The sequence below is a fragment of the Melanerpes formicivorus genome, unplaced genomic scaffold (genome assembly GCF_026170545.1).
Source record: "Melanerpes formicivorus ecotype bairdi unplaced genomic scaffold, bMelFor1.0.p_v2 SCAF_21, whole genome shotgun sequence".
In the NCBI taxonomy this organism is placed as follows: Eukaryota; Metazoa; Chordata; class Aves; order Piciformes; family Picidae; genus Melanerpes; species Melanerpes formicivorus.
In genome coordinates this window covers 2,464,218-2,590,612 of record NW_027142373.1, presented here as the reverse complement: position 1 = coordinate 2,590,612, position 126,395 = coordinate 2,464,218, and the positions used below count along the sequence as shown (strand labels likewise).

Genomic DNA, 126,395 nt, shown 5'->3' with positions numbered 1-126,395 from the left:
AGCTGAAATCCCACTGCACTTCACACTGTGTGGCTCCAGAGCTCCTCATTCAGGAGTGCCGGGGTCAGACACAGAGCCGGTGGGAACAGGCTGAGCTCACTGGAGTCGGTGGGGTCTGTTATCTGTGACCATCTGTGCTGCCACTTCTGTTTTGGTTTGAGCTAGATGGAGACAATGAAAATTTCACTCTTTGCCTACCATCTGATGGTGCTTCAAAGAATGACCTCTGCTATCAACAGGCAAAGGGCTCCCCAGCCATCACTCTGCCTTGCAAAATAAATGTGTAAGGAAACATCCTGGTCCTGGAGCCACTTCCCTATAAATACTTTTCAGGAGAGAGTCCAATGAGGGGATCAGTTGTTGCCTGACCAGGAACAGGACTAGTACAGCTTAAATTTAATGAAATCCAGGATGGAAGCAAGCCACTCCCTACCCTGTGTGCCCAAAAGCAAAGCTGCTGCAGTGAATGATGTCATTCCTGTGCCTGATCAGAAAGGTGGGCATGGTACTGGTAATGTTTCAGCTCTTGGGAGATGAGTGATGAAGTGTAAGAGAAACACCACCTTCATCTGCCTTAGGAAATACATTTTAAAATCCCCCAATGACCTAAACCCCAAGCTTTTATCCCTTGGCAAAAGATTTCAGTTCCTCCATCACAGCAGCTAGGACATGACAGGCATCAGTTGCTACCAGCTCTGAGTATTATGAAGCCATCAGCAGTGGGCACAGCATTCGCATCACCTTCACTGCTTGCTTGCTCCAGCTCTGCCCCACTGTGCTGACACAATGGGGCTAAGGTGGCTTTTCTGAACCTGAGCTGCTTGATTGTGCCAGGCAGGACTTGAGGCACATATCTCCAGACACAGAACAGTGCAGCTGGACTGTAAAGTGACCAGGAGTGAAAGCATAAAGCCTGGAATTCAGGATGGGACAACAGAAATCATGGGGAGACCATGTGCATGTGTGTTCTGTTCACACCCAGGTTAAAGCAGAGCTGGCACTCCAGAGGAGGACTGAAACAGTTTGGCAGCCAGCTTGGAAAGGCTTTCACCATTGCTGCTCATGATGCAGCTATTCCTGGGCTAGAGAGAGGGCTTTGCTTTGCTGTGTGTAAAGCAGATGATAGTCAGCAGATCTGGGCTCCACAGAACATTGCCAGACACCCTTGGAGCATCTGGTAAGCCACAGCATGTTGCTGCTAACGCACTTCTGGTGGTGGCTTTGGGGGACTTCAGGGGAATTAACTGGTCATTAGATCATTCCCCATGGGCCTGGGGACTTGATCAGATGGTATCAATTTTCACTCAGGTCAAAACAGTCAATAAAAAGCATTCCCATGGCGGTGGCAAAGCCATTTGTGCTCCTACTGAAGACTTACTGCTCCATGGCCTTCAGATTACAGCGAGACTTTTCCAGTCAGAGCTGCAACATTTAAAGCTGGCACCAGAAGTGGCCCTTGCTGAACACCACGACTGCCCAGGAGCTGGCAGGTAGACACTGCCCTGCCCAACAAGTTGTGTTCTTCAACCCCCTTGGATCTCAGCACCTCTCCCAAACTTCACTGTGGTTCCACATGGCTCAGATGTCTTCATCTCACCTTCATGGGTGTGTTCTGTGAGTTTCACACCTAGCCAGTGACAGCTGGTGACTACGGGTGACAGAGCAGGGTGCTGAGGGGAGCTGGGACATGCACGGCCACATTTCCCATGGCATGGGTGAGCAGCCTGCCACTGATGTGTCGAGCCTTGTGCTCAGGTCCTGCAGCCCTGAGCATCTCCTGGCTGTGCCAGAGCAGCACCTTGTACCCAGCCTGGGGACATGGACTTTGGGTATTTTTGAGCGCCCTCTGCTGGAGATTGCCTGACTGCCATTGGTCTGCTCGCCGGCACTGGGCTGTGCTCAGGATATGGAGGTTGTCAGAGGGCAGAGGGAACCTCAGCACCACCGTGCTCGCACCACTGATGGACATCCCTTCCTCTGGGGGAACCTGAAAGCAGACTTCCAGTACCAAAAGAGGGCTGCAGGAGAGCTGGGGAGGGACTTTTTACAAGGGCTGATAGTGATAGGACAAGGGGCGATGGCTTAGGGCTGGAAGAGAGATTTAGACTGGAGATTATGCCCAGGGAGGCTGTGGATCTCCCCTCTCTGGAGGTGTTCAAAGCCAGGTTGGATGAGTCCTTGAGCAACCTGGGCTGGTAGGAGGTGTCCCTGCCCATGGCAGGGGTTAGAACTGGATGAACTTTAAGGTACTTCCAGCCCAAACCTCATTCCATGATCCCACTTTGGGGAGGTAACAAAATCAGAGCAACTCGGGAATTTGTCATTGATTGCAATTCCAGACCACGAAGAGCTCTGACCCTTGAATTGTTTTATTTCTCTGTTCTGTGTTGTTTTGAGAGCAGTGAACCTGACTTGGTCAATCCTCTCTCTCCCTTTCTGCCTGCGCAGCCTCTGCTGCTGCCTGGCTGAGCCCCGGCCCCGCCGCTGCGCTGGGTTCAGCAGAGCAGACTGTTGGCAGTTCCAGTTTCCTGTAGCACAGGCAAACCTTTTGTACTTTTTCCCTTTGGGCAATTTTCTTTTTCCCAGTGTCAGAAGTGAGCGAGGCCTTTCCAGCTGGGAAATGCACGTTGCAGGCAGTGGGGCCAAGCGCACAAAGAGAAAGGAGCCTCAGGTCCAAGTTGCGACACTGACATCTGGCATATAGATTTGACGTCTCTGTCACCTCCTCTGCTGGACAATGCTCTTGTCCCCAGAGTGAATTCTTTGTTAAACACTGGAACTCTGCAAATATGACTGGCATCAGCTCTGCAGAGGCCTTTGAAGAGCTCTGGCTTGCACAGAGCATTTGAAAGAAGCAAAATCTGCTCCTCAGGTCTTCCCAGCATCGAGCTCTGAGCATGTTAGGAAGTATTTCTTTACAGCCTCATCCAGCCTGGCCTTCAGTAACTGCAGGAAGGAGGCAGCCACAGCCTCCTTGGGCAGCCTGTGCCAGAGTCTCACCGCCCCCCCCACTGAAGAACTTCTTCCTCAGCTCCAGTCTAACCCTGCTCTGCCTCAGCTTCAAACCATTCCCCCTTGTCCTGTCTCTAGACACCCTCAGGAAAACTCTCTCTGCAGCCTTCCTGTAGGATCTTTTCAGGCATTGAAAGGCAGCTCTAGGGTGCCCCTGGAGTCCTCTCTTCTCCAGGCTGAACACCCCCAGCTCCCCCAGCCTGTCTTCACAGCAGAGTTCAGCATCTTCTCTAAATTTACTCTTTCTTGCAGAGAATGGAAAGAAAAAAAATCTTTACTCTTTTGTAGGATCTTTTCAGCTTCTGGCAAGTTTCCATCATTTTATTTGCTATATGAAGCACAAACATGGGCTATGTTTGTGTAACTCAGTCTTAATGTAGGCTGGTGGAACCCTTGGGTTGTGTTTGCCAACCAGCAGCTTGTGCCTCAGGTTTCTGGATATATTCACAAATGTGCAGGATGGGCTCATTAGCTGCACTTCCCATCAGGCCCAGGCTCCTTGTGGCTGAAATGAATCCAGATTTGATTGTCCCAAAGCTATTTTGTCAGACATCATTTGGTTGCTTGGCTGGTTTTGACATCTGTTCAATTCAGCAACATCCCTCTGCATGTAAACAAGCAGCCTCCTACATCCTTACTCTGGAGGTGATCTCAAAATAGTAACATCTCCCAAGTTTAGAAATGTGCCCTGAGCAAACCCACCTCTAAAAACAGGCAAGCTAAAGAAGCTGCAGCACTTCCTTGCCTCTGCTAGGCTGTGGCTTTGGTTTATTATATTAATCACCACATTTTATCTTTGCTTTATGATATTAACCACCACGTGATATCTTTGCTTTATGGTATTAATCACCAGGTGATGTCTTTGCTTTATGATATTAACCACCAAATCATATCTTCATGGCATTAATCACCCCATGATCTCTCTGTCTCACTGGTGATGGTAACAAACCACCAAGGCTGGACCCACAGTTGTCTGCCTGCTGACTTTTTCATTAGAAAAGGAGTTTCATCTTATGGAACTGAGGAAAGAAATTGAGCTCCTTCTCTAAAGCAAAATGGGCCAGGAAGAGGATCAGAAGCCTGAGCACCTCTATGAGCACAGGCTGAGAGAGTTGGGGTTGTTCAGCATGGAGAAGAGAAGGTTCCAGAGAGACCTTAGAGCAGCCTGCCAGGATTTGAAGGGGGCTACAGGAGAGGTGGGGAGGGACTTTTGACAAGGGCATGGAGTGACGGGGCGGGGGGGGGGGTGATGGCCTCAAATTGGAAGAAGCTGGATTTAGATCAGACATTAGGGAGACAATCTTCCCCATGAGGGTGCTGAGGTGCTGGAGCAGGTTGCCCAGAGAGGTTGTGGAGGCTCCAAGCCTGGAAGTGTTCAAAGCCAGGTTGGATGGAGCTTTGAGCAATCTGGTCTAGTAGGTGTCCCTGCCCATGGATGATCGAGAACTGGATGATCTTTAAGGTCCCTTCCAACCCAGATCGTGAGCACAGAAGCCCATTGTGCCCAGCCCTTTCAGGAGCAAATGTCTCCAGCAGAGTCACACAGATTCACAGATTGCATTGGGTTGTAAGGGAACCTCAAAGGTCATCTTATCCAACACCCTGCAGTCAGCAGGAACACCTCCAGCTAGAGCAGCACCCAGGGCCAGGATCCATTAATGGATCTTTCCACACTTTTGGTGGGGTTTATCCAGAGGGTGTGAAGAAAGAATGTTCATCTGCCAGGAGCATGAAACTGCACCAGACTGTGTGAAAGCAATCCAGGGACAGGGAATTCAAGCTTCAGGGCTATTTTTCTCCTAGTGAAAGTCATTTGCTTTGGGGCCATCAGTTGAGCAACCCAAAGCCCCAGCAGAGCCACAGGCTAATTGCAGTGTAATCACATTGCAGTGAAACTGCAGAGTAATCACTGCTGTCACTGCTGTTAGCTGTCAGTCTGTCTGTCACCAGCAGGCAAGCCAGAGGGAATGGGTACCTACAGTGCACTGTGCTCAGAGCAGAGGGATCTCCAAACCCCTCCACGTTATGCTGTACCTTTAAAGTGCCGTGGCAGGGTTACATCCTCCACAGCACTGTACCTATACGTGGGAAAGAGAAATGTAACCAATTCCCCTGCTGACCTTTATCTCATTGTGTCTGTTTAAAACAGGAAGAGCATGCCCATTGGCTCAGCTAATACCTTCAATAACTGAAAGGCACCCTGCTAGTCCCAATTCCTGACTACTTCCTGGTTTCCTTCCCTCCTGGCCAGCAGCAGCTTGCATCTATGTATTTATACACATATGCAAATCCTTCATTCCAGACAGGTCTCACCCAAGAGAGCAAACCCATCTGGGTGGCTCTTCCCAAAGCACTGCAGGGGTGAGGCTGCAGAAGGACTGAACCAACCCTCCAAGGTCCCCTGAGCTGCTCTCTGAGCTGGGTGGTTGCTGAGTGTCTGTGTTTGGGATGCTCCATGCACAAGCATCCTCCCTGCTTCCCTCTGCAAAGCTCCAGCACCCATCAGTGGGTGTCCTTGGCACAGCCCCCAGCAGTGTTAGCAGCCCAGAGGCTGACCCAGCAGCAGTGCTTCTGCTTTTTCCCCTCCTGTCTTGCTAATCCGAATATTTTTCATTTAGTCCCTTACTTGCAGGCAGCTTGTTTGGCTGCTGGCTGGGGGAGCTGAGCTCTGACTCAGGCTGGGGCTGTACCTGGGCTCCCTGCCTGGACCTGTGGGGCCCAACATTGACATGGGGAGCATCTGGGGACAATCATGAGGAACAAAGCTCCTCCCAGCTGTCCCCAGTGAGCAAGGTGACCTCCAACCCTTGTCACTGCATCTTAATGTGGCCTCTTCTCATGCCTCATTCTCAAGCCCTCAGCTCTCTGAGCTGCTGGTTCACATGGCCACAGGGCAGGGTCCAGGCATGGCATGGCCTGTGAAGTCTGGACCTCCTCTGAAGATGATAGCCAACAGCCTTGTGCTTTGCCAGGCACACATGTGCTGGAGCTGTCCTGATGAGAGGTGCAGTTTGGGGACTCGCCAGCAAGAGTGACTGTTTTGGGGTGAGTCACATCCACAGCAGCACAGATGTGTGGCAAATGGGAAGAAGAATCCTCCCAGTCCTTTGTAAATTCTCAGCTCAGTTTATGTTAGAAGCCCCAGCAGCTTGCACAGGCATTTGCAGAGATACAGTTTTGAGGGAAGGCAGCAAAAAAGAAGCCAGTGCAGAGTTAAAACTCATCTGCCACCTATATTGCAGAGAGGAAACGTGGCATGGGATGAAAGGCAGAGCTTTATCTGCTGCTGAAGTTGTTAGACTCCATGTGACAGACAACATCCAAAAATCTGCAGTCTCTTCCAGAACACACAGCTGCTCCGTGGGAGCTCTGCCTCCCATCTGACTGGGCCGCATGAGAACATCGTGGTGGCAGTGAGGGGACAGGAATGTCGTCATGGGTGCTGGATTGTTTTCCTGCTGGGATTTGGTGACACTGTTTTGTAATGCTAGCCTCGTGGGGGGAAAGCTGCTCCCCTGAACTAGCACATTCCGAGCTGGCAGCACCAACGCTCTGCCCGCGGGACCTGGGGTTCAGGAGACACTGATTGCTCCCAGACTTTTTAGGGACAGCTTAAAAGGTGGTGTTTGGTTGTTTCGTGGGGGTTTTATCTTTGTCTTAAAAAGGTCTTTGGTCAGTTTGAAGACTCAGCTTGGCAGGATGCTGGGGCATCTCATGTCAGCTCCCGTGCCACCCACAAAGGTCGGAGCAGATGATCCCCTGGGGTCTGTTTCAAGCTGGCATTCTGGGATGCTGTCTTTCTATGTATGTTCTAGCTTGGGTTGCTGGCAAGTGGGAGGAATTACTGGATGAAATCCTGGGAATGGTGCTTTCCTCAGGCTTAGCTCAGAGGGCCTGAGCTGAAGGGGTGTGGTTCTCTCCTAAGAGACCATTAATGTAGGAGTTAAAACTCTGAGTGTACTTCAGTGCTACTGAAAGCCATCAGGGCTTGGCACTGACTTTGCCTTCTCCAGGGTGTTTTCATACCTCTCCAGGGTGGAATCTTACTCTGAGGTAGAAGGCAGTGTCCTCTTCCACTTGCATGTTAAATTCTGTCACCCTAACCTACCATTTGAAACAGATCTGGAATTCAGGTTTTGTTGTAGCAGGAGGCAAACCACCCAAGGTGGATTTTGCCCTGTCTCACTCTTGCAGTAAAAGAGCAGAAGGACTTTTTTCCCCTCCAGACACTTGTATTTAAACACATTTGTCAGCCACTGCTCAGAAAGATTGATGGATGACTAACAGAGCTGAGCCCAGCTGCCTGTGAGGTCTGAGCTGTGTGGGAGAGGAGCTGGGGCTGCTGTGCAGCCACTGCTGTCAGCAGGCACAGGGGGACTCCAGAGCTGAGGAAGCCAGGGAAAGGGTGACAGCCCTGTGGATGGAGGTGGTGAACCTGCCTGAGTGTAATGAGCTGGAGGAGGAGGAGTGGTGGAGGGTCTCTGGTTTCAGTAATGTGTTGGGTCCAGGAGTAGAGCAGAGAATGGCCACTGTGTTCTCCCAAGGATGGAGGCAGCCCAATTAAGAATGGTTTCTTCAATTGCTGACAGGTCTGTGTAAACAAAACTTGCATGGGCTGAGCTGGGGCTTACAAGAGGTCATTGACTTCAGTTATGGTTCAGCAGAAAGGAAAATGGAGCTTGAGCTATTTGGGAGGTGGAGAGCTGGATGCTGCCAGCCTGGGTGGGGATTTTGGGGGTGTTCCCAATCAGGCTTTGTGTGTGTGCGCTTCCCATCAGGTCACAGCCCAAAGCTGGGTGCTCTGAGCTCTGTGCACCACGATAACCTCCCCTGGAGCTCCATGTTGGGGCAGGTAGCACTGAATGGTGCTGCTTTCTGTGAATTAAAGCCATGTCACCCAGGCACTGAACAAATGGCTTGGAGCACAGCTCCTCAGAGAAGATATTTCCAAGGCCCTGGGGGTTGCTCTTTGGTTCTGCCATTCCTGTACCAAATAGGTGACCTCATTCTTTGTGCCTTAGCCCAGAGCCATAGGCAGTTCTTGCAAACACTTTTTCAGTAGGCTCTGCTTGTTCTCTCAGCATGTTTCATTTCTTTCCATCCTCCTTGTCCAGACCCAGAGTTTGCCAGCAAGGCCTCCAAACTTTCAGTAACACTCAGATTTTTCCCTTCATTCAAACAATGGAGAGCTTCAGCAAAAGCCCAGGATCTCGGGAATTTCCTGCAGCCCCAAAGGACACAGGAGCTAGCTCATAGGTGAGCAAAGTGCTTCAGTGGGCTCCTCACTCAAAGAAGGATGTTGAGGGGCTGGAGTGTGTCCAGAGAAGGGACACAAGGCTGGAAAAGGGTCTGGAGAATAGGGCTGGGGAGGAGCAGCTGAGGGAGCTGGAGGTGTTCTGTCTGGAGAAGAGGAGGCTGAGGGGAGACCTCATTGCTCCCTACAGCTACCTGAGAGGAGGTTGGAATGAGGTGGGGTTGGTCTCTTGTCTCTAGTATCAGGTGACAGGAGAGGAAAGACCCTGAAATTGTGCCAGGGAAAGGTTAGGTTGGAGATGGAGAAAAATTTCTTAGCTGCAAGAGTGGTCAGGGATTGGCACAGGCTGCCCAGGGAGGTAGTGGAGTCCCCATCCCTGAAGGTGTTCCAGAAACCTGTAGCCATGGCACTTGGGGCCATGTTTTGATGGCCATGGTGGTGTTGGGTTGAAGGTTGGATCTTAGAGGGCTTCTCCATCCCACACAATTCTATGGTTCTGTGAATGTAATCTGTGCAGGGCAAGAAACAGCCTCCGGCACACAACCCCCTGAGCTGTTTCCTTCCGCCCCTTGCCTCTGCTAGAGAACATCCCAGTGTGTGATGAACTCTGGTAGAGAACAGCTTGTACCTTTATCTTGCTAATTCTTTTTAAACCAACACCCTTCTGATTTGCTTCATCAGATCCAGAGACTGTAACAGTTCCACCGAGCCACCCTGGGCACTTGTCCTGGGCAGGCAGGGAGCTGCGTGTCCAGCAGCTTGGCCTTGGCTCACGAACTCTCCCAGCAGGAAGCTTAGAATGAAAGGGTTATTGAGCAAGAAACAGAAAGATTGAAACTCAAGGCCCTCCCGGCTAACAGCTGGCTTTGTTTTCAATGTGAGCTATCAAGAAGGGATGGGGGGGAGCAGGGAGGAAGTTTTTGCTCCTTCACGGAGAGGACATCCATGACCTTCAGGTGGTTAATCACAGCATTTTACTGCTCACTTCTAACACTGCCCCATCTGTAACATCTCTGTTCTGAGATGCAGTGAAGTGCTTTGGAAATGTGATTAACTGCAAATTTAATTGCTGCCCCCTCCCCAAAAGAAGCTAACCACAGCCGGGGCAGAGAGAATAAATGACTGGCCCTGGGAACGCTGAATACTGGAGCTCAGGGCTGCAGGCAGCCAGAGCTGGAGCCCAGCAGGCAGCACTCCTCCTTGCTTGCTTTCCTAATGAGCATATATTTTTTGGAGGCAGAATGTGTGTGTCAGGATGGAGAGGAAGGGTGGAAATCTGGGGCTGGGGTTGTACTTGCCAGTTCTTACCATGAATTAATTGCATTTGGCTTGCCCAGCAAGTATTCATTGCCTTGAGAGAGTACAAACAGCATTTTGCAAGACTGAACTCTCCCAGCTCCAGCTGTGATGCTTCCTACCCTGAGCACTCCAGCAGGAGAAGAAAAAAAGAAAACAAAACAAATCAACTGGGCTCTCTCCTGCTTCTTTGGAAAGCACTTCGTGAACCTCTAACGATTTTGCACTTAATAGATGCCTGCTGCCACTGTATCCATCCCTGTCTGCAGCATGTCCTGCACTGCCTGCTTAACTCCTTTCCTCCCAGATGCTGCAGCTCATGCAAATCTGCAAGTGCTGGGAAAGTTCACTCCGAGTGTGGAGCCCTTTCCCATGTGGCTGTTGGGTATATCATCAGGTGCTTTCCCAGCACATCATCAGGTGCTCCCCCTTCTTGGGGTCTGAAAGCAGCTGGGCAAAGGGTTCAGACCTCCAGGCAGTCTGGGAGCTACTGCCCAGACCAGCTCCCTGCTCTCCTAGGAGTGGGAAGGGGATCCTAGCTCTTCTGCCCCGGCAGGTGAAGAGAGAAAGAGAAAAGTAAGGTAAGTTACTTCTATCTTGTCTTAAAGCTGCAGCTTCTGGGTGGTAACTGTGGCTTCTTCCCTCTGTATCCTGTGATACAAGCAGCTTCAGCAGGAAAAACTAAAAAAATAAACAGCAAAAACCCATCTGAGGGTTTTCCATAATCAGAAAAGGGAGAGGCTGATCGAAGCCCTTGGTTTACCAGCAGAACAGGAGAAGGTGTTGCTCTCTTTTGGGAGTCCTCCACACCTGTGAGTGGCTTTGGGCTCACAGCTTCCCCTGCTCCTGCACTTGCTGACCCTTGCCTGTCACCCAGGGTAGGGCTTTCCTCTCAGTAGCTCTCAGCTGCACTTACCTCAGTCCTCCTTAGAGCTGTGGGGCTGTCTGAACACTTAGGTCCATCCCAAGAAGCCTCTTTTCCCCCTCTGTTTGTAGGAATGGTGTTAAAGATAGACCTTCTCTGTTCAGAAAGGAGATTTTCTTCCTTTCTTTCTTTGTCAAGCTCTCTCAGGGGTGCCCTGAACTTAGAACCACTGCATGCTTGGCTTGTAGCACCTGGCCTTCAAATCTTTAATGCATTGGGCAGCCAAATGCCTATGGGAGGGAACATTCATGCAGTGGTGCACCTGGAAAAGTTGGAAGACAGTTGAAAGTCCAACCCAATCAGGGGACAGTGTCTGTGCTCCCAGTTGTGCCACCCATATGCAGTATGGGATGATGTGTGGGCAGCTCCTGTGTTCCTGAGGACACAACTTCCTTGGGAAAAACAAAACAAAACTAATCCAGGGACCAAACCCACAGCTGGGGGCAGAGCAGCAAACCTGGGCCCAGTGGGATCCAGCAGCTTGGAGGCTTTGTAGGTGGATGGTGAAGCAGCAGTTTTGTGGTCCTCTGTCATCAGCCAAGGCAGAGCTTTAGCGAGGCTCCACTTCCACTGGGAGCAATGTCAGTGATGCCCAAGCCAGCCCTGGCAGTGGGCACTGGTGGGCAGGCAGCACTGTGTGACTCCTGACCCTGGTACCTGCAGGTACCATGCTGTCACCACCACCCTTCAATGAAGGGGCTTTGGCCCATGGTCTGGGTGGCTTCTGATGGCTAGGTTGGAGGCTAGGTGCTAGAGACCTCTTCTCTTGAGGTCTATGAGTCTTCTGGAGCAGGTACATCCCTTGCTAGTGTTCATGCTCACATCCAGAGCCCTGAGCCCTCTCTCTTGCCTCCCCGGCCCCTCCAGAGCCCAGCCTGCCTCTATATAACAAATATATCTATTTTCTTGTGCCTTGGAAGGAAAAGGGCTGAGGGCCTCCTAAACCCAATTGGGTAAATTGTTTATTGTGTGCATTTCAATGAGGCTGTGGAGAGGAAGTGGTCTGCAAGCCCTGATAAACACTGTGGCAGATAGCAGTGGGAAAGGGCTGCGCTGCCATCGGGATGTGTACACAGGGCTGGGGCTCTCCTGCCTACGTGAGAACAATGAGGTCTGCACCACGCACTGCAGGGCTGGCTCCTGGGCTGTGGACAGCCACCTCCCAAAGCCACTGGCACCAGGGGTTGTTGGGGAAGGGGTTCTGGGGTGGCAGGAGCTGCCTGTGACCTGGAGCAGCAGGGCCACGAGCTCCTGCTCGTTAGGTGGTGCAGTTAGTGATGGTAATTGTGGTGGCCAGCTCTGCAACAGAGACATCTGCTCCTTAGGCCAGACCGGGATGGGCATAGGCTGGGGACTAACCACAGGCAGACAGCTGGAGCGGGGTCTGATGTGCATTTGCTGCTCTGCTGCCTGTGGCAGGCTCCATCCTGAGAGAGCTCTGACAGATTGGGAATCTTGGCTCACAGCTTCCAGATCCTGAAGACAATTTTATTATACTTTTTTTTTTCTCTTTGCCTGGCCAAGAACTATTTCCATAATTATGTGCTTGGAGGATTGGGTTTCAAATAAAGACATGAGCCTAGCTAGAAAGGCACAATCATTATCTTGCCTCAAAGCATTACAAACTCCCACTACACTTCTGGCTCGCTCAGCTTGAATTAAGAGTTTAGAAACCTCAAAATCAGAGGAGAAAAGATGGCTCAAGTGAAGGGAGAAGCAGGAAAAGCTCAGTAGTAAAATGAGGATGAAAATTAATGTTCATGTCCAAGAGGTTGCCCCTTTTTGTCTTGTTGAGAAGGATCCTGGGACTTGGCCTGGTGCTTATGTTCCAGGGCTTGCAAATATTTATTCCAGCATCTGGCTTTCTACCCAAATGATTTGTTTCTCATTACAATGCAGCTAATCCCTTGCTGTAACTCTTAGAAGGGGGGGAAAAACAAAACAAAACAAAAAACACAAACCAAACCCCTAAACAACAGCAACAAAAAAAAAAAGGCAAGTTGGAACTGGTGTGGTGAGAGCAGAATCTCATTTGGAAGATAGATGAGAACCTCCCAGGATGCTGATTTGTACTGGCTCTGAGGTCCTTCCTGCAATGCTTTCCCTGTCACATTGCAAATGATCCATCAGCTGCAGCTCAGTGCTCCCCCAGTGCTCCTGAGAACCCCCTGCGTGCTGGTCAGGTTCTTTTGACAGATGAAGAGAGAATTTTTGGTGTGCTAAGATCCTGCTGGGGCAGCTTGAATAATGAAGTGCTGCTCCTGTGAAGCCAGGTCGGGGAGCTGCCCTTGCTGTATGTAGAGCTCCTCTCATCCTCTGACAGAGTGAGCAGAACACTCCTGCAGCAAAGCTCTGGGCTCAGGCACGAGCAAGGCCTTTGGAGAAGGCTGAAGGTGTGTCTGGTGCAGCTGCAGAGGGTCACAGTGTGGATCACAATGAGGTCATAGGAAGCTCTGTAGTTTCTCTTGGTCCAGATGAGAGGAGTGTCTGTTTAAGGAGTGTGCTCCCCAGGGCTGGGCAGGGGCAGTCACAGCACTCAACATGCATTTTGGAGGTAGAGCTACAACTCTCCTGGGGCAGGGCTGGGAGCGTAGCAATCAAAGCTCCTGCCTGCTGCATGATAGGGGAGGTGGAGGGGAAATGATTTCCCAAGTATCTCCTTAAGAGATCTATGTTCAAGTTCAAAAGGCAGGCTTGACAGATCACACTGCCAAAGTGCTGGAGGGACTGGGAACTCCTCCTGGCTTCTTCTGCAGGCAAGAGGGACTGCATGGCTGCTTCAGGGTGCAGCCATTTCTACTTTACAAATTCCAAGTGCTCTGGGGATGTCTGTACACCAAGATGCTTCAGTGAGGCTCCACAAAGGCAGCTCTGATCCAGAGACAGGGCAGCACACGATGAGCCAGGCACTGCAGTGTGTTACGTGTGGGTGTCAGCATCCTCTTGTTCAGGGTTCAGCTGGAAAAGCTGTGCAGGAGGCTTTGCTGTCCCTAGTGTCCTAGTGAAACACCAGGACCAAGAGACTTGAACAGCTTAGTAGGGAGCAGGAGATGCCAAGGCAGAGCAGAGCTTTCCATGTCACCTGCAGCCCAGTGCAGCCACATAGCCGTGAGGCAGCAGGAAGGAGCAGCCAGGAGCTGCCACCTCTCGCCCTGCTCCCCCCGGTGCCGGCAGGGTTACATCCTAACCCCCCAAGGATGACTGCAGGCCCTGGACAAGTGTTTGTTGTGGGGTTGCTACTGGAGTCTGTGGTCTAAGGGAGTTTCTCAGGCATGTTGGTGAGTCACCCGATACAGGAGGAGCCTGAGGCAGGAGCTCCACGTTGCCCCTGGCCCAGCAGCGGCCGCTGGCCACTGGCTGCTATTTAAATCGAGGGCAGAAGTGTCAGTGGAGCTGTGACATTTTTGTCAAGAGGGCTGAGGAGACCAGGAGCTGACAAATGATTCTTCCACTTCTCCTGGCTAATTTTGGATGAGCTGTGCTTGCAGACAGGTGCTGACATCCACAGGTCCCGACATTCCTCAGGGTGCCTCTTTGGGGGTTCCAGCACCCAAAGCTGTGGAGTGCAGAGCAGTGAGCTGTGGTGCATTGATGCTGCATCCTCTGCAGTGTGTGCAGGTGGCACACAGCATCAGGCTTGGCTTTAAAGGCCTTCTTGGTCAATCTCTGAGAAGGAAGCAAAGCATCTTCCTCCCAGCTGCTCTCTTCTGCCCATGTTCTTGGTGTAAGCTGAATTTTGCTCACTTCTAACCTGGTGCTTTGTGGAAAGGTGCCCAGTATGCACTGGAGCTTGACCCAGCAGCTGTGTTGGTCACAGCAGCACAACTCAGCAGAGCAATGACCATGAGCACAGCAGCTGGGGCTTTCCTGGGGAGATGTCATCTGCACAAGTAGATGCTCTTAGGGCATCTTAGGTTTACACCTGGCAGCATGTGGTGTGTCTGTCTAACTCCCTGCAAGGCATCTCAGCCTTACAGTGGTGTGAGGTCAAAGGTAGGAGCTGCTTTTCAATCAGCTCCAGCTTCATCTGCACATCTAAGCAGGAAAAGTTAAGGGTCAAGGTGTTGGTAAGAATTCAGAATTTGGGGCAAAAGGCAGTGTCTTTGCCTGGCTAGTTTTCCACTCTCCTTCAGTGGGTATGAAGTGAAGGAACCTGAAGAAAAGCAGTGCCTTAAATCAACATGCTCTCAAGTGACAACAGGGTGGAAAACAAAGCCCCTCAGTGCTGCTGCAGGGCTGAGCTGCCCTGGGAACCAAAGAAGCCTAAGAAGTCAAAAGCACTGAGCTGAATGAAAATGAGACCATTCTGGGCAGCTGAACTGTGATGTGGAGCCTGAAGAAAAGGCCTTGCAGTTGACTGGAAGTAAATGTGAATCACTGAGTGTTTCTTGGCTGGGGCTGTGGTGTTAGGAGCAGGCAGCAGCATTACACAGCACGCTTTTCACTACTGATGGCAAATCTGATACAGTCCCAGTGGGACCATAGAAAGCTCTGCCCCATTATGTTTCAGAACAATAGGATCACTGCAAAAGAAAGACACTGAGCCTGAGCCTGCCAAGCTAATTCCTTTCCAGCTCCAGCCTGAGCAAAAACATTCAGGCATGAACATCCTTGGCTCCTGGGGCAGACAGGATCAATATCCAGAGCTGTGTGATGAGGCTTTTCATGGTCTTTCCTTATGCTTGTGCCCTAAGCTTTGTCAGGGTGAGACATCACTTCTCTGCTCCTCTGAAAGGTCTGCTGGGGCCCTGCTGCTGTGTAAGCACTGACCCCCGCCAGCAGGGTGGGAAGGGTTGCTGTGTGCTGTGCTGCTGAGCCACCACCTCCTGGCTCCACTTAGTGCTTGCTGATAGGAAGGGGTAGGATTGACTTTCAGTGATGTTTGGATGAAGATCATAGAATCATGGTCTGGGTTGGAAGGGACCTTAAAGATCATCTAGTTCCAACCCCCCCACCATGGGCAGGGGCACTTCCCAGTAAACCAGGTAGCTCAAGCTGTGTTTTTGTAGCATCTCCATGGAGAGCTTTCCAGGATGACACAGTTGTGAAGGAAATGCTGATATCCTCTTCCCTGACTTCCAGCAGCCATTGGGGTTTCAGTAACTCAGTGATACCTCATGATCAGAAGGCAGACTCCTCTTCCTGTGTCTTTCAGAGAACCCAAACAATGCCATGACTCTGAGTTAACAGTGGATGGAACAGGACACAATGAGAAGGTGTTTGATAACTCCTTGTAAACTCTGAGTTGATCCTGAGCAGCCAGGTGTTGCCAAGCTGTTGACTTGGGGTGAGGCATCAGGTGCAGTGAGCATTGCAGTGGTCCCCTTTGGGTTTGGAGTGCCCTGGGACAAGCACTTGCACCTTCTGTCAATGAGAAAGGAACCAGTGGGGAAGGTGGAAAAGGTTTCTGAACACAAGCCATCCTCATTTAACTCTATCATGAAGGTAACAAATACATCAGAGCTGTAAGCACTGGGGAGGAAGAACTATTTGAACAGGACAATGTTGGCACAAGAACAAATGAGTCTACTTGGGGTGGAATTTGGAAGAAGGTCTCTGGCTACCACAGAGAGTTTCTTTCAGTGCAAAGAGTGTGGGAAAGAAACTGATTTTTAAATTATTATTATTTTAAATCCCCCTCCCAAGATGAAGCTTAGTAAGTGTAGATGAGCAGTTGGATGTCACAGCTGCTGCTTGCAGTTCTGCAGATGCCTTCCTCATCTGTGCTCCTCTTTCAGAGGACCAAGGCAGGTTTTGTCACCCTACTTCAGCAAACTCTTGCAAAGGAGGACTTCCTGTGCAGCTCCTTGAGAACACAAGAAATTGGAATTCCAGCTTTGGACAGAAGACTTCAGGTTTCCAGTGGATTTTTGAGTGTGTTAAGGATGACTGAGAGGAGCAGCTGGAGAGCAGTGTGAAGAGCAGCTAGCAGAGCTAACAGGCATCATGTAGCACTTGGCTTTTCCAGGGCTAGAAACAGCAACTTAGTGGGAAGTAGAATCTGCAAAGCAAACCATGTCAGCAGAGAATTAACTGCAGGGAGAAGGTAGTGAATCTGTTGTGCCTCATCTCTATAAACCAAATTATTAAGTCCTCAGCTTTATTCAGAGGGCTGCAGTGTGGCTTCTCCTCAGAGCTGGGCATGGCTCTTCCCCTTCTCAAAGGTAAAATTTCATCCTGTGGTGGGATACAGCTCTCAGGCATCTCTGTCCTCTGTTAGACTGCAGGGACTCACCAGGAGATACAAGAAATCATTGTCTTTGCTCACTCTTCCTTGGCTCCTCTACATCCCTGCTGCTTGCAGTAGTTTTCTTCCCTCAGCATCACCCAGGAGCTCCTTTTCTCCCTAGGAAAAGGACCAAACTCAGCAGAGGCATCCCAGAAATTCATAACTTGGTCTCTCTAGCTCAGATCTCAAACAAATTATCTGCTTCACAGCCTCCCTCTTCAGACCCAGGAGCAGGTCCATATCTCCCTGGCTCTTTGCACCCCACAAATTGCTGCCAGGCTTTTGGCAGAGCAGCTGCTGAAGAGGTGTCACAATGGTCCCAGATGACATCTTTCAGTCACTTTTTCTTCAGAAAATGCCTTGGCACTGAGCTTACTCCAGAAGAGGCCAGGACTTTGCCAAAGCTAACTCTTTATGGCCAGGGGCAGATGTTTCCCACTGGCTGAAGCTGAACTGCTGTGCAGGAAAACGCTGCTCCCAACTCAACTTTCACTGGAGCTCTTTGATCCAGAGTGGAATTTCTGGACAAAATTAAAGTTCACATGAGGCCAATCCTTTTGTTTCCTTTCCCCAAGATGTTTGGCTCTTCTGAACCCTCTATTGCATCCTAAAGGCACAACTGTGTGCCTGCAGATCATCTCTGCAACCTGCTCACAGCTGCTTTTCCCTCCTCTTTGGCTGGCAGTTCTCATTCTTCTAGCTGGGGTCAGCTTCCCTTAGTCCTAAATTATCTTCACACTCACCACTTCTAATCTCAGGTTTGGGAACTACTTGCTTTAAGGCAGGGCAAGTCAATGGTGTGGAAAGGAAGCCTGTAGAAACTAAAATGTCTGTGGACCTTAAAGTAAAATAATTCATTACAGACTTCCACCCTAAAACCCTGCCACCTTCATCCTAAACAACAGAGGTTCAGGAGACTTCTTTTCTCTTTCTTATCTTAGTTCTGGGTTTCATTAAACTGAGCCAGATCTGGAAAACATTGCTCATGGGGCTGCTACTCAGGATTTGCTCCTGCTGCCATGGGCATCAGAGTTGGTCCCAACCATGAAGGGCAACGAGGCTGGTGAGAGGCCTTGAGCACAAGCCCTGTGAGGAGAGGCTGAGGGAGCTGGGATTGTTTAGCCTGGAGAAGAGGAGGCTCGGGGGAGACCTTATTGCTCTCTACAACTACCTGAAGGGTGGTTGTAGCCGGGATGGGGTTGGTCTCTTCTCCCAGGCAACCAGCACCAGAACAAGAGGACACAGTCTCAAACTGCACCAGGGGAAGTTTAGGCTTGAGGTGAGGAGAAAGTTCTTCACAGAGAGAGTTGTTAGCCATTGGAATGTGCTGCCCAGGGAGGTGGTGGAGTCCCCATCCCTGGAGGTGTTCAAGAGGGGATTGGATGTGGCACTTGGTGCCATGGTTTAGTGGTCATGGGGTCTTGCGTGACAGGTCAGACTTGATGATCTTTGAGGTCTTTTCCAACCTTGTTGATTCTATGATTAGACTGAGTGGTTCATGCTGGGGAAAGGACTGGAGAACAGGGCTGGGGAGGAGCAGCTGAGGGACACAGGGGTGTTTAGTGTGGAGAAGAGGAGGCTGAAGGAGACTTCATTGCTCTCTACAGCTCCCTGCATCTCTTCTCTCTAGGATCAGGGGATAGAAAGAGATGAAATGGCCTCAAATTGTGCCAGGGGAGGGTTAGGCTGGAGATGAGGAAAATGTCTTTGCTGCAAGAGTGGTCAGGGATTGGAACAGGCTGCTCAGGGAGGTGGTGGAGTTCTCATCCCTGGAGGTGTTCCAGAAACCTGTGGCCATGGCACTTGGGGCCATGGTTTGATGGCCTTGGTGGTGTTGGGTTGAAGGTTGGACTGGGTGGTCTCAGAGGGCTTTTCCAACCCAAATAACTTTGTGATGCTATGAATTCTGAGCCACAAGAAGCCTCATGCACAAGGTGCAGCACTGTCCCCCTTCCTCATCCTCCCAGGGAGATGCCACCATCGGTGCATGGCTGGCTGCTGGGTGCAGGACAGGGCAGGGTGGGCAAGGGGAGATTCTGTCCTCGCCCTTGCTTCATCCTGTGACTGTAAAAATAAACAAACAGATGAAGGGGGGTGGGGAGAGAAAAAAAAAACCCCAAACAAACCTCTGAAACCATCTCTGCCTTGTTTTGCTTGCCTATCACAAATCTAAACACAATATTTTCTCATTCTTGGGCCTGGATCAATTTGTGACAGTACAATTGGAGGCCAGAGCCCCGAGTGTATTGTCTGGAGCAGCCTTCCAAGGAAATCGAGAGTTTGGTCAGCAGCTGTAAATATCCTCCCCTAATTGAGCTTGTTTGTTCTGCGGCCCCGCTCGGCGTCACGGGCTGTGGGACACCCTGGCACCAGGTTACTGGTGGGAAAGATTCCCTGCTCAGATAAGGATGGGAATAAACCCCACCCACAGAAATGCCACAGCAGAGCCCCTGATTTATCCATTAATTGCTTTAAGGGGTGGTGAGCCAGGACAACAATGGGGCATTGACAATTATGTGCCTCCTTGGCAGGAAAAGGGCTTTCCCCTTGCTCTTGTTCTTGGAATTATGAAATGTTTGCAGATCCTGCAAAATGAAAGGCCAGAGGAGCCTCAGGTTGGAATGGATCTTGGGATGAAGCAAAGCTCTCCTCTCTCCTCAATGAGGCTTCCCTCTCTGGGAAATGCACCCAGTGCCACAGGCTGGGGTCCACCTGCGATGGATTTTGTCTTGCAGGGTGTTTCAGGTTATTTTAGGTTCCCTTTCTGTGACCTGCTCCTCATGTGTGATTGGCAGTGCTGGTGGTGTCCTGGGTCCTCAGCAAGTGCTGCTTTCAGAAGCAGCCTTTACAAACTCAGCCAGTCCTAGAAGAATGCACATCAAACTTCAGCAGACACAGGGCAGGCTGGGCCAGGAGAAGTCACAGAATGCCAGGGTGGAAGGGATCCCAAGGCTTATCTGGCCCAACCTTTCCAGGTGGTGATGCAGTGGCAATGAGCTGGCCCAGCACCCTGGCTGAGTCTGAAAAATGCCCAGTGCAGGGGACTGCACTGCTGCCCTTGGGAGATGATGCCAATGTGTAACTGTTCTCATGAGACAACATTTTCCTCCGAGGTCCAATGGGAATCTCCCCAGCAGCAGCTTGTCCCCATCACCCCTTGTCTTTTCCATGTACACTTGCAAATGGCTTGATCCCAAAGCTCTGATAGGTAGCTATGGGAGCAGAGCTGTGGTGTGGCCTCTGTAGCCATTGCCACGGGCAGCTCTGGCTAGTGTGCTCCCCGCTGAGCACTGGGAGCTGTGCCCTGTCTCATCATACAGACACCTGAGCTCTCCAGACCTGCAGCATCCCAAGGGATGGGCAGAGGAGCAGCACTGGAGCCTCTCTGCCTCTGTGAAGGGCGGTGGGAATGGCTCATGGAGCAGGAAACCAATGAGGCTGAGGATCTGATAGGCAGGAGACAGCTGAGGCTGGTGGGGAGGAGAGGCTGGGCATGTTCAGGTCTGCTGTGGTGCCTGTGGGCTCTATTGTTTGGCTGCTGTGCAGAGGCTGTTCCCTGGAGGATATCCTGTCTGAGAATACCCTGTGCCAGTCTGCTGCATGGCTGTGGAAGGGCTGGGTGGTCAGCATGACAAGCTGGCCTTGGAAAAACAGTGACTTGCAGTGATTTGCAGTGAGGGTGGGGAGGCACTGAAACAGGTTGCCTAAGGAGGTTGTGGATGTCCCTTACCTAGAGGCGTTCCAGGCCAGGCTGGATGAGGCCTTGAGCAGCCTGGGCTGGTGGGAGTTGCCCCTGCCCATGGGAGCATCCAGGCATGCAGGTGGTCACCATCCTTCCCTGCATCTGCAGAAGTGCATCTCAAACTGCATGGGGGGGCTGTGGAAAATCAGCCTTGCTCAGCTTGCAGGTTGTACAAGAACCTCAAGAATTTGCATCACACTTCCTGCAGAAAGGGAGAAAAAAAAAATTCAATTTTTGCCGCTTGGCAAAGGTGAGAGGGAAAGGGAGACACTGGCCAGTGCTGCAGCCCTCCCCTGGGGCTGCTCCAGTGAGAAGAGAAATAGAAATAGAAATAGCATTAACCAGGTTGGAAGAGACCTCCGAGATCATCGAGCCCAACCTATCACCCAACACCAGCTAATCAACTAAGCCACGGCACCAAGCACCCCATCCAGTCTCTTCTTAAACACCTCCAGTGATGGTGACTCCACCACCTCCCTGGGCAGCACATTCCAATGGCCAATCTCTCTTTCTGTGAAGAACTTCTTCCTAACATCCAGCCTAAACTTCCCCTGCTTCAGCTTGAGACTGTGTCCTCTTGTTCTGGTGCTGGCTGCCTGGGAGAAGAGACCAACCCCCACCTGGCTACAGCCTCCCTTCAGGTAGTTGTAGGCAGCAATAAGGTCTCCCCTGAGCCTTCTCTTCTCCAGGCTAAGCAACCCCAGCTCCCTCAGCCTCTCCTCACAGGGCTGTGCTCCAGAATTCCCACCAGCTTTGTTGCCCTTCTCTGGACACGTTCCAGGAACTCAACATCTTTCCTAGACTGAAGGGCCCAGAACTGGACACAGGACTCAAGGTGTGGCCAGGATGCTGCTGCCACAGGAGCTTTACAAGAAATCATTTGCTTCAGCACTTCATTTGCTGACAAGTCCTATTGGAATTGGCTCAAACATGGCTTTTAAAGACTTGAGAAGACTCGAGGTCTGCACCCAGGCTTGATATTCACCAGAAATTCAGCTCTCTTTTGCTGCCTGCTTCCATGAGCAAGCTGGAGACAGGAGCAAGGCAAGTTCTTAAATTTCCCACTGGGGAGGCTGTCCCTGACTGGTGCAGAGCTGCCCCATGGGACACCATCCTGGGGATGGTCCAGTGCTGAGCTCCGAGGAGCAGCAGGATGTCTGGAGCTCATCTTGCACCACAGGTCCTTGCTTCTGGCGGGTGGATTACGGTGAGGTGGCTGCAAGTGCTGACTCATTTGGCATCAGGACATAGTCTGTGAGTCACCCTGAGTCACATCCATTTCATCTGGGGGTGCACCACTGCTCCTGGAGCCTTTGATGTGAGCTGTGTGATTCCTTGGAAACGGCTTCCCTTCACCAAACCAAAGGAAAAGCATCACTGGAGTTCAGAATCTCCTTTAGCAGCAAAAGAAAACTCCAAACATGGGCATCTGGACCCATTTCTGGCAGCTCTGCTTCATGCAGCTAGGAGTTTCCAAGTGGCACTAAGTGTTGCAAATGGGCCCACGAAGCTGATCACAAAAATGGCCTCAGCAGAGCTTGGAGATGGTCAGAGACAAGTGGCCAGGCTCAGCTCTTTCCCAGGCAGCAGCTTCTCGGGGCAGGGCTGCCCCAAGCTGCAGAGCTGTGATCCAGGAGGGCAGCTTGGTACCTGTGCTCTGTTCCAGGGGCCATCAAAAGCATCATCAACCTCCCGGTGCTTTCAGCTTGCAAAGACTGCAGGCAAGTCCATGTGCTAATTGGCTAATGGAGCAAAGCACTTAAGCGCATACTTGAAGCTGGACAGATTCTTAAGTGCCTTTATGAGCAGGAGCCAAGGCAACCAGGGAACACGTCAGATCCTTCTTCCCTGGCCTGAAATCAGCTGTGGCTTCAGCACCTCCAAAACAGAAGCCACCTTCAAATCCTGTTTCTCCCTTCCTCTCCAGCCTGATTCACGGGGCTCAGTTCAGAGCCACCAAACTTGCTGCTGTTGTCACCTCCACGGTGGAGCGAGTGGCGCCTTGGTTGCAGCCTGGCCCCAAAGTAGCCTTTATCATCCTGAAACCCCTGAGAGCATCCTGCTTTAACCCTAACTGCACCCTGGCTTCTACCCATGCTCTCCACCCACCCTTTCTCTCTTTCCCCAACTCTTTCTTGTCCCTGCCCATGGCAGGAGGGGTTGGAACTTTCAGGTACCTTCCAACCCAAACCATTCTAGGATTCCAGTGTGCCTCTGTTCCTCGGGGCTGGGATCAGGAGCTGAAAGTGGACCCTTAAGAAGTGCCCCTAAAGAAGCTGTGCAGCCTGTGTCAGCTGTGGTGTGTGAGCTGGCAAGCCCAGAGAGAGCCCTTTGTCAGTCTCTCCTGTCGCAACAAATAGGGAACAAAGAGCCCACAATATAAAGAAAAGGTTTGGTGAGGAAAGAGAAACAAAACAATTTACTGCCAGCGAGGAAAATAAACCCAAATGGGCTTAAGGGACAGCAGAAAAACAGCCCTCTGCCTTCTCCTTGCCAGAGAGGCAGGCACACGGCAGGGGACCGAGGCAGAGCTGGTGTGGGCTGTGTGGCTGTCTGCCGGCTGGCTGTAAAAATCACTCCCAACATGTGGGGATGTGAGGATGTGTAAATTCTGGCAGGGAAGGCAGCCTGGTTGAGTCTGCAGCCCTGATCCCAATGGAGATGTCATGATTTCCTGCTCTGCTTCAGTCCCTCCCCTTGCCGCTGGTGCAACACTTGGCTGTTGCTGCTCGCGTTGCCTTCCCTGTGAATCTGGGGGCTCAGAGGAGCCCCTCTGGACCCACCGCGGGGCCAGCAGACACCTACCTGCTGCTCTGATCGCATTGCAGTCTTAATGGTTGGATTTCCTGCTCATAAAGTGCGGTGGTGTTAATGTGCTGGTGCTCAGGAGGCAGGATTCGGGGTGGGAGCATCGCTGCAGCAGACCTGCAGGTCTGGGATGCTGTGCACAGCCTGCAGCAAGCCCTGAGCACCTCGGCTGTGGACCTGCAGGCTGCTTGCTGTGGACCTGCAGGCTGCTTGCTGTGGACCTGCAGGCTGCTTGCTGTGGACCTGCAGGCTGCTTGCTGTGGACCTGCAGGCTGCTTGCTGTGGACCTGCAGGCTGCTTGCTGTGGACCTGCAGGCTGCTTGCTGTGGACCTGCAGGCTGCTTGCTGTGGACCTGCAGGCTGCTTGCTGTGGACCTGCAGGCTGCTTGCTGCAGCTGCTCTGAGCTCCTCTGCAATTCCTGCTTCTTTCTGCAGCTTCTGCAAAGAAAACCCCAGGCTGGGGTTGTTGGGCAGTGCTGCAGTGGCACTGCTGTGGTGGGGCACAGCCCTCACCATCCCCTAGGTGATCCTGCTTTGGCAGGGGGGTTGGACTCAATGATCTCCAGGAGGTCCCTTCCATGCTGGGATTCTGTGGTTCACCCAAACCCTCACCCATGGCTCCTGGGGGAACTGCTGCATTGAATCATAGAATAGATCCAGCTGAAAGACACCTCTGAGATCATGGAGTCTGCCATTCAGCCAACACCACCATGGCCACTAAACCATGGCCCCAAGTGCCATGGCCACATGTTTCTTGAACACCTTCAGGGATGGGGACTGTACCACCTCCCTGGGCAGCTGTCCCAAAGCATCTTCTCTGGCACAAGGAAAGCAACCCACAGCTTTGGGCTTCTGCACCAACACACAGCACAGGCACCCACCTGAGTGCTCCTGTCCCTGGGCTCTGCCCCATAGCACAGGGGCAGGGGTGGGGCTTGCCTGGTCACACTGAGCAGGAGGGAGAACTCCTTTGGAATTAGATGGGGCTAAGAAGCATCCCTGACTTTCCAGCACCTCATCAGCCCTCTAGGCTCGCCTGAACGTGGCTGTTGGTTTGGGTTACAGTGAGGGCTGTGCTTCTCCTGCTCCAAAAGTGCTGCTTTTAACCCAGGAGAGCCTCAGCCCCACTTTGGTTCAAACCAAAGGATCAATGGAAAAGTGAAACCTGAGCAGCCACTGTCATCTGCTTGGGGACAAATGCAAATGGTTTGGCCACAGATCCATGGGTTTTATATGTGTGCGTGGAGCTGCTGAACCCAAACCCATCCAGTTCTTAGCTTTTAACATTTCCAAATGTTTGTGCTGTGGGATCTGTTGCTGCTGCCAGTTTGGCCTTTCCTGGGTTAAATGGAACAAATGCCTCACAGAGGCTTCACATGCTCCTTCCCCCAGCTTGTGGTTGTTGAGTTCAGCATTTTTGGAGTCTCTCTTCTAAGGAGTGATTCACTTCTTTTTGCTCAGGGCTTAGCTCAGTCACAGCTAGGAGTAGGCCAAGGAGGATATGGGTTTGGTTTTGCAAAACCCCACCAGTGACTTTCAGTTTGCTAATCCAAACCCAGAACTAAAGGGTGGCTTGGGTCCAGCTTCCAATTTATCTAAAATGAAATGACTGAAACCCAGAGCTGAGGTTTGGGAACACAGATCTCCTTTTAACCCTCTCTTGCTCCATCATTTTTATCTTCTCTGCAGGAAGAACAATCAGGAGGCTTTCTAAGCCAGCATCAAATGCCAGAAAGGTTTTGATGATGTGATTCTTCCTGATTGTGACTAATTTCCAGCTGCTGTCACCTCCTGCAGAGCTCAGTGACACTCTGCTTTGGAGGAGTAGCTGCTGTGAGAGTCCCAGCACTGAGCATGTTTGCCTCTGGAGCAGCATGGGGGTGGTGGGACTGTGGTACAGGTGCCAGGTGGGTGCAGATATCAGTTGGGTACAAATACCAGTTTGGTACAGATATCAGCTTGCTCACACCTCAGGGGGAGCTTGGGCTGTCCTGGGGGACACAGGTGAGTCCTCTTCATCCCAGACATGCAGCTTCTCCCCGTCCTGCCCCTGATAAACCCAGGATGTAACTGAGCTAAGGGACATTTTCTGGCTCAGAAATAGGGCTGAGAGGCAGAACCAGTTTGCCTAAAGAGCCAAACACCAATTCAGGGTTTCCAGCTCCTTTTGTGCTCCTTCTGACACAGCTCACCTTTCCTCGCCTGTCTCAGGGTTATTGCTTGTGGGTTAGCACAGGAGAGAGCTGTGACTTCAGCCCCATTCAGTGGCAGGGCTGTCCTTTACCCCCCACACACAGGCAGGCAGAGCACAATATCAACCTTTAGGCCCTTTTCTCTCCCCATTTTCCCCACCTGAGCAGAGCAAAGCCCTCGGTGCAGCCCCTCGCCCATGGCAGGGAGCAGCTCAGACAAAGGAGTTGGTGCCAGAGGGGTTGATTTCCACTCCAGCATTTCAGGTTTCCCAGAGCCTCCCAAACAGTGCTGCAGTGTCTGCGAGGGTGCCTGGGCTGAACATCTGGTGGAGGTTAGGGTCAAACACATAACTGGGGGAAGCACAGCACATTGCATTAAAATCCTCCAGCTGTGACGTCAATGGAGCTGATGGAGGCCTTCTGTGCTGCAGTCAGGGAAGCATTAACTCCTGCCAGTGGGGAGTGTTTATATGGAAAATATGAGGCCAGGAAGCTTCTCCTGATTGTGACATTAAGGCTATCAAAGGAGCTTGCTCTCCAACCCCCCCACCCCCACCCTCTCTATGTGCTGCTTTTCCACCCTGTGACTGTAACACCAGCCTCTTGCCTGGCCCCTGCCATCTCCTCACCAGCCAAGCTTCTCCTGCTGCCTTCTCAAAGGGGCCTGCAAGAAAGCTGGGGAGGGACTTTTTAACTTGTAATGATAGGATGAGAGGGAATGGATTGAAGTTGGAAGAGGTCAGACTGAGGCTGGAGATGAGGAAGAAATTCTTGACAGTGAGGTTTGAAGGACACTGGCACAAGTTGCCCATGGAGGCTGTGGATGCCTCCTCCCTGGAGGTGCTCAAGACCAGGCTGGATGAAGCCTTGAGCAACCTGGGCTGGTGGGAAGTGTCCCATGGCAGGGGGTTGGAACTGAGTGAGATTTAAGGTCCCTTCTAATCCAACCCATTCTGTGATTCTCCTCCTCATGGTCTTGGATGCTACAGGAGCTTGTGGAGCTGCTCTTAGCTGTACCATTTTGCAGGGAGTTGTGTGAAAGCAGCTTCCTACCACACGTGCACAGCTTGGCTGTGGTCCAAAGTACACTGGGAAGAAGTAAAATTAGACTTAGGAGTGTAATAAAAAATAACTTCCATGGGAAACTAATTTCTGCTTTTGCTGTTGTTTAAAAATCAAGACAGCATCTGCATGGACATAAAGTATCAGGGGATGGGGGGAAGGATCAAGGGAGGGATGGAGGGGATGGATGGAGGGAGGGAGGGATGGGTGGGGGGATGGATGAATGGGTGGATGGATGGTTAGGTAGTAGATCTTGAAGGACAGGTGGAACTTAATGCTGGCACCTCTGTAGACCCAGGCTCTGCCTTTGGGGTAGTGTCATATGGCTTGTCCTCTTTTGGACCATGTCCTGCAGGTCCTCTTGTAGGAGCAGTGGGCAGGACAAGAGGGCTGGGAAAAGCTGGGGCAGACATCTGCCTTCCAAGCCCCTTTGAGCAGGGCAGAGCAGGTTCCATCACTGGCTGGGTGCCTTCTGTTGGCTGGCTGCTCCCAGGCACAGCTTATGCACCTCGGTTCCAAAGAGTAAAACCTGAGCAGTTCCCTTTGGTGTGCCCCAAAACACCTGTGAGAGCTCCACAGCTGTCAGGGGTGGGATGCATTTAGGAGAGCACAAGAAGGGTCAGCCTCTGGTTTCCCACAGAGCAAGGGCCTGATCTATATTCTTAAATCCTAGGTCAATATTTCTGCTGCTGAAGCATTTTCCTACCTCAAAGAAGTTCAGATCTCAACCCCTGCACACAGCTTGGCAGTGGTGGTCCTGGGCCAGTTCTTCACCTTTGCCTTTCTTGCAGGAAAACCTCCACAGCAAGCCCTTGTTCCTTGGAGAAGAAGGCTCCCTGCAGGTAGGTTTGTTTCTTTTTGGTTCTTCTTAAACTTGAAAGAGCTTTTGTTTAAGTTCTGAACGAGCCCTTTGCTTCCAGTGACCTGATCTCAGGCACACAAAGCAGCTGGGAAAACACCAAGGCTGTGCAAGCAGAGGTTCAGCAAAGTCATGGCTGAAAGCATGAGAAAAAAGGATTTCTTGCCATGCAGCTGGGTGGTCCAGATGGAGCCCCAGAGTTGTGCTGAGTCTGATGAAACCTGACACACCTCTGAGCACAGAAACCTTCTTTGCAAGGTCAGGCAACTCAGTTACCTCCTGTTCATCCCAAGACTTCTCCTGAAGCCCTGTGCTGCTGCTTTCACACTCTGGCCTTTGGGAAACTGAAGGACAAGCACTGGGGGATGGCCACTGAGCATTGGTGGCTTCTTAGGAGACTTCAGCCTTGGGTCTGAAAAACACACAGCAGAGAGGGCCTAGGAAGTGCAGGGCATGGGGGTTGGGGAGGGTATGGAAAGCCCTAAAGCAAATTGCTGTACCTGTGATGCATCCTCCATGCTTCTTCCATGTGGATCTGACTTTTAAATCCTCACACCTCCAGGCTCACACAATCCTACAGGAGCCATCCCCCAGGCACTGAAGGAGCATCCATGTCTGCTCTGTGGCTTCTTGTGCGCTGCCTTGTGGTTCAGGACCGTGTGGCTGGGGTTGGGCTAACCCACCAGTGTGGGTTGTTCTAGATCTCCGTGTCCTCTCCTTGGAGCAGAGTCAGGGTGTGGATGGGCAGTTCCTCTCTCCTCACCACAGCTGCGGAGCTTGAGCAGCAGTTTGAGGAGACAAAGCCCAAACCTTGTTTTCCAACCCAGGGATGTGAAGCTCTTGGGGTCAGGATCCAGGCTGGGTCAGCCAGAGGGCTGTTTAAAAAGCTTTACAGTGTTCAACACGAACTAATCTTCCTCCTTTGAATCAGGACAATCATCTGAAGTGCTCCAGAGCAGAGCCAAGTGTTTGAAACTGGATATTCCATCTGGTTTGTGTAGCTCAGCGCTGAGCAAAATGCAAATAAATAAAATATGAACAATCTTTCAGAGGCAGAAGGCTTTTCCAAGCCTCACAATATTATTTTGCACTCTAATTAGCTGATCTGTCAGGATAAGGATGGAGACAGCTCTCATTTGTGCTCACTTCATGGATGTACTGCCCAAACCAGGACAAGTTTGGACTTTCTGCTATCAGGAGGCTCAGACAGATGGAGCCTCCATGTTTAGTTTTGGGCCAGTCACCCCTGGAAGGACAGTGAGAGGCTGGAGCAGGTCCAGAGAAGGGCGGCAAAGCTGGAGAAGGGGCAGCTGAGAGAACTAGGGGTGTTCAGCCTGAGAAAAGGAGGCTGAGGAGAGACCTCATTGCTCTCTATAGCTACCTGGGAGGAGGTTGGAGTGAGGTTGGGGTTGACCTCTTCTCCCTAGCACCAGTTCCAGACCAGAATGGTTCTCAGCTGTGGCACTTGTCTCCTGCCACACCAGCAAAGTATTAATATTGCCATTTTGGTTGGAAAGGCAGCCTGGAACACCAGTGCAGAGCCTGGCCAGGTCTGTGGTTCCTAACTGGGTTTTCAGCAGGTCCTGTGCAGCTCCCAGCAGCAGCAGATTTCACAACAGAGCTGTATCTTGGCAGAAGTTCACACAAATGGGTCTGCAGAGCACCTTGGGAGCTGCAGTCAGCTGGGCTCAGCTCAGGGCAAACAAGTCCTCATTTCATGTTGTCCTTGTGAATGTTTTCATGGTCACCTTCCCACCACCCTGACTGCCTCTTCAGCTCAGGGCTCTTTGGTCCCTCTGACTGGAGTTCAGCTGAGTTTGCTCTGAAAGGATCAGGGTGAAAGCAGAATGGTGTGAGCTAGCAGCAGAAGGATTGATGAACAACATCAAAACAGAATTGTTTGGGTTGGAAAAGACCTCTTAAGACCATCCAGTCCAACCCAACACCACCATGGCCATCAAACCATGGCCACAGGTTTCTGGAACACCTTCAGGGATGAGGACTCCACCACTTCCCTGGGCAGCCTGTTCCAATCTCTGACCACTCTTGTAGTGAAGAAGTTGTGCCTGCTACCCAACCTTGACTGAAGCTAAGCCTCCAGTGATACACAAAGAGCCAGGAGACAGACAGGAGTGGCAGAGGAAGCCCCAGAGGAACAATGCAGCAGTGATAAGATAGCAGCTGGGAGAGAACAATGCAGAAGTGATTAGGGCTGCCTGTGCAGGAGAAAACCATGCCTGGTGCCAAGAAAGAAACCCCAGGAGCGTGGCAGGACTGGCTGCAGTGTGACTGAAGGCTCTGGACAAGAGCGAGGCCCCAGGTGCCAGGAGCAAGGCTGGAAGGAGGAGGTCAGAGACCCAAACCTCCTGACAGCATGGGGATGCGGTTCCCCAGGGATGAAGGACTCTCAACAAAGGTCCCTGCTGCAGAATGGGGAGCCCCAGAATGAGCAAGTGGGTATGGAAGGGGCAGAGGGAGAGAGAAGCAAAGCCTGGTGGTAAACAGGGTGGGAGTGGGCGAGGCAGGGGAGCAGGGCACCGCCCAGCCCACACCCCATGATTGATGGTTGTTTGCATCCCCATATCTCACATCTCTAAAGGAAGGCCAAGGCTTTGTCCTTCAGGGCCTCTTATCTGTGCCTGTGGGTAGCTGGCAGCAGCCAGGTTCCTGTGACCAGGGACCACGTCCCCAGGCTGGACATTGTGCGTCAGCCACGAGATGTGGGGAGGGCAGAGAGAGCTCAGGGTGCAGGGACAGGCTGAGGTCACATCTAACCTTTCCCTGTGGGCAAGGCAAAAGAGGTAAGGGCTGCTGTGAGGGAGGGGAGAGAGAGGGGATCTAGCTGGAGGTGTCCTTACTGGCTGTAGCAGGGGTGGACAAGATGAGCTTTGGGAGTCCCTTCCAACCCAGTGCAGTCTGTGAAGCTGTGACAACCCTGACTGGGTTTGAACTGAGGGGCAACAGCACGGTTCATGGAACCTTAGAATCACAGAATGCTTTAGGTTGGAAGGAACCATCTAGTCCAAGCCCCCTGCAGTCAGCATCTTCAACAGAGAATCATAGAATTGTTTTGGTTGGAAGAGACCTTTAAAATCATCAAGTCCAACCTAAGACCACCATGGCCATTAAAACATGGCCTGAAGTGCCATGGCCACACATTTTTTGAACATCTTCAACTAGAGCAGGATGCTCAGAGCCCCAGACAACCTGACCAGGAATGGTTCCATGGATGCAGCAACCTGGGCTGGTGTCTCACCATGCTCAGTGTAAAAAGTGCCTTCCTTCTCTCTAGTCTAAATCTCCCTCTTGTAGTTCCAAGCCACCACCCCCGTCCTGTCACCACAGGACATGTCCTAGGAGAAGTGGCTAAGGGAGCTGGGGGTGTTCAGGCTGGAGAAGAGGAGACTGAGAGGAGACCTCATTGCTCTCTACAGGAGGTTAGAATGAGGAGGGGGCAGCCTCTTCTCTTTGGTGGCAAGCAACAGGAGCAGAGGAAATGGTTCCAGGCTGCACCAGAGGAGGTTCAGGCTGGATGTTGGGAAAGATTCCTTCACTGGAAAGTTTCTCAAATGCTGGAATGGTCTGCCCAGGGCAGTGCTGGAGTCACCATCCCTGGAGAGGTTTAAATGCTGTGTGAACCTGGTACCTAGGGACATGGTTTAGCATTGACCCTTCAGTGCTGGGCTGAAGGTTGGACTGGGTCATCTTGGAGGTCTCTTCCAGACAGATATATTCTGTGGTTCTCTGAAGAGGCCCTGCTAAAAAACTGTCCCCATCCAGGAGGAGCTGAAGGAGCCCATCTGTGCTCAGCAAAACACTGAGGCAAGCCTAGGAAGAAGCCCTGTAGCTATGACTGAGGCTTAGGGGTGAGGCTTTTCTGGCTTGCTGCATTAAACCGAGGCTTCAAAGCCTTTGTCAGCTTGAAATCAGGGAGAGCAAAGCCACTCTTGTCTCTACTTCTTGTGTTTGTTCCCAGAGGCTTGTTGGCAGAAGCATCCTCTGTGTGCTTGTGAGAAAAGAAGTCTGGGACATAATGGTTTGGGTTGGGAGCTGTATGTGATAAAAATCTGTTTGTCCCACAGCATCTCCAGCCAAATGATTGACGTCCACGTTTCTGTCCTCCCTTTGCTGTAACTTTTCAATTTCCTGTTGATGTCTGAGCATGATTTATTTTTCCATTCATTTGGGCTCTACAAAGAGCACTGAGGAGCTTGGCACTTGAGGCTCTCTGATTTTTGCTTGCTTGTTTGTTTGTTTGTTTTGTTTTTCATGTCAGTTCAACCCCCTCAGTCCTCCTCCATCACTTCATTGTTTCTGTGAACAATGCAAAAGAGAGCTGGGAAGAACAGTGGCGAAGAGCTGGTTTGGTCACCAGGTGTCTGTTCAAGTGGCCTCTTTTCCAAGAGGCAAGGTAAAATTCTGAGTTCACTTCACTTGGTGTCTTCACACACAGTGTGACCCAGACTTGCAGAGATCCTTGCAGAGGAGCCTGGTGGGGATATGGCCTGAAATTGCACCAGGGGAAGGTTAGGTTGGAGATCAGGAAAAGTTTCTTCACTGCAAGGGTGGTCAGGGATTGGTACCAGCTGCCCAGGGAGGTGGTGGAGTCCCCATCCCTGGAAGTGTTCAAGAAATCTGGGGCCATGGCACTTGGGGTCATGGTTTGGTGGCCATGGTGGCTGGGTTGATGTTGGGCTGGATGGTTTCAGAGGGCTTTTCCAGCTCAAACAATTCTGTTATTCTATAAGGAGCCTGAAAAATCAAAGCAAACAAGAAAAGCTGCTTGAGGGAACCTCAAGGTTTTCTCTCTCTGGTTGCACCCCACCTGAATCAAGCAGAGATCTCTGCAAGGGCTTCTCAGGCCGATTTTGCCAAGTTGTGTTTCTCTTCTCATCACCCAACTCCTCTCCATCCTCTTCATTCAACACAGCAAGTGCCAGAGCTGGAGACCACTGGTTTTGCAGAGGCTTCAGCTGTGGCTTCTCACTGTGGAGTCCTCTTCTCTGGAGAGATTCCAAACCCACCTACCCACTGTGGTCATCTCCCACCCCTGCTGTGCTGTGATTCTATGAATCTCTATCCCTCTCTCAAGAGCAGCACTTTAAGAGCAGGTTTCTAATGCTGTAGCACTGAGATGGGGAACAAAGCATCTCTACAGCAGGCAAAGGTTTCACCACCGCACTCGGATGCCTCCGAACACCACCAGTGGAAACTTCTCCTCCTCCAGGTGCTGCCCCAGGAGCGACAGCATTGCCCAAGAGCTTTCTGAAGCGGAGCGCTGCTTCCCAGCGAGCGGGGCTGTACCGAGGGACTGGTGTGGAGCCTGGGCAATGCCCGTGAGCTTCCGATGCCACCTCCTGGGCAGTGACGCTGCGGCAGCTCGCTGGGATTTGGGATGCATCCATAAGGAAAGCAACAGCTCCTACGTGTGGCCGAGCCTGTGCGAATTCAGCTGCGGTGATCCTCCTGCGGAACCTCCGCCGCAAGAGGCGGGTGGGACGGCACAGTCCCCACGTCCCCCTGCACGACTCTCTCTGAGTCACGGAATGCATCGGGTGGAAGGGACCCTCAGAGGTCATCTTGTCCATCTCCCTGTGCAGTGAGCAGGGACACCTCCAACCCGAGCAGGTTGCTCAAGGCCCCACGAAGTTACACCCTGGATTTGGGTGTAGGCTGCTGCCACCCTGTTCTCCCCTGGGTGCTGGGCTCCTGTCTGTCCCTTGCCTTTATTTTCAGTGGCACAGCTCAGTTCCAGCCTCCTCTGACTGAAGTGCTTTTGGGAATCTGGTTTTGGTTTGGTGGTTTTTTTCCCCAATCAGAGTTCATTGCTGTTTCTAACAACCTCTGAGCTTTGGTGCTGTGAAATTCACCATCCAGGGGCTGCAAGGACAACTTACAAACCTGTGTCATTTGTTCTTATGTCCATTTTATTCCCTCAGCTCTCACCTCAGCTGAACCAGGTGCCTGCAGAAGCAGAGGTGCTTTCTGTGCAGAGCTGTCTACAAATGGAACTGGACAGAAAGTGAGGTATGAAATGAGGGAAGAGCTTAGTGTGGAGCTGCACTGGTGGCAGCTGGTGGCCTCAGCTCTCCAGCTGAGAGCTCTGGCCCTCGGGGTAGGCTTTTTGTCAAACCCTGAATAATGCAATAAATAAGCAGCAGAGTGCAGCTAATCCACTTTTGGAGGCTAGATCAGATTTTGTGCAACCACACTCTGGTGCAGCCCCTGGCAGAGCTGGGCTGGGCTATGAGGCAATGATAGCAGGGAGAAGTTTTGGACATTTGAGGAAAATGGGACCCACAGGCATAGTCTCACCTCCTTCTGCTAGACCCAGCCTGCACAAGCCAAGGCTTGTTGCAGGCCACCAGCCATGATATTGGCACTGAAAGGGCAGCACACACACCACTTGCTTGGGCTTTTCCCAGGCCCCCAGTACTGGGCACAATCACTGCCCTGCTCCTGCCAGCCACACCACTGCTGATCCAGGCCAGGCTGCTGATGGCCTCTTTGGCTGTTTGAGCAGACTTCCCAGACACAAAGCTCTCTGCTGAAGGGCCATGAGGGCAGATGGTGGGGGCTGCAGCTGAGAGTGGCATGTGTGGAGGGGCTGGCAGCAGGAGGGCCTCATGACATATTTCTGACAGCTTGAGCTGTGCTGGATCAGATTCCTATGCTCTTTGCCACAGCTCCATGGTGCTAAGAGCTGGGGCAGCCTAATCTCTCCTAAACCCCTCCTGGGCTGTCATGCTGACCAAAATCTTGGAGTCTTGTGTGGAAGTAGTGAGCAGTCTGGATATGTTCCTGAGTGACCTGCCCTAGGTAGCTCCTGCCCTGGGAAGGGGTTGGACTGGATGATCTTCAGAGGTCCCTTCCAACCCCTACAGTTTTGTGCATCTGTGGTGCTCACCAGCATCACCTCCTGCTCTTCCTATCTGCCTTCCTGGTACCCTGCCCTGGCACAGCTCTATTTGGAGAAGGAGGGGTAGTCTTTAGCACAGGTTTCTGGGGAAGCAAACAAGCACTGCATGGGCAATGCATGGCAGCTACCTGTGTCCCTCTTCATCAGCTTCAGAGATGTAAATCTGGGGGATGCAGGTTTTGGGGCTGGGCAGCCTGGCACTGCAGCCAGGAAGGGCACAGCCACATGAAAAACTTCACCTTTTTTTTTTCCCCCCATCAAGCAGAGAGGCCACACAGGAGAAGAAATTGGTGGTGCCCAGGCTGCAGAAGTGCTTCCTTTGTGCCTTTGCATGTGGGAGAGTTGGAGGGGACAGAGCAGCCTGTGGGAAGCAGGATCCCACAGCTGAGCCTGGGCAAGGCCAGGCTGGGCAGTGCATGACAAACTGATGGGACATGTCCCAGCACTGCTGATGTGGAATTGGGTAATAAAAGTCCTTAGTTCACTCTAAAAGCTCTTCTCTAACCTAGCACAGGGCAGCAAGGCCTTGGCCACAATGAGAACGAGGCTCCCTAGATTTTGAGAAGGGTTCCCTTGCAAAGGCTTTTCTCCCTAATTTATGCCCATATTCATTTGCTAATTCCAAGGCTCAGTTTTCTGCAGCCCATCAGCCCAAACCCACCTGTAGAAGGGAGGTCCTGCAAAACACCCTCAGAGAAAACCCCCTCGGATCCCTGCCCGTGGAGACAAGAGCCGGTCCCGGAGCACGGGGGCTGCGTTCCTGCCAATGTAGCATTCAAATTTAGCTTCTGCCACTGCAGGCAACGTGGCATTAAAAGAAGGAGCTTAAGTTATTAAACTGAGCTGCTTTAATCATGCAGTTCAGGGCAATCCAGTGGCACAGGAGAGCTGAGGATTAAAGTATTTTTACCGCAAAGCCAATAGGTCTGCAGGCAGCAGCCGCGGGCGCCGCTCCCCCGTGCCCATGAAACTTCATTCCCCGGCTTTGCCCTCACCAGTATGGGACCAAATGGAGTTTTATCTGGAGATTGACCCTGTTACCTTGAATCTCATCATTCTGGTATCTAGCTATGTCATTTTGCTCCTGGTTTTCCTGATCTCTTGCGTGCTCTACGACTGCAGGGGGAAGGATCCCAGCAAGGAATATGCTCCGGAGGTCCCTGCAGACACCCAGCCCCCGATCCGGCTGGTGGTGATGCAGCAGGGCTCCCCTGGCACCCGCTGGGCAAAGGGGCTCGTCTCTGGCTACGAAAACCCCTCCGACCTGCCGGGGAAAAGGACTACTGTGGTGTGAGGGACCCGCCTCGGGGCTGCAGCTCCTGCCTGCGATGTTTGCTCGGCGGCTGCGGGTGGACCTCGCCTTGCCCAGGTGAGCTCAAGCCCTGTTTGCTTTGATGCGGCGCCACTGCCTCGGGGCTCGGCTGATATTCAGCCCTGCACGGCTGGAGGCTTGCAGTCCCGCCTGCGAGCCACTCACTCCCCTTTGCACTGCTGCTGCCTCGCAGCCCACTGCCATTGGCAAGTGGTGACGCTGCTGCCCACTCGGGCACTGGAGAAGGGCCCTGGTTTGGTCTCAGGTGGTGCCCGGTGCTGTTACCTGTGCAGGAACAGGGTGATGGGCTAAGCACCCCACCCCTGAGGGGCTGAGGCACGCTGCCCTCAGCCTCAGCACATCTTTGAATGACCTTGGCAGGCTGCTCACCCATCCAGGGAGAGAAGAAATGCTAAGGATTTTATAAGGATCAAGCCAGTGCCTTCCTGACAGCAGCCAGCTGCTGCTCCTGTCAGAATTTCATACATGCCATGATGCCTGTGAGCTCCCTGCAGGGCAGTGTCAAGCCTGTCCTGGCACTTCTTTTCCATAGGTAGAATACAGGTACAGTTGTGTGGCTGTTCCCAAGCACAGCCAGCTCAAGTCCTGCTCTGTCAACCCACTCAAGAAGCTGGGGAGACACTTCCCAGGTTGGTCCCTGCTGTGTTGGAAGGACATTTAGTCCTGGTGTTGTGGTAGGACAAGAAGGAATGGATTGAAGCTTGAGGAGGGCAGATTTAGATTGGAGATGAGGAAGAAAATCCTTGCAGTGAGTGTAGGGAGACAATGGAACAGGTTGCCCAGGGAGGCTGTGGATGTCCTGGAGGTGTTTAAGGCCAGGTTGGATGAGGCCCTGAGCAACCTGGGCTGGTGGGAGGTGTCCCTGCCCATAGCAGGCAGTTGGAACTGGGTGAGCTTTAAGGCCCCTTCCAACCCAAAGCATTCTGTGAATCTCTGAATCTGTGAATTTGTGGCTTGAGTTGGTTTGTTCTACCTAAACATGTCCGTGCTGGAGCAACAAAGAGAAATCAGTGTTCTGAAATGCAGAGATGGGTTGGTTAGTGCCAGGTTTCTGTGTGCTCCTAGATTGTGCCTGAGTTACTCTGTGCTCTTTAAATGGGGGATTTCAACTGGGTATTAAGGGAAGAGCAGCACTGGCCCCACACTGCTGCAGGTGTCTGTCCCATATGCCTGTTGACATAATCTTAATGTGAAGCACCCCCAGAGTGCTGCAGAAAGCTTTAGTAACCAGGGTGAGATTTACAAGCTGTCTACGTCAGGTGGATGACTCACTGGCTGCATTGGTCCTGATGCCTTCAGGACAGGCATTTTAAAAACTGCCAGCCATAAATGCAGCAAACTTGAGCCACAGCTGAGCAAAGCCCTGGCTGGGTCTCCTGCTTTGTGCTCTTGCCTGTGCTCCGTCCCTGAGCCATGGTGATTTATACCTCAGCCGGCAGAATATCCTGCCACTGCCAAAGAGGTCTCCAGAAATGGAGATGCTTTTTATTTATCTCTATTGCAAAGGGGGAAAAACCCAAATCCCCAGCCAGAATGCTTAGTAGGTTTTCTTTTGGGTCCTATACTCTCGGAGGTGAAGCCCAGCTCTTGGCTCTCAAGCTGTCCTTTGTAGCCCTGGGAATTACAGATACCCCTGGTTTGGGAGGAAGGCTCCTGAAAGAGTTTGTGCCTGTTAGCCCTTGTCCTGTCACTGGGCACCACTGGAAAAAGCCTGGCACACTCACTCACACACACACACACTCAGTGTGAAAAGCATCCTGACACCAGGTCTTGCTGACAGCTCCCCCAAGCCCGGCCATGGGAGTTCTGCAGAGGCTGAGACACTCCTCTGAGATATCTGCAGTGTCTTACAGGCTCTGGCCCCACAGCTGGCAGCATGGGGGAAGCACTGTGGTGTTGCTGAGATCTGCAGCAAAGCAGCAGCCACATCCCCTCACACCCCCCACATCTGTCCCTTCCATCCCTGTGCAGCTGCTGATGGGTTTGTGCCTTGCTCAGTCTTAACCACGGCTGTCTAGACGTCTGCTCTGCCTGCAGGATTAGGCAGTGGGGTAAGCCCTGGATATCCAGCACAGAAAGGCTGCTTTGAAGTAGATGCCATCTGGAAATGGATAACATGTTGGGGGAAACTGTGTTAATGTCTTCAGAAGCAATACGAAGTGGGGAGCTTTGGGTGGCTAGCTCAGGATTTAGATGTGCTCTGCTCCCACTTCTGCCCTTGGTTCATGTGCCCACTGTGCTTCACTCCATATCTTGGCTCCATATCAGCCTTGTTTGCTCTCCTGCCCTCAGCGCTGAGATTTCTCTCTGAGATGTTTGTGTGGTTCCTAAGGGGTCAGCACAACACTGGCATGGAGGGCACTCGACTTGCACTCCGTGAGCTAAGGTCAAAGGAAGCAAAATAAAATCTACTCCAACAAAAAGTTCTGGAGAGGAGGAGCCATTGATGAGAAGCCATGGGAAATGATCCACTTGGAGATGGGAAATGATCCAGCTGGAGGTGTCCTGCTCACTGCAGGGGGTTGGACAAGATGGCAGCACAGTAACACATCCAAGTCAAACCTCTTGGCTGGAGAAAGAGCTTAAGAATAGTTTTTACTGCCCAGAACTACATCACCTCCTGTTATCAGCTCCTCAGCTCGTCTCACATTGGTGCTGTGGTGGGAATGCCAAGAGGTAAGAAGGCATTGGATGTGGCATTGGAAATATTGACCTTCCAGCCATGAGCTAACCTTACCTTGTGCTTAGGGGAGCCAGATTCACAGATTGCATCAGGTTGGAAGGGAGCCTCCAAGCTCATCTTGTCCAACCCCCTGCACTCAGCAGGGACACCTCCAACTAGAGCAGGCTGCCCAGGGACACATTAAGTCTCATCTTGAATGTTTCCAGGGATGGGGCCTCAACCACATCCCTGGGCAACCTGTTCCAGTCTCTCCCCACCCTCACTGTGCAGAACTTCCTCCTGATGTCCAACCTAAACCTGTGCTGCTCTAGTTTTGCACCATTGCCCCTTGTCCTGTCACTACAAATAGTCCCTCCCCAGCTCTCTTTAGCCTCTTCAGGTACTGGGAGGCAGCTCTAAGGTCTCCCTGGAGCCTTCTCTTCTCCAGGCTGAACAGCCCCAGCTCCCTCAGCCCTAGTACCCAGAAGTCTTCTTTTAGATGGCTGCAAATCTGCAAGCCCAAGTCTCTTGATCTACTGTTGTACTTTAGCTAAGGCAAAGCACTGACCTGTGTCTCCTGGTCCTGCTCTAGCCCAAATGACTCTGTGTCTCGCCCAGGTGCTTGACGCTCTGTGCTGAACCTGTCCCATCAGGTAGGGTCTGGGTGTTGGAAGCAAAAGCAGGTGTCCAGCTGATGTCCCTCAGGGACTCCTGCAGCCCCTACCTGAAATAGCTGTCCTTTAGTGGGGGATGAAATGAGCCAGAGCCAGAGTGAGGAGAGCCAGGAGGGAGGTGTGAAGGGTGTTGGGGGATGTCTGCTGGAGTCTGCTACTGCCCAGGAGGAAAGCAGGTGGACCCCTGGGGCAGCTGTCAGGACTCTGAGGTCCTTCATGCTTGAGTGCCAGAAATGAATTGTTTCGAAAGCAATTGCTCTGACAGTCCCAGCAGCAAGCTGTCTGCCTCAGTGAGAGAAATCACAGCAGAAAGGTAGAAATGGGGAAACCAGAGCAGCTGCCACCCCTAGCTTCTGTTCCAGCTCCTGGCTCTGGCTCCTTGCTCCCTCCTCCTTATCTAAGCTGTTTCCTTGGAGATGCTACTGCTGAGTTTCCCTCTCTGCTGGTGCCACTGTTTGACATTAACCTTTCCAGGAGGCATTTCCTCCCTGACCTGATGAGCTGGCTGCAGCTTTTGGAGGCAGAAACTCATCACGAGGCATCTGATGCCTCAGCCCAGGCTGTGGATGGGTCAGTCCCTTCCCAGATCTGCAGCAGATGCTCTGTGTGGGCAATGAAACCCTGCCCTAGTTCCTCCATCTGTTAATGGCAGTTTTAATTGTTATGCAACCGAGGTGTTGGGTTGATTTAATTAATATTTATGAAGGAACATGAGATCCTTCCACGGGTGGTGCTATAGAAATATTGTTAGTGAGGAATGGTTGCATGTTTGTGTCTCTTCCTGGGCACATAGGAGGCTTGGACATGTTGTTTAAGCACCCACATTTCACACTCCTTCAGTGGTGAAGTCTGTTGAGCCCCAGGGTAGCTCCTCATTACCCTAAGAATCCACTGAGCTCAACTGCTGTGGACTGCAGCATGAGCAGAGAACACAGGCTTGGCACCCACCTCCATGTGTGGGAATGATACTGCCTCAATCATCAATATCATCAGCTGATTTTTTTCATCTTATTTCTTTCAGCCCAACCACTTCTAAATAAATAAATCATAGGCTGGTTTGGGTTGGAAGGAATGTTAGAGGTCAGCTAGTTCCAACCCTCTGCCGTGGGCAGGGACACCTCCTACTAGATCAGGTTGCTCAAGGCCCCATCCAGGCTGGCTTTGAACACTGCCAGGCTTGGAGCCTCCACAGCTTCTCTGGGCAACCTGTTCCAGTGCCTCACCACCCTCATGGGGAAGAATTTCCTCCTAATGTCTAATCTAAACTGAACCTCCATGAGGGGTTGGTCTCTTCTCCCTTGTGTCAGGTGATAGGAGAGGAAATGGCCTGAAATTGTGCCAGGGAAGGATTAGGTTGCAGATGAGGAACAATTTATTTGCTGCAAGAGTGGTCAGGGATTGGAACAGGCTGCCCGGGGGGGGGGGGGGTGGGGGGGGGTGGAGTCCCCATTCCTGGAGGTGTTCCAGAAACCTGTGGCCATGGCACTTGGGGCCATGGTTTGGTGGCTATGGTGCTGCTGGGTTGATGTGGGACTGGACGACCTCGGAGGTCTCTTCCAACCCAAACAATTCTCTGATTCTATAGGATGGCAGCAGCCTTGGCTTGCTAGAGGGCACAGATTTCAGCTGTCCTCAGCCTGAAGGACACATCCCTTAGCAGAGAGCAGGATCTGTGCCCATTCCTGTTGGATCCCTGCTGGGAGCAGTGCAGGGATCCAGGTTGCTATCTAGAGGGCTCCCAGCAACGCTTCCATTGGAGCATTTGTCACCATCAGCTCTGCAATCTGCAGCCCTCCAGGCACAGCACGCAGGTTACAAGGGCAGGTAAGGTGTGAGCCAGGGAAGCTGAGCTGGGAACAGTCTGTTGGCACTTCTCAGGGCACCAGGCTTGCACTGGAACCAGGGTGGATTTTATTACCAGCAAAAACTCCGCTGCAGACCTGATTGCAGCAGGAAAAAGCCAGCTGACAATAAGCCTTATTCTGCTGAAACTACAAGTACCGACTTGGCAAATCACCTCCTTAATTAATTGGAGCTCTCTTTGCAGTTGATGGAGAGAGACAGCTTGTAGGGACCTGCCATCCAGTCTTTCCTAATGCAGACAGGGCTCTGGGAAGCTGCATTTTTATTTATAAACCTCTGCAGAACTGCAAAGCAGGGCAGTGCTGGTGAAGCCAAGTCCTGTCTCGGGGGTATTGAATAGGAGGCAACTCTTTGGCATCAGGAGGCTCCCTGTTTGTTTTGGGAAGGAGAGCTGGCAGGGATCCCAGCCCTGACTCTGAACATCTGAGGAAAAGGCTGGCTGGAAAGAATGATGTCCTGACACAGAGCAGGGCAAGCCAGGAAAGCCACAGCCAGGACAGAGACTCCTACCTTAACTCATCCTGGCATGGAGAAGCCGATTGTGAAGTGTTCACACCACACCCTTGGGACATGTATTCATGAAGCCTGTTGGTGTTTAAGAGCTCCTGGGGAGCGTGGAGGTTTTCAGTGGTTTATTGTGGTAGAGGTTAGAGAGCTGCTTGGCCGAGTGGGAGCTGTAAGTCACAGCTGGAGGAGAAGCCGTGGCTCATCTCTGGCATGTCTGCACCTCTGCAGCTGTCCTGGCAGGGTTCCTTGGCCTGGGAGGAGGACACAAGCTGCTCTCCTGTTGCACCTCTACGGAGCTGAAGGCACAAACAATCCTTTTTCTTTCCCTTCAGCTGACTTTGTCCCACCAGCTTTGCAACATGGCAGATACTGAGGGTTCCCTTCTCTTGTGGTTTTGTGTTCCCAGTGCTACAGATGTCCACCTGCTTCTTGGGGAGTCAGTTAAAATGCCATGAGGAGGGTGCCAGGTACTATCACATGCTGGAGTGACAGACCTTAGAGGAGCCAGGGACCTCCCTTTATTCAGAGCAGAAACCCAGGCAAGCTGACAGGATGAGAAGGATGAAGGCTGTGCCCTCATCACACTTGAGAGAGGCTGAAGCACTTCTCGTGGTTTCTACACACAGCAAAGCCTGGCTCTTACCTGGACTGGACCAGGCCCAGCTCTATGCTATTGCTTGCTTTCCAGGCAGGGTACAGCAGCAGTCCTGCCTGCCATACTGAGGGCTCCCTTTGATCTCTAGGTCCTTCCCATCCTGTGGAGAATGGTGGAGTGAAAGCTGGGTGACAGCAGCCACCTGCCCGTGCTCAGATGCAGGATGAGCACATGGCCCTCACTGGGGCTGCAGCAAGGGCCAGGCAGGATGTGTGCTGCCAGCAGCATGGTGCTGAGTCTGAGCAGTGAGCGAGGATGCTGCAGCTTCCTGCCACCATGTCCTGTCCAGAGCAGGGCATCAAAACATCCTCTTGGGTCAGAAGCATTTCACTGCTCTCCTCTGATCTGTGCTCCCCTGTCAGATTAGCTCTGCTCCTACGGGCCCCCAGCTTTTCTGTCTTAAGGGATAAACCTCTGCCAGGCAGATCCTGTCCCTCTCAAACTGCCAGCAATGTCCTGCCAGCAGCAGCTAGGGCTCAGATCAGCTCTGAGTTCAAAGGGGCACTTTGGGGTTAAAACCTGCAGGGTGCCTGACCCTGTCTTTAACCTGGGCTGGGGACAGCAAGTGCCCCAGATGACTGGAGCAGGGCAAGGCTGCCACAGTTCAGAGAGAAATAGGTTTATAGGTACAGCCCTGGCTCTGCAAGGACCATGTGGCACAGTCAGGATATGCTGTCATGGTTTGCCATGGGTTTAGAAATGGAAATAGTCCTCACCCTGATCTCCCAAGGAAAAGTAACAGAGAAGGTTGCTCTGGTGCTCATAGATTCATTCAGGGATTCCTAGAATGGTTTGGGTTGGAAGAGACCTTAAAGATCATCCAGTTCCAATCCCCTGCCATGGGCAGGGACTCCTCCTACCAGCCCAGGCTGCTCAAAGCCTTGAAAGCAATATTCCAACTTGAAGTGAAATGCTTGGTCTGATCAAACTCTCTTCCTCTACTGTCTGTCCATGAAATGCACACTGCAGTGGCAAGCAGCAGCTCTGGACTCCAAAGCCAAAGCCTTCCCTACCAGAGGTTCAGCAGGGGTTCCCCTGGGTCCCACAGCTTTCTTGCATGACTTAAGGTTTAATGCCATAACAAGAATAGCAGCTTTGGTTCTTTGGAAGGTTTTAGTGTCCAGCAAAGCACCTCATCCTCTGAGCAGCTTTGTACCTTCAGAACTGTGGGCACAAGCCCCCAGAGCTGCTGTGCAGAAGGGATGTGTGGTGCTACTGCCAGAGCAGTGCTAACTGCTCCTCACCCAGCCTGGGCCAGCTGATGCTAGGAGCCCCTTGTTTTTGTCAGCCACATTGCTGGCAGACCTCTCCCATGGCTTGTGCAGAAGCTGTAAATCCCCAGCCCTTTTCTCCCCTATCTTTGGCACAGGAGGTAGCAGCAGTCCTGCTTTGTGTTGGCAGTGCAGAAATGTTCAGTTTGACAGTGGCTTAATGAAACCTCTGCTGCTGTCCTCTCTGGAGTTTGAGAACTGACATTACAAAGAAGTCCTTCCTTGGCCTCTCTCTCTTGGCCCCTGCTGGAAATTAAGAGTGTCTTCATTTTAATGAGCTCAGAGGATTGGGGAGTTGCAAGAAAGGAAAGGAAATCAGCTTCAAAAATACCTTTCCTCCTCTTGTGAATATGTCAGGACATGTTTGCAGATAGAGTCCTCTTACCTGACCAGGCTTGTGCTCTGCTCACTCAAGGCTTGTGCTCTCCTCACTCTGGGACTTCTCCAGCTGAGCTTTCTTGGCTCCAGCCTATGGTTAATGATGCAAGACCAGATTCACTGTGCTTCAGGTATGCTGCAACCTGTACACCTGATCTTCAGCTGCTGTAAATCACCCAATCCTTGCTCTTCTCTCTGTCACTTCAGCAGTCAAATCTAGATGGCAAACCATAGGTCAGACTGGCCTGCATTAGACACAGTGTGGCTAGCAGGAGTAGGGAAGTGATTGGCCCCCTGTACTTAGCACTGCTGAGGTTGCACCTTGAATCCTGGGATCAGTTTTGGGCTCCTCACCCCAAGATGGACATTGAGGGCTGGAGCAGGTCCAGAGAAAGGTGATGAAGCTGTGAAGGGTCTGAAGAACAGGGCTGGGGAGGAGCAGCTGTGGTTTAGTCATGAGGTCTGTAGTGACAGGTTGGACTTGATGATCTTTGAGGCCTCTTCCAACCTTGGTAATTCTGTGACCTGGGGGTGTTCAGCCTGGAGAAGAGGAGGCTGAGGGGAGATCTCATTGCTCTCTACAGCTCCCTGGGAGGGGGCTGCAGTGAGGTGGGCTTGGGCTCTTCTCCCTCCTATCAGGAAAACAAAATATTTGTCAGTGGTTGAGAAAACTCAGCTGGTTTGTACCAAAGTATTTCACATCTGCCCAGGCATTTTGCTGCCTTTCAGAGTGATTACAAAATGTCCTTATTTTACCTTTTCTTGTTGGACAAGATGATGCCAGCTCTCTGGAGGTGTTCAAGGCCAGGTTGGATGAGGCCCTGAGCACCCTGAGCTAGCAGGAGGTGTCCCTGTCTATGGCAGGGGGCTGGAAACTGGATGATCTTTAAGGTCCCTTCCAACCTAACCCATTCTATGACTCTATGAACTGCTTGGTCTCTGCTGTGTGTTTCATTGGTCTGGTCCTGGAGGTGTTGTGAGCAGAGCTGTACAGAAGATGCACTGCAGCTCCTGGCCTAGAGAAGGTTTGCTGTGTGAAGCAGACCTTAGAATGTGCCCAGGTTTGGTGCTGTGTCAACAAGCCTTCTGCAGCAGTGCACAGAGGCTATCTTGCATACATATTGATTTAGCAGCAAGAGGGAAGGCTTGGAAGAGAACCATGTTTGCAGAGGGTTGTGAAGGCAAACCTTGGCTCCTCAGCTCTGTGTGCGGCACATAACGGAGCTGGCCACACATTTCTTGAATCCCTCAAGGGATGGGGACTCCACCACCTCCCTGGGCAGCCTGTGCCAATCCCTGACCACTCTTGCAGCAAAGAAAATTTTCCTAATCTCCAAGCTAACCCTCCCTTGTGGGACTCCTGTGCCCCTCTGGATTGCTGTTCACACACTCAGTGTCCATCTGGCTGCCATAAACCTCCCAGGGCTTTTTTATCCCTTTAGACCTTCCAGCAGTTACAGGTTGGGTCAGAGTCTCATTGACTGCATCCAACCACTCAGTCACATCACTGGAAGGCTGTGGACTTTCATCCATCCCAGCACAAAGAGAAGCCAGGTCAGAGTCTGTCTGAAAACATCTCCTTTCCACCACAGATAACACCATTGATAACCACCTCAAGGGTGAGGTGGAAATCAGCTGGCTGAGCTCTCACCAAGGCTGCCAGCCGCAGTAACTTCAGTTTTGCAATCACTGTTTGTTTTGCCAAGCAGACACATTTGTGCTGGGGTCATAACCTCTTGATGCCTCTGGCTCTTGCAAGTCCTCTCAGTAACTGGATGGCACATACCAAGAGTTTCCTCCACTTGTGTCCAGAGCAGACCTTGTGCAACTCCCTTTGCTCTTTGTAACACAGCACAGCCAGCAGACGGAGTTTGTGTCCTTGAGTACCAGGAGTTATTTCTGCAGAAACACTGAACAAAACCAAAATAATCTCTCAGCATGTCAGGGGAATTGCAAGTTGGATGCTGACCCAGCTCTCCTTGTCCCTGCCAGCCCCTCTGCTCCCTCCTTCCAAGGCCCGCAGACGTCACTAAGCCTGGGAGATACGGCAGGACAGCGTGATGCTTGCTGGGCTCCAGTAAAGAATGTACAAAATCTGTTCAGTTTGCTTCAGAGTTGTGTTTGCAAGCAATTCAGTTTGTTTACAAAAGCCAGAAGACCTGAGACCCTGCTGTCCACTGCAGTGGAGATGTTTCTCCCTTTCCAAATGTATTTAAGAAACTTTAATGAGACTTGGAAGCTGCCAGCAAGATGCTTTGAGGGCAAGCCCCACGCACTGCAGGCAGGAAGGAAGGGCAAAGGCAGCTCAGAGCCTGCTTGCATCCCAGGCTCCAAGCCCTGTCGTGGGGCTGAGCTAGTGTTTCATGACCCAGGCAGGGCACTCAGGCAGTGTTTCCATTTAACTGGCACCCATTTGCCTTGAGCTTTGTCTCCTAACTGTTTTTTTCTAAGCTATTCAGAGAGAGCCAAAATACAACCAGGGCAAAAAAATAATGAAAATGACAGATTCCTAGAATGGTTTGGGTTGGAAAGGACCTTAAAGATCATCCAGTTCCAAACCTCTGCCTGGGGCAGGTACACCTCCCACCAGCCCAGGTTGCTCAAGGTCTCATCCAGCCTGGCCTTGAACACCTGCAGAGAGGGGGAAGCCATGACAATGACAACAATCTTAACCTCAACAATCTCCAAATCAGTGCCTACCCTGTGGGAGGAAAATCTCAGCCCTTTAAGCACTGACAAGAAATCAATGTGTTTTCTTTTGCTAAATACCTTTCAAATCTCCAAGCAGTGTGAAAGGGATGTGGAAATCATTTCCTCTCAAATGACAAGCCATGGGCTAAATTCCACCCCCTCTCTTCACTTCAGGCTTGACCTGGAGCTGATGGGAAACAATGAGAGGCTTTCCCTTAACTTCAATGGATTTTATGTCAGCCCCATTAAGTAAGAGCTTATTTCACTTCATTGATTGTGATGTCAGAAATGAGGGATTAGGTGCAGCAGAGACGTTCGCCAAGCAAAAACCCAAAGGTGGGAAGAGAAAAGGAGGATAAAAGGAGAAGAAAAATTTTCACAGACATTGGAATCACCTCCCAGTGGAGTCCCCTGCACTGAGCAGTTTTCAGACTCAGCTTGCCAGGGTGCTGGGCCAGCTCATTTCAACTCCACTGTCACCTAGCAAGGTTAGACCAGAGGAGCCTTGGGGGGGTCCCTCCCAAGCTGGAATTTTGGTTTTTTTCCATGTCAGTGTCATAGACATTGATTCCAGATGATCCCATCTGCCTGTGGAAAGGGATTGAAACATGGAACTGATTTCTTCTGGCTTTGGTATAAGGGCAATCTTTTCAAATTTACTTTAGAAAAGGCAAAATGTGATGGATCTATAAAATGCTGGGGCCAAAGAGAAAGACTTAGTTCTGCATGGGTAACCTACTGCTGAGACAAAGTATCTTCAAAATGCCTCCGCTTTTGGAGGCTTGCTGTGGATGCCAAAATCCAACATCTGCCAGAGGACAATTCATGCTGTTTCCCCCCGCCCTTGCAAGAGTGAGGTACAGCTGGTGGTGATGTTTTGCTTCCCAGCAGTGCTGGAGGATCTGGTGGGAGACTTGGGTCTTCCAGGACCTGCTGACACTGAGCACGTGTTGTTCTAATACAGCTTGAGCAGTTCTTTGCTCTCTGTTGTAGCCTTCCCTAAGGCAGGCTACAGCACAGAATCTCATTGCTGCTGGCCCTTTGGTTCAAGAAACTGAGCTGGGGCTTTTCAGGGTTTCTTGGCACTATGGTCCAACCTAAACCTGAAGGCAACAGCAGCAGCTTAGCTGCTGAGCCAGGTGCTTCTGATTTGGCCTTTGTATAAAATCCTCTTGAAGAGTGAATTTTCCTTTTATACTGCCTTTTAGTAAACTCCTACTTGCCTGCTACCTGATTGTGGCCCTGAGCAGCCTGCTCTAGTTGGAGCTGTCCCTGCTGACTGCAGGGGGGTCAGACAAGATGAGCTTGAAGCATCCCTTCCAACCTGTGAAGCTGTGATTTCTGTTGGAGGAACCAAAAGACACTTGAAGGGCAATGGGCCCCTAGACCACAACCAGCAGGTTAAAATCCCAGATCATCTTTTATTTCTATGGTGCAATTGCCCAAAGCAAGAACAAAAAAATCCCTGAGAGTCATTGTTTCTAACCAAGCCTGGAATTCTGGTCTCTCCATGAGTAAAGCCCCCCAAAGGAACTGCCTCAGAGTCAGTATCTGAGCAGGGGATCTCTGTCTTTTTCTGAAGTGAAAGTTCTCTGCAGTCATTAACAGACTTGATTCATCTGATGACTCAGAATTTGTGCTGCTGGTGCAAGGCCAGTAAGGAGGCTGATGAGTGCTGCTCTTCCCTCCTCCTCCTCTAAAGATGTGATCTGGGCTCTTACGCAGAGCACCTCCTGCCCTCGTGGCCACTCCTTCATCTGAGGCTAGCTGGAATGCCTCACACACCACAGGCAGGAACTGGAGCTTTCACTCCAGTAGAAAGTTCTCCTTGCAGCAGATGAATCAATGTGAGCCTACCAGAAAATGTTACGGATTGAAACAGGCTTCAGGGACTTTCCTGGCTCCAGACGAACCCAAGTTTGTTAACCAAACCATCAGTGCTTTGGCAAGTCTCAACCACTGCTAGATTTGATATGCTTTTAGGATCTGGCATGCCATGGGGTCTTATAGAATCATTTCACTTGGAGGAGACCTCTAAGCTGGCATGCCATGGGGTCTTATAGAAGCACAGAATTATTTCAGTTGGAGGAGACCTCTAAGACCACTTCTCATTCGCTGCTCCCATAGTAAAGATTCCTGTTGACTTGAAGGACTCCTGTTTTACTCCCCAAGGTAACTGCTTATTGTCCCCACAAAATCCTGTGGGTTTTTGGCCGTGGCAGAGACACTTTTCTCAGAAATAGTGACAGAAGAGAAGCCCTCAGCAGAATTTGGAATTTCATTATCTGGTCTAATCTAATGTACTACAAGGCACATCCCTCTAAGGTCAGTTGTTTCACTGGCACTGAGTCCTCCCTCTGACATTCCCAGGTGATGCTGCAATCCCATTTCAGGTTTAATGCTGGCTGTGACATCAGCCAAATGCTTCTCTTTCACCATTTCCGCTGCAAGCAGCTGGATATGCCAAGGAGCCAGCCCTCCCTGGATACCTGTGTCACCCAGGGAGAGCTGTCCAGGCCAGAGCTAATTCCATTCGTGTTTGGGAAGCTATTTATAAACCTGTCTTCAGTGGGATGACCTTATTAATTAGGCTGGGGAAGGCTGAGGGAGGGAGAGGAGTTCATTTTACAAGGCATTGACATGCATTCAGCAAGAGATGCTTCTCCTTCATGCCACACTCAAAAAGGACTGGAAAAAAAGCAGAAAACTAGGTCAGTTTGCAGCAAGAAAAAGAAATACCCATGCTGCCTGCAGGACCCTCCTCCTGGTTCAGACCCAGAGCAGAACTCCTGCCAGGTGTCCTCAGATGTGCTAAGAAAGCCCAAACCCTTTTCCAGCAGGCTCTGGGTTGATTTCCCTGCTTGGTCTGTGCCACAGAGATGTGTCTGGGGACATGCTAAGAGGGAGCATACCTCAAGCTTTCCCCTCAGTGCTCCAGAGCACCCACAGCTTGCACTTCAGCTTGAGTTTGTGCCCACAGTGGAGCACATAGCACTTAATATTGGGCTCACCTAAGACCTATTGCTCTCCTGCTCTAACAATCCACATTATGGCAAAACTGATTTTGGTGTTAGAATTCTGAAGAAGAAACAGAACTTCCTTGCAAAGCTGCAGCTGGAAGTGGTTTTCCCAGCCAAGGTCTTTTTCAGAGTGCATTTCTCTGATAGCCACACAAGGCTGAAGCAGGCACTTGGTTACAACCACCCTTCAGAATTTGTTCTGTGAATCTAAGGAAGGGGAAAAGCTTTGCCTCTGAAGCTTCTAAATCAAGCCCTAGTGAAACAACCACCTTCCTCCATCACCATGTACACCCCTAAGAGAGGAAGGCTAGCCCCTCATATTCTGCTTGTTGTGAAGTCAGAAGAAGACAGGAAGGAGTTTTTCTCCACCCTCATTTACCAGAAATGCTTCACTTCCTCTGCTGTGTTGCTTGGGAGTGGAGAGGAGTCTCACCTGTCAGACTTGTTTCCCATGCCTCATTAAGGGCTCGGTGCTGTTTGCCTGCTCCTCTGCTGCATTAAATTGGCTCAGAGCTTCCTGAGCTGCAGCGTGTGCCCTGCTGCCTCCAAAGCCAGCCTGTCACCACTGGCACCTCCAGAAAGTAAGTACCTGGGAACATCAGCACTGTCCTGTCACTAATGCAGCCGTTTGGGCAGCTGTGGAGCTGCTCATGAGCGTTTGCTTCTCTGTTATTTGATCAGGAGAGTGGTTCTTGTGTGGGCTTACAGTGAGAACTTGTCTGTGCCTTAGCAACTAGAAGCAGCTCAGCTTTGATGCGAGAGGTTTAGGTTTTTGCTAATGTAGCCTCCTGACAGAATTTTGTTCAGCACTGACAGTTCATTTGGCACTTGAATTTTCATCTGGGGTGGGGAAAAGGAAACTCTCAGCAAGTCCTCCCTCTTCATTTGATAGATTTGTGTAACTCAATGCACTGAAAACTGCAGACCCTACTTTTGGGTCTCTCTCTGAATAATCTCATCAAAGTAGTTGCTGTCTGATTCAGGAATTCCATGTGCCTGTGTGTCTATGTGTCACTACAATGCTCACAAACACTCCAGGAGGACAAACTTCTCCATCCTTAGACAAGCAGTGGCTGTGAAGAACCACAGGGGAGTCTGCAGGGTTTAAAACCTGACCTAGAAATAAGAAGGGCAAACCACAGAACTCATGTGGTCATTGCCTTCACTGCTGAGGGTGCCAGGAGGTGCAGTTAGTAACAGATCTGCCTTCAATTAGGTGTCAAAGGGGTGTCTGTTGGGTATCAAGCTGGGATTGCTTAGTTCATTTGGGGCTTTTTATAGCAGCCCTCATCAGAACTAAATTCTCAGTGACAAAATGATAGCTTCAATTTCTTATCAACCAGCCCTTGGCTGCTCAACAGACTGCTCTAGGCTAAGGCACTGCCTGATAGTGCCCCACAGCAGGGATGCATTCAGCAAGGGAAGTTCTTCCATCTTCTTCTAACCCTGACTCATCTACTGAAGCCCATTCCTGGCTGAGCTCACCATGACTTTTCCTAGTCTAAACAAGTTTTTTTCCTATCAAATTGGGTATTTGAAGGCTTTTTCATTCCTTAGTGCACTGTAAATAAGAGTAATCAACCTAACAAGGTTTTTTTGCTTCCTCAATTTTGTGTCTTTATTGCCAATGCTTAATGCCAACAAAGATTTAATGGTTGCTTGGCCCATAATAAGAGGTTTCTTTTGTTGTGATATTTTTAGGGCTTTTTTTTTAAGGCATTCTGATTCATTAGGTCACAAAAAGCAATTACAGAGATGAGCTCAACAAGAGTCACTGGTCCTACGAATGTGTCATAGGTCAGGACAAGATCTATATGCTGAGGAATTTTCCTTATGAGACACTCAGTTCAAAATCTTCCAGTCTCATCCTATGGTGGTTGGTGGCCTTCTTGACCTGGTTCCATTCCCTCAGGCTTCATGATTTGAATTTTGATACAAAAGTTTGAAACAGGGATTTATTATTAACTGTATCTTGAACCTGTAAATCTTTGATGCTCCAACAGCAGGGAGCTACAGTTCCAATTGTTGTGTTTAAAGGTCTCCCAATGTGTGTGAGTTGTGATCACAGAACACAGGTGGGGAAGCAGGCTTTGGAAACAGTGAGGAGAAAAACTGTCTGTGACACAGTTGCTGTTGGGAGTCTAGATCAAACAAGAAGGCTCCGAGGAGACCTAATTGTGGCCTTCCAATATCTGAAGGGGGCCTACAAGAAAGCTGGGGAGGGACCTTTTAGAGTGTCAGGGAGTGATAGGACTAGGGAGAATGGATCCATGCTAGAGGAGGGGAGATTTAGATTAGACATTAGGAAGAAGTTCTTACCCATGAGGGTGGTGAGACACTGGAACAAGTTGCCCAGGGAGGTGGTGGAAGCCACATCCCTGGAATTTCCTAAAGCCAGGCTGATCTAGTGGAAAGTGACCCTGCCCATGGCAGTGGGGTTGGAACTGGAGGGTCCTTGAAGTCCCTTCCAACCTTGACAATTCTGTGATTCTGTGAAAGGTAGCAGGAAGGAAATGGATATGAGAGTGGCTTGGGAAGAGATGGAAGAGTGACTCAGAGGAGCAGAGAGTGAAAGAACATGGAGACGGGATGCAGTGATTCTGTGCACTGCTCTCAGCAGGTTGGTTTTCTAGCAGTCCAACATTTGAGCAGAAGCAGACAGAAGTCAGCCTTCTAGCTGTAGTGTTCATAAATGTCATGGCCCTGAACACTTAGAGCTTGAGAGAGCAAGTTACTGGTGCAGTCAGAGAGGGAGGCAAGGATGGGGATGTGGTACTGAGGGGGAAGACAGCTGCACTGGTGCACATTCTACCTCAACATAAAGCCATGCCCTTGAGATACTGAGACTTCATATGTTCAACCATGTGTGTGTGGCTGGATTCTCCAGTGGTGTCCTCAAAATCAGCTCTTTTTGGATTAACAGGTAACATAAGCAATATGAAACTTGATTAGCAGTGGCACAGTTAAATCAGGTGACAGACTGTACCAGTTTATTAACAGTGAAACCTTGCTGAGATGAATGGAAGCATTCCCCAGGGACCTAGCTTGTCTCTACAAGAGTTCACCTTCCCCCCAACAAGCTCTACCCTTCCTTTGAGCAACTGTCTGCAGTGTTCTGGCCCGGCCATCCCTGCAGCAAGAGAGCACAATCCAAGCAGGGAAAGCTTATTCCACCCTGAAGCTAGAGGAGCTGAGGGCTGAGTCTTGCCATGATAGTTTACAAAGCTGTTACCACCTCGTTGTTTGCTCGCTACAGGCACAGAGGAGCAGTCGGTGAAAGGCGCCGAGGGCTATGAGAAGTCAGATCTAGGCTGATGGACAGCCAAGTCGTGGTGCTGCTTGTGGTGGAGGTGGTTACTTGGCAGAGGTGACACGGCAGGGGAGGTGACTTCCAAACCATGGCAGCGGTGGCCAACAGATCCCTTCTGTCCCAGTCCTACCATAAAAGCTGCAGATACCAGATACAGTTTATTTGTCTGAACTGCTGGTTTGCACTGCTGTGCCCGTGCTAATCGCTTTTATTGAGGGCTGGAACCATTTAAAATCCCACTGTAAACAAGATCTTAGATTAGAAGAGAGAGGCTTGAACAGAACTTAATGTTCTTCTAATTCATGCCCTGATGTGTCCTCTACCAGGCAACACCACATTAATTCGGCAGAAACACGCTTGCCACGGCCTCTTCACTCCCTAAAACAACCCTGGCTTGGAAGGGTTTGGTCTGAGGAGATAAGATTCTGGTTCAGCGCTGGGGGAGCTAGGAAGATGGCTCAGCGGGTTATCACAAGCCGCCCAGCCACAGTAACCTTGATTTAGAGCAGAGGAAACCATCGCGCACACAGCTTTGCGGCGCAGGCTGTGCCAGAGCAGGGTTTCCCCGTGCCACGCCGGCTGCGGGCACGGCTCGGAGCCCAGCGCCGCGGCCAGCCCACGCCGCAGCCCTGCCGGAGCGGCTTCTGTATCTTCCAGAGCCTGCCGAAACCGCCCCGTCCTCGCCCCGCTGCTCGTCCCGGTGCATACCGGCACACAATGGCGATTCAGCAGCGCTCTCCTCTCACCGAGCGCTGCTCCCGGCGCGGATGAGCTGCGGCCCTCGGGCACCGCTCAGCTCCCGACTCCTCTGGTTGTTTTCCGGAGCCGACCCCGCAACCCCGGCTCAGCCTGGGGCCATCCTCGGCGCGACCCTGCCGACAGGCTGCGGCTCCCGACCACCCTCTCTCCCCCCCCCCCATCCCATCCCATCTCCCGGTGGAGCGGTGGCCGCCATGGCCGCGGCCTCCCCTCGCCAAAGAGGGACCCGACCCCCCCTCCCCCCGCCCCGGCAGCAGGCCGCCCGCCGCCGCCATGCGCCCCGCGTCCTCCCGCCATCGCCGCCGGGGGCGGGCCGCGGCGGGCCCGGCCGCTGTGGGCGGGCAGGGGCGGAGGGAGGCGCGGGCCGGGCGGGCTGGCAGCAGGCGAGCGCCGGTTAAAGCGGCCGCCCGCAGCCGCCGACCCGGCTCCCGCGCCTCACCGACGGACAGCGCCGCGGCGGCTCGCACGCCAATGAGGGCCCGGACTCCGGCCCTCGCCGCCTCAGGAGCCGCCTGCAGCCTCCCGTCCCGACCCCCCGCCCGCAGCCCAGCCGGGGCGGGCGGCCCGGACCCATGCGGCGGCTCCCGGAGAGGTTCAGGAGGTGAGCAGGGCACCGCCGCTGCCCCGAGCTGGGTAGGACCCCTGGCCGCCCCTGGGCACGGGCACGCCGGGGCCGGGGGCTCGGGGCGGTGTTGAGGGCTGGGGTGGGGGTAGCCGAGATTGATTCCTCCCTCCGTTCCTCCCGCCCCGTTTCGGCTGTTCCCCCGCCGCTGCTCGGGCGCCCTCGCTGCCGAGGGCCCGCGGCATCGCCCGGCCCGGGCGGGGAGGACAAAGCCGGCCGTGCGGAGGGGCTCTGCATGGCGTTTATTTATCTGTTTTTTTCTTCTTTCTTCCCCTCTTAAATGGGTGAAGGTTCATGCATCCGGCCGTGTGTCAGAGCCGCGGCCCCCCTGCCTGCCCCGGCCCCGGCCGTGCCTCCCGCCATGCCCGACCTGTGGCTCCGGAGCCAGCAGCGCTGGGCTGGGCTGGGCCGGGCCAGGTAAGGCACCCACCGGCTGCTGGGGCTCCCTGCTTCCCAGCAAAGCGCTGGTGTTCTTTGTTCAGGTGTCTCAGGGCGGCTTGAGGATGCTGCCGCTGTTCCTGGCGGGTGGTTGGTACCAGAGCGATGGAGGTTCGCGGATAAACGCGGGGCTGGGTGGGCTGTAGGTGCTGAATCGATCAGAGTCCGCATGTAGGGCTGATAGCTGTTGAGTGTCAATCTGCCTCCCAGATAAGACCAGTTGCTATGATGGTTTTGTTCAGCAGGTACAGTGCTCAGGTGCTGCCTTGCTCTCCTTGCACCCAACTTGCTCAGGAAACCAAAGCCTAATGTACTAAAAATGAAAATAAAACTGAAAGAGAGGAAAAGCTGAATGTGGTTTCTGTACTAGCCCACATGTAGGTACCTTGCCCCTGAGCTCAGATATGCTGGAGCGCTTGGTGTGACTTCTGTTTGCTCCCCACTCCCCCTAAAATGTTGCCATTTGTACCTGCTAGAAGGTTGAAGAGTCTTTTGGGAGGTCAGCGGGGTGCACAAACATCTTTTTTTTCCTTTCCCCATAATCTCTGCAAGGTAGCACAACTGTTAATGGATTCTCAGAGAATTGCAGGTCTCATTTCTTCCTCGGCATCGTGCTGTAAGAGGCTTTACACAGTGTGTGGTTTCAGAAGGCTTCCCAAAGAAGTGATCAGCTGCTGGACTGATCTGAATTGTTGCTGTGTCTCAGTTGTTCAGTAATAGTAAAGGTGATGTGAACAGCTACAAACCACAGCCAGGGATTTTTCTAATGCAGGAGGGAAGGTGTTTTTCACTGCATGGACTGGATTCCTAAAGAGGAAAAAAATACCTGCCAGTTTGCTCAGGGAAAGCAAGCTTCTTTGTAAACCTCTTTGTTTCTCCTCAGAATTCTCACCTCGATTGTCTTTGTGAAAATGCAGCATTGATCTGCTTTGACCTGCTTGTGGTGTTTTGGTTTTCCCTCTTGAAAACAAAGAGCCCAGCTCAGAAATTGTTTCTGTGCCTGAATATCTGGAGCCCTGCTTGATGTGTGCTGCTGCTGCTGGCTGTGTGGAGCTGTCCCCACCTTGTTGCAGTTTCTCAGATGCTGTTATTTTGTGGCTTCTTTGGGCTAAATGGCCTCTCCTGCTGTTGGGGAAAAAAAAGAGAGTAATGTGCTTTTAAGCTGGTAAAAGGAAGCGTGAGGCCTTTGGAGCTGAATAAAGGAAATGCACTTCCTGAAAAGACTGAAAAATCCAAATCTCTGAGGCTATTATCAGCCCTTGCTGTTTTTCACTGACAGCTTGCTTTGTGCTTCGCAGGGTAATTCCTTCAGCAGATGGGAACGAAGGAGAAGGCAGGGTCTGAGAAGGGCTTTTTCCTTCTGCAGCCTCGGGTGTGGGCTCGCTGGGGTAGCAGCCAAATGCCGTGCAGATCCCTGCAATAGCTTGGTGGCTTTGTCGTTTGGTTTTCGAAGCTGGGTTTGCATACAGAGACAAAGCATGAAGAACCCTCAGATTCTTCTTCCTGCTTTGTCTCCCAGATGCTGTGGTCTCATGAGCATGACGGATAGGGCAGCTCCTTCTTGGAACTGAACAGGAATGTGAGGCCATGGGTCCCACAAAGAATGGATCAGTCTCTGTGTTCAGCAGCTTAAATATTTGGAGTGTTCTCAAGATCAAAGCACAAAGGGAGGAGGATGAGTTCCTCCTCTCTGGGTCTCAACTGTCTTCCCTGTTTCTCAATACCCCTTTTCCACATATATTGGGAATGTGCTCATCAAAGGAGGTTGTTTTGTGTGCTGTGGAATTACAAAGCCTGGACCTCAAGTAGTTCTTGAGCTTTGGGAATGCCTCTCAGTCGTGAAAACAAGCTGATGGCTCCGTTCAGTGCAAGAGCTTTCTGCTCTGCTGGCTGGCTGCACACACTCATCAGGCTGGTAATTGCAGAGATCTCCCATCTGGATATTGACAGAGTGAATATTTTGTGTTAAAGGTGGCCAGATCCTTAAATGGAGACATATTTATGTGTTAGTGTGAGGTAATGCTGCACCTCCCCTCATGAAGTGGCTTTGGTGTCAGTAAAGCTAAAGAAGACTATAGAGATTTGTTAGAGAACCAAGCTGCAGTCCAGCCCAGTGGGACCTCACCAGGCTGCCCTGCTTGTGGTGATAACCTGAATGGCTGTGTTATGGGAGCCTTAAGGGGTAAATAGCCTCTGAATGCTGTATGCTGAGTCTCTCCTTTCAGGGAGGTGAGTTTGGGTTCCTCACAATGCTCTTTTTCAGAGGAAAAAGACCTGTTGAGAGGAGGGGAAAACAATGTCCTGGTGTGGCAGGAAACGAGAAGCATCCGCTGCTGGGGGGTGGGGGGTTTGGTTGTTTGTCTCTAAGAAAGAACAGAGCTGTTTTTTCCTCTAGACTGTAAGTCAGCAGCCCAAATTCTTCTGCTTTCCTATCACAACATCATAAGCATAGGGACCTACAGGAGTATCTGACTGATTTTTTAACACTGCAAGTCAAAACAATTTTTCCTGGCTCGGAGCAGTCCTTGCAGCACCCCAGAGCAGCTGTTTCCAGGTTTCAGGTCTGTTTCTTGAGGCATTATAAACACAAACTGTCAATCTGGAAATGAAACCAACAGGAACTGGCCTTTGGCTGGAATTATTGCCCTCTTCAGCCACTTTCTGAATGATCCTTCCTCTCAAGTTGTTCCTGATAGTGTTTATAAATAGTCTTGTGAAAAGGCCTCAGGGAATAACTGCAGGTTTGGTCTGTGAGCAGTGACCTGAGCCAAGCGCTCCAGCATCTGCTGCCTGGCTCCTACAGCCTGTTGCAGAGGATACCTTTCAGCAAGGAGAGGAGCAGGAGTCTCAGATGGACAGCAGTGAGGTACTGGGCTGTTGGGGCCTCCTGTAAGGTAGAGGTAAAGTCAAACTCTTCCTCTCCTGCCCTGACACACTAGTGGTGGTGGTAGTATAAAGGTGAGGATGGGAAAGTGTTACTAATGGTGGGTTCTGCTAGGACTTGGTGGAAGAAAAGCAAATTTCAGCTGTTGTGGGAGTGCAGCTTCCCATGCCACAGCTGTTGCAAACCATTTGTGGTGTTCAGTGATCAGAATTCAAGTAAATCTATAACAAACAATATTTCCAATCTTCTGCAAGTGTGAAGTTCTCTGAAACCTGCATCCTGCCTGGAGGTGCTGGAAGCCAGGTTGGATGAGACCTTGAGCAACCTCTGGTCTGGTGGGACAGGTCCCTGCCCATGGCAGGAGGGTTGGCACTGAATGACCTTCAAGGTCCTTTCCAACCCAAACCGTTCTGTGGTTCTGTTTTGCCAGCTTGAAGTTACCACACAGATGAACAAATATTTGCATCATTCCTGTGCTGGCACAAACAAAGGATGAAAAACCCCAACTCTTTGTGTAGATAAGAGAGCTTTGTTAGTGTCTTTGTGTTCTGTTTTACTGCTCCTAACACTGTGTAACAGCTCCAACTGAGAGCCAGACTCTCCTGAAGTGTTTGTTCATAGCTCTGTCTCAAATCTAACATCACCACAGGCTCTGTTCTGACTGCTTTAGAATGATCCAGGGTCTTTTCCACTGAAGAAATAGAACTGGAAAAGGAAAGGGGGGAAAAAAAAAATAGAAGTAGCCCTCTAATGGATACTGGAAGGTGCCATTAGCAGGCTGCCTTCAATTATTTATAGGTTTTAGATGATAATATCTTCTCTAGGAATTTGGAACAGCAATTGTAAAGCTAGCACTGAGGAGAGACTTAGTCATTTTGGGGCTGTGGGTTTGGGCTGGTTTGTTCTGTTTGTGCTTTTTTTTACCCCCTTGTGAGACTTCCCAAGGCACCAGCATGGCCTTCTGGGGCTTTATTTTTGGCTTGGTATGTTGTGTTTGGGGCTTTTTTGACTTGTGAGACTTCCCAAGGCACCAGCATGGCCTTTTGGGGCTTTATTTTTGGCTTGGCATGTTGTGTCTGGGGCTTTTTTGACTTGTGAGACTTCCCAAGGCACCAGCATGGCCTTTTGGGGCTTTATTTTTGGCTTGGTATGTTGTGTCTGGGGCTTTTTTGACTTGTGAGACTTTTCCAAGGCACCACCATGGCCTTAGGAGAAATGCAAGAATATTCTAGGTGCAATCAGTGAAAAGTTTCCCATGACTTTGAATTGATGGAGTTGGGCAAGGGCAGCCTAACCCTGGTCACTGACTGAGCCAGCAGATGCTTTTATCTCAGATGTTTTCCTAACTTGGAAGCAGAACTGAGCAAACTGAATGTTCCATCCGGAGAGGATGCTGAGCTGGCCTTCAGCAGCTGTTGAAGACCTGGGCACACTGGGCAGCAAACTCACTTTCCCAGTGTCCAGTGTGTGTGGCTACAGTGTCCTCATCCTCCTAGAGGATGAGAGCAAGGTGTCATTTGTCAGTGACAAAAGAATTGCCACTTCTTAGCAATGTATTGACCCCCAGGATCTGTTCCTTTCCTAAACCATTTCCACCTGGGGGCTGTGAATGAAATCCTTAGCCTTTGTGTGGGTAACAACTGAAGCTGTTTCTTGACCTTGCCACAACATGGAGAGAGATCATGCCACTGTCCTCTTTTATCTGTTGAATTTTCATGGATCACTCAAGAAAGCCTCAAGTGTCTGGTAGCCCAGAAGCCTGGCCCTGCTTGCTCAAACTGTAAGATTCAGGTTTGGTTTGTTGGGTGTTCTTCCCTGGTTTGGTATCAGATCCAATAGTTTATGGATGTCATATAAATAAGATGGCTTTGGGCTCAAAGGGATCAAAGCTTGTCTGACAAGCTTCATGTAAGTTAATCAGGTTTGCCAATGACACCAAGCTGTGTGGTCTGCTGGCCTCACCTGAGGGCAGGGATCCATCCAGAAGGATCTTGACAGGCTTGAGAAGTGGGCCAGTGCCAGCTGCAGGAGGTTCACCAAGTCAAAGTGCGAGGTCCTGCATGTTGGCTGGGCCAGTCCCAGGCACAAATCCAGGCTTGGCCTCTTCCATACTTTAATGCAACATTTATGTTGGCAAGTTCATCCCAGACTTGCTCAAGTTTCATCACACTTGGGTTGGCTTGTGTGGGCTGTGGCTGGGGTGCCCCAACTGTTGGTTAGGCAACATTTGAAAATCCTTAGAGGAAAAGGTGGAAGATCATGGTAGAGCTCTTGGCATTTCCCCTCTTCAGAGTTAACCATCAGAGTCTCCTTCCAGCCCTGTGGAGCTGGGCTCTTTAGTTACAGGCAGAAGATAGGATTAGCCTCAGGGAAAAAAGCAAACCATCTAATCACAGCATGGTAGGGGTTGGAAGGGACCTCAGTAGATCACCTGGTCCAGCTTCCTGCCAAGGCAGGGGATGCTCCAAACACAGATGTTCCCTGCTGCAGGAACTGAAAAGGCAGTGTCCAGATTGCTTTATTCCAGGGTGTTGCAGAACTGGGTGATAAATAGCTCCCAGGCCAGGCTGGATGGGCCCTTGAGCAGCCTGCTCTAGTGGAAGGTATCCCTGCCACGGTTGGAACTTGATGATGCTTAAGATCTCCAAGGTCCCTCCCAAACCAACTCATTCTACCAATCTGTGTTTGTGAATGTGCAGTTTCAAGAACTTCTTCAGAGAAGAGTAAGCCTTGGCAGCTCTGCTGAAGTCTCTATTCCTGAGCAGCCTGAGTCCATAGGGTGTAACTGGAACAGGCAATGGTTCACTCTGCAGCCAGCCAAGCTGCTGGAATAGAGGGGGTCTGAGTCCTGTGTGAAGGAACAGCATCCCCCCTGCCGTGGCAGGCAGGCACAGGAGGGCATTTAGCAGCTCTTCTGTTAGGAGAACTGGCAGTTTGCTTCCAGTATGTCTGCATTCATAGCTTTTAATACTGCTAGGCTGGAGCTGCTCCTTCAGGACACTCCACAGAGGTGCTCTAGCAATCTTCCTAAGAATCCCTTTGCATTGTTCCACAGGTTCATGAACCACCCAGCTCCAGCAAACAGCCGCTACAAGCCCACCTGCTACGAGCATGCTGCTAACTGCTACACACATGCAGTAAGTACTTGGCTCTCTGCCTTGAAAACCTCAGCTTTGGGTGGGTTTGGGTGGCTCAGTGCTTCCCTGTCTCTCAGTGCATTCAGACTTACAGCCTCTCTGGTTTTGTTATATAAGCTTCAGCCATAACAGGCCGGAAAAGGAAGGTTAATTAGGTGGTTGGTAATCACTAATCCCTCATCTGAATCCCCAGGAGCTCCAGATGCTCTGTAAGATTCCTTCCCACCACAGTAAGTTCCAAGCCTATAACTAGATGTTTCTCCTCCTGTCCCACTCAGAAGATGATGATGGTACAGTGACTCTGGGCCTCTGCTAGTCTTGCCAGGCAGATCTCCCAGGGCTGTGCTGCCTTAGTATTGTGCAGACTGTCACCTGCAAGCCCAAAAGAGAGTCTGTGGGGTTAGAAGTGGAAGGCTTCCCGAGAGCATCCTGTGAGTATCAGCTGGAAGAGCTGGCATGGCTTAGTTCTGATTGCTGATTCTACCAGCAATCTGATGCTTGGAAAGAGACCCTGAATAGTGCTGACAGCCCCACTGCAAGTCCTAGTCCTGCTCCTCACAGTGTAAGGCCCATTCTGGACTAGAATATAAGATGTGTACAGAACAAGGAAAGCAGTTCCTTTGCTTGTAAGTGGTTGGGAAGTTTGACTTGCTGTCTGGCACTTTGAAAAGGACTTAAAAATGTGTTTGGGTGGTTCTTAAGATAGCATTTGCCCTTTTCTGGAAGCAGCTTGTGCTTCTCCTCAGTCCCTTGTTTAACTCCAAACATCTGAAGTATGTTTGGCTTTGTCCTCAGTCCCTTATCTGCAGTGTGTGAGTGAGCTGCAGATATGAAGGCTCAAGGTAGTGCCTGGGACTTGTGAGCCCTAGAGCAGCTCTGTGCTGAAGGTGTTTATTTTGTACATAGCCAGCACAGAGCTCTGTGTTGCTGGGGAGAACAGAATCCCCTTGCTGCATGTATAGAAAAGCTCACTGAAGCTTCTGTGTTTTTAAGGCAAGGGTCTCCTGCTCAGCATTGTGTAAATATCTCCTTATTTGCCCAGAGAATGAAGCAACATTCTGCTAGTTAGCACAAATATGTCCTTTATCTCCTAATCCTTGTGGAAATCTTGTTTGCTCTGGCCAAAAAGCTGGATTTCAAAATCTCTGGCAGAGGTTGCTGCCCTCCTTAGCAATTCTAGCCTCCATCTAGCTGCAAAACAGGCATGGCCTATGCCTGCCTCTTAGCAGCAGGTCCCAGCCAAGGTGTCTTGTCAGTGTGTTCTGGTGTGCTGCAGTTTCTGCTGAAGCTGTCTAAGGCCCTGCCCATGGCAGGGGGGCTTGGACCCAGATGATCTTTAAGGTCCTTTCCAAGCCAGCCCATTCTATGACTGCTGTGTACCAACAGCTCCCATGAACTGTCAGCAGTGTGGCCATGTGCCAGAGCAGCATCCCCTCTGAGGGACAGTGGAGTACAGAGGAGGGGTTGGTGCTCCTTGTATAAAATTCCATGCAGTGAATAACCCAAATCAACATCTGAAGCCTTCAAATAAGAATCTAACCTGGGAAAGCAGAGTGCAGGCACTGGGGCCATGGCTTGCTTCTCCCCTGTGTTGCAGAGCAGGCAGGTGGTGAAGTCTTTGGTTAATGTTCAGCTTTCAATTAGAGGTTGGTGTCATTTCTGCACAACAACAGCCTAGCAGTGCTTCTCCAGATGCTGCTTTTCAAAGCTTTATTCATCACTCAGAGTAGCCACCTTGGACTTTACTCTTCAGTAGGGAGCCCATCTGCCTTCTGATTCAAAAACACACAAGAGTCACTTTAGACAGTTGTGTGAAAACCCAGACCAAGCAGCCAAACCCCCCACAGTAAATGGGGATGCAGAATCCTCTGCCTGGCCTTTAGCTACAGTCCTGGAATGGTAGCTTTGGGGAGCATAGCTAGGTGCCTTCAGCATTCTCACTGCTGAGGCCAGTTGAGATCCCTTGGTGTCTTCACATTTCTTTTCTTTATTGGCTTTAAATGAAGCTCTGACTTCTTTAGACAGGAGGAGACAGGAAGGGCCCCTAGGCAGTTGAATACAGAGACAGAAAAAGCTGCTCTGTGTTTAGAAGAACAGGAAGGAAACTGAGAGAAGCAGGAGCTGTAAGAATTTGGGCTGGAAGGTGAGCTAATCTAAGGGGAGGGGTGGCTCTGTCAGCATCAAGGTTCCCAGGGTACATAAGGCTGATCAGACAAAAGATATCCTCTGATGGATTAAACCCTCAGAATCCAGACACTGCTTGCTCTGGAAGCTTATTCCAACTGCCTTAGAAGGAGGAGCTGTGCCTAAAATAAGTCACAGTCTCTGTTCCAGCCATGGTGTGTGCAGTGCATGGGGGGAGAAGAAAGAAGTAGAAATGTTTTGTTGTAAGTGAGGCTTGGAGCACTTAGCAGGCCTCTGAGCATGGAAGGAGAGGCTGTCAACATTTCAGAGGGCCTCTTAGGATGAAAACATCTCCATCCTACCTGACAGCCATGAGCAGTTTCTCTGCTCTGTGCCTTGTACAGCCCCAGCTGCCTGAAAGCTGCTCCCTCCACAGTGCTCTGTCCTTGCCTGAGCAGATCCCTGAGCAGGGAGGTGCTGGGCTTGGCTCTAGGGCTCTGCTCCTGGAGCAGGCAGCTTGAGATGGACACCATGGTTCCCTGAGAGTGTCAGGTGTGATCTGGGCTGCTTTGTTATCTTCCCTTTGTCTCCCTTTGCAAAGTGTGTGTGGATGCTGTGTTTGTGCTGGCAGCGTTGCCCTCTCCAGTGGATGACACCAGCAGCCTGGGCACCAAAGGCCATTGTTGCCTTGTGTGCAAAGGGAAGGACTTCATTTGGCAGCAGGGTTACACACCAGCAACAGTTTAACAGAGTTTCAAACCTCCCTGTGGCACAGGTTGGCTGCAGAAAGATGGGAAGGGTACAGCTGAAATTCTGCCCCACCTGCCAGTGAGCTTAGCAGCCCCAGACAGGCAGAAGAGAGCAGGTAGTTTGCTCTGGGTTGGTAAGCAGAGTGCAACTGCCCTGAAGCAAGGCTGAGCAGGTTCCCAGCTTGCTGTTCCAGCATCTGTCTGTGTGCCTCCAGGCTTTCTGCAGTGCCACAGGGCTTGTGGCAGTCAGCTTCCCGACACACATCACACAGGGCTTGTGTCCAAGTCTCCTCTTAGTTGTAAATAAACACAGTTTAGCCCTTTGTCTTCCTCCTTATTGCAGAGGGCTTTGTAACTTGCTGCTCTCCTTTTGTGCTGGCACTTCTTGGTGAGACTGTTGCCTGTCCTCTTGTCCTGTAGCCTCTCCACCAGTCCCAGTTCTCATTTAGCAGGCGTGGAGGTGCTAACGTCAGTTATAGAATGCTTTGGGTTGGAAGGGAACCTTGAAAGCTCATCCAGTCCAACCCCTCTGCCAGAGCAGCATCACCTAGAGCAGGTCACACAGCAACACATCCAACAAAATCCAACAGTAACAAGGCTGCAGTTGGTGTGCTCCAAAACCCAGAGGTGGAAGCCACTTTCTTTCCTCCTTTATTAGCTCCTGGATTAATCAGCTGCTTTCCACCTTCAGTTGGTGTCCTCTGCATGTTCTGCACTCTAGTTGTATCAGAGCCTCTGTTTCTCCTCTGTACAAAACAGTGCAGGCTGGAGCAGAGCCTTGAACCCTGAGCTATGCAACCTGTAATGCAAAGCAGAGCTGCTGGATTTGGTTAAACTTTGCTTGTTCCCAGCCGGGTTGTTTAGCCTGTGAGGCTGGGCTTAAATTAGGAAGGATTCCACCTCGGAAGCTCTTTTCCAATCCAAATCAGATCATTAACATCTTCAGACACACCAGCAGGGCCTGGAAAGGAACCTGTGCAGGGCTTTGACATTTTGTGCCACGGCTGGAGCTGGTGGTGACCCTGACCAGGGTCCCAAATGGGTCTGGCCCCAGTGCTGGGGACCTTGTGTGCCAAACCTGCTCTGCTTAGCACCGTGCCAGCCAGTGCCCTACCTCCGCTCTCCCGCGGCTGGCTGCAGCTTCCTCTCCCTGCTGGTGCTGTGCTGTGGGTGGTACTGTGCTGGCAGCCAGGGAAGGCCTAACAAGGCCCTTGTGTTCCCTCAGCTGCTCATCGTCCCTGCCATCGTGGGCAGTGCCCTCCTGCACCGGCTCTCGGATGACCGCTGGGAGAAGATCACAGCCTGGATGTACGGCGTGGGGCTCTGCGCCCTCTTCATCGTCTCCACGGTCTTCCACATCGTCTCCTGGAAGAAGAGTCACCTCAGGTAGCACTCTGGCTCTTGGGTGGGCTGCTTTCTGTCCATGCTCTCTGCTCTGCTTCTCAAGGGGTCACAAAGATGATTTTACAGAGGGTTGGAGAGGTTCCATGTGCTGGAACAGGGGAATAAACCACCTTTGACTCTGGGAGAGACAGTGAGCCAGGCTCAAAGGCAAACAAACTCCCATGTCCTTTCACAGGGAGTCACAGAATGGCTTAGGTTGGAAAGGACCTCAGGGATCAAGGCTCTGCTTAGCAGAGCTGAGCTTCCAAGCCCTCAGCACTGCTGAGAGGCATCCTTTCAAACTCCCCTGGCACCAGGAGATCCCTCCCCAGCACTCCACAAACGCCCTGCAGCATGTCAGGAAGCTGAGATGGTACCAAACCCCTTCCAGAATCTCTCCTGGTGACTTGTTCTCTCTCTCTCTCTCTCACCAGGACAATGGAGCATTGCTTTCACATGTGTGACAGAATGATGATCTACATCTTTATTGCAGCATCCTACGCACCATGGTAAGAGATTTGAAGCACAGCTTCACCATCAGAGCTCTTCCCCATGCAAACATTTTATCCTTGCAGCTTTCCAAAGTCTATAACCATCATCTTAGATGCAGCTGACCACGTGGTGCCTCCTGAAAAGCAGCATAATGGAATCTCCTGGGGTTTGCTGAGCAGAAAGGCACATTAGAAAACAGCAGAGAGGAATTTTCTGTTTCACAGAATCATCCAAGAATGGCTCAGGTTGGAAAGGACCTCAGAGATCATCTGCTCCAACTCCCCTGCCATGGGCAGGGACACCTCTCAACTAGCCTTATCCAGCCTGGCCTTGAACACTCCCAGGGAGGAGGCAGCCCCAGCCTCCCTGGGCAGCCTGTGCCAGAGTCTCACCACCCTCAGACTGAAGAACTTCCTCAGCTCCAGTTTAACCCTGCTCTCCCTCAACTTCAAACCATTCCCCCTTGTCCTCAGGAAAAGTCCCTCTGCAGCCTTCCTGTAGGATCCCTTCAGGTACTGGAAGGCAGCTCTGAGGTCCCCCTGGAGCCTTCTCTTCTCCAAGCTGAACACCCCCAGCTCCCTCAGCCTGTCCTCACAGCAGAGCTGCTCCAGCCCTTGGGTCATCTTTGTGGCCCCAGTTTGTGCTCTCCTCACAGCAGTTCAACCACCTCCTGCCTCTCTCTGGAATGTCCCAGTGTCCTCTCCCTCACCATGCTTAAGTTCTAGCTCTGGCTGTTTTTCTCCAGCCTTACCACTCATGTCAGTGTGGTTCAGTCACTCAGCACTTCTTGTCTCTTGAAATCTGTGTGTCTCCAGGTTAAACCTGCGTGAGCTGGGCCCTCTGGCGTCTCACATGCGTTGGTTTATCTGGCTGATGGCTGCTGGAGGCACCATTTATGTCTTCCTCTACCATGAAAAGTAAGAATTGTTCCTTCTGTCTGACTTTCAGCTGGAATTAAGAGGTGGGGGCTTTCTTGCTTTCTGAGTGCTCCTACCCAGCCTTCCACACATGGGAATGAGAGCTCTGAAGCAGTGGGAATGTGGTGAGAAGGGTGCAGGCTTAGCTCTTGTCAGCAGAGAGCTGCAGCCACCCTAGCAGGAGATGACTGTGGGCTGCACTATTGCCTTCTCTTCAGGGGCTGGCAGGGAAGTGACCACTTCAGTTTTTGCTGGGTGTGGGTAGGGTGAGAAGTGTTAACCTTCTCCTGCCCCTAATCTAGGTTTCACAACGTGATGTGGTTCATAGAAACTGCTGCATATGGACTCCTCCTGCATTCCCACAGAATGCTCTGGGTTGGAGGGGACCTCCAAAGCTCATCCAGTCCAACCCCCTGCAGTCAGCAGGAACATCCTCCACTAGATCAGGTTGCTCAGAGCCCTGTCCAGCCTCACCTTGAATATCTCCAGGGATGAGGCCTCAACCACCTCCCTGGGCAGCCTGTTGCAGTGATCCAGCAGCCTCATGGTGCAGAACTTGCTCCTCACATCCAATCTAAATCTGCTCTGCTCTCATTTCAAACCCTGGTTCTGTCCTGCAGGCCTTTGCAAACAGTCCCTCTGCAGCCTTCCTGTAGACCCCTCCAGGTACTGGAAGGCAGCTCTAAGGTCTCCCTGGAGCCTTCTCTTCTCCAGCTCTCTCAGCCTGTCAAATGCAGAGAAAACCAAACACACTTCTTGGGCTTGTTTGGAGATGTGAGTCCTAGAGTTTAAAATCTGTATTTTTGACCTTCCTCTCATTGAGCTTTAAGCTCCCTTCCAACCCAAACCATCCTCTGATTCTTATGCTCAGGGGGCAAGACACAATTCTCTCTTGGTTTGGGGATGTACTGAGGTTCAATCAAGAACCTCTGCAGCTGCCTCAGTGTTTCCTTCTCGGTGCCTGGATGCATGATGTAGAGGAGGAGAGTGCAGAGATAAAGAGCAGCTTGGGTTTTGTCATAACACATTGGTTGTTTATGTGCCTTTGGGATGGGACACAAGCCAACAGGAGGTTCAACAGCTTTCCTATCCTCTTGAAGGCAATGTTTGTCCTCTTGTCCACCTCCTTGACTGACTCCAATCTTTCCTTTTTAGGTATAAGATTGTGGAGCTCTTTTTCTACTTGGCCATGGGATTTTCTCCTGCTCTGGTGGTGACATCCATGGTAAGGAATGTGGCTGCCAGTACTGCAGGCACACAAACCTCCCCTTTAGGAGCAGCTTCCCTTCCAGTGCTTCTCAAACTGTGCTAATTTTAGCCCTCTGTCTTCGGCAATGTTCTCTACAGGAGAACCAAATACAGGCAGTTCAGGTTTGTGTTTCGCTGAGTCCTGCCTTGTGGTGCTGGTACTGGGCAGTAGGGTTCCAGTCCTCAGCTCTGAAGAGGACCCTGGGCATGGTTCACAGGATCACAGGCTGGGCTGGCTTGGAAGGGACCTTAAAGCCCATCTCATTGCAACCCCTGCCATGGGCAGGGACAGCTTCTTCCCATTCTGTAGTGCTCTTCACAAGGGCTGCTTGTGATAGGACAGGATGGAACAGACTGAAGCTTGGGGAGGGCAGATTGAGACTAGGGATGAGGAAGAAATTCTTGACAGTGAGGGTGGGGAGACACAGGAACAGGTTGCCCAGGGAGGCTGTGGATGCTCTCTCCCTGGAGGTGTTCAAGGGGAGGCTGGATGAGGCCCTGAGCAGCCTGGGCTGGTGGGAGGTGTCCCTGCCAGGGAACAGGATCTGGGTGCTCTGTAAGGTCCCTTCCAACCCAACCCATTCTGTGACTGTTGTTATCTGTGGTCTTCTCTTCATCCCTCTGTCACAGGCAGGATGATCTGAGCTGGCAGCCTTCTGTCCTGGGGGGGAAACCACTTTGTGTTCTGTCCTTCCCACCCCTCCCTAAGCCTCTCTTCCCTGTTCATTGACAGACCAACACGGAAGGCCTGCAGGAGGTGGCCTGGGGAGGTTTGATCTATTGCCTGGGGGTGGTGTTCTTCAAGAGTGATGGAGTCATCCCCTTTGCCCATGCCATCTGGCACCTCTTCGTGGCCACAGCAGCTGCTGTCCACTACTATGCCATCTGGAAGTACCTGTACAGGAGTCCTGCAGACATCATTCGTCATCTGTGAGGCAGGTGTGGGAGCCCTCCCCTGTGCTTGGCCTCTGCAGCAGCACTGCCTGAGCTGAGCTGGGGGAGATCCCTGCACTGAGCTTGGCACTTCTGCTGTGCACTGATGGTTTGTGTGTCCTGCAGCTGCCCAGCCTCTGGCTGGGTGTGGTGTGCTGCAGTCCCCAGAGTCCATTCCGTGGTAGCAGGAGAGGCTACCTGCTGTTTACAAACAAGTTTTCTATTTCCAGTTTCGTTTTAACAGTTTTTAACTCTGTGAATTTTTCTAACTTAGAGGCTGAGAAGGTGAAGGCAGTGCAGAGGTGGCTCCTGAGCTGAGGTTGGGGGTCTGCCACCTTGCCCTGCCCTCCGTGGGTCGCAGGCAAACCATCTCCTGTTCCCCACCCATCATCTTGTGACTTTTCTAGGAACTTTGGGGGTTTTTGTAAACTTCAGAGGTTACCTTTGCTGAACTGGTAACATCCACAAGTGTCAGCTATGCAGCTCCTCATGTTGCAAGGTCTTGCCAGACCTGATTACATTCCACACACTCTCCTGACAAGTGACCGTTGGACCTCTTCCAGCCCTCGTGTTGCAAAAGTCATCAAAATAACCACTTTGAACTCACCTCAGCAGACCCAGGTTGGGATTTTTAACAGTGTCAGTGTTCTGCTCCTGCCTGGCACCACTCCAGCAGCACCTTCAGTTGGCTTTAGCCACGATGGACATGAAGTGCTTTAAAGGAACCTACTTGGTGTGAGCTTTTCCTCCACATTCTCCATGCTGCCCAGCCTGGCAGCAGCTTGGACCTTCATAACCACTGCTGCTTGCAGCAGCTTGAAGCTGAAGTGTGGTAATGAAGGTCCAAACCAAAGTCATCTTCTCCAGAACAGCTCCCAGGTGTTGGTGCTGTGATATTGAGGCTTAGGTTTCCAAAGGGATTTAACAGAACCTATCCCCAGCCATTTCCTTGCCCTTGTTGCCCTTGGGAGCTGCTTGGGCTTGGGCTGTTAGGAACTCTTGGTCAGAGCAGCAGCTGCTGACCACTTGGAATTCAGGATTCCTCACAGGGTTCTTCTTGAAGAGCCTGAGGTGGTGTCCTTGGTGTCCTTGGTCATGGTGGGATCAGCACAGAGCCCAGCTGGCCTTCAGTTGTGTTGCTGTCTTCCCCCAGGGACAAAGCCCAGGGCCTGGCTGCAGAGCAGGTGCACTACAGGAGCAGCTGTAGAGGAGTCAGTGCAGCACTGTCTGCCCACCCCCTGTCTCCTGCCCCACCACCTGCTGCATGTCTTATATTAAGATAGACTTTTATCCCTGTCCTGATTCCCTCACCTTTTTCTGTCAGTATTGACCAACCAAACCCAAACCTGTTGCCTTCTTCAGATTTTGTTCTGGATGTTGCCTGTCTGCAAAGCAGGAGCAGCAAGGTAGGGGTGTCCCTCGAGGTGTCTGTGTGGTACCACAGCCAGGTTTGCCCCAGGGGTGCACAGCATAAAGTTCCAGAATGGCTGAGGGTGGAAGGGACTCAGAGCTCATCTGCTCCAGCCTCCCCACCATGGGCAGGGACACCTCTCAGCTAGACTCAGCTGCTCAAGGCCTCATCCAGCCTGGCCTTGAACACCCCCAGAGAGGAGGCAGCCACAACCTCCCTGGGCAGCCTGTGCCAGAGTCTCACCACCCTCTGCTGCAGAACTTCCTTTTAGCAAATCCACCCTGAGGGGCAGATTTACACTCAAGGCACTGAGGAGTGGCTGGGTGGTGACAGGAGAAACAGCACCACCCCAGCAGGGAACTGCCCCGGAGGGGCAGCAAATGCACCATCTGGGCAGGGCAGTCCCAGTCCAGCAGTCTCCCACAGCTGGATGCCTCCAGTTTTTTTTACCATTCTGTCTGGTTGAACATTTCCCCACTGGTTGGTGAGTTCCTAAGTTTTGTTTCAATGCAGTAACTTCAAAACCACTAAAGTACCCCTGAAGGGTTTCTCTTAGTCCAGCCTGGACCTGCTCCTTGTCTCTGTTTTAATTGGAATTTAGGGGGAGGGGAGGGGGTTGTTGTTTTATTGTTTGGTTGGTTTTCATGACATTACTTTTCTGGGGGTTGTTTGGTTTTGGCAGTGTTTGAAAGGGTTTGGGTTTGGTTTGTTCAGTTCTGGGTTTTTTTTAAGTAATGAAAAACTTCAATTCACTGAAAAGCAGAAGTGTTTTGAATTGCTGTCTTCTAGTCAGTATGATCTTGAATGTACCAGACTAACAATAAACATTTTGTGCAATTTGGAAGCCTCTCTTGCTTGCTGCTTGCTTGTTTTCCTCTCTCAGCACCCAGGCAGGATGGAGCTGTTCACACCAGTGAGGCAGAGCTGAGGGAGGCAGAGCTGAACCTGCTCAGGCAGCTCTAGTATGAAAGGTTGCAACTGGAATGAGTCAGGAAAGGAGGGTCACAGAATGTTAGGGCATTGTTCTGCCACAAGCTTATGTCCACCTAAACCTAACTTCCTTACCTGAGGGGGGTTGATCCTAGAATGCACCTTGTATGGGTTTGGGCTTAACTCAGCAACACCAAGGGGTGCACAAAGCAAGGATTCATTTGTCTTCCTGTTAAAGCAGTCACAGAAGTGCAGCACTGAGCTCCTCTCTCCGCCCTGCCTTCCCCACAGCTCTCCTCACTACCTGCTTATGGTGAGAGCTGTGGTGCTGCCTTCCAGGGCCAGGTGAGTAACAAAGCCCTTTGGAAGGAGGCTGAAGGTGGTTTTGGCAGCCTCCAATTCTGTCTTGAACCATGGTGTAGAAAGGGGACAGCTCAGAGGCTCTGAAGCTATTGGTTATTGTGGCTTACCAAAAGCTTCAGGTTACTTCAAGTCCAGGTCCATGTTAGCAGGCAGAGAAGGTGGCTCCAGGAATGGTTTTTTGTTGGTCTGGGAGCACCAAGCATGCAGAGTTCTGGTTGTGCCATGGCCCAGCAGTGCCCTGGATGGAGTAAGGCTCCTCTGAGTTCCTGCTGTGGTAGGTCTCTGTTTGCAGTGTGGTTCTTTAGGTGGTTTCAGAGCTCCTGAGATGAGAGCTGTGGCAGTCACACAGGACTCGGCCTGGTTAGAGCTGCTGCTGGGTGAAGCGTGGTGGTGTTGGGGGCTGGAAGGAGCAACTTAAAGAAGATATTAAAGTTTTTCATTGAGGTTTTTTGCTATTAAGCCTCTTGTTTTAAATGTCTCTCATCCTCAGGACCCTGCCACTTGTTTGGTGCCCCCTTGGAGTCACCTCCACAAGGCTTTATTTAGGGCTGGCTGTTGGGCCACGTGTTGTCTCGGGAGGCTCTGCGTGGCCAGGTCATGTGCTTGGCTGAGGCTTTGCTCCATGCCCTGCTATTTTTAAGAGTGCAGGATGTTGGTCTCTGCTCACTAATTGCTTCACCATCAGTAGGTGTCAGGAGATTAAAGCTAAAAATAAGTGAACAAAAGAAGGAGCAGGAGGGTGAGGCAGGCCCTGCGGTGGGCACTGCCAGCCCCTCTGCCTTCTGAGGATGCTGGGCCTGGGATGCTCTGCAACCGCCAGAGGCTGCTCCCTGTCCTCCTGCTTCCAAGTGTTTCACTCCTCCTGTGTCTGAATAAACTCACTCAGCACTGGCATTGTCTAGATAGGGAAAGGATGGAAGCTACCCAGGGTGCTCCTCAGTGGCTCTCTGGAAGCCTTTGGGTGCTGTTAGTTTGGGCTCAGAGCAGGGTTGGGGGGGGCTGTGGCACAGCAGCCCTGTAGTGCCTGGGGCTAAGCACCCCCCCAGGCTGCTCAGTGCTGAGTTTGGGAATGTTCTTTGCAGCCTCTCCTGAAATACAGCCCAAAGGAGTCTGAGATGGAGCATCTTGAGTGCTTCTGCAGCACAGCCTGCCTGAGCTAAGGGAGCAGCTGCCCGGTGCAGGCTGTGGGGGAAGCAGCAGGGATTGCTCTAAGGAGAGGCTGCAGACTCCTCTTTGGGTGGTGCTTTGATTTCCTTACTGAGCTAATTGGCTTTCTGGTGTCTTCTTGTCCCACCAGGCACTCTCCCTCCCTCCCTCTCTGTGGTGAGCCCAGCTGCCAGCAGGCCAGGTGGCAGTGCCTGCTCCCTGGGTGGCACCAGGGCACTTGTTGCTAAGGATGGGCTGAGGAACCCAAATCCTCTGGCAGGAGGCCAGCAGAGAAGCCAGCAGCAGTTTTGTAACAGAGGTTACATCACTAGCACTAATGAGGGTCCTGTGCTCCCAGCAGGATCTGCTCAGATGTCTTTGTTGCCTAGCAGCCTGAGCCCTGTGCCGGGGGATTTGTGTGGCCAGATCCTTCAGGTGCCTTTGAGAAGCTCCCTTCAGTCTTCCCGCTGGTGAGCAGCTCCTGGCCTCCTGGTGTGTTGTGTTGCTGCCAGCAGTGCCACAGACCTGTGGTGTGCAGGCAGTGAGCAGGAGGCAGAGGGAGCAGCATTTTAATGCACTCTCACCCATCCCCATCTGTGCTTGCTTCCCACAGGGCTGCCAGAATAATCCCCTGCATCCCAGCTGGGCATCCCACGGGGCCTATGCTTGCATCTGGCTGGCCAGAAGTGATCATCACACTGTAACTAATGGTCCAGTAAGGTCACTAACGTACCAGTAAGGACTAAGGTCAGACCTCAGTGGCTCCTGCCCTGTGACTCAGAGCCAGGCACACGCCAGCACTCACCCTAGGCTGGCACGGGGTGCCACCAGCCAGCACAGATGGGTGCCCAGGCCGGCAGGAAGCCTTTGTCCATCATTGCTGTGTGGGGAGGAGCTGCTCTGCCCCCTAGCATAGGAACACGCAGCAAGATGCTGCAAACCAGCAGTGCCCTGGCCAGGAGCCTGGGGTGACAGCAGGGCTGGGCTGCAGCTTTGCCTCATTAACCCTTCCCCCTGGGGCTCTGTTTATTTGCAGCTGAGGTGGCCGCGGAGGGCGGTGCGGAGGTGCCGGAGCCGCAGCAGCGGCGGCCGAGGGCGGCCCCGAGCGCAGAGCGGCTCTTGCGCGACCCCTGGCGGCGGAGCGAGGGGCAGCGGCGGCCCGCGGCAGGGGGCAGCGGGCATGGCTCCTTTACTGGCAGCGGGCATCGCTCCTTTACTGGCAGCGGGCATCGCCCCTTTTCTGCCCCCGGCGTTCCCATTGAAGGGGCCGTGTGGGGTTAGAAAGAGGCCAGCAGGGAGCAGGATCGCACCCATCCCAGGCACAGTGACAAGTGCTGGTTACTACAATTTAAGGCTGCTTTTGGCAGGGGCAGACTGCCTGTGGACACTCCCCCTCACTGCAGCCTCCTCTCAGGGGGCTGTAGAGATCAATGAGGTCTCCCCTCAGCCCCTTCTACACACTAAACACCCCCAGCTCCCTCAGCTGCTCCTCCCCACCCCTCTTCTCTAGGCCCTTCCCCGGCTTTGCTGCCCTTCTCTGGACCTGCTCCAGGCCCTCAATGTCCTCCTCGGGAGTGAGGAGCCCAAAACTGACCCCAGGCTTCAAGGTGCAGCCTCACCAGTGCCAAGCACAGGGCCATTTGCACCCGCCGTGACCCCAGGTCTGTCCCCTCCCCGGGACACTGGAGGCTACAGGCACTCCCAGAGCCGCCAGCGAGGAGCCATTCCAATTCCCTCTCACCACTCCCTCCCCAAAGCCCTGAGGCAGCGAAGCAAGGACACAGGTGAGAGAAGAAAAATTTAAAAGTTTATTAAACATTAAGAATAACAGACAACAAAAATAAACCAAAAAGGGAAAAAAAAAACAACCCCAACATAAAACCAACAAAAAAATCATAATGAAACCAACCAACCAAAAACAAAAAGAGAGATTTGGGCTGAAGAGCACACAGGATGCAATCCATGCCATGTCCCACGGCTCAGCTTGAGCCCTGCCCCCAGACTTTGTGTGTGTGTGTGTGCTTCACCCAGCTGCTGCCTGGAGGTGCTGCCAGGAATACCATGGCTGGAATCGCTTCCTTTTCCTCACGTTTGGCTTCACAGAGGATGAAAAAGTCAACGAAATAAACCCAAACCGCACAGCTGGAGTGGAAATTACATGCAAAGAAAACCCCCAACAACAGCAACAACAACAAGAACAACAAAACAAACACCCCAAGTGTGAAAGCGCTGCCCAGGGGCTGGTACAAACCCACAGAGGGCAGAGATTCAGAGCGGAGGGCACAGCGCTGGTGGCCTCCCCCTTTGGGTCTGAATTTCTTGCTTTCGTGGGTTCAAGTCAGGATTTTATTTCCACGGTGCCAACTTCAGCACCACTCAGATAAAAGAGATTAAAGCAATCTCTGCTCCTCCCCTCCTCTGCCACAGAGCTTTCCCCGTGGAGAGCCCCAGGGTGCTCCAGTTGGGTTTATTTCCAGAGGACATTGGTTTGTAAAAAGAAACAACTCAGAAGGGGAAAAAAAAACCCCAAACAAAACCAAAACGAGACATAAACCCCAAGACAAGCAGCATTTTACCAATGCTTTAGGGTGTAGGAGAGGGCAGTGAATTATTCAGTCATCATTCTGCAAATATATATATTTCTATTTCTTATAAAATTACAGTTTCTTATACCTACAAAGCTCCTTCATGAGCAGCCGAGCCCAGAGGTGTGCTGAGCCCAGCCGAGCCAGCCCTGGCACCTGAACAGGAGCTCAGCTTTCACTCAGGGACACAACCTGGCCTTTTAGACAGGTTTTATCCCTGTCTTGGGCCTGATTTTTCAGCTCCCCCCGGCTGGCTGAGCTGAGCAGCCCCTCCCACTCACTCCAGCACAGCTCCAACCCCAGCCTCACGCTTGCTCCACCACCCTCCCGCACAGCAGGAAGGGATGAGAAGGCCTCTGAGCAGCTTCTGGGCTGCTGGAGAACCTCTGTACTCCTCTAGGGCTGAGACTTTAATAATCTCTGATACCCAGCCTACAAAAACTATTCATCTCCCACCCCTTCCCTGCCCCAAAGAAACTAAACATTTCCTCTCACCCTGCTCCAAGCTACCTTGTACATTCTAAAGAAGGTTTTGTGGTCACGCTGTGACCGCCGCTGGCCCCAAGGCTGACCTCCTGCACACCGCTGCTGCTGCACACTCAGCACCCCCGGAGCAACTCTGCTGGGGGGGGAACTGTAAGCTGTGACAATTTGCTGTGCTGCTGCTGCTAAGAGCACCCACAGCAGTGGCCACCCAAGCCCTGCCACCAGCAGCCTCTGCCAAAGGAAAGAGCTGAAGCTGATTCGTGTTGGCTGCGGCAGGAACTCCAGCCAGACCCTTGGTGTCCCTTCCCTGCCCACGCTGACCTTGAGCAAAGCACTTCCCAGGCTGTGAGCTTCTGCAGCTCAAGGAAATCCACTTTGCTGAGGGCCAGTGCTGCCTCCTAAGGGATGCTGACAAGCCTGGGATGTTTGAGGAGGAATAGTGGCAAAGTGCTGGGGGTCTGTAAAGCTGCACAAGGTGCTGGGTGCTTTGTGACAGCCTCCAGAGGGCTGCCTCCCGCTCTCGTGGAATGAGTGAGCTTTGTGTGGGAAAACACCACCAAAACACCCAGAAAACTCTGAGCAAGACATCTAGCACCAGACTGCCCTCACCTCTTAACAACCATATGCAGCACAAACAACTCCACAGGTGAACAGAGCCAGGGGTTCAAAAGACGCCAGGTGGAGGCAGACTCTAGCAGCAGCAGCAGCTGAGAAATGACTCCGGGGCAAGGGGGGGGGGGAGGTCGGGTTTGTTTCTTAGATCATTTCTGTGCCTTTACCAAAATGCTGTATTGGCCAATCAAGAGGGGACGAAAATCCACCTTGTGCTTCATCCTTACTCTGTCCACTTTCTGCTGGAAAACAGCAAAGTCTCTTTCTGTTGGGTTTCTTTTTTAATGCTTTTTAATGGTGGTGTTTTCCCCCCCCAGGAATAAACCCCAAGCCTCCTATAAAGCAAAGAGCTGACGTGCCAGCAGCAAGGCTTCAAAATACCCAAGAGTTTAAAAACTAGAACCAAAATGAGAATAAAAAGCAACCAATGAAGCTCAAAGCATTTCCTCTCTGTACACCAAAGGAGAATATAGATCTTTGCTAGATAAACATGGAATAGCTTTTTATTTTTTTTTGCTATATATATATATCTCTATCTCTCTCTTTCTCTCTCTCTCTCAAAATACTCTGTCAGTATTTGTCCTTGAAAAATACTGTACAAAAGCAAGGTGCTAGAATTCTTCTGTATATAAACTTTACACTCTTGATAAACCTCTCTCTGTGTCACCTTTTGGTCTCCAGCGAACCCTTTGGGATTCGCCACGGCCCATGACGACACCGCTTCCCCCCACCCCCTTCTGAGCTCCCCCCCCCCCCAGTGTCTCTTACATTCATTATTGTTTCTTCCTTTTTTTTTTAATCACAAGTCCACTTGGAATCAGAACATCCACATTCAGAAGCGACTAGAGAGATTAAAACGACGCAAGTTCAGAGCCATCAGCTGGTGTCACACTCGGAACAACAACCACCAAGGGATAACGAAACAAAAACCAACACCCCAAAAAAACAACCGACCCAAAGGGGCTCTGCAAACCGGCGACTTGGCCTAACCCAGGAGGAGTGAGGCTGGAAAACAGCAAGAGAGAACCCACAGAAAATATAGTACAAAACGTGGGGGGAGAGGGGGGAAAGCCCAGGAGGATGTCAGGTGTTCAGTTCATCTCTACTCACAAAAACGGGATGGGAGCAGCGGGTGACTAAGTGACAAGAGCAAAGCCCCTCTGACCTGGCCAGCGGGGCCACACTGACAGCTTTGTTCTCAGCAGCAATCCTGCTCCCCACAGGGGTGCTGCCCGTGCAGGGCCACGCTCAGCGTGCTGACAGCAAGGGCCGCTTTGCCTTGCAAGGGTCTGAGGGAGCTGCTGCTGGGTGGGGACACCCAGCCTCCTCCCCACAGGAGCACTCCCCACGGCAGGGCCACGCTCAGCATGCTGACAGCAAGGTCTCCTTTGCCTTGCAAGGGTTCGAGGCAGACACGGAGCTGCTGCTGGGTGAGGACAGCCACTCAGCACGCTGACAAAGTCTCCTTTGCCTTGCAAGGCTCTGAGGGAGCTGCTGCGGGGTGGGGACACGCAGCCCCACGGGAGGGCCCTCCGGGCAGCATGCGCTAACGACAGGATTATTGCTTCAGGTGCGGGCAGTGCAAAAGGGAGAGGAGGGGAGGGGGGAGCAGCAGGCTCTTACCTGCCTAGGGTCTGTGGAAATCAAAAGGAACCTTAAGAGCTACAGAGAAGCTGTTATGGATCTACCATGAGCAGAGCTAACTCGGGCTACCAGCGCTTGAAATCACCAGAACTTAAACCACGACAAAAGCAATCTATAAATGAACAGAGCTGCAGTGGAGCACTACGTGATTTGTGCACTTGAGGAGCAGGGTGACTGCTCTGATCAGACAGAGAACAAGAGCTTGGATCTCTCCAAAAAGACAAGTCAGACCTACTTCTTTTTTTTTGTGTGTTTTGTTGTTTTTTTTTCTCTTTTTTTTTTTCCCCCTTTTTTTTTTGTGTGTGTGTGTTTTTTGTTTGTTTTGTTTCTATACTGGGATCTTTCCAAGTAAATCAGGAGGATGGAACTGGTGACAGGAAAAGTCAAACCCCTACTCTGAAGCAGCACTGAAAGAAACCAAGCAAAGGGGAAAAAACATAAAGCCTATCGTAAAGAGCTTCCCTAGGGTGGGGTCTCAACAGTCCAGGTCAAAATGTGGCACCCTTTGGAGAGGGCTTGGTAACGACGGGAAGTGCTGGGACAGGGGGGGCACACACACACGTACAGACATGGCTCACCCGTGGCACACGCAGAGGCACCCAGACATGTACAGCCGTGGCACACAGGCACACGCACACAGACGTGGCACGCACCTGGCACACGTCTGTACACACACACAGGCACACACGTGCAGACACGTGTGGCACACGCCCTAATGTACAGATGTGTCACACGTGGCACATGCATACACGCACACACTCCCCCATACAGATGTGGCACACGGATGTACGGCCGTGGCACACACGTGGCACACATGCATACGTACGTGTCACAGGTGTCACACCCAAGCGCGCACACAGAGGTACAGATGTGTCGCACGTACAGGCACACACACACACAAGCATGGCACACGCGGTACATACACACGTGTGACACACGTGTCTCTCTCTCTCTCACACACTAACACCGAACAACCCCACAGGGTAAAGTCGTTTTTGTTTCTGCTTCTGGGTAAAGTGCTGAAGCCAGAAGGGTTGGTCTGGGCGTGCTGCTCTCAGACAGGAAACACATTGTCCGGCCGGCCACTGCCAGCCCGCCACGAAACGCGACCCAAACACCAAGAGAAAAGAATAAACAACCAAAACCGAACGAAACCGAAAGAGAACCAAACCCCCCCGCCCCGGCGCCCCCCCAGCCCGGCCCCGGCCGCCCGCCGCCGTTCACAGGGGCCCGTGGCGCGCCTCGTACTTGGCCAGGACGTTCTTGCACTTGCCCAGCTCCTTGCGCAGGTCGGCCACCTCCTGGCGCAGGGCCGAGTTCTCCTTCTCCAGGAAGGAGGCGCGGATGGCGATCTGGTTCTCCTTCAGGCGCCGCGCGTCGCGTGACCGCTTGGCCGCCATGTTGTTCTTTCTGCGCCGCGCCCAGTACTTGTCGTCCTGCCGGCACACAAACCGCAGCCGCTGACACCGGGGCTGCCACGGACCCCAGCTATGGGCCCCCAGCCACGGACCCCTGCACATGCACCCCAGCCACAGACCCCCGGCCACAGGCCCCAGCCACGGACCCCCAGCCACGCCTGTGTGCCAGCTGAGTAGCACTGGGAGAGCTGCTGTGGCATGAAAGGCTGAAAGAGGCCTACCAGAAAGCTGGGAAGGGGCTTTGGATGAGGGCTTGTACTGCTAGGGTGAGAGGGAATGGATTGGAGCTTGAGGAGGACAGAGTGAGACTGGAGGTGAGGAAGAAACTCTCTCTTGGGGAGACACTGGAACAGGTTCCCCAGGGACGCTGTGGCTGCCTCCTCCCTGGAGGTGTTCAAGGCCAGGTTGGTTGAGGCTGGTGGGAGGTGTCCTTGCCCATGGCAGTGCCTTGGAACTGGATGAGCTTTAAGGTCCCTTCCAACCCAAACCATTCTATGAATCTGTGAGCCACACCAGGCCTCTTTCTGCTGCTCTGCACCTTCTCCTGCTGCTAGCACAAGGCAAAGCAAGAGCAAAACAACTGCTACAAGTGCTCTAGAACCACTTCAGAGCAGTTTATCTTAAGGAGGTGTGCAGCAATGCTGGTCTGGAGCCAGTGTGTCTCTAAACTGCTCTTCACCTGTAAACAGACAGGACCCCCAGAAATCCTCTTACAAACAAGCCTGCAGCAAAAAGCTATGACCCAAATCTTGTTTATAATTTCCCATCTCATTCCCCTCCATAAAAATCAGCTTTAAGCAATTTATTAGTGTGCCACCTAGGCTTCATCCCTCTTTATTTTAACAAATTGCTATGGCAAATCCCTTAATCCAGGCCTGGAAGAGGTAAGGCTGGCATTTCACAATCACATGCAACCCAGAGACGATTGACTGCTCTAATCTGCTTACCCTCCCCCAGCACCCAGCTCCACATGCTAAGGCAGAAGCAGCACTTAGGTCAAGCACTCTGCAACGAGTCAAGGGCACCTGATGGGATTAGCTCAGGGAGACACAAGGCCCTGAACTTCTGCTCTTAGGCTAAAAACTTTTGTGTCCCACTGCTGCATGCAGGACACTGACATTGTCCACCTCTGGTATGGAGCAGTCCAGCAGCATCCTCAGCAAGGTTTGCTTTGATGAGTCAAGACACCTGGGAAATATCATCGATGGCACTAAGAAGCAGACTCCTGCCTCTTGACACCCACACAGCCACTGCTGTACCACAGAATCCCACAATGCTGTGGGCTGGAAGGGACCTCTGAGGATCATCCAGTCCAAACCTCTGTGCTAAAGCAGGGCACTCACAGCAGCTTGGCCAGATCCCAATGTCCAGGTGGGTTTGGAATCTCTCCAGAAGGAGAGTCCACAACCCCTTCTTGGCCACAAAAGCATACTGCTGGGTCATGGCATCAGACACCTCTCCTCTGGGTGGCCTCTCTGCCATGCCAAAAGTAAAATCTGCCCAGGTTGAGTGGTGGCACAGGACAGAGAAACCTTCTAACCCTGTGCTGAGCGTACTTCAGCCCAAGTGACAGCAGCACACCACCTGAACGCTGCTGGAATTGTGATCTCTGTGCTTTTAAGGCACACTATTACATCCCCAGGGATGGAGCCAGAGGACAGCAGCAGCTTCCTTCCTTCCCTAATGCTGGCAGTCTGCTGGAAGCAGAGGGCAGCACAGCCTCCAAATTGCACAGCCAGGGCTTGCCAGTGACTCCAGCAGGCCTGCAGTCTTTGTCTTGGGGGGCAGCAGCAGAAAAATGAAACGGGGTACTGACTGCATCTGATAAAAGAGATCCTCTTGGAAATGACAAAATGGGAACAGAATTTTGCAAATCATGGCCATCTTCACAGTTGTGTGATGAGCTCAATCTGTTGATCAGGTTGTTCTCCTCTCTCCATGCTCTTCACTCCCTGTGTCTCAGCAGCAGTGAGAGGCATGGACAAGGCTGCTCTAAGTTGGTGGTTGGAAGGGACCTCTAGAATCACAGAATCAGTAAGGTTGGAAAAGACCTCAGAGATCATCCAGTCCAACCTAGTACCTAACACCTCCTGACAACTAAACCATGGCTCCAAGTGCCACATCCAAGCCTTTCCTGAACACCTCCAGTGATGGGGACTCCACCACCTCCCTGGGCAGCACATCCCAATGGCCAATCTCTCTTGCTGGAAAGAACTTTCTCCTCACCTCCTGCCTAAACCTCCCCTGGCACAGCTTGAGACTGTGTCCTCTTGTTCTGGTGCTGCTTGCCTGGGAGAAGAGACCAACCCCCACCTGGCTACAGCCTCCCTTCAGGGAGTTGGAGAGAGCAAGGTGGTCTCCCCTGAGCCTCCTCTTCTCCAGACTAAGCAACCCCAGCTCCCTCAGCCTCTCCTCCCAGGGCTGTGCTCCAGACCCCTCCCCAGCTTTGTTGCCCTTCTCTGGACACCTTCCAGCACCTCAACATCTTTCCTAACCTGAGGAGCCCAGAAGTGTTGCATTAATCAGATTTTTAAGTATTGTGTTAAATCAGGTTTTGGCAGAATAACTTTGTTCTGTTTTCCTACAATTATCTGAGATTCTTTCACCTAGGAGTGTTTCCATTCATTACTGGCCACAGAGCTAAAGCAGCTTCCAATGAAGACTCAACCTACTTCATGGTGTCACTGTCAGGGACCTCCATGGGCCCTGGAAGAGATGGATCCTTCCTTGGGGAATTCAGCCCTTGCTGATGGAGGAAAAGGAAGCACGAGCAGACTGTTTCGTAAGTGGGGAATATGGGACAAAGTAAGGCTGTCCAAGGTCACACAGGAAGTCTCTGGCATGCAAAGGAAATGAATATTGATCTCATGAATTTCAACTGTTGTGTAACTAATAAGAGACATCCTCCCCTCACAGCCTCATTCAGAACCCTGCACGGCTTCGTTCCACAGCACAGCCCCGTTTGGGCTGGCAGATTTGTCTTGCACGAGAAAACAGATTGGTGCTCAAAGCTGTACCTCAGTTAACTGCCTCAGAGCCTGCAGGAAGAACCTGGTCAGCAGCTCCAACTTACCTTCAGGTCATCTGGGATGAAGACTTTCCGAGCCTTCTTAATCATGGGCTGCGGCTTCAGCTCTTCTTCAGAGAACTTGCGCTTGCGAGGGTCGAACATCTCCTGGCCAGGAATGCTGGAAAGAGCAAGATCTGCAGGGTCAGGTTCGTAGCCAACAGGAACTTGGATAGTCTCAGGATCAATGGGACTTGGTGTGTTTCGGTTTGCTGGCAAGATCTGACCTACAGGAATAAAGGATAAATTTGGCTCTGTTAGAAGAGAAGATGCAAATCAGATCACTGAGGATGGATTTTACGAGACCCCTAAAGACTTGGGAAGCAATAATCCTTGAAGCTTTCACTGTAAACCTGGTGCTGCTAAGCTCTGTAGGGTGCACGTTCAGATCCAGACACACTCATGCTGCTATTTGCAGATCAGGTTGCCAGTTCTGGTTGCTCACAGCTTGGATGCCCACATAAGACCCCCAAATCCACAGTGAGCTGCACCAGGCTGCAGGCAAAAGTCACAATGCTCCAAACCATTCCCCTTCATTAGGATCACACTCTCAGGAACAAGCCCCACGTGGTATCATTTCACTCAGCTTTGTCCACTTCCCCAGCTGTCTCATACACAGACTTCTTCTCCTGTCTCTCTGAAGGCACACTGAGTTTACAAATCAACAACCTGCAGTACTTGCCAGAGGACAGGATCTCAGCAACCTGCACTTTCAAGCTGTGATGAAGCACTCCACCAAGCACCTGCGGCTGTGCATAAATCCTGCCAGTGATACTCCAGAAGACAGTGAAGGGTGGGGAGACACTGGAACAGATTGCCCAGGAAGGCTGTAGACGCTTCCTCCCTGGAGGTGCTCAAGGCCAGGCTGGATGAGGCCTTGAGCAACCTGGGCTGGTGGGAGGTGTCCCTGCCCATGGCAGGGGGTTGGAACAGGATGAGCTTTAAAGTCCCTTCCAACCCAAACCTAGGAATCTGAAACAAGCAATGTGAAAGGCTACAACTACCTAAAGGTGCTCTGCAGCACTGACTTAGGTCACGTTGCTCTTCTATGGTACAGAAAAACCTCAGAGAGAAGAGCCTCTCCCCAGGCAAGAATGGCACCCCCCTGGTTTTCTTTTTTAACTGTAGATAAGGCCTTCCAAGATACCACAGCACCGAGCTGGGCACCCTTCCCACTAAAAAGCCAATTTAAAATCTCAACCAAAGGTTCCAAGTATAGGATCCTGAAGTCAGCTGCCTACCACGGACTATCCCCGGGGGCAGAACTTTCAGAAGTTTTTCACATGCCTCAGAAGTCCAAGCCTCACAGACTTCAGAGGGAGGGCTGATTGAAGCAGATATTCTTTCATAGCTTTGGCTATCAGCTAAATTCACTTTGACATTAGAGACACGACAGCTTTCATAAGAACTTACCAAAACATCCTGCAACTGCATAATATTTCCTTATTTGTGCCCTCATCTGCAGCATTTGGGGTGTAAAAGGGTAAACACGAGATGCCATTGCTAACTCCAAGGCCAGTGCTAACAATGTAGGTCTTATTTTAATCTAGAAGATCACGGCAACAACATTGAGGCTGCAGAGAAGGTGCACAGGGGAATTGCAGCGCACAAAGCCGGGCTGGGTAACAGAGGGATTGGCTTTTAGAACTCCTATTTTAAACCACTGCTGATAAAAATCAGCTTCTAGAAAGGGCTAGGAAGGCCCTGGGAGAAGAGAAGAGGAGGATCGAAGTTAGTACAGAATGTATACACCGACAGGTGAAGGAGCGAGAGGGAAGGATCCCACAGCCTGCGCTGCACTAGCAGCCGAGCTCTTGCTCCCCTGCCTCCGCGCTCGGCAGACGCTGCCAGCGCCTCGGTGATGGAAATTGGACGGTTCCTGCTGGGCCTCCTTAATCATAAGTCAGCAACCGCGGGGCCTGAGGCAGCGGGCACCGTTAGGGCACCATGAGGGCAGCGGCAGAGCCGGCAGCACCTCCAGGGCATCGGCAGAGGCAACAGCGGCGGCAGGCAGCAGCAGGGGCAGGCAGCAGCCTCCCGCTCTTTGCCCGCCCGGGGGCGCCCCTGGCCGCCGCACACGGCCCCGCGCTCCGCCTGCCCCCGCCCCGCCACCTCCAGCCGAAGCAGCGCCCGGGAGCGAGAGGGGAGGTTCTGCTCTGCCCGGAGCCAGCTGCCGTTACCGGGGGGGCATCGGACGCTGCTGTGCCTTAGCGGCTGCTGGGGGCACAGCCAGCCCAGAGGCGAGCTCTGAAGCCAGCCCCGGCTCAGTGCGCCGAGGCGAGCTCGGAGCCTTGCTTTAAATGGATGGCTAATCTCATTTCGGCTCTATGGGCTGGCAGAAACAGGCTTATTTAAAGGATTAAACGCAGGAAAGCTTCCTTTGATGTGAGTGTGCTTGTAGCAGAACAGCCAGATAGGTTTTTAATGCACAGATAGATCTCACCAATTCTGTAATACAGATAAAAAGGCAGACACTAGCTCAGGACATGGCTACAGTGAGGATGAGGAACGGTTCTGGAAGTGAAAACCGATTGTGAAACCTGCCCCAGCCTTCTAATTGCCACAAAAGAGCCTGTACCTAACAACTGCTGAAGCTCTAGATACAGGGTATCAGTTTATCACTGACCTAGAATGTGCCACATTACACAATGCCATGAGCTTCCCAGCCACTGGCCTCAGGAAATTTTACATCTCTAAGAAAGAACAAAAATGCTCCTTTTAAACAGGGGCAAGTGAGGCATTGCATCTCGCCAAAGCAACAGCAAAACAAAGGAAAAACCAGTGCATCTCCAAGGTGATTGAGGAGAGGAACCTAGAGCCATCACGATCCTGCCTTGTTCCCTCTGTCACACATTTCATAGATTCACAGGGACACCTCCCACCAGCCCAGGTTGCTCAAAGCCTCATCCAACCTGGCCTTGAAGACCTCCAGGGAGGGGGTGGCCACAACCTCCCCAGGCAACCTGTGCCAGCGTCTCCCCATCCTCACTGGAAAGAATCTCTTTCACTGCCCCTGCTCTATGAAGCTCTCCCCTCCTTCAGCAAACGTTAAGATGTCCCAGTACCAAAGCAAAGCTCTCTCAAGGTGAATGCTGTTCACCAAAGCAAAGCCTGAACTCATGCACACAGCTAAACATCAGTACCGACGAGCCTGAAGCCCTGGGAGATACTCCTACGTGCACACCTCCATCAGCGCCTGCAGCTTGGCTCTCTGTTCTGTCATGCTCCTGCAAATGATCTGGAGCTCCACTGAGAGCAACACACTTAATGAGGGTGTCTAAAACCCCGGGCAGAAAAACCTGTATTTCCTTGTCCAACTCCTGGCTCTTGGTCTCGTTTGATTCACTCCATCAAGTTCTGCCCACCAGGCGAGCCAGGAGCCTGTCCTCGTTAGCTCACTGGATAGTGGCCATCGCGTCTGAGCGGTGCTGGGGCTCCTGGTAAGCCAAGAGGAAGGCAGGGGCTGTGCTGGCCTTGGCACTGCCATTGCCGCAGGGGTACAGTAAGTGGCCTCATGTTACAGGGCTCTCCCAGCCCCTCTCCCTGTGGGTGCACAGCACTTGAGCCATGTGGCCTCCTGCCAAATTTGTGCAGGGTGTTATTTTTATGCACTAAATTCCTCGCAATCAGAGGTAGGTCAAATAAGCACAGCAAGCTGAACGTCATGTGCCCAGCAGCCCACTAATCCTCACATCAGCAGGCTCCACAGCTGTCAAAACAGCCAGAGAAAGAGCTGGTCGGAGGCTGTGATGCACAAGGAATTGGCCAAGGAGGAAGCCTCCAGCACCAGCAGAGGTAAAGCCCCTGGCTGCTGGGGCTCTGGAGCCAGCTGCCTTTGTTGCCAGTCCCTGTGTTATTCCAACAGCCTGCAGGCACAACAGCGGCCAAAGCTGCACTATTTCATGTGCTTAGCTTTGTTCTCAATGGGGGCCGAGGATTGCCAAGTGTTCTGGAAAGAACTTGGCCCCTCTGTTTCAGCTGCTGAAATGAGAGCTCTTCAGCGTTGAGCTCTTTTGGAAATCCAGCTGCACAGCTCCACGGTGGTGGTGGATGCAAGCTGGGAACAATGGTTAATGGAAACTTCCCCTCATACCACCCTGGGATGTGTCTCAAGCATGGCCTGGAGAGACCACAATTATGTCAACACTGGCCTTTTGTCTGGAGGCCTCCCCAGCAGTGTGCCAGGACAGGCAGCTCCAGGTGCCTCCTGGCACAGGAACCTGCAGGTTGTGACAACCCCAGCAGGCACGGCTGCCCCAGCATCTTGCCCTTGCTAATGCTCCTGGTGTTTCTCTGGCAGAACATTTTCCAGCAAGGACTTGAAAGAAATGTAGCTGTTCTAACCCTCCCAGTCCTCCTCCTCCTCCCAGCAGAGACTGCCAGTGAGGAAGTCCAACGTAATGGCAATATTTCAGTGCAGTTCCTTGTTCAAAGAGAGAGATGGACTCAGGCCATCCACTTGTGTCATCTAGGTCACCAAACGGCTGGTGAGAGAGAACAACCAACCCAGCAGCTTTTAATTGCTTGCAGTGATTAAAATTCACAATTCAAGAGCACAACAGCATTTTCATGCACCTACAAACCCAAAATGCTGAGCTGGTATCATGGGGAGCAAAAGCACCATAACCTGACCCTTAAACTTCCTCCTCTGGAACACCCCAGCTGTGCCCAAGGGAGTTCAGATGGAAAGAACCTCTTCAGCTGCACAGGCTTCTTGCTTGTACTGCAAGAGATCCCTTCTGAATTACGTGGAGCTCAGTTTTGAATCACTCAGCTCCATAGAAATGTGCCTGATTTTCAGAAACTTTCCCTTCCCTCAGCCCTTCCACACTTGAGCAGCTCAGCAGCTGGCTGGAGAACAGCGAGGAGGGAAAGACAAGAGGAGGGAGTGGAAACGTTCTAATCAAAATATTTTCCCCTATTTTCTACACACGTGTTGGAAAGAAAGCAAAGAGGAGTTTCTCATTCAAGTTATTAGCAGCCCAGAGATAAAGCAGTGATTGCTCACAGGTTTTCCTTCTGTCAGCTGAAGGCACTCTGGGTCTGTCAGCCAGACCAGAGAGCAGGGCAATGACACTGCCAGATGCTCCTCACCCCAATGCCTTGCCCATGCAGTTTCCAAATCTCTATCCACCTGGGTGCTGGCCAGCTCCTTAGGATAGTTCTATTCCTCCAACTCACAGCCTGGCCCAGACTCATCTGTCATCCATGTCTGCATTAACCCTTTCCACCGCCAGGAAAGGTTCCCTCAGTGCAGAACACAAGGCAATAGGCAGGAACTGAGACCAGCAGAAATCCCCACAGGCAGAGGAATTTGAGAGGAGTAAAAGGAACATCCTACAACTGAGACCAGAAAAGGCCACACAGATGATCCAAGGGCTGGAGCACCTCTGCTATGAGGACAGGCTGAGGGAGCTGGGGGGGTGCAGCCTGATGAAGAGAAGACTCCAGGGGGACCTTAGAGCTGCCTGAAGGGATCCTGCAGGAAGGTTGCAAAGGACTTTTCATCAGGGTATCTAGAGACAGGCCAAGGGGGAATGGTTTGAAGCTGAGGGAGAGCAGGGTTAGACTGGAGCTGAGGAAAAAGTTCTTCAGTAGGAGGGTGGTGAAACTCTGGAACAAGCTGCCCAGGGGAGCTATGTATGCCTCCTCCTTGGGGGTGTTCAAGGCATGAGGCTTTGAGCAGCTGAGTCTAGTTGAGAGATGTCCCAGCCCAGGGCAGGGAGGTTGGAGTAGATCATCCCTGAGGTCCCTTCCAACCTGAGCCATTATGTGATTCTATGATGTAAGGACAGCATCTCACCAGACTGTAATTCCTCAGCTACAATGTTACAAACATCATCTAATTTCCCTACTGTGAGCATCTGAGTGTCCTCCAGAAACCAGAACAAGTCTATGGACAGTAAGACCATAATCTATACCAGCACTCAAGGGAGTGACAACCTACACTGTGTGATCCTCCAGCCCTCACAGGGCAGGACAAACCCAACCCCTCTCTCTGCCTTGGGGGTGAAGAAGACACTTCACCCCTGGCTGTACTGATGCAAGCAGTTATTAGAGGAGCCTGATCTTCTCCTGAGGCAAGAGGAGATTGTTTTGCCTCATGCTCCAACCTGGCACAGCCATTCCTCTGTTTGTTACCTTATACCAACTCGATTCTGCTGAGCATGGGGTGACTGCAAACACTTCCTGAGGAAAGAAGGATTTTAATCCAGTGCAACCATGACATAGACCCAGCTCTTAGCACCCCCCAACAGCCTGGCACACTGCAGTGTTTTTAGGAGGTGTGCTTTTGAAAGCCTTCAGCATTGTTTACAAACCTTGTGCATTTAATTACAAGAGAGCTGTCACTTCCCCTCTCAGCATTGTGTGCCTCCCGCTCTGGGCCTCTCCAGTATTATTACAGGCAGGACTGGAAGTCTTATTAAGATTGTCTGACACTTCCCATTAGAGGATGCAGTCTCCAGTTCCTCAGCCCTTTGCCAGATTTCAACCCTTCTGTTTGGATTGGTGTGCTCCAATCAATGATGTTGCTGCCAAAATGGTTCTAAGGTTTCCCGAAAAGGGGCCAGCAAAAATACTTTGTTTTGAACCTGTTAAAAATGTCTGGCAAGCTTTGCACTTCCCTGGGCACTGAGAGAGAGGGAAGCTCCTGTTCCTGTGCTAGTGGCCTGGGCACTGGGAGAGAGGGAAGCTCCTAGAGTGCTGCTCCTGCCCCTTGGTTTGCCTTTGGAACACCTACTGCCTGTATGCTAAGGCTGGGTGAGAATGGGGCAGTTTGTCACCATGAGCACAGTCAGCCACTGGAATCATCTCCCAAGGGCAGCAGTGCAGTCCCCTGCATTGGGCAGTTTTCAGACTCAGCTTGCCAGGGTGCTGGGCCAGCTCATTGTCACTGCACTATCACCTAGAAAGGTTGGGCCAGATGATCTTCGGGCTCCCTTCCAACCTGGCATTCTGGGATTCTGGGAATTCCAGTAACTGATTAGGACTCAGAGCTAAGACAGTGGCAAGGAGGTGAGGAGGGCGAGGATGAGGGAGGCTTTGACACCCAAGGTGTCAAAGTGGGCTCCTGACCAAAGGGATGGAGACACACAGTGTGACAAGCTCACACCATCGAATGACTTGGTCAAAGATGTGCTGAAGCTCCACGGCAAAATCCAGAGTCTCCAGACATAATCCTTCTGTCCTTCCTGCCAGATTTCCCCTTCTCCTCCTGCCCTTCCCTGCATCCTCTCACATCTGCAGCAAATGAGATCAAGATCCAAGATCCTACAGACAATCGCTTCCTTCCTGATGCTGCCCTGACTCAACCCAGAGCTGGTCTGAGCTCTGCATTCAGAGGGAAAAGGGAAAAAAGAGGATAGGACCTAATGAAAGCCTGCAAGCAGTCAGGGCAGGGGGGGCTGGCTGGCTGAAGCTGCACAGGTGGCCTTCAGTCAAGCCTCTGCAGACTTCTGAGGGCTTGACTTTGCAAGTCCTGTATGCAGTTAGCACAACGTGCAAGGAATATTCTATGCCTGCTGTGCCAGTAACATTCTGCCCTTCAAAAGCCATAAATAAACAAATAAGAAGCACCAGCAGGTAAGATTTTTCCATTATGTCTACTGGACTTCAGGCTAGATCTTCCCCAAGGTCCCTACTCTGAAAGCCTCACCCCTCTTCAGGCTGTGTGAAGGCAGCACTTAGCTCAGCAAGGGCCCAGGTCTGAAAGGAAATTTGATTCCCTCCCAAACCAAGCCCTGCAAGATACCTGGAAGCAGCTGTTCCCGCTCTGTGCATTTCCCTTGCTGAAGTGCTACAGCAACAGAGGGTTTGACCCTGCTCCAGGGACACTGCACAGGATTTTCAGACTCTGGAAATGCATGAAATCCCTCTGAAATGCCTTGCTGATTGTGTGGGAGGGTGCTGCTTTCCTTACCAAGATGGGCCAGGATGGCATTTGGTGAGGCCAGGGCCTGATGAGAGGCTGCAGGGCTCAGGTGCTCAGATGTTTAGCTCTGATTTACACTTGGCTTAGAAGCACACTTCAGGATGCTGATATTCTCTAGTGCATTGGAGCTTCCTGACATCCTTTGGCACATCATGGCACTTGGGTACATGGATAATGGCCATGGTGGTGTTAGGTTGATGGTTGGGCTTGATGATCTTAGAGGGCTTTTGCAACCCAAACAATTCTACGATCTCTGTGTGTTTCTGCTAATTCACAGTTCACATATAGCAAGGCTCCTCAGAAAGTACAATTCTCCTTCCTTTTCTTAAAGGGAATGTTCCAGAGAAGCACCAGAGTTGTTAATCTGTTCTGAAGGAGAAAAAAGAGATCCATTTTTCTTCCCTTGGACAACTACATACCCAGCCTTAATAACCCAGTCTCAAGGAGCAGATCTTAGACAGAGCCTCTGCTTTAGGTAACAGCCTCACACAGCACCCATTACTGTGCACTCACGTAGAACAGCACCAAAAGGACAACACTTTTACTCAAGATGAGCTCATGGCACTGCCAGTGTGCTCTGCAAGATTCCAGACCGAGTTGCTGTCCCCTTGTCCTGTTTGTCTGGCTGCCTGCCAGGCAGGACAGCCGGCAGGGAACAGGTCCTGCAGAAAGCCCCTGTGTCGTCCGGACAGCATCGTGCCACCCGTGACTCATCTACCTGTTACCCAGTTCTGCCACCCAGGCCCTCCTTGCCTGGGTGTGTTACCTAAACACAGCCAAGGGAGATTTCAGCTGGCACGGAGCAGCCACGTGAAGCAGGTCCACCTCCTCCGGCTGCCAGGCTGGGAGGCAGGCAGCAGATGCTAGCAGCTGCTCGCAGAGATCCCTCAGGAAAAAAGGGGTCACTGGGCAGGGTTACAGCAACCTGCAAATCTGCTCTGGACACACACAGCTGAACCAGCTGCTGCAGCAGCTTTGGGCTCTCTGCCTTTGTACTTTTTGACATTCTTTGTTCACAAAACCAAAAGACCTTCTTTATGTGACAAAACTACCTCGCTGCTTCAGAGGGAGAGGTTTGTACAACGCAACCACAGCTGAAGAAGTGGAGATGCCAGAATGGGGACACACTGTTCCCATAACCTTCTAAGTAAGACTGAGAACATTTTTTTTTCCTCTCTGCCTTAAATTAGGACCCTCCAATGTGTTTTGGAAAGAAAGAACCCAAACTAGCAAAATGAGGAAACTTCTGCTTGGATTGCTACAGCTCAGTAACTGCAGAATCTCGTTTGCTTTTACACACAAGTTTCAGGGGGGAAAAAACCCACAACAGCAAAACCCCAAACCAGCAAAAACCCCAAACCAGCAAAAAATCCCAACTTCAGGGGGACCTTTAAGTCCCTTCCAGTACCTGAAGGGATCACACAGACAAAGCTCCAGAGAAACTTTTCCTGAGAGTGTCTGGAGACAGGACAAGGGGGAATGCTTTGGAGCTGAGGCAGAGCAGGGTTAGACTGGAGCTGAGGAAGAGGTTCTTCAGTAGGAGGGTGGAATAGGCTGCCCAAGGAGGCTGTGGCTGCCTCCTCCCTGGGGGTGGTCAAGGCCAACTGGATGAAGCCTTGAGCAGCAAGAGTCTAGTTGAGAGGTGTCCCTGCCTGTGGCAGGGAGGTTTGAGCAGATGAGCTCTGAGGTCCCTTCCAGCCTGAGCCATTCTATGATTAACTCCACTGCCACTTCTTTCAAGCTCTTTCCCCTCACTTTGGATGTCTGCAGGTTAAAAATGCACACAGAGGACCTCATGCCCTGGGAACTGTCATGAAGTGCAAGCCAGGAGCAGCCTCATTTGCAATATCAGTAACCAGAGCTGCACGTTTCACCATCAGCTGTCAGTGCAGACATCCCAAAGAACTTTCAAACTGTCCTGGGACTGAAAGGTTTAACAGAGACCTTTCTACCCTCTCTGAATGCAGACTATGCTGTAGAAGCCTCTACCCAACCAGGCACAGAGCCAGCAGACAGACAATCAGCTGAGCACCATCCTGATGAATGCCAATGTGCCTCCAGAGGCAACACAACTCTGCTATGAACACCACTGTTGTGGGGTGGTTTGGGAGAGGGGAAGTGCCAATGGACTTAGCTCTGCCAGCTTCAGTCTCTACAACACTTAACAATTTACCTGAAATCTCACAGTGCTGATCCCAGTCAGCAAACCAAACCTACTGCTCTGGCTTCCTTCTTGCAAACCTGGGCAGCCCACAGGATACCTGTGAGACAGCACTTTTGTTATCCAAGGCTTTGCAGAGGATCTGGGGGGAGGGCAGGACAGGACACAATCCTCCATTTCCCCCTTATTCACCGGGTCACCCGCAGGCAACGGCAGTGCAGACATCAGGGCTCCTGCAGAACTCCCACGCTGAGCCCCCAGGCTGGGTCTGCGGGAGCTGGCCCAGCAGAAAATCGCCTGGCTGTGCCCTAAGAGCACTGGAGAGCTGGGAAGCACCGCAAGCTGAGGGCAGCAGCAACTCACAGGCTGGGAAAACTATGTGGGCTTTACCTTTTACACTCCTGTTAACTCTGATTTTCATGAAGTAGGTGGTGTTGCTACAGCAACTGTCACATCACATCATTTCTGCTGTCTCTGTCACAGAGATCATCTTATTTTATCTCAAACTCAGATGTGCAGCTTTTCTTCTTCCATTCCAAAGCCCTCTGTATGTTGGATATAAAAAAAATGGCACCAAGTAGAGCTGTGCCACAGAAATGACTAGTTTGTATTTATTAATTTTTGAATGCAGTAAAGCTCACATTAGTTTCTTCTTTGCTCTCTTTTTACCAATGCAGAAGGACTAAAGCAAACAGCACTGACCAGGTTTGTAGTGCTCCAAGGCTGGTCTCATGATCCATAAAGATGGTTCTGCCTACAGAAGCTAAGCCTGTGTTCTGGTGCACCTCACCAGAAGTAACTCACCTCTTCTCAGGTGAGAAGCTCTTGCTTCCTCATGCCCAGGCCATCTGTGTGCACACACATTCCACACAGCTCACACCCAGCGAGATGCTGCAGTCCACCCTCTGCTCACACCTACCCTGAAGACTGGGAGAAGCACTCATTGAAGCAGAAGTTTCAACCCATCTTTACCTGGTTCAGAAGGCTTGTCCTAGCTGCCAGGGATGAGGTGGCCACCCAGCCTTGCAGCTCCCTTGCTCAGTAACCTGAGAATTTGACCCTGCCTCCTTTGCCTCCATTTTGCTGCCTGGATCCAGTCTTCGAGGGCTCGATGCCTGAGCAAAACTCAGTCAAATGCTGGTGATGGAAAGGCTTGTTATTAATATGCATTCCAGCTCCTGCACTCACAGAACTTCCTTTCAAAAAATAAAACCCCCCAGTAAATATTCAGTTACACCCCCAGGCTACTTGGGGAAGACCAGAGAGCCCTCTCTGCACTCAAAAGGTTACTGCACAGACCACTCAGCATCCACCAGATCAAGCTCTGCCACTGCCACAACTGCTCAGCATTTCCATCTGCTCCTTCCTAAGCATTTCCAGCCACTGCTGGAGCAATCAATGCACTCACCAAATCCTCACTCCTGCAGTGACAGATCCTGGGCAGATGGAAACCTGCCTGCATGGATCTAACCTGTGGGCAAGAGCTGTTCCTATCTGCCTGGCTAAAGGCTGTGCATGCAGCAAAGATACCAAACAGCCTTCCAGTTACTCTGCAAGCTTCATTTCAGTGCTCCAATACTTGACAGCTATCCTTCAGCATAATTTCCTGGAGAAATGGGTTCTGTGCAGCTCTTCCCAGCCTCCTCCTGACAGCTTCAGAAGCTGCTGGCAGAGAGGTACCCACACATATTGCTAACAGTGTAAATGAAAGGAGCTCTTGCTCTTAACTCCCTGCCTGAAGAAGGCTGCAGGAGCCTCCTTACACATTAAAGAACCCAAGGAGATGTTGCTGCTCATGAAACCAGTTCCTTGGGCAGGAAGGGAAAAAGGAAAGCATTCACCAACTTATGATTGTAGCAGTCAGGAAAGTCACTTAATCCTCTTGTTCTGTACTGGAAATGAGAAAATCTTTTCCCCTCATCCCATCCACCTCAGCCCACCCAGTGATTCCATGCAAAATGGTTTGTTTGACAACTGCCCTGCCACTTGACAAGCTCTCTGAATTCCACACAGACACATGGGGTGCTGAGAGCCATTAAACCACTCAGGCCCATGTCCTGTCTTAATAAAAACCACTGGAGAAGACAGTCAGGTGTGGCCAGCCCAGCTCTCTGGTACAGTCTGAGCACTTCTTTCTCCTTCTAAGTTGTAGTGGAACCCAGAGCTCTGCTAGAAAGAGCTTTTTCGGGCTATGTGCACCACTTGTTATGCAAGCAATTCAAGTCTTCCAACCAAGACACAGTAGGAGTGTTTGGGAATCAACAAATTTGTTCTGGCAGCAATGAAACATACAGTGCTGGGTTTGGAGTGAGGAGGGGGGTGGTTGGAGGGGGGGATTTTGTTGTTGTTAAAAGATTTTGTTCAAATGCAAGCCAAAACACCAGGTGAGGGATGCTGGGTGGGACTCACTCAAGAAGCAGAGGGCTATAGATTTATGCTGGAACCTGCATGTTGGCCACTCAAGGGACACCACTAACACACAGACCAGCATTTGCAGGATCAAAGATCCTCTCCAGCCCTCTTCCTGCTGCTATCTCAGTTATGAGCATCCACAGTTACTGAAGACTGCCAAAGAATGGGTTAAAGTCAACAAATCAAAAGCAAGAGAAACACCTTGCCTTTTTCTGCTCAACTGGGTAATTGGGTAGCAGGAAGCTGCTTGATGAGTTTCAGCAGCTCCTAGAGATCAGTCAAGGCTGTTTCTCAGAGCAGCTCAAGCTGCTGATTGTATAAACATCTTTGAGCTGACCCCCAAGGTGCCCCTCAGCAAAGCTTTGGGATACCTAACATTTCCAGGAGACAATGAAGCAGTCTGTGTACCAAAGATCCATCCAAACCCAGTAAGGGCAGGGAACAGAAGTGTTCTGGGCAGAATGTTTTACAGATGTTAGATACAGAAAACCTTCTGGCTTAAAGAAATGTTTAAGTGGCTGAAGAAAGACTAAATAATTCCTTCTGCAAGGTAACAGCAAGGCTCAAATGAAGAAGTAACAGATCCTGTCCTAGTAACGTAAGGGGTTAGGAAAATTCTAGTCCTGAAGGCTCATATGACAAATCAAAGGGCTTCACTGGATCTGCACAGTCCTCTGGGCTTATTACTTGATAGCATTTATCTACAATGCAAAGATTTGACTCAAGTAATTAGTGACTTTGAGTCCAGTTGGCTAAAAGGAAAGTAGAGGAGGGCTGGTTTCACATGGGGATTATCTTGTCCTGTAGCAGCTGCGTGCAAGCACCTGAGTTTTTTACCGGGTAAAATCCTGCTCTGAGTTCAAACAGGTCACAACTGTATCAGCCCCAAAGCAGCTCCTACAGCAACCAGGGCAAAACTATCATCTTCATTTCTAATTATTCACCTTGAGGTTTCAATTAACACTGCAACTGCTAATGGACATTTTAAAAAGCTGAGATCTTCAAAAAGAACCAAGCTCTCCTTCCCTGAAGCTGATGCCAGCCCAGGGTCTTACCACAGGGCTCTTTCCCCCAGGTTCTCTCCTCCCTGAGGAGGCAGGAAAGACTGAGAAGGAAACTGTAAATGTCTATCTTAAATAAGAATGCTCAGATTTGGGGAGAAGTAGTCCAGCTTTTGCCAGTATGGATCTGCTCAGGCACAGTTCAAAGTGCCTGATAACATCACCCTAAAACCCAACTTGCAGGCTCAGCACGGTCCATGTAAAGCAAGCCAACCAAACCCCAGTTTGCGATGTCCCTCACCAAGTAACAGGAACTGCTCCTCAAACACTCCTGCCTGCACTCATGCCTTGTACCCCCTCCCCAAGCCTTATGTCTCTTTGAACTCTGCTTTCACAGGAGGGTGCCCTCGGAGCTGGTGGGGGTTCGAACCCAGAGCCAACTTTCCAAAGCAGGCTGGATTTTGAACAGCTCATTTTTGTTTCACAGAGGAAGAAACGGGTTTGCATCATAAAGCCTTTATCCCCCCCAAACCCAAAGCCTCCCATACAGTTAAAAATCAAATCCAGCTTTATTTTCCTGCATGAGTCAGGCTGCCTGCAAACAGCTTCAGAGGAAGGCAAGCCTGGGGTGGAGAACAGAGCTGAAGTAAGAAATCCAGAGAGGAATACTTGTTCCTCTACCAGCACACTCCTGTTTTCCCAAGACACTTGCTAATATTTTCATTTGAGAACCAGAGGAAAGCCACCCCCTTCCCCCTAAAAGAAGTTTTAGATATTATAAAGACACACAAGGACACACTCTATTATTTTAACAATTCTTGCTATTTTCAGAGCTCCAGCACAGCTACTTCCTTCCACAATTGGACTTCAATCAAACCCTGGTGAAGCTTTTGATCTTGGAAAGAGTAACAACACAGCTCCCTTATCGGCACATCGGGGGCAGAGGGCAGGACATCCACCGGTTTTCAATAAAAGAAAGTTAATTGCTTTGACTCATGTTTATCAAAGGTCATGGCTGTGAGCTCTGAGAGCACAGACATAACGGTGCAGGCTGAGAAACCTGGGCTGGCCTGGCCAGGGTAAGCGTGGGGAGCACACTGGCTGTGCGCACTCAGAAAAGACCAAAAAAAAACAGAGGAGAAGGGAAAAAAAAAGAGAAAAGAAAAAAGGCAGCAAAACAATGCTAGATTACTATCCAAATATACCCCAGTGGATGTCCTGCCAAACAGCAAATATGTGGCTGTAAGCTCCAAAGTGAAATAAAAGCTTGGCCAGCAGCCCAGAGCTCGACTGTATTTTGCTCAGCTAGCCCCAGTCTGGCAGAACAGAGCGAACACATTCGCGGCCACGTGATGGAGGAGCCCGGCGGCCCAGGCCCTTCTGCTGCTGAATTCAGTGTGAGCCTCACACCCTGCACACAGCAGCTTTGGGAGAACCTGAGCAAGTGGCAAACAACAAACCAAGGGCAGCAAAAATATTTAGTGAAGGGGTTTGCTTAAACGGTGGTGGTGGTGGTGGTGCCGGCGCTGTGGTTTACCCAGGTGTTAAGTGGTACTGGTGCTCAGCACTGGGCCTTCTCCTGGGTTCTGAGGTGCACACCATCAGCTCCTTCAGGGATGCAGACCCTGAGAGGACTTGGTTTGGAGAAGGCACTGTAAATGCTTCACTGGATCAAGAAATGTGTGGCCATGGCACTCTGGCACGTGGTTTAGTGGCCACGGTGGTGTTGGGATGATGGTTGGGCTTGATCTTGGAGGGCTTCTCCAACCACAATCAGAGCTTCCCATCACTAAATCACAAAATGAGAGCTTCCCATCCATAGCTGCAAAATGCAGAATGCTGGCTGACTTCAACTCCCACACTTAGGAAAATCAGAGGTACTCACAGACCACTCAAGATGTGGCCCACTAGAGGAAGGGCATGAGGCTCATGGGGGTACACAGTCCCTGTGCTTCCGATTCTGCTGTCACATTTCAACAGCCACCACTTAGCACCACTGCACACAGACACATTCACAGAATAAACTGGTTGGAAAGGACCTTCAAGATCATCCAGTTCTAAACCCCTGCCATGGGCAGGGACACCTCCCATTAGCCCAGGCTGCTCAAAGCCTCAAAGAAGGGAGAGGCCTCCATGGAGTGAGACAGAATTTGGCCAAAGGATTCAATCCAAAAAACGTGCAGGGTCTAAAGGGATTAGAAGCTGCCTTGCTGATAAGGTTTTACATCTTGATCGCAGTGATAAGAAATGTTTTTAGCAACTGACTTAGGAAGGGACAAACAAACAGCATCCCTGGCCAGCACCAGAGGTGCATGTGAGCCCTGAGAGCATGTCACATGTAGCAGAAGAAAGCAAAGCCTCCACACACAGGACCTCTGAAGTACATCCCTGCTACTGATAAGAGCAACTCTGATGCAGCAGCCATGAGAGTGCATCAGCAAAGTGAGATTTGTTTACTTGCTAACAGAAACAAATGGATGACCCAGACACGTGCAGCAGCTGGTGAAATCAGAGACACACACGAGCTGAGAGTTACACCTCCAGTTCCTTCCTTCTACTTGGGTAATGGCTGTGGCGCACGTGTTCACAACAGCTTCTGGAGAGAGGCTACCACGACCTTCAACAGGGCCCTCAGCTGTGTCACACTGAGAAAACTGGGCAGGTAAGAAAGCTAGGAAAAGGGTCCAGTCCAGTCCAGCAGAAAGATCAACCTTGCTGAGAGCAGCCACAGATGCATGAGCATCAGCTCTCAGAGGCTGGAGAAACCATGCCCTGATTTTCGGTGCTGACACACCAACAGCTAAAGTGTTTCACGAAGACAGCTGAACCACAGCTGTCCAGCATCTGTAACTGAAGGCTTGTGGTTTATCCCCCTCAAAAGGGAGCTGTGCAGGGCTAACTTGCTATGTGCTGCACCCTCTCCTAGTTCTCACATCTAAGCACAGAGCTGAGTGATGCAGGTGTTCAGGTCACCCTCCTGCCCCATTTTACTTAGCGTGTGTTGCTCAACCACCAGACTTCAGAAAATCCCTCCTGGAATGAACAAGCCTCGTTGTTTTTGGCCAGTGGGAGCAAGAGTAAGGCACTGTAACAGCAGACAGCCAGGAACGTGACACAATCCTGGTATCTCACCTCCTAACATTATTTATGCTCTTCTCTTCCAAGAGAAATAATCCTCACTACAGGCAGGGGAATTAATGCCTCATTTGTCTACGTACCTGCACCAAGGAGAGGGTAGGCCCCTAGGCAGCGGGAAACAAAGGCCATGCTACGGTCAGTCCCTTGTGACTAACCTCAAGGAAGTCTCAAGGAGAAGGACTTGGGGTGCCTGTTGATGAAAAACTCACCATGAAGCAGCAATGGTTGCTGGCAGTCCAGAAAGCTAACCTGTGCTGGGCTGTAGCAAAAGCAGCATTGAGAGAGGTGATTCTGCCCCTTCACTCTGCTTGGCCAAGACCCCACTGGGAGCACCAAGTCCCTCAGCACAAGGAGGACATGGAACTGCTAGAGTGGGTCCAGAGGAGGCCACAAAGATGCTCAGAGGGCTGGAGAACCTCCCCTATAGGCTGAGAGAGTTGGGAGTATTCAGGTTGTGGATGCTTCCTCCCTGGAAGAGTTCAAGGCCAGGCTGGATGAGACCTTGAGCAACCTGGGCGGGTGGGAGGTGTCCCTGCCCATGGCAGGGGGTTGGAACTGGATGATCTTGAAGGTTCCTTCCAATCCAAACCACTTTATGAATCTGTGAACTGGGAATTAAACAACAGTGCCCTAAGGTGTTCATAGTTTCACTCCCTGGAGCCACAGAACGGTAAAGGTTGGAAGGGGCCTCTGGAGATCACCTAGTCCAACCCCCCTGTCAGAGCAGGCTCACCTAGGAGTATGCAGGTCTGCACACTCTTTACTATTCTCCAGAGCAGTGATCACCAGGGCTCTGCTTCTACACTTGGGGTGCCTAGCTGCAGTCTCTCCACCCTCACTCTGCAGTAAGCAAAGAGAATTGAGCTACTCCATGGAGCCCCAGCCCAGCACATAAAATGGAGACACCCAATTAAATTATCTGGGGATGTATGGAACACAAGGAAGGCTCCCACTGAGCAAATCTCTAGTGCTGTGAAAATGTTCCTTTGCCATCAACAGGCTGCTGTGGTGTGCACCAAACAACAGCCTGCTCAGCACTCAGCTACTGCAGATCTGTATCTGGCTTTGCACTCTTCCAAAGCTAAGCTCAAGGCAATGTCTCAGACAATTTAAAATCAAAATAAATAAAGGGCAGAGCAAAGATAAATAAATACAAAATTGCAACATTTCTCAGTAAACTTTCTCCAGCTTAATCCTGAGAAAGCAGGAAGAGCTCTTGACTGGCTTTTCCTACAGCTTGCTTTTGTAGAAGACACTTCATGGCATGTGCCACTGCCAGAGCCAATGGGCCTCAGAGTCACAGATGGCACTGGAAGGAAGAAGCCTCAAAGCTCATCTTGTCCAACCCCCCCCCTGCACTCAGCAGAGACACCTTCAACTACAGCAGGCTGCCCAGGGACACATCAAGTCTGATCTTGAGTGTCTCCAGGGATGGGGCCTCAACCACATCCCTGGGCAACCTGTTCCAGTCTCTCCCCACCCTCACTGTGCAGAACTTCCTCCTGATGTCCAACTTAAACCTGCCCTGCTCCAGTTTCAAACCACTGCTCCTTGTCCTATCAATACAAGCCCTTCCAAACGGTTAAGTGTTCCCTGCCACCAAGGGTATCAAAAATGTCTTGATGTTGTGCTGGAAACAACACAGGAAGGTAGAGAGGTTCTAAGGAAGCTGTGAGGGGGCTGCCAAGGCTGCGTGCTGAGGGGCAGGGGGAAGGGGATGCTGGGGAGCAGGAGTTCAGCAGGCAGGCTGCACTCTGCTGTGAGCGTGTTGTGTCATTGCAGCTTTACCCTGACACACCCATATTTACAGCACACAATGTACTGTACCATTCACAATGCCAAGAAACTCAACATATCTAATCTGGCAGAAAAACAAAGTCAGATCAGGTTAATCCAATTCTTAAATTGCACAACTTTGAAAAGCCAATAGGAAAACAAATCTTCCCCCAGCCTGGGCTCCCCTAGCCTTCCTCCCAGCATATACCCTGCCACGACCTACTTTTCCTCTCCGATCCCTCAGCATTTTTAGCCCACTCTCACTCTCCCCTGCTTCTCATTCTCTGCTAACCAACCTCCAGCCCGGGCCCTGGGAGCACAGTGGAAAGTTACGCTGATGAGAGGAGCCCTCAAAGGCAGCTTTGTGCGCAGCGCCCCGGCCAGAACGCGCCGTGGAGAATGAATGGCAAGAGGCACACACAAGGTCACTTGGACACCTGCCCTCCTCTGATACTGCAATCATTGTGATAAGATAACAGCCCTCAAGTTTGGAGCTGGCTGACTACAAGGCAGCGTCAAACCTGGGGTGCTTCTGCTGCAAAGGAGGAAGAGGATACAGCAAGGCTGCTAAAGTTCAGCACATCTTTAGGGAAAGTGACTGTGCAGGACTTTGGAGAGGGTCAGCACTGTTCCACTTCTTGGATTCAGCCCCTCCAAGGTCCTGCCTACAAACCTTACAGCTGGTTTTATAACTTTCAGAGATTCATAGAATGGTTTGTGTTGGAAGATCATCCAGTTCCAACCTCCCTGCCATGGGAAGGGACACCTCCCAACAGCCCAGGTTGCTCAAGGCCTCATCCAGCCAGGCTTTGAATGCTTTCAGAAAGGGGGCATCCACAGCTTCCATGGGCAACCTGTTCCAGCGTCTCCCCACCCTCACTGTCAAGAATTTCTTTATAATCTCCAGTCTCCATCTGCCCTCTTCCAGCTTCAATCCATTCCCTCCCCTCCTGTCACTATAAGCCCCTGCAAAAAGTCCCTCTGCTTTTTTCAAGGAACATTTGAGTCTCATACAATCACAAGGCTCCAGGAGCTGAGGATTTTAAAGGAAGAACAATGGTGTAAAAGAAGATTGTACCCCACTCACCCCACAGACACTAAACCACTCAAACCTGGTTCCTTGCAGCTTTTTTTCTCCAAGTGAATCAACATCTGACAGTGTCTACAAGGCTGTCGGCTTTCCCTGAAGCATTTCACACAGATCAGGTGTTTTAAAGGTCTTATGTAAATTCTGATGTAGAAAGTGCACATTTACATGACAGCTCCCCCTGCTCAGCAACATATTCCCAGCCTATCCACTCGTCTGCTCCCGTGAAATTTCAGGAATGCAATTCTTCAGGATCACCACCTGCTTGCCGCATTTGGGTTAAAATCAGCCAACACTTCAAAAAATCATGAAGCAGGAGCACGAAAGAAGCCACACACATACCTAGCACGACTGGATATGGATTGTTTTCATAGCAAACCAGAGCCCAAGCCACAGCCCCAAGCTCCTCTCGCACGGCACGCAGCAGAGCTGCAAGAGTTACGCACAGCAGCCGGCCACATGCCCGTGCTGCAAGCGGGGCCGCAGCTGCAGGCTCGCAGATGTCAGTAACGTCTCTATTTCCACCAAGAGAGGCAGCAGTGGTGTGGCTGATTGCTGCAGGGTGCTCCCCGGGAAGGCAGTTTAATCCTCTCTGTGTTTTGGAGGAGCAGGGTACGGGTTTGAGTGCCCAGTTCCTACTCACTAAGCATCAGAGCTCAGCACGTAGCCCGGTTTGGAGCAGGACTCACTGCCCAAGGGTGAAATGGGGAGTTGGGGAAGATGGCTGAATTGTTTGAACTCATCTCCTGCCTTTCAATGCAGCCCTCTCCTTCTGAGCCTGTTTTACATTCTGCAGCCTTAAGTAATGTACTCCTCTTTAGCAGCTTTAGTGCCATTATTTCAGTCATCTGGCTGTGCTAACAGTATTGATTGCTGCCTGCAACCCAGCGCTGCAGAGCACTTTGTGTTTACAACTTACACCTCATTGTTCCCTCACTACTTCAAAATAAAACCTACCGTTTCCTCCCTTGCCTCCTTACAATCTCAAGTCTCATGCAGCCACATTTAATTTCTGGTTTGAGTGCTTTCATCTCTACCCTGATTGCTGAGCTAGGAGGTCACCTCAAACACAACAATGTCCACGTACAAGAACTAAGCAGAAGTGGGGGAGCCTTGCCAGCATTTAAGAAACCATTAAGATCCAATCATTGCCACCCAAAGTAATGGCTCTTGCTATGGATGGAGAACTCTGTTCAGACATTTGTTTACTAAATTCAAGACTACCAACCAGTTCTGTAATGAATTACTTAATCTTTGACCTATTGTCCACAGCCATGTTCCAGAACAAAGAATTTATAGCAAGCTGAGCTCCCTAAGGCTAATTGGAAAAGAACTCTCTTCTTTTTAAAACCAATTCTCTGTCCTCAGCAAATGTTTTACAAACTGGTTTGCTTTTGCCTCCCTGCTTACACACCTACATACCTAAGGGTGATGCTTTGTTAATGGACATGGTGGTGCTAAATTGATGGCTGGACTCAATGATTCATAGATTGGGTTGGAAGGGACCTTAAAAGATCACACAGTTCCAACCCCCTACCATGGGCAGGGACACCTCCCACCAGCCCAGGTTGCTCAAGGCCTCATCCAGCCTGGCCTTGAACACCTCCAGGGAGAAGGCATCCAGAACTACCATGGGCAACCTGTTCCAGTGTCTCCCCACCCTCACTGTCAAGAATTTCTTCCTCATCTCCAGTCTGAATCTGCCCTGCCAAGCTTCAATCCATTCCATCTCATCCTACCACTACAAGCCCTTGTCAAAAGTCCCTCCCCAGCCTTTTTGTAGACCCCTGTCAGGCACTGGAAGGCTGCTCTAGGAACTCCCAAGAGCCTTCTTTTCTCCAGGCTGCGCAGCCCCAACTCTCTCAGCCTGGCCCCACAGGGGAGGTTCTCCAGACCATCTTTTCCAACCAAAACAATTCCATGATTCTGTTCCAGATGACTTATTGCTGTAGTTCACTCTAGGACTTGCTTGCAGTAAATGGATGTAAATCCATGGATTCTGTGGGTTCCTGTCAGGTTTTGTTTCAGTAATCACCCAGATTTCTGTTCCAGTTCATAAGCACACATGGGTTCTAGGACCCTAATGCAGTTTGGAGTCTTTATTTCCTCCTACAAAAGGCTATACACCAAAACACACCTAAAGAGAGCTTCAAGAGCCTCAGTTTTTATGACATGACACATAATATCAACAGGAGAATATTAGCAGAAAGGTGAAGAGCTCAGGCTGTTTCTCTCCAAGTGGAGCAGAGAACCCTGAAGCAAGAGCATGCGACATCAGCAGCTAAGCAATGGTGTTGGATGGTGCACAATGAAAATCTGGGCCAAATTTAGCCCTGGCAGGATTTAGTTCAGAGAATGGGCCAGGGAAGCATAGCTGTACAACAGCTTCAAGTGTGTCAGAACACAGAGATTGAACAATAACTTGTGCTCGTTTGAAAGCTGACAGGTAACACTTCAGTGATGCAGAGCTGAAGTGCGGTGAAGAGTCTGAGCAGAAAAGAGGGGGAGCAAAGCCAAGCTGCAGCACAAGCTGCCCCCTCCCCAACCAGTGTCAGCTCTCCCCACATCAGCTCTGAAGCTCTCAGGACCAAACTGAGCTCTGTGACAAAAGGGCAGCTTGGCTAATGCCATTTGTTCATTAAGAGAGGTGATAGAGGCTACACAATCTGTTTGCCATGCTCTCATTTCGACAGCCCTGCATTTCACACCCATTTTCTGTACTCCCAGGGCAGAACTGCAGGTTGAGGTAAATGGGCTTTTTGCAGAGCCTTCATTATCTACTTCATGCAGAAGAGATCAAACCACAGTTTTTCTGGAATGCACCCTAGCTGAAGTGCTCTTTTCTGATCATCACAATCTGCTGTGGAACTCAGGCAAAATACTGAATGTGGATTTTATTTGTTACCAAAGAAGAGGCAACTTAGCATCAAGCTTGTGTGACAGAAATACTGAACAGCTCTATGGTGTACAGCCAGCCAAGCCAGCTCCTGCTTTCATAGTGCTCTGGAGTTCTCTTTGCTGATGATGACTACACCCTTTCACCCCAAGGAAACTCCACTGGCACACCAAGGGCTGTTACCCCCTCCTTAAAAAATAAAAGCCCCGAAAGATGAATGACAGGAGAGTGAATGGTGACATTTTGCTGCTCCACCTAGGAGCTGATGGAGAGCAGTCAACAAGCTGCTTGCCTGCTGAGCAGTACTGAACTCAGAAAGACCGCATGAGGAGCAAAGTACTCACTGCCGAGATTAATTGGGCAGAATCTGGCCACCGCTAGCTCCCACCACTGCCAACCTGCTGCCGTGTAAACATGGAGAGATTGAACAATTTAATGTGTTCCCTAGTGGCTTCATCTAATCATGCAGTATCAATGTCTTCTTCACACACATCTCTTGATGGCCTTCTCTCATAACTCTAACATTGTTTTATGAAAGGCTTCAGGGTGTACTTGCTTCCTAAAAATCAAATCACTGCACTACAGAGCATTCAATCACTCTCCAATAAGCTTTGAGATGGGAAGCAAGGCTCTGAGAGGGACACTGTACTTTCTCTAGTTCACTGCAGCAAGTTCCACACTCAGATACCACTGAAAATTCATTCTAAGGGGACAAAAATCCCCTTCTTGCTCCTTCTGTCCTCTTCCTACCACTGGCCAGCCCTTACTTCCTTGGGTAGATCTGTCTGTGTGGGAAGCACCATTCCCAAACAGAACTGAAGACTCAGGCCAGGTATGTTTTAAAAGTACAGCCTCAAACCCAAGATGTTTCATGCTGTTTACTGTTTGAACTCAGAACTAACTTCAAGTCCTTTCATGCAGTCAAGCAATTATTTAGCCAATAATCACCATCTAACAGTGAATATTAAAATCAGCTCTCCTGAAGGAGCCGCAGTGTTCTTGCTCCTAGCATGAGCAATTCCTGTGTTCAGCACTTTTTCCCCCCTCTTACCATGTGACAGGGCTATTTTTAATATTTTGCCTGAACAGATTCTGCATCTTCCTTTGATCCAGAAAGCAGTTTGGGGAGGCTGTGCTGCCCGCTGCACTCGCCTGCCTGTGGCAGCCCAGAGCAAAGCCTTCCCCATGGGCTGCAGCTTGGGCAGAGCAGGGATGGCAGAGCAGGGATGGCAGAGCAGGGATGGCAGAGCAGGGATGGCAGAGCAGGGATGGCAGAGCAGGGATGGCAGAGCAGGGATGGCAGAGCAGGGATGGCAGAGCAGGGATGGCAGAGCAGGGATGGCAGAGCAGGGAGCCCTGCGTGCCTGCTGCTCCGGCAGGAGCCATGCCGAGCAGCTGCACAGGGCACAGCCACGTGCCTCAAGCACATGGTCATGCAGGCAGCAGCCACCCAGGGCCTCACGTGAGTGCCAATGTGAAGAGCAGCTCTGGGTACCAGCCTGCCTGAGGCTTTAGCTGGTCATTCCCATGTGTTCACGTGGGAGACCAAAGGTCAGGAGATTCCCAGCTCCTCTTGGCACTGCAGGTGGAGTCCTTCGGCTCCTAAAAGAAGGGGCTCACACTGCTTGGCTCATGAAGCACCTAGTAACTAGTTGTAAACAGTGACTAAAGCTTGGGACAGGATTCCAGGCAGGAGCTGGCTGCTGGGAATGCTGCCCTTCACACTACAAAGGCTGTGCTGGAAGAGGAGGTCACGTTAAGAAACACTGGGGAAGGAAGACTGCAATAAAGGGAGTGTTGTACACACACCCTTCTGTGGGCTGCCCCCTTCACCAAGTCATCCCCAGTATGCACTGGAGAGGCTGGATGGAGCAAGAACAAACCTCTCCCAGCTGGCTGCTGTGCCCGTCACAAACAAGAGTCAACAGAAAAGGGTGAAACCCACCCCCACCAGGCCGGGTATCAATCATCACAGCTCAGTGTCTGTGCATGCAGAAGGTAATGAGCCTGAGCTCCAGGTGAAAGATCTCAGCTGAGGCTTAGAATTGTTTTGGTTGGAAAAAAGAGCTTCAAGATCATCCATCCAGTCCAACCGTTCTCTAAGTCTACCAAGCGCGGTGCTAAACCGTGGCCCTCGGCACCACATCTCCGTGGCTTTGAAACACCTCCAGGGATGGGGACTCAGCCACCCCCTGGGGAACCCATTCCAGGCTGTGGGACCCTTTCACAGTGAAGAAGTTTCTTTTAAATAAATCTAACACAGGATTTAAACAAGTCTTTGTGCTGTTGGGAGGGGTGTAGGAGGTGTAGGTACATTACACATGGTTGGCATTTTCAGCACCCTTCAATAATTTTTTTTCCTTCCAAGTGAAACTGAAGGCTTGCAGATCCTGCACAAAGCTGCATCTCTGCAGTTTGTTTTGATTTTTCTTTCCCTAAATAACCTTTGACAAATCCTTTGCAGGTAGTCTAAGGCAGCCAGCCATGCAAGCAACACAGACTTAAAACCACTGTCACAGGAAGGCAAGGAGCAGGGGAGTTCCTGAAAGCCTCCCACAACCCAGTCCTTGGGGCTGCCACCGTGTCAGCAGCAGCCCTGGGACACAACCCTGCATCTAAGGCTTTGGTGGCAAACACGACATTCAGATCCACACCACAAAAGACCCTCCCAAACCTTCTCATTTAGGGTTTGCCACCAGCCTTAGCTGATGCTTCTGAACTTCACTCTGTCCAAAGCCTTCCCAGCAGCTGCCCCATTCACCCACACAAGTGCTACACAGCAAGAAGAGACAGGTAAAAGCAACCACCAACTAAGTTACCTGCCAAATATGAACCTCTCTTCACATACAAACAGCTACAAATACTTAATTTCCTTCAAGGAAACAGAGATTCACATCCAAACAAACAAAATCACCAATGGCAAAAGGCAACAGAAGGTGTGCAAGAGATGAAGAACCACAAGGATGTGACTGCAGTACCAGGTTACTTTAAAAGCAGGATTCAGAAAACCTGTTGTGTATTTTCTTTTTCCACGAGGGACACTACAGATCTCAACCAACTAACCAGCATCCAGCCCAAAGAGAGAAAACAAGTTTTAAAGGTGTGGGCATATCTGGTCTGCAATGCTACAATACAGGAAAATGGAGTTTTTGGGGGAGGGGTTAATTAACAAAGAAGAAAAATGCATCAGATTCCTGCCTTGGAACAGCCACGACCCTGTGCCCCTTCTCTTCCAAACAAAACCCAGGATCTGCCATATGTATATTCCCTGAAGTGAAATGCATGGGAAAAGCAGGGTTTGGATTTATTCCTTGCTGGAATCCAGAGAACAGATGATAAAACCGGTGAGCCTAGCCATTTTCCCACCCCACAATCCCAGTTGCAAAGACAGAAGGCTTATTTATGAAGAACCTTTTTGCTGTTGGAAGTTTTTGCCTTTAAGGAAACCAACAAAACCAAACCCCAAACTCTAAAAAGAAAAAAAACCAAACAAAAAAAACCAAAGGAAAACACCAACCAAAGGACAACAGCAGCAAAAGACCAAAAACTCTGAAGCAAACAAAAACAACCAAGGAGGGGGAGGTTAAGAGTCAGGGTCAGCTCAGCTTTGCTGAGCCTGCTGCCACTTCTCGGTGAGCACCAAAGCAGATTTCCAGTGAGGGAGCTTTTTGGGGTTGGACTAGATGACCTTTGGAGGTCCCTTCCAACCCAGACAATTCTATGCAGCATCTCTGGAAGAGATAGAATCGAAATCCAGATTTGGGCAATGCCATCAGCTTCTAAAGACTGCTAAGGCTTTTCTTTCACACACAGGATGAAATCTTCTTAAGCCGCTCTCCCACAGACCTTCTAGGTGCAAGATACCTCACATCCATCATGAGTCACACCTGGGGCTCCACGTGCCTGTGTGCATCCTCCCCCTGCCCACGGGACACGCAGGTACAGGGCTGTGAGCAGCTGCACATGACACGACACAAGCAGGAAGGATTAACCCTTGCTTCAGCCAGAGCCCACACGCTCGGGCAGGCTTCCATTACAAGATGTAACTCAAAGGCCACAATGAAGCCTTTTTACCATTGCTATCTCACAAATAATCAGTTCTCCTGGACAGCAGGTGAGAGGGGATGCATTTGTGCTGGGGCTGTGTACTTGGTGCTGTCTGCTCTCGGGTTTATTACGATGCAAACCGCAACAGTCACGCACGCTGTGCCACAGCCGCTCACACCAATTAAAATAATCTATCTTCATGCACAGTTGAAAAGATGCATTTTAAAGAGTCTTAAAGTACACCAGCCAAAAGGCTCCACTGTCAAGACTTGAACATTTACCTGCAAGCCCAACTTGTCTATTTCAAAGCAGCATATTTGCCTTGGCACTTTTTATGATGAACCTTACGACGATTTGCTTTCCTTGGGTTAAAAATGTTTGAGGTATCTACTGCCTTACTGAAAACTTGCTCTCAGATGCTAAACTCTTGAGATGATCTCTTCAGAACAGACTGGCAGATTAGATTTTATGTGACAGCACATAAAAACGTCAACAACCTGACAATAAGCCAGACTCCTGTAAATGAAGTCATAGTGCTCCATTCTGTGCCTCACTGTAATAGGGGGTGGCAGAGGAAAATATTAGAAATGGGATGAGGACCCTTTTGAAGAACACATTTAAGCTCAAAATGGGATTATTCTTAAGGCATGGGGCAATACCTGATCTTCAGAAGGTTTATCCTGCTCCAAGAGATATGACTTCTTGTACATCAGTTAAAAAAAAAAGGCAGAGAGGTGTTGTTAACGAGAGAAATTTGCAACCCCGAGCTGCAAACAGCTCAGGAAAAACTCAAACAAAATCAATGAACTGAAAAGTCACAGGGGCAGCTGATCACAAATAAATCTGACAGGTGATCATTAAAAGCCTGGCTCCTAACCAGGCTCCTCTGAGGGGCAAAAAAACAAAAAAAAGAATGAGGACAGATTCCCTGCTTTTAACTTCCTGTGTCTGTGCGACAGAAGATGGTGTAGCAGATAGGCACCGCTTTGAAACGGGCTCAGGAAAAGCAAAGGGTTTTTCTCCTCTGCTCTTGCCAACTCCAAGTAGATTTTAACTTTGGAAATCTTTACAAGTTATTAGTTAACCATGCAATGCCTCGAAACTGAAACACAAACCCAAGCCAATTCCACGCCAAGTAAAACTAAATGAAATCCGTGACTAAACACACGCTTCTGACTGGGGGCCAAGGAGGCTGCTGACAGGTTTGGGAGTGTTTTTTTGGGGGGCTGTTTTATTCCTGTTTCATGAGGGAGAGGGGAAAAAAAAAAGTCTTACAAGTCTGTAACATTCTTATTTCATCCTGCTCCACAACTTTTGTCCTTCTATTTATTTATTTTGCTTCCTTATCAGATGGTTCTGACAATGACTTCGCACGCTGAGCATGGCAAATGATAAAGCAGGAGGGAGAGGAGTGGTTTCCTGCTCCCAAGAGCACACTTTGCTGTAGCAAACCATGTGTGAGCAGAAGAGCACAAGGAATAACTCACACTTGGTTTTTATTTTGTTGTTGTTGTTGGATTTTTTTAAAAGGCAAAAAAGCCAAGCTCCATGTTTTCCAAACCTCAGTGCAGACACTGTTCCACTGACCATGATCTCAACCACGCTGGTGTCAAGCCAGAGCAGTGACTCTGAATTCATGCAGTGTCACTCAAGAGATGATCTCAAGTGCTAATAAATTAATAGAAGGCTCCCACCAGCATCATGCACTGAATCAGCTTAAGATGACAACGGGATGCAAGCTATCGACCCAGGCCAGAGCTGATGTTCATTTCACTAAGATTATAATGCAGTTCCAAAATTTAGCTCCTGACCCCTGTACCATGGCAAATTTCACTTTGCCTAACAGAGAAGGAGATTATGGGCAAAAGTTCAAACAGAATTTATTGGCCCATTCCTGTGTTCTCACCTCAAACACTGGCCAGAGGAGTATTCCCTTTCAGAGCCCTTCTCCCTGCTCTTTTAGCACCCGTTCCTATTCCACTGCTTGCACAAGAAGAGACTGGCACATGGCCTTAGAATTCCCACAGCTTCCTGACAGAATTGAAACAAAAAACCCAGTGGAGAGACTTAACAGTTACTGGAGCTGTGATTTTTATTTTTTGGAGGGTGGGTGACTTGACTCCTACCGGCTCCAAGTTGCCTGTCAACCCCACAGGGAGAGGCAAAGGTTTGCAGGGGGAAGCAGGGCTCATGCCAAAACCCCTGGGGAGCTCTGAGGGCCGATTTACCTGGTCTGACCGGGCTCTGCATGCAGTTCTGCGACACCATGCCTGGATGGACTGAAGTAGAAGCCCTGCTGCTGAGGTCCATGACAGAAGGTGATGCTGAGGTAGCTTGCTGCAGACCTGACTGGTGTGGGCTATGCTCGTGCTGGTTTGGGCTGGGTGGAATGCCATTTTCTGAGAGGAATTCTTCCAGGTCCATGTATTCCAACTGGAAAGTGTCTCCATCGTATGGCAGTGTCTTGTCCCATAATGTTGGGCCCAAGAAGGCTGACTGAGGGACCGTGGTGCTGCTGCTGTCATCGTCTAGCTTCTTCTCTTTGTCTTTTTCTTTCCCGAATGCTTAAACGAAACACATAAGAGAGATGTAAGAGCTAAGCAGTTACACCACCAGCTACTTCTTCGCTTATTTCTCCTGCTGTAAAGGAACAGTCTTCATAAAAACAACTCCTTTGATGCAATCCCTTTGTTAGACAATGGCAGGGGCACGGCAACCATGCACCTTTGCTGGATTCCAATCCTGCTTTTGAGACTTTATTTTTTAGTTAACAGACCAAATTCATGCATGGCTCTCATTGTCAGCTTCAGTAAGTACTCAACAGACTTAGAAGTCTTCTGAGTATTTCAGTGGAAGCACACTGGAAGATATTCTGTATTCTGCTGAGAACAGTTCAAACCTACCAACCCTGTTATGCATTGTCTTCTCATAAAGCCCCCCTCTTGCCAGTCCTTAAGGAAGGTAGTCCTCGAATTCAGCACTTCTTAACATTGCTGTGAGCTAGCAATTTACAGCACCAGTGAAGACTGACAGAATATGTCTTTTGAAGTGCAAAACAGCTAATGAAACAACCAAGGGTAGAAGCAAAGCTGAAGTTAAAATGCTGCTTCCTACTCGCTCCTCCAACACCCAGTGATTTCAACGCATTTTTGAAGGGAAATACTTAATTTCTCTTCAAGATATGAAAGAATCGGAACCAATAAAGCTTCCTGTCAACTACCATGCTTTCCCAAGATTTTCTTTTTAGCTGTACACCCCGGGAAACCCTGAGAGTGGCTTCGCAGCGAGTTTGCCTCGGAAAGCTGAGGGCACGGAAAGCCCCGGCAGGACCCTTCCCCGGGGTTTGTTTGCAGTGTGCACTTGACTCGTTCGAAAGATAAGGGGCAGTGACGTCCCTACTACCTTAGCTTTCTAGAAAAGATGAAACTTTCTACTGTTGGAATATCTTTCAGCTATACGCGACCAGGACTCCGGGAGGGCGATTTCTGCCGGGCGGGTAGGATGGAGGAGCCGGCCAGGACGCCAAAGGGAGCCTGCGGCGGGACCTCGGCTCCAGCCGAGGCGGTTTAGCCGCCGCGGTGTCCGCACCGCTCAGCCCGAAGGCTGCGCCGGGGCAAATCGCGCCCGTTAGTTTATTTTCCAGGCGGCCGGAGCCGTCCCCGCGGCTTTTTCCCAGCGAGCGCCTCCCGTTAGGTCAGGCCGGCAGCGCCCGGCGCTCCCGCTAATGCCCTCACCGAAACCATCCCATTACTTAATCGCCTTGGGGGGATCGGAGGGAGGGAAATAAAAGGGAAAGCGAGGCAGCGGTCCCTGAGGTGACGGGGGGGAACCGGGACCGCCATTTCAGAGCGCCGACCCTCGGAGGGCCGGGCTGCGAGGGGGCCCGCGGGGGGCACAGCCAGCCCCAGGGGACCGGAGGAGCGAGGGCTGCCCGGGGAAGCCTCACCGTCTTCGTGAGCGAGCGGCAGCTTGAGCGGGTTTTCCAGCAGGGACTTCAGCACCCCGTAGGTGGGAGGTAGGAAGGTGGGGTTCAGCGGGAGCGGCCGCGACATGGTGGGCTTCGCCTCGGGACAGTTGCGCGGCAGCGGTTCCTTCCCCTTCCTCTCGCGGGCGCCGCCGCTAAGAAAGGCGATAGCAAGGGTGGTGAACCGAGCCGAGCCCCGCTGGCGAGGGGCGCCTGGAGGCCGCCGGAGCAGGGGAGCGGGGAGAGGCCCCTGGGCCGCGCAGCTCCTCCGCCACCGCCACCCGCTCTGCGCCGCGCGCCCCGGCCGCGCGCCCATGTGCAGGCGCTGCCGGCGCTGACGTCAGGCGCGGCGCGGCGCCGCCATTGGCGGGAGAGGAGCGGCGGCCGGTCCCGCCCCCCGCCCCGCCCCCGCGGGGTCCCCCCAGCCGCTACCGGAGGCCATTACCGGCGGCGGGGGCAGCGCTGGGGAACCGTCTCCTCGGTAACCGGGAGGAATGTTAATGAGCTTGAATGTTTGACCTCGCTCGGTGCATCCGAGCGTGAGGGCAGCAAGCAGCGCGGCCCGAGGGAGCCGGGCCGGGCCGCTGTGTGAGGGGCGGTGGGTCGTGCCCAGCCCAGCAGGGAGCTGCTTCGGAGGCCGGTGAGGTTTTCATCGTTTTCCAAAGCAGCCGTTACTGGGCTCAGAAGCGTTAATTTGGGAGCCACCAGCCCTCCCTCACAGCCTGTTTCCATAAGCAGGTTGCTGCTCTGCCAGTGACGGACGTCAGCCAGGGTGAGATCCATCACCGCTAGCAGGGTTCCTGCTGGCTCGTCCCAGTTTGGGATCGGAAGGGGCTTTCCTCTACGCTTCCCAAGATCCTCCTTTAGGATGGTTGACTTTTTACCCACTCAAGCGTTCGACCACCTTCAGCAGCCCTGCCTGCAACAGGAATTTGTACCTGCCTGCTCCTCAGCTGGGCTTTTTGCAAAGCTTTACTCTTTCTTCAGAAGTCAGTTCTTTATCATTAACAAATATAAATGATCATAAACGCTCACTGTAAGTAAATAGATAAATTAAGTGCATAGAAATCTAGATGAAGTGCCCAGTATTTAGAAAAGTCCCTGAAGGACACAAGCCTGCTCTGAACAGTTATGTTCTCCCCTTATTTATATGCCTGTGGTTATGTGCACTGCTTAGTGTCTACTCAAATGATCAGGCTGAAAGAAGCAATTAATCAAAGTCCAGAGTACATTTAAATCATTAAAATTGCACTGGCACCACTCAAACCTGAAAACTGGCACTTGTCAGGCCCTCCAAAACCACAGACAGCATGAAGTTAACATGGCACCAGGGAGCAAGGGGCTGGAAGAACCTTCTAAGGGCACAGAAAGTGGCATGGCTCAGGGCTGGAGAGGCATCAAGCAGGAATGTGATCGTTTTTGAGTCACCTAACCAGAGAAAAGCACTAGATGATTAAATGATTGTGCACACACCAACCTTGCCAACTAGCCAAATTGCTAGTTAGAGAAATCCTTTAATTACAGAGGTATAAAGTGAGTGACATAAGGATTAGGGCAATGATTGGCAATCCATATGCAGATATGGTACAGAATGTTTTTCTATGCAGTATAAAGAACAAAACAGAAGATTTAAGAGGTCTGATAAGCAATGAAGAAACGTACACAGAAGGTGTAAAAGTGATGGGGATACTGGCAAACACCAGTGACAGATTAGTTAGGGATATGAGGAAGGGATGTGATGGTTATTGACCATCAGAGACAAAATATACCCAGCAGAAAGAAACAGCATTTACAGTGCAACACAAAGACAGGAAATCTCTCACTGCTGGGTGTGCAATAGGATAAATTAGGTGTATATCTGTGCAAGACTGGAATAAAATGAAGCAACCAGACACTAAGGGCTGCATAGTTACAGACTCTGGATCCTCAACATGCAGGAGCTGGGAATCTGCTGGGTCAGAAGCCAAAACAACTCTTCTCCACACAGCGACCACCCAGAAAAGCTGATCAAAGTACCTAAGGATGGGGCTTGAGCTGTTTTCAGTCTCACACTACAACAGGCACAGTAATTTAACTCTAGCCTTGCCACACAGGCAGGTCTCAGGCTGAACAGCCAGGCTGTCAGAACACCAGGTCATTGCTGCACACCAGTCTGTACCTACCCATTACCCATTGTAACTGGCTGCACTTTTCCAAGGTGGTCCCCAAGTCCTTCACGCTGTTTCAACCACTGGCAGACCCCACAGGCTACACCCCAGGTGAGCCTAACACAGGCAAGAGCACTCATGGCAAACAAACTGGATTTCTGCATTCTCCAACCGAAACACCACTTGTTGGCATGTATCCTTAGCTGAGCATTCGCCCACAACATGTTTATTTCATGGCTTACAAAGGACCGTGACAGCTACTTAGATGTTGTGTAGAAAATACCTTGGTTGGTCCCCGGCTGGAAAAAAATACATCTCTCAGCCAACGTTTATGTTTCTGCCTCTGGTGTTTTCATCACAGAAACGTGCTCAGAAAAGGCCCAAAGATCCCATTTGAAAAAAGAAAACCAAACAACCAAGTACACATAATGTACCATTTCCCAAGATTTTAATTTGTAATGTTAATTCTTCTCCTTAGCAAAGACAGCCCTTAGATGATTAGGAACCCATGAACGTAGTGAACATCAAAGATATCTTTGCCAGGCCTCCTGCAGAAAACTGGGGTGAGGCAAACTCAGACTCAAAAAACCTTTACACTTCAAGGGGTCCTTCCACCCACAGGCCAAGCACACCAGGATCAGACACCCGCGAGGTAACACAAGCTCCCACTGCTGTACAGACAGAACAGGCTGGGGAACACCCACTGACCACTGCCCTGGGGCCATCACACATTCATAGAATGGTCAGGGTTGGAAGGGATCTCAAGGATCATCCAGTTCCAACCCCCCTGCCATGGGCAGGGACACCTTACACTACAGCAGGATGCTCACAGCCACATCCAGCCTGGCTGCAAAAACTTCCAGGGATGAGGCTTCCACCACCTCCATGGGCAACCTGTGCCAGTGTCTCACCACCCTCATGGGGAAGAATTTCTTCCTAGTATCCAATCTGAATCTACCCATTTCTAGTTTAGCTCTATCCCCCCCCCAATCCTATCACTGCCTGACACGCTGAAAAGTCCCTCCACAGCTTTGTTGTAGCCCCTTTAAGATACTGGAAGGCCACAGTAAGGTCTCCTCGGAGCCTTCTCTTCTCCAGACTGTACAACCCCACGTCTCTCAGTCTGTCCCCACAGGAGAGGAGCTCCAGCCCCCTGCTTATCCTCGTGGCCCTTCTCTGGACCGAGGCTGGTGCAGCCGCTGGCGCTCCCGCACACAGCCATCAGCGCACAGCAGCCGGTACACGGAGAAGCCCGGGGCTATTCTGTGGAGTCTTACGAGCAGGCACACACAGTGCTCCCCGCAACCCTGTCGCCTGCCCAGCTGCTGCGGGCGGGAACGGCTGCTGTGCCAGCACGACCTGGCCTGGCCTGCTGGGCTCTTCCCGCCCGGCTCCCCGTTGGCAGTAGGGGCCAACGCTCCGACACCTGCAGAGGGATGACGGCGGCACCGTCCGAGTTGCTAACGCTTGACAGGGACCACGTCACCCCGGGCCTGACGCCTCCTCCCCGCTCGCTGCTCTGTGGGGCTGCGGAAGGCTCGGCCTCGGCCTCGGCCACGGCCACGGCCACGGCCACGGCCACGGCCACGGCCACGGCCACGGCCACGGCCACGGCCACGGCCACGGCCACGGCCACGGCCACGGGCCTCTGTCGCTCCCGCACCCTGCCGGCCGCCGCCTCAGCCCCTCCCGCGCGCGGCCCCATCACGCGGAGCGGGGCGGGAAGGGCGCGCGAGGGCCGTCACGTGAGCGCGCGGGCTGACCTACTTTGGGCCAATGGCAGGGCGCGGGGCGGCCGCGCGCTTCCCCCCCCCCGTCCCGGTCCCCGCGCGCGTCCCGCTGGGGGGAGACAGTGGCGGGGGGAGAAGGGCGGAGTGGAGGCACCGGGAGGGGAGCGGCGGGTGCGGGAGTGAGGAGGCACCGGGAGGGGAACCGTGCGGGGCGTGCGCCGTGGTAACGCTCCGGCACTAGCCTCCTCGCCGGGCCAGCGCCGCCCCCGGTGTTTTGTTTCCCCCCGTGTCACCTCCCGTGAACTCGCTCTGGACCCCCCGTGCCGGTCCGGTGCCGCCTGCCCCGCAGGCTGTGACCGCGGCGGTGAGCGGTGCGGAGTGTGCTCGGTTACGGTCGAAGCCGGTGCGCTGAGACTCTGCGTCCCGGCGCTGGGGCTCCCGCACAGGGAGGGCAGGGCCCGAGCCTGTTCCTCCCCCCCCATCCCGGTCAACTATGCTTTACAAAGGATATACTGCTTGTTTTAACTACATACATAAAACAGGCGTCGTTCCTAATAAAGGTTTGGGGTTTTTTCACTGTTTTGCTCCAGATCCCATTCTCTTCCTCATTGCATTTCCATAGTTTGTAATGGTGATTGGGAATTTTGCTTTTAAATAACCTCCTGGAAGTAAGATTCAAAGTTCTCCTCCCCATGCGGAAAGTGTGAGTGAATGTTTTGCTTGAGGCATCCCTCTAACCATTATCTCACAGGGGTGCTGCTTGTGTTTTCTCCATAAATACAGGTGAAGGTTGGTTCAGTGCAAGTGTGCCAGGAGGGCTGTGCAGTAGTGAAGGCTCAGCATCAGTATCACTGCTGGGAGATGGAACCACCCCTGCTCCTGTGCTGGAAGGCAGGGAGATCACAATCAGCTTGGCATCTACAGCCCCATGTGTAGTTAAATATCTCACTCTGGCCATCTCCTGCCCCAGGGCTCAGTAGGAGCCAGCACTGAGAGAAATCTCAAACCTGAGCAAAACCTCTGATCAGGTATACATCTGGCCACAGCTGGACTGCCAGTGTTATGGAGCTCCTCTATTGGGTTGTTTGCTTTTAAACGTGGAGAACAGAATTGCAAAAGTAGCAGGACAGATAAATGGTGCAGGAAAAGAGGCTTTTGGGTCAAGATACAGGGCAGATTGGAAAAGCAAGTGGTATACAGTACCTTAAACACCTCCTGGTTTATTGACAGTGATCCCCAGCCCTGTCAGAGCTAAAACAGTGGCTGAGAAGATTGAGTGAGATGCACACAAAAGAGCCAGAGGAGAGAACTTGAAAAGGCTCAAAACTGAGCCTTTGATTTCATTCCGATTTCTCCTGACAGTGAAGCACTCCCAGGTCAGCCTCTGGTAGTGGTCCATTTCCAGCTGTGTTGCATGACAGAGAAGCCACCAGGGAGGGTTCAGCTGTCCACACCCTAACTGCAGCAGCTTTTGGAGGCCAGGCTGAGGAGCAGCAAGGAGCAAAGCCTGTCCCCCACCTCTTTCTCCATGGCAGAGGCTCTGGGAGCAGCTTTGGCTTGGCTCATGCAGTGAAAGCTGCTACCAGCAGCACTGAATTACTTAAAAATTGGTGTTTATTGTCCACGTGGTGTGCAGCCGAGCGAGCTGCTCTGGCTGCTTGCAGGAGGAAAAATGCTTGTTGAATGAACCATGATCTGCCCCCTGCCTTCTCATTATTTATTTAATTGTTTGGAGTTGTTTTGTCTTTTTTTAAGGTTTAATTGAATGTGGGAGAGACAGGTTTGGAACTGCTCTGGGGTGATGACAGAGGAACACTGCTCTGAAGTAATCTGGGGTGGTTCCAAAAGGCATTCCAAGTTCTCAGAAAAATAGGTATTGCTAGCCAGTGCTTATATGCCATGAGTTGAAAGATGAATCATTTTCTCTGCCAAGGTTTACAGGCAGCCTCTACCATGACAGCAGATCAAAATGCGTGGACTTGCCTGGGCAGCTGACCTGGTTTGAACCCAGCGAGTGCTACTCTCAGTGCTGACTACATTTGGGGAACAAACGTTCTGCTCTGCTTTTAAAAGCAACCTCAACTTTGTCAAGCATTAGCCAGCCTCCAAAGCCCAGCTTGGTGCCTTTGCCAGTGCTTCAGAGCTAGGAGGTGACAGATGACAGCACTGGCCTGAGAGGAGCTGTCAGGGAGTAGCTGCCCCTGTGCTGCAGTCAGACCTTCCTCTGAATAAGGACAACTCCCAGCTGGTGCCAAGGGGAGAAACAAGTTGATCCTTCCTTCTATTCCTCTTCCTTTCTCACTTTGGGCTCGCCTGCTGCAGACAGACAGTTGGAAATAGCTGTTCTTACATGCTCAGGCTGTTTGATTTTGGAAGCTGGCACTGGTTTTGCTGGAGACAGAAGAGCACCCATGAGCACAGAATCAAACAGCCCATCCCCAGGCAGAGCTGCAGCAGAGGGAGGAGTGAAAGGTGCAGGAGCTGAGCATCCCCTTCTTGTTCAGAGTTTCTGTTGAAGTCAATGACCCAGATTTCCCTGACTTCAAATGGCTGTTTTCAGAGAACTTGCCAGAGGCATGGTGCTGGCAAAGGTCAGGCAGAATTTAGCCCGAAGTGCTCTGCATGCACAGGCTTATCAGATCTGGATCTGGAGAGCTTGGTGCTGGAAACCCACATTCTTCAACCAAAGGAGAAGCTCTGAAAATCCCTGAGCTGACTAATCCTTGGCTTCAGCCTTGTGAGGCTGCCCTGAGCTTGGGGTTTCTTTCTGTCCTGTGTTTCTCTGAGCAGTTCTGTGGCATCCTTCTTGCTCCCGGATTTCCCTCTTAAATAAATTGCAGACGACCTAAATTAATTACTAATCCCATGGGATTAGATTATTAACAGCCCAGAAATGTGGTAAACCTCTCTTACCTTAGGCAAGAAAGCCTGGGCTGTGGAAAAGTGGCACAATCCTTACAGGCAATAATCAGGCTTCTAAACAAAGGCATTAAAGCCATGCTCTGTCTCTTGATGGAAGAATCACTGTAGCTGCACACACTGTAAAGCAGCATCATTCACCTGTATGCACTTTGTCCTGGAGGTTTACATTCAGTAAGTCTTGCAAATGAGGCTGGTTTGGGTTTTTTCCCCCTCTCATTTTTGTAAAAGCCACTCCTACTTTCCATGCAGCAGCAGCAGCAGAGGTTCTGCTGCTCATACTGACACAGCAACGCTTTCAGATGGAACTCATAGACTGACAGAAAGGGTTGGGTTGAAAGGGACCTGAAAGCTCATCCACTTCCAACCCCCTGCCATGGGCACCTCCCACCAGCCCAGGTTGGTCAAGGCCTCATCCAACCTGGCTTTGAACACCCTCCTGGCAGGAGGCATCCACAGCCTCCCTGGGCAACCTGTTCCAATGTCTCCCCACCCTCACTACCAAGAATTTCTTGCTTATCTCCAGGCTGAATGTGCAAATCTATCTGTGCAAGGTAGAGATGCACATTGGGAGACAACCCCCCTCCCCTTTTTCCTTCCCCCCAATGTTTGTTGTTTCAAACAGTGCTCAGCTCTGCAGAGTCACTTAAATGCATTAAAGTGAAAGGTTTAAGTTAATTGAGATGAGCACAATGCAAGCTGGCAGCTGGATCATAACAACCCTTCCACACACAGCACAGAGCCACTGCTACTGTTTGTTGCTTGACTCTGCCTTTGCCTTTTTGTTGTTGTTATTTTTCAATGCTGAACTGATTCTAGCTGGGCTGAGGAGATTCTTGTCCCCCTGTTTTCCTACCCAGGCCGTTAGGCTCTCAGCTGTGCCCTGCAATCATCAGGCAGAAGTAGTTTAATATCAAGCCAGCTTTGCATTGGTTTTTATTCACTTGTTAAAACCTTTTCTTAAACAGAAAAATTATCTTTTGTTAATTACTTTGTAGAGGAAACTCCTTCTGGAAGGCAATTAATTACAGAGTCGTTTTTATTTCAAGGCTCCCAACCAGCATTTCACAGGCAGGGTGGGGTGGTTTTTACTGGGGGGGAAGGGGGCACTTGGGTTTCTTGGTTTTAAACCCCCACAGGGCACAAACAGCTTTCCCATTTCTGTAGCCATCTGACAGCAAGGAAATGAAGATGTTCTCCTCCTGCTCCTTCCCTTAAATGGCTCTGACCTGGAGAACACATCCTGGTGACTGGCATGAGAAAAAAAGGCTCCGAGCTTAGTTATTTATTTCTCTTTTCTTTTTACGGTTTTTATAGCAGTTGTAAACTTATCAAAGGAAGAAACAAGAGGCTTCTGAGATGGCTGCTTGCCAGCACCACTAATCAGCATTTTAATGAGATTGGGAGGCCTAAATTAGGTCTAATTAACAATATATAAAGCAAATGGATAATGGCAGAAAAGGGATGCAGCCTGCTGCGTATAGAAGGTGCTGCAGTCTCTTTACAAACAGACATCCTGCACAAACACTCCTAGGCTGCTGGAGATGGCTGCAGCCTCTTCCAGCTTCTTCTCTTCTTCTTTTTTGCCTTCTCCCCCCCCCCCCCCTTTTTTTTTTTTAGCTGTTACACCTTCATTAACAAATTGCCTTTAGGAAATGTAGAGCTAGACTCTTAGAATAACTTTGTCCCTTCTGAAAGGGAACAATGCAGGGTCTAGAGAACGAGTCTTATGAGGAGCAGCTGAGGGACCTGGGTTTGTGCAGTCTAGAGAAGAGGAGGCTGAAGACAGACCTCATTGCTCTCAACAGCTCCCTGAAAGGAGGTTGCACTGAGGTGGGGATTTGGGCTCTTCTCCCTAGTATCAGGTGATAGAAGGAGAGGAAATGGCCTGAAATTGTGCCAGGGGAGGGTTAGGTTGCTGCAAGAGTGGTCAGGAATTGGAATGAGCTGCCTGGGAAGGTGGTGGAGTCCCCATTCCTGGGGGTGTTTCAAAAACCTGTGGCCATGGCACTTGGGGCCATGGTTTAGTGGCTATGGTGGTGTTAGGTTGATGTGGGACTGGATGATTTCAGAGTTCTCTTCCAACCCAAACCATTCAGTGGCTCTCTGCCTCTGGCTGATCCCCCCATGTTGTGCCTTCTGTTCTCTTCAAGAGCCTCCTGAGCACCCCTAGCCTGAGGATCAGCTCCAGCACGAGTTGGGCTCTCTTGCTTCTCCCAAGAGCTTCATTTGCCATCACCCCCCGTGGCTGGGCCATGTGTTCCCATTGTCTGTGGGCTGGGTGAGTGGCCTGCAGCTCCCCTTCTCCAGCTCCTCAAAGGCAGGGTTTTATTTACTCCACACACACTCCTTTTCCTCCCAGCCTTCGAGACATGCAATGATGAACAACTACAAAACCTCATCCTCAAAACACAGCCTGGTTCCTCTTCCCAAAGTCTGTTTTGTGCCATGAGGGAGAACCCAAAAGGTCTGCTCTCCTCTCCCCCTGCAAGGTTTTGTTGTTATTTACGGCACCTTAGTTCAGTTCAGGAAATATTTCAGGGCAGGAAAGCATCTTTAGGCAGAGCTGCTCAGATGCAGCCTAATGCAATTAAGCACCTGAAAGCCCTGCAGCTCCTGCCCCAGCACAACGTCTTCATCACATGGGGTGGCCATTAACCAGGAGGGCTCCTGCAAAGCCTTCTTCCACGTCTCAGGGTTAATGAGCCTCATTTCTTTTTTCCAGACAAATCAATATCTCTTATGATTCATTTAGCCCCTAGAATGAGCTGGAAGAGCTCATCCAGTCCCATCCCCCTGCCATGGGCAGGGACACCTCCCACTACCCCAGGTTGCTCAAGGCCTCATCCAGCCTGGCCTTGACCACCTCCAGGCAGGGGACAATCATCAGGTTTCAGAGAGCTTCACACCTGCAGAACATTTGAAATATTGTTTGTGTTTTTTAAATGTCTGCTTAAATTCTGATCACTGAACAACAAAAATGCTCTCTAACAGCTGTGGCATGGAACCTGCAGCAGCAGTAACAATGTGTGTGTGTGGAAAAAAACCCAACCCCAAAGCACATCAGAAGAGGATGAATAAAACCCCCAAAGCAAAAGCTGCCCCTTGCACAACCCCAGACATCATCTCTAGGAGCACTGTGCTGAAGCGTTCACGACCCTTGAGCAGCAGGACCTCATGGGTTGCTCAAGACCAGGTTTATCTGGAAAGCTGAAAGCAGAGCTGAGCTAATGGGTAGCATCTGCAGCTCGTGAGACAGTCTGTCAGCTCTGAGCTAACATCAGGAGTCTTCCAAGCAAGCTTCAAGAGCCCTTTCGAGAGTGGGTTTCTTGAAGTGTGTAAATAAATACATTCACAGCAATCTCCAGGAGAGAGCCAAACCGCAGGGCAGAGCCAGCCAGGGCCATTCTGCATCTGTTACAACACTCAGGCTAATGTTTGGGTTGATTTAGAGTGGAAATATTTGTTTTTCAGCTGGAATTTTGGTAACTCGGAGCAGATGTTCGTGGTGGTGCTGGAACACTGTCTGCCCATGCTTCACTGGGAAAACCAAGTGCTGGGACACAGGGAATCTAGGAAAAACTCCATGCTCTGTGCAATTAATGTCTGCTCTTGCAAAGGGTGCACGGCAGTGGGGCTCCACCCAGCCTGCTTACCTTTCCAAGCTGTCACATCGAGCATGCAAAAGGCTGCCAAAGCTGCACAACTGCCACTGCTTTGTGACCCTGGGTGGAGGAGAAGTGCTCATCCACCAGTATTCGTTTTCCAAGGCTTGTAGTGTTGAACCAGCTCAGCTCCCCAGCTTTGCTCCCCCTTCCCTGAGCTCTAGGGAGTTGTTAAACAAGGGTGGGGGGAGGAGGGGTTTTGTCCCTGTAAGGAGTTAGTTGTAGCTCCTAAAAATCACTAGAAATTCAGTGTGCGGTTTTTTTTAAGTCCTCTCTCTATCACTTAAAGATCACTGACTACAGAGCAGCCACCAAAACAATCCTCTCTTCCCCACTGCCCTCAGCACTTGGCCAGAAAAGGAGAGAAGTTTGTCTGCCGGGCTGAAAGCCACGGGCGGCTGCCTTCCCTTCAGCGGCACCGAGCTCCTCAGCTCGGAAACGAAGGCACTTTGGAGGGGATTCTTCCCCACAACGTTTCCCCCCTCCTCTCCCCCCCCCCCCCCTTTTTTTCCCCCCTTCCTCCCCCTTTTTGCACGTTTTCCCCTTCTTTTTTCCCCTCTTCCTCCCTCCTTCTTTTCCCCTCTTCCTCCCCCTTCTTTTTCCCTCTTTCTCTTCTCTTCCTCCTCCTTTTTTCCCCCCCCTCCTCCTTTCTCCTCCCCGTTTCTCTAAGGGGAAAAGTTACAGTCTCCTCCCCAAGCACAGACATCCAAAGCCATTTGCTGATGTGAATTCCAGGGCTCCAGTGGAGCTCTGCCTGATTGCTTTACCTCATGAAGGCTGTTGTTTCTTCTAGGAACTCTCAGCTACTCCTCTGCAATGTTCTTGCTTCCCAAGAAAGCTCCAAAGGCACTGGCATGCAGCTATTTAATGGTTATCCCATTTGCAGCCACCTTTCTTTCCAGGTGGCATCACCAAAGGCTGCAAGCAGAGGAACCTGGGACTTGTTTCTGCATGGAGCAAACAGTTTGAATTGCTGTTGCTGCATTAAGCTCTTGAAGGTGTGCATGGAGAGGTTTCCTCACCCATTTGATGCGCTCAGATTAATGTCTGATCAAATGCTGAGCCTGGCAGGGCTGCTAGGCAGCCCCCCAGTGCCAGAGAATCACAGAACTGCAGACCACCAGCTGAGTCAGGCAGGGCTCTGGAACAGGGCTTTTCTATGAGCTTCAGCTGTGTTACCCCAGCCTCTCCTTTCTGTGACCCTCACAGTGGTAGCCTCTTGTTGTTCTCTCAAGCCCCATAGTGAGCTGCTCAGAGGCTGGGAGATGGCATCTGCTTAGTGACAGGATGGGCACTGAGCTGGGTTACTGCAGGTTTCTGCACAAACAGCCTCATCATTGCCCATGAGGAAATCTGAGCTGCCTGGAGCCCAGTTAGACCCTGGGGGTTTGGTCCTGGATGCCTGCTGGGAGCTGGGCCATGCCTACCCATCAGAGTGGGTCAAGGAACCTGCACAGGACACTGTCCTGCAAGAAAACACTTTGGCTACTCCCGGTTACAAGAAGGTGAAACTAGTTTATCTCTGAGTTACACTGAGGTCCTTTGGAAGCCACTCAGAGGCTAAGAGTAATCTCCACCAGGACAGTTCACTCTCCCTGGGCTGTTGCAGGGGCTCTCAGGTGCTGGATCTCACTGCCACCACAGGCTGGGCTTTGAGATCCAAGGGGTCCATGGGATTGTCGTGTTCCTGGCATCAGGGTCAGGAGAGGATCCCTGGTGGTCCATGCCACTGTCTCCTCAGGAAAAAGAACTGTAAAGGTGGAGCTGGCTGTCACCTAGAGGTGCCTGTGGGTTCCACCAGAGTGAAATACTCCATGGAGCTCACCAGAGAGGATCTGCAGCTCTGACACACCGCAGTTACAGACAAAATGCTGCACTTTGGGTTCATGCAGAGGATGCAGATTGCAGCCCCCTCGTGAGAAGGCAGCAGCACAGGCAGCTCTGAGGAGACGCTGCAGACTGCCTGAGAAAACGCTAATCTTGGCAGCTGTGTAGCAGGGCAGCAGCAGGGATTTCTTTCCAATGCTTGCAACAGTTCCCCTCAACATTACAAAATAAAATTATTTTAAAAATCAGCCTGATTTAGCTTTTCTTTTGCAGGCTGGGGGTGCTCCAGGGCTGTAGCTGCTGCTCCTCAGTGAGGGGACATTGCACAGAGAGCCCTGAGCCCCCTGACATCGAGGGGACATTGCACAGAGAGCCCTGAGTGCCCTGACATCGAGGGGACATTGCACAGAGAGCCCTGAGCTCCCTGATAGCGAAGGGACATTGCACAGAGAGCACTGAGCCCCCTGACATCGAGGGGACATTGCACAGAGAGCCCTGAGCCCCCTGACATCGAGGGGACATTGCACAGAGAGCCCTGAGCCCCCTGACATCGAGGGGACATTGCACAGAGAGCCCTGAGCGCCCTGATATCAAGGGGACATTGCACAGAGAGCACTGAGCCCCCTGACATCGAGGCGACATTGCACAGAGAGCCCTGAGCCCCCTGACATCGAGGGGACATTGCACAGAGAGCCCTGAGCCCCCTGACATCGAGGGGACATTGCACAGAGAGCCCTGAGAGCCCTGACATCGAGGGGACATTGCACAGAGAGCCCCAAGCTCCCTGGCAGCCTGTTCCTGGCCAGTCCTGCCCACGGAGCCAGGCTGTGGCAGGATGGCAGCAGCTCTCCCGAGCTGGTGCCTCCAAAAAGCCTCTTTGCTTTCGTTCAGATGTGGGTTTATTTCTGCTCCAGCAGCTGCCATTCCCTGGTGCAACACAAAGCTGCCAGCCAGGTTCCCTGCGGCAGGAATTCTGCTCTGCTCAAACCCGAGTGGGAGCAGCCCACGTCACCCTGCCCCCCCTTAGGTTCCAGAGACCACTCTGCAGCTGCTCAGGTGGCTGCCACAAAGCCCAGCAGAACAGCCTGGCACCGAGCAGAGCCATCCCAGTACTGCCTGTGGGTTCTCCAGGACAGGGAGGATCTCACTCTGTCTCTGGATCCTATCTAAGCAGATTGGGTTCAGTGCCTTCTCCTGGTGCCCCAGCGCCTGGGCTGATGGTTGCCTTGGGGACCGCTGAGCAGCCACAGCGCTCCCAGGGCTGTCAGCCTGGATGAGCAGGGAGGCTTCCCTGCAAACGTGCTGCCACTGCAAGCGGTGGCTCCAGGGAGAAGCCTGTTAGCTGCCTTTTCATCTCCTCGGCACCCCCAGCTCATGAATAAACATCAGGAAGGAGGGAGCAAGATGAAAAGCAGCCAGGACCCATGTCGCTGTGGAGCTGGGGATTTTCCCAGGCCTTAGCTGGAGCTGGCTGCTCTTCCTGGGCTCTCCAGGACTTCAGTAGGTGTCTTGGTGTCTCCCCAAGGGCAGCAGAGCAGCCCAGCACCAGTGTCCCAAAGCAGCTGTGGCTGGGCACAGCCTGGCAGGGAGAGCTCTGCTCCTTCTCAGCAGTGTGCCCAGAGGCCTCCTGTCTCCTCTTCCTCTGGATCTTAATTATCTACCAGGCTTTTGTAGCTAATTTG

At 51.3% G+C, this 126,395-nt stretch overlaps 3 protein-coding genes across 6 annotated transcripts; 2 read left to right on the top strand and 1 right to left on the bottom strand.

Annotated features, from left to right (window-relative positions):
* Positions 1-35,233: 35,233 nt before the first annotated feature.
* Positions 35,234-35,592, top strand: SMIM36 (small integral membrane protein 36). Its single transcript, XM_068151019.1, has one exon. The coding sequence runs from the start codon at positions 35,263-35,265 to the stop codon at positions 35,590-35,592; it is 330 nt and encodes a 109-aa protein (XP_068007120.1). The 5' UTR covers positions 35,234-35,262.
* On the top strand, positions 35,585-77,887 carry MMD (monocyte to macrophage differentiation associated). 4 transcript variants are annotated; one of them, XM_068151017.1, is made up of 7 exons: positions 35,585-35,667; positions 60,421-60,502; positions 64,601-64,761; positions 65,193-65,267; positions 66,066-66,167; positions 67,323-67,392; positions 68,149-70,603. In XM_068151017.1, exons 1-7 carry the CDS (start codon positions 35,627-35,629, stop codon positions 68,347-68,349), a joined length of 732 nt encoding a protein of 243 aa, XP_068007118.1. In that variant the 5' UTR covers positions 35,585-35,626; the 3' UTR covers positions 68,350-70,603. The 4 variants fall into 4 exon arrangements, with proteins under 4 accessions (XP_068007118.1, XP_068007119.1, XP_068007117.1 ...); XM_068151018.1 differs by lacking the exon at positions 35,585-35,667 and adding an exon at positions 53,809-54,022; XM_068151016.1 differs by lacking the exons at positions 35,585-35,667; positions 68,149-70,603 and adding exons at positions 54,390-54,460; positions 76,688-77,887.
* Positions 77,888-77,957: 70 nt separating this feature from the next.
* On the bottom strand, positions 77,958-112,723 carry HLF (HLF transcription factor, PAR bZIP family member). Its single transcript, XM_068151013.1, has 4 exons — positions 112,408-112,723; positions 110,690-111,025; positions 82,017-82,237; positions 77,958-78,961 (listed from the first exon to the last, which is right to left on the bottom strand). The coding sequence occupies exons 1-4, from the start codon at positions 112,511-112,513 to the stop codon at positions 78,746-78,748; spliced, it is 879 nt and encodes a 292-aa protein (XP_068007114.1). The 5' UTR covers positions 112,514-112,723; the 3' UTR covers positions 77,958-78,745.
* Between the last annotated feature and the right edge of the window lie 13,672 nt (positions 112,724-126,395).

Coding starts and splice junctions, on each gene's coding strand:
- SMIM36 (XM_068151019.1), top strand. CDS start 35,263: ATGAAACTTCATTCCCCGGCTTTGCCCTCACCAGTATGGGACCAAATG.
- HLF (XM_068151013.1), bottom strand. CDS start 112,513: ATGTCGCGGCCGCTCCCGCTGAACCCCACCTTCCTACCTCCCACCTAC. Junction 82,238..110,689: donor GCAGAGCCCGGTCAGACCAG/GTAAATCGGCCC, acceptor TTATTCCTGTAG/GTCAGATCTTGCCAGCAAAC. Junction 78,962..82,016: donor TCATCCCAGATGACCTGAAG/GTAAGTTGGAGC, acceptor GTGTGCCGGCAG/GACGACAAGTACTGGGCGCG.
- MMD (XM_068151015.1), top strand. CDS start 54,405: ATGCCCGACCTGTGGCTCCGGAGCCAGCAGCGCTGGGCTGGGCTGGGC. Junction 54,461..60,420: donor GCTGGGCTGGGCCGGGCCAG/GTAAGGCACCCA, acceptor ATTGTTCCACAG/GTTCATGAACCACCCAGCTC. Junction 66,168..67,322: donor GTCTTCCTCTACCATGAAAA/GTAAGAATTGTT, acceptor TTTCCTTTTTAG/GTATAAGATTGTGGAGCTCT.